Below are 144,179 nucleotides of genomic sequence, written 5' to 3'. Positions count from 1 at the left end.
GTCAGGCATCTTTTTTTTTTTTTTTTTTTTTTTTTTTCCAAGTTGCCCAAGTGATTCTCATTGTGTAGCCAAGGTTAGGAGCCGTCGTTCCAGAAGTCCCGTGGTCATCAAAATGGCTTGTTAAAATGGATCTAGCTCGTGTTCTTCAGAAAAGGAAGCAGGAGAAAAAAACCCACCGCCTGCTTTCTACAGGGCTGCTGTGCCAAGGAATAACTCTAGGACACTGGCACCCCAATGGGTGAGGGGTTCTGCACTTGGATCTTTTCATTACATCGCACTCACACCCAACCACTCAAGTCCCCTGATTACCCCTGCTCAAGCTGAGTCTGCTGGCCATGCTGGGAGGTCTAGATACTTTTGAAAAGAGGAGGCTCGGATGTGACAGGCAGGTTATATTTCTTTAACTCACTGCCGGGTCCCGTCTGTGTCACTTCCAAACTCTGGGCCTCTGTGTCTTTTGTAAAATGCAGATCCTAGCTCCTGTCTCACTAGGGTGCTGTGAGGTTCAAAGCAGACCATGTGGATGGAGCCCCTCTGTGGTCTGTAATGGATAAAGTGCCTATCCCCACGAAGGCGGTGGCTGAGTGAGGGAGGAGGGAGACTGCTTTGCAATGCATCAGAGGGAGGGAGGCAGAGGGGACAGACTGAGGAGCCCAGGAGAAGCTGAGCTAACCTGGGTGGGCTTTCCTGAGATTCGCCCCTAATCCCCCTACCTGTGAGAACCCCATGCTTTCCCAGTTCCTCCAGATGGAGTCTGACCACATCAGAGCCTCCCTCTAGTGGTTTCGGTGCTAGGCAGCCAGACTTCCCGATCCCACACTGCCATCCGAATTCCTTACAGGTATTGGCCTCGCTTATAATTCCATCCAGGGGATCAGAATCCCCACTTTATCCCCTCTGCTGATTCCCTTTCTGTGAACTGGAAAAAGCATCGACATACGAAATCTACCAGCTCTCTATTTTCTTCTTCTCCTCTCCCCCACCCCCTCCAATCCTCCTCCTCCTCCTCCCCCCCCCCCCCTCCTCTTTCAAAAACAGGTCTTCTTGTCCCACACCACAGCTAGGGGCATAACTCACAGTTTCTGTTCTTTCAGCTTCTATATCCCTCAAAATGGCAAGTTAAGGTCAAAGTGAGATGCCTGCGGGTATGTCTTTCAGAACCAGCATCTAGATTCCCCCAGATCTGGTGCATCTGTTCATTGATTCCTTCCTTCCTTCCTTCATTCATTGAATTTGTTGAATGAACGTGCAGTTCCAGGAATATGGCAGCATTTGTTGAATGGGCACTTGCCTGGAGTCAAAGGACAGACAATTGGGAAGCCGAAGGGATCCTATCATACCTCAGCCCTCCCACCCTTCCCATCCTGTTCCACTTCCTAAATCCTCTTAGTTTCCTTCTTTTCTCTTGCTCGCCTCCCAGGCTGGTCTCAACAAAGAAGTCAGTGGGTCCTTTTTAAAATGCAATTTATAATAAGTCACTCCTCGTTCAAAACTCAACAATGACTCACCATTTCACTCAAAGTGGAAACCCAGATCCTTACTATGACCTATAAAACTGCCAGATCTTCCTCTGCCCGACTCGCTCCTACTTAGCTTTCTGGCTTCTGTCTTCACATTCCCCTACTCTGGCCACCAGGCTTCTCACCCTCCTCCAATACAACAGGCACTCCTGTGCATGGGCTGTGAGGCTTCCCTGCTCTTCTCTCTCCTCTTTGCTCATTTCTTGCATCCTAATCCAGGGTTCTTGGCTGCCCAGCCCATTTAAGAATGCTGAATTCCCAGCAGCCCCAGCACAGGAGACAATGGAGCGGTCTGGAGGTTCAACATGTTAAGAAACACTAGTCTGTTCATTAAGGATTTCCTAGTCTGCTTCTACCTGAAGCCAAACATCTGGATGGAATATGCAAAAGCCAGACCACATAGTTGGGTGTTCTTCACATGTGAGTATTTGCCAGCAAAACGCAGACCATCTGGTGACTGCCGCTGTTTCATTCTGTACCCTTAAGTTCAGGTTCAGTGACTTTAAATTCAACAAACATTTGTTTACACCAACCCTTTGCTGGACCCTGTGCCGGTGGCGGGGGATCTAGAGAGGAATGATTCCCACCGTGGACGAACTGGCAGGCCAGGAATGGGTGCCAAGGTCACAGTTGATTTTCTCCACGGCAAAAAGTGCCACATGAAGGTTCCAGATCTGAATCAAGGGGCTGGTTAAGTGGGTGGGGGGTGGGGTTCATAGACAACCAGTGAATTGGAACTTTGGAAGCTGCAGCCTGTCAAGGCAATGAGAGAACCTCGCAGAGCTCAGTTGTTTAATCTGTAGAATGGGGGAGACATCCTTGGGTTGCCCAAGGCTAGAGTGGACAGTGAGGAAAAGAATATGAGGTCCGTGGTGTAGGGGCCCTGCCATCTTTATCTGCAAATGGGTGTGAGCATGTAATGTAATGTAATAAAAATTCTTCCCCATGTTTGAAAGTATAGGTTAAACTGTGGACCAACCAAATATAGGAGTTTTACCTCTTTTGAAAGTAGCTCCTCCTCCTCTCTTTACTGCGTCAACATTTACTCACTTAAGACACAGACGCTTGCTCCACCCTCCTGGAGAAGTCTTCTCTGACTGCGAGTACGTGAGCCACTTTTAACTGTCCACGGCCACCCCTCGCCTGACTAAGCTCTGCCACCGTTCCTATCCCCCCCCCCCCCGTGTTCTCATCGTCTGAGTCCGGGACTCCTACAGACCAGATGGAAGGGAATACACGCCCTCCTCCCTGGACACTTCAGAGCTCACTGACTTTCACACTCCAGTGTGGTGCCTTCTCCAGACACTCTACAGGGAGCAAGTCCTGAAGGGACCGTGAGGAGCGGACATAAGGACCCTGGATGGCTGGGGTGGGGGATGATGGAGAAAATGGACGTTGCCCGGAGGCAAATAGTGCCCAGCCCTTTGCCTTTTTTTTCAGCTGGGGACACAGAAGACATTTCCTGACATGCACAATTCTGCCATAAGTGGCTATGTCATGAGGCTGGTGTCAGGATGCTTGGGAGGGCTCCCTCTCCCTTCTTGCTCCCCTCCTATTCATTCCACATGGCTTTATGTTTTTCCTTTCTCTTGCGTCCTTTTTCCTTATTCCTCATTTACCTTTACCCTGCCTTTCTTTTCCTTTTCCTTTCCACCTACCCATCTTAATTCCCATGACTTAGGAAGGTTGGGGATCCCGTAACTGAGGAGGGACTAGGTAGGCGGAAGGGGAAGCCCTACTGAGTTGACTGTGGGCTCAGCCTACCTCGCCCGATTTCATGCTCATCATCGCTCTGTCGGCAGATTTTTCTTGTTCCTCCTTTGCAGATGAGAAATCTGGGGCTGGAGAGATCAAAGGGTGTTTCCAAAATCACACATCTAGGAAGACGTCACCAGGCCGCTCTTGGAGCGCCAACTACACGCTAGGTCCTGCGCAAGCCCTGGAGGGTGAAGATAAACACGGCGTTTTCTGTCAAGCTCTCCTACTCCGGCAGCGGCCGAGCGCCTGTGATTCTGCTGTGATTCTTCGTAACACGCTGCTTGGCATGATCAAATCACAGGTTGGGCAGAAACATACAAAATAAAAGTGGGTGGCAGTTACAGATGAAGCAAGAATGGGAAAATGTTGGTGCCTGTTGAAGTTGAGTGATGGGTATCTCGAGATTTATTGTACTGCTTTGTTAAGCCTGGTTAATGTTTGAAAACGCCATGTTGAGTGGCTCCTAATTATGTCTTCTCAAAACAGACAACCACCCCACCCCCAGCCCCAGAGAATCCCTTCTGAGAAATTAAGACTCCTAAGGACAGACACCTTCCCAAACCAGATTTGTCCCTGTAAGCCCTTGTTCTCGCATAGGGTTGTCTGGGTAAAAATGGCCCTAGTTTGGAAAGGAGGAGCCAAATCACAGGAACAACATGTACCCCAGCTGTCTGTGGGCACAGGCAGGACAATCACATGGACTGAGAAGCCTCTGTCCAACTGGGACATCATGGAGTGCATTATCCTCTGTTTCATAAGCCTTCTGTGATACACGCACTATTTATCACGATCGTTTAGAAGACACTAGAAAAAATTATGATCCTCCCAGACCCATGAACCTTTGTTCTTTTGTCTTACAGGAAACCATTCTCTTCAACATCAGAGTCTCCATTTCTGAGAAGGCAATAGAATAATCAATTTCCTACAGTGTTGCTTTGCACAGGAAAGAGCTTGATTGAAAACCAAAGCCACTGATTGTATCTCCCGTCTACTCTGAGGAGGCTTTTCGTCCTGGTTCTTTGAGATCTTGGCCATGATGGCTTGTTGGCAGATGGGTCCATCTCTATATTGGGCGTGGTAAAAGGCAGGGTCCTGAGTTAATGACACATCTCTTCCCACCCCAGAAGTGACCATGTAACAATCTCAAATGGCCACTCCTCTGGTTCTTTCTGGATTTAGAAACTTGTGTGAGCTGCGGACGTGCTGCTTCTCCTGCATGTATAATCGGGATCCCGAGTGTGACCAAAACCCGGCTCTGCTGGTGGGTGAAATCTGCTAGGCTGTGGGGAACGTGGGGTGATTGTACCAATCTGTCAGTTCAGTGTTTTTCCCTGAGTACATTCTACATGCTGAGGCTTGTGCAAGGAGCCTGGGAGAAACAGAGGGGAACGTGATTGTGTCCTTTCATGTGGGAGCCAGGGAGACAAACAACATAATTTAAACTGAACGTATTCCAAAGCAAGATTCTCTCGTTTTACCCAAAAACTCACACCTATTTCTGTGAATGATCCCATTCACCCCCCACCCCCTGCCCCCATCACTCTTACCAGAGACATGGGATTCATCCTAGATTGTTTCCTCCTTCCCACCCTCCCACACCCCATATTAACATCCTAAATCTTCTAGATTATTCTTCTGCTCCTCCTTTCCCATCTCATGAGCTCTACCCCATTGGCTGTCTTGCATGACCTCCCTCCCAAGTTTCCCGGGCCACCCCTTCCCAAATGACAGATCATTGACAGGTTTACTCTTGAAAACCTGTCAATGGCTTTCCATCTCCTTTCAGGTCAAGCCTGTCAATCATCTGAAAACCAGGTGCTTCCCAAGATGCTGACTCACGAGACATTTCCCATCCGGTTTCCCACCGTTTTCCTTTGGGAGTCGCCCAGCCAGTTTTTTTTTTTTTTTTTTTTTTTCTCCTTCTGGGATTCCATTCCATTTTCCTGATGGTGCCCCTTCTCCCTGACTTATATTCTGTCTGACACGTATCTCCCCCTATTTAAATGCTACCCATGCTTCCCGCTTACTCAAATGCCACCTCCTACATGAAGCCTTGCCTGATCTCCCAGTCTGAAGTCACTTTTCATCTCCAAATCTCTCAGAGAAGCATTGTGGCTAGACCAATGCTTGAGATACAACACGCTTGGACTTGAAATTTGATTACGCCACTAAATAACCAGGTGCTATTAGGGAGTCAAACTCTCCAAGCCCCAGTCTTTCTGCCAATGAAATGGGGACCAATCATTCTTCATATTTTTGTTGTGAGGATGAGAAACTACGGTCTTAGCACAATGCCCGTAGCACGTGTTTGCTAAAGGGGGGGTATCCTTAACACCATCCATGGCCATTATTATGCTCTGTCTTTAAGTTGTGTGGGCATTGGCCAAAACTCCCACACTCTGAAGCGAAGTGGGTGAGGGTGATGGGTGAGGGCTGCATTTACCGTACGGTGGGGGTCTGCTCTGGCGGCCGAGGGCACGGAGCGGTCAGGTCACGGAATGCAGCAGGCTCGGGGCCGACACTACCAAAGCCCCTAGGCCCCGCAAGGACCAGCTTGTTTCATTAAAACAAAGGGAAGGGTTTCCTTGGAAATCCTTTTTTTTTCCCCAGATTTCCCTCTTGGCTGCTTCTGTGGCCACACATGTTTCCGATGAGTCCACATTCAAATGAATTTCAGCCGACAAATAACTCGATACAGCTCTTTGGTGGGAGAGAATTCCTTCGGGATGAGGTCGTGGTTTGGCTACAGTAAAATTAAAAATAACCCAGAACCCCCCGCCGCCCAGGCTGGCATCAAACCAGGACAGTGCATTTGGGAACCATTATCGGGTTTATCGGGGTAACATATCGCAGAAAACCTGCTTCTGTTTATAGACCATTTTATTATTCCGTTTTGACATTTCCCTTTTTTCTTCAACCTTTTTCCCCCTTAAGCAAATATCTATTAGACTGAATTGAAATGTGATCCAACCAAATATACTGTTTTTCAACTTCAGGCTAAAGCAGGTCTGACTAGAAGCAGAAACGCTTAAGTGAAAAGTTATGATTTACTTTCTTTCTAAAGGGAAACAGTGTCAGAAGGAGAATTTTATGTGACAAGGGAGCTTGTGGAGCACGGAGCAGGGGGCTGGCGGCTGACGGGGGGCCTGGGAAAGCCCTGGAGCTTAGAAGGCCAGGAACGACCCTGCCCGAGCACCCCCGGGGGGAACACTGGGAAGAGTGCACAGGCAGAACCTGCTTTTTCCAAATCGGCAAAATCCCCAGATTGGATTGTACGTATGTGAATGGTCAGATCAGGAAGAAAACCTAGAGGTGGTTGACCTCCCTCCACCCCTGTTATCTTACTATTGGGTAAACTGAGGCCCACAAGGCTGCAATGACTCGCCCAAGATAACTACACTGAGCTCTGGAGCTCAGCACATGTGAGTTTGAGGACCAGCTCTACCACAAGACCCTGGGCAAGAGACTCAAGTTTCTTGTGTCTCAAGTCCATTGTCTATGAAATGGGGTGATGACTGTTTGTGCCCTGCCTATGTCAGACAGTGATGGAAAGATCCAATGGAGAAACAGCCAATAGAGCAATTACTTCCTGAGTGCTTTTTCTGTCCTGTGCGCTGTCCCAACCCTTCACACACCCACCGGCTACTCACAGCAATCCTACCAGGTAGATTCCAGGATGGTCCCAATCCTGAAGGTAAGAGAGCTGCGTGAGGCTCAGATAAGTTCAGTGACACGACCACAGTCAGGTCGTTGGAGGACGGTAGATGCTTGATTTGAACCTGGAGCATCTGATACGAGAGTCTGTGCTCTTGACCTTGACGTGAGCGGGTCTCTGTGACCACTTAAATCAGAACCCCGATTCAAGGGTGAAATATGAAGTCCATGCTCAGCCGGGACAGAAGCCCAGGTCTTCTGAGTCTTGACCCTTTCTCCTGTGTCCTTTGCCAGGGCCCGAACTGTCCAGCTTCCATCTCCAACTGGGGAGAAGGCCAGGCTGCTTTCCTGCCCTTGTTGTCAGGCCTGGAGCAACAGATGCAATGATGGAATGGAAAGGTGATTTGGACTCTCCGCGAACGCAGCAAAGTACAGACCCGGAAGGAATGTGTGCTGGCGAGTGCTGGGGGCTCCAGAGGTGGGCCTGCCCTGAAGGCTGACACGCGTAACAGCATTTCCTGGGTAAGGCTGTGAGGTTGTGAGGTCCCGTGGTTACTGAATCGCGCTCTGCCTTTGCGTCTGCTCTCCTCCCTCTTCCTCCTTCCCTTTGACTTCCGATTGCTCCCAGGCATGACTGCCTCCTGGCTCCCCTCTTCCTAAGTGCCTGAAGGTCTGATGCCCTAACTTCCTCTATCATGTCCATGTTCCTGTCCTGTTTGCTGTCTGTGTTCCAGCTCTACTGCTGTGTGTGTGTGTGTGTGTGTGTGTGTGTGTGTGTATTTTGTTCTGACTTCTTGGATGCACCAGGCTCTCCCTTCCCCCGGGGGCTGTTGCCTTGGCCCAGAATGCTCTGCCCTCCACTCTGCCCAGCTAACAACTCACCCTTCAGGCCGAGGTCCCAGTGTCCTTCCTCAGTGATCCTCTGTCTTAATCTCTCCCTACATCTCCTTGTTTTTCTCTCTCATAGAACCATTCCTTCTCCTTTGTGCCTTTCTGACACTGCACTCATTTAGTTTTTTACCTCTTTATCGAGACCAGAGCTCAACAAACTATCACTGTAATAAACTATTTATTGCAGCCTGTACAGCCTGAGTAGAAATGATTTTTACATTGTAAATGGCTATAAAAGCACCAATATAATATCCTTGATTTTGCTTCTTTGCCCTGCAAAGCCTAAAATATTACTTGTATTTATCTTTTAAGATAAAGTTAGCTTACCCCGCTCTAGACTGTAAGCTCCATGAGGGCATAGACCATGTCTCTTTAATCTACTCCGTGTGCCGATTACCTGATTCAGTGCCTGGCGTATAGTGGATGTTCAGTCAAAATTGGTTTACTGAAATGGTCAATGAATTCTCCCCTCTTTCCAGCTCCCCCAGTGGAAGGCCGTGGGTTTGGTAGGAAGAATTCATGTGGCATCCAAAAATCTCATTTGAACTCCAACGCTACTGTTTGTTAGCTGTGGGGGCTCCGGATCGGTCAACATCTTTGAACCACAATTTCTTCATCCTTTGAAGGAAGTTAATGGGAGGGGTGAAATAAGGTTATAAACATAAAGGCGACTTGACAAAACGTAAAGACCATATAAAATGTTAACTATTGTCATACTAATTGATGCTATTGTGCCAAATATCAATTTATTGCCTGTTAGCTCCAAATTCACCTTTTACTGCTTGCTCGGTGATGATGAAGGACCCTGGAAATATTTTCCCTTTGTCAGCTCATGCAATGTTTAGCTTTTCCAGTAGAGGGCGCAGAAGGGACAGGTCAAGAAGAAGTGACTTCACTCTGGCGGGCTGCTTCCTCCTCCTACCATTCTGCTGCCAGAGTCACATTTAGGGACATCTAGTGGGGCTCCCCCTATCAGTTTGTGGTGGCCACCCTATGGACAATTTCCCTTTGACTTTCAGTGCCACCTCTAAGGGCTCACAGGCTCTCCAGCGGCCAGCTCCCAGCTTTGCCTGCATCACGGTAGGTTTCCAGCTTGTCAGTCATGCCTGTGGTTTCTTGCCTCCCATCTTTGGCCCGCAAGCACCACGGAGGAGCCTTTCTTTCTTACCAGTTCCAGCTGTGGGCCCCTGCCCATCTGTCTCAGCCTCCTTATACCTGGGAGGGGTATTTCAGCTGTAGTTCCCTCTCCACCACCCTCGTCCTGGTGTCTGGGCATCAGCTTTGACCTGGGACAAGCCACTGAGCTTCTCTGCTGTCCACAGAGTACAACCTACACCTTCTCCAATGAGGAGAGTCCCATCCTTGGAGAAAGCCCTCTGCCTTCCCAGTTTATTGGGATGCCCTCCATCAACCTTAGGGAATTCTTAGGTGACTCATCACTCTTTTATAGATGAACTGTGGCTATTGTTCTAGTTAGTCATTATTTATGTTACATTTTCTCTGTTCAAATAACTGTATGCATTCTGTCTCCTGATTGTGCCCTGGCTGATGGAGAACTGTTGTGGCAAGTAGTCTCAGGAGATAGACCCACAAAGATGAGATTTAAGGATTGGTTTGGTTGTGTCTTTAAACTTGAATGTAGTGCTGGGTTTTTTTTTGTTTTTGTTTCCTAATGGGAAATGAGAAGTTAGTGGTCCATGGCATGCAGTGGCCTGCTGGTTAGTCAAGCTGTCACCTGTGGTTGAATGTGGTGAGGTGCCAACTGAAGACATGCCTTGGGAGCCCAAGTGGCTCCTGCACATGACCATTTGGTAGTAATGATGACCACGCGAGCTGTGGTATGGGAGGACTCTTCTGAGTACAAGCGAGCAATTACAGAACAAAAAAATGACAAACTCTAGTCCTTTAACTATCAACTCAAGTCCTATGTTAAGGATCAGAAAGACCCTAAAATATGCTGTTTTTTCTTATAACCACAGGGCTACTATTAGGAAAATCAACAACAAAAAAAAATGTATTGGGCAGGTTGCTGAATTAAAATGGCCGTTGCATTCAAAGTCTTGTCAAGTTCATCACGTGAAAGTCAGGACATTTATTGGGGATTACGAAGATACGAAAATCTGGCATGAGAACAACTGGTTGGATGCAGATGATACTGACAATCTTGAGCCTCCAAGTTGCTCCGAGTCCATTTGCCACTGAAATTGACTTCTTGGAGACTAGCCTTCCTTTACCTGAAAACCTTCTCACAACTTTACCTAACTTTACCTGGGGTCGGCTATTCCTGTCCCATGCCTTAATAGAGGCTGATTATTTTCTTGAAAATCTACCACAGCCAAGGTCACATCTGTACCGGCTCCAGCAATAAAAATACCTACCGAAGCCCAGGTGGAAATAGTTTAAACCAAAAAGGATTTAAATTTCTGCTAATATATAAGTAGAAAGCAGGGCACACGAGTGGAAGCTGATTTGATAGATGTTAGACCAAAGAAGGTAGAATATAACAATAGAGTGGGCCAAATTCATTTGATATTACTAAATATTCCAGATCATGTGCTAACTCCTACATCTAGCGGTGGCTCTCCTAGCTTACTTGGGAACTATGAACCCGCTGGAGAGGTGCAGTTTGTAGAGTGAGGAAATGCAGAGGATTTCAAGCCTCCTCTCTACCCTCCAAAAGACCAACTTTGCCGGGGAGAAAACCATATAGATCCATGTGAAAGGTGAGTCAGAAACAATCTCTTAGGAAGGCAGCCACCTGGGAACAGTGGGAAAACAAGCAGCATAAATAGCCACAACTGTGGTGTTCGGAAGGGTGGGCTGGAGGAGTCAGAAACCATTCGTTGGAAGGGAAGGGCTCTTGTTGGAGGTGGAGGGATGCCTAGGTGTGGGGCGGTCATGACAGTGGAGTGGGGTAGCTGAAAGAGAGAGGCAGGCTTTTAGATCAAGAGTGAAATCATGGCCACGGAGCAGGGTCTTCAGATCTGTGGAGTCTGACAAATGTCCCACAGATGCTTAGGGAAACTCAAGGTCCCAACAACAGACTGACTCCCATGTGTAAGTATGACCTATGACCTCAGCACCTTTGGCCTGTGTCTGGGGCTGCGGTGCTTCCTTTCTAGATCCAAATGGCTCATAACCACAGTAATAGCACTTTGATAAGATGCAATAGTATTGCGACTGGGATTTTGGTAAAAAAAAAAAATATGGCTCAGTCCTTGGGCAAGTGGCTTCCCCTTGGTGAATTTGCCTTCCTGCCTAAACGATGAGCAACTCGCACTAGGCCATCCCTCAAGCTTTGAGAACTTAGGATTCTTGTCTTTATGTTTTTTAAAGTTAAGTCCATACAAAGTGTCCTATTTGAAGGTCTAGAAACCAGTAAGACAGGAACGGAGGTACCAGTTTCTCTGAGAAGAGACTATCCGCATCAGCGTGGAAAGAAAAATCAATGGGTTCTACTTGTTCTGTCCTCCAGACTCTGATGTTCATAACGTTGCTTCACTTTAGGCTTCTGAGCATTTGTAGTAGTTGGTTAACCAAAAGCGCCATTAAAAGAACTACAATCCTATACTTTAGCTGAATATAAGGAATATATTCAAAATCCATGTTAAATGGTTAATTGACCAGTGTTTCTTCAGAGGTATAAGCTCCCCAGCCCTGGGGGGTGCAGATATCAGCAGAACGACTCTCTTCTAGGAGTGTCACAAAAGGGCGTTTCTGAATGACAGAGAACCCAGAGAACACGTGCCAAGCTGTCACTGTCCGGATTTATGCTGATTAAGCTATGAGATAAATATGTGTGCTGGTCACCTGGGGTTGGCTTACTCCACCTATCACAGCGGAGAAAGAAACACTTCCTTTGTTCATGGGTCTGTTTCTGAATTGCATGGATATTACAACCCTGATATATCAGTACCTTACGCTTTTTTCTTAACTAAGGAAGAGACTTGTGAAAAGAAATAAGAGAAGACACAGAAAGCTGGGTGACTGCCACAAGGCTAAATTGGATATGTCATGAATAATAAAATAAAGATGAAATATGCCTTATTATTTGCAAATTTAACTAAATCTATGAGAAATATTTAATTATAGCTATAAAAGTTGTCATCAAAATGACCTACCCTAATATGAACATAAAAAGAGTAGACAATGAAATCTTCATTAGTTAATGAAAATTTCTTAATTTAATGAAGTAAGTGTCATTCAGATAGATGAAGTTAAACAAATATGGTATGCCCTGTAGTTTACAAATGAAACCCTGAAAATAAAAATGGTTAGAAAAATAAAATTCTGCCTTTGTTTTGTGAACTTGTTCATTCAGTGCCCTCACTATAGTCTAATATAACATGCATGTTATCAAACGTCAGAGCTGGAAGGATCCAGGACAAAATGGATGGGACTCAGTAAACATTTCTGCATGCGTGAATAATCATCTGCTCCAGCACGCACAGGGCATTTAGAGGAAGAAACACCTGGTGCCAGAAGCACTCACATTGGACTAAGGATAAGATACCTCTTCCAGAAGGATATAGCAGCAATGGTGGCTTTATAGACACTATCTGACATCTTCGGATGAATTGCTCCGTGTCGATGCCAATGACGGTATTAGGTTGAGCTAGGGGTGAAAGAATGAGGACGATCGGGTGTCTGTCTCTCCCACTACTGCGTGGCAATCCTCCTTTGGAGATCGCGAAGTGAGTTTAAAAACTTCATTAACCGATCAAAGTCCCAGACCAGGACTTGTTGAGAGGAATGTATCAACGTTGGCTTCTGCAGGAAAAGCAGGCCAAGCTCAGGAACCCAACAGGAGACAATATTCTGGCACTGGGATGTGTGCTATGTTAACCAGCCAGTGTCTCCAGACCCGCTTGATAAAGGATTCCCTTGTCCCCTCTATGCAAATCTGTGCTTTGAGGTGATAGTTGCACATACCTCCTAAGCTATCCTAGATCTAGTCTTTGAAAGATCAGAGATTGATTGAAGTCTCCATTCCCCGATGCCTCATTCATGTATTGTTACCTCCTCCTGAAGCTATCATTTCCTTTACTCCGTGACATATCAGTGCCTAGGCTGTGGAGTCGCCAAGTCCCGAGATTCAGCTTTGAAGTTTCTTAGGGCCAAAACAGCTGCCCCAAACCAGCACGTTGTGGAGAACCCCGGGAGAGGTGTGATGGGAGCCATGTAGCACTGGTGGCTTGGAGAGCAGTGGTATGACCCAAACCATCCCTTCCCATTGACAACAGGTGATTTGTCACTGATCTTGGCTTACTGCGGAACACTGTGACCTTTAAACCTTTGTACATATTAGCTGTGCAAACACTCGTATTCAAAATATTACCTATGTTTCCAGCCTCAGTTTATGCACCACAGGCCCCAGAGAGGTAACACTCATAATTCCATGTTCACATCATCTACCTTCTCGTTTTTAGGGAATTAGACAGAACCTCAGAGCTCCTGGGAAACTCCCATAACTTCTGGACCAGTAGTTTCCAAAATGTGTGTTTCTTTTTTTTTTTTTTTTTAATTTTTTTTTCAACGTTTATTTATTTTTGGGACAGAGAGAGACAGAGCATGAACGGGGGAGGGGCAGAGAGAGAGGGAGACACAGAATCGGAAACAGGCTCCAGGCTCTGAGCCATCAGCCCAGAGCCTGATGCGGGGCTCGAACCCACGGACCGCGAGATCGTGACCTGGCTGAAGTCGGATGCTTAACCGACTGCGCCACCCAGGCGCCCCAGCAAAATGTGTGTTTCAATATCCTTGGTCTTCAGTGTTCCGTGAATGTCAGGCAGTGAGCAAGTAGGCATCCAGACCCACCGTCCCTACCTCTTCAACCAGCTCTGGTTGTCTGTGTTTCATGGTGTTCTAGGTAAGCTTTTGCTTAAACACAGGGATTTTTAGGCAAAAATGTTTAAATTACCTACCTACAGCCACTGTTGTGAAGAGGAACTGAAATAAACACTCCTGTGTGCTTAACACATGGCTTACGGGTATTGAGTGTGCAAGAAGGTTCCCGTTTCTGAAGCACAGTGATTGAGAGCATGAGCCGTGGAACTCAGCTGCCTGGGTCAGAATTCTAGACCTGCCACGTACAGCTCCGAGAGCTTGGAGCATTTCCTTAGCACCTTTGTGTCTCAGTTTTCTTCGCTGTAAAAAATGAGGATAGAGAGGTTAATCTGGATAACACACCTTCTGGGCCCACCTCCTGGTAAGTGCTATTTATAAGCATTTATACTTACTTGTATCCTCACTACTAATTGCCAGTTCCCTCTCCAGTTCCCTCCCTTCAGTCCATGTTTTCCAAATCATCTTCCCATAGAGCCATCAAAATAATCTCTGGAAGGCATAAATTCAGCCATGTCGCTTCTCAGTTTAAAATCTTTCCCTCTCTTCCTATCACCCTCATACATTTTTGCCTTCTTGTCCAGCCTCACCTTCTACTGGTCTCCCATCTTTTATACCCCCAGGGAAAAAAACCCATGTGCACCAGTTATATGAAGTCCTTGATGGTGCCATGCTCTCCTGCCACATGCTGTCACTTCTGTCTGATGTAGTCACCCTCTTCCTCCTGCCCCAATGTCTGTCTCCCTCTGGTCCTCAGAGCTCAGCTCAGCCACCATCACCAGGATGACTTTCATAATTATGTTCTTAGCAAGTAGCGCATGGTCTTACACTCAGTATAAGTCATTGGATAACTGAAAAATGGAACGAAAAAGGAGTTCAGAGAAGAGATGAAAAATGTTTTCATTTAGAATTTCCTCCCTTTACCCCTGGGCCAATGCTCTTCCCTTATCACCTTAGGAATTCAGAGATGCTAACTTGAACACTCTCTGAAAAAATCGTGCATGGGCAACTACAGTTCTATAGGTCCAGTCTAGCTCTCTTGAGGGCACAAAATGAGTTAATAACAGGTAGTTCAAGTCAACATGCCGTGCATGGCTGCTTCTCAAACAACCCAACTCACTCTAAGGCTAGAATGGGACATTTATTAAAAACACTGGCAAAATCTGTCAGAGTGAGACCTTTCATATCCGTAATTCTTACCATCTGTAACATCTTACGTTACATAAGATCCCCAATTACCAGTAGCCGTGTTAATCCATCATCTGTCCTAAATATTTTTAGCTGTTCTTTCTGTTTTTGTAAGTGTATGTTTTTTAGTCGCCACAATTAATTTTATGCTGACTTTATCAGATTATGGGACCATCCAAAATCTTTTGGGAATGATTTTTCAGAAGGATTATAAAGTGCAATAACATCTTATATTGAAACCAAAGAAAAAAGGACAAGTCTCCTAATTAAGGAGAGGCAATCAAGATTACCTCTCCTTTCATAGAATATTAAAAAATATAATTTCTTACAGAGCTGTTATTTTTATCTAATAAGAAGGCACTCCATAAGGTCTGTGTTACTATTTTGTGAAAGTAATAAAAATGCATCTTCAGGAAATTATTCATGCTAATGAATCTAGAATGCATCTTTTATCTATTCTTCACGAGTACTAGAGTTATTTACTCTTCAAGTTCCAGTTGGACATAAAGAAAATCTTCCTCAAATAAATATGAGCAATGGTTTACCATTGGTCGATTAAGAGGACGATGTAGAGCTGTATCTCTATTTCTTTTGGAACGGTAGTACTCTTATATGTCCCTAAATAGTATTGTCTGCTTTGTGAAATATTGGGTTTCTTCTTTATACAAATATAGAAGCCAAGACTGGAAATCACACCTCAAAGAGGCTTAAAAATGTAACCTTATCGTTGGTGCACTTTGCAAATAGAGATCATTTTATGAGCACTAGACAATATGGGTCCCCACACCTGACCCCACGGGCCTACCTGTGATGTCAGAGGCAGCTCTGGCGAACAGTTCTGCTGCTCATTGTCAATGGTCTGCTCAGGGGCTGAACTCTCCCTCTCCCCATGTTTTTGTTTCCTGCTTTCTCTGATGTCAAGGAAGCTTGCTCAACCTGTGCACAGGTGCAGCCCAGGGACAAAGCTCAACTAATTGAGGGGTAGGGGGGAACTGTGGGTGAATGCTCCAGCATCCAGCCCTTCAGTGAGAGGCAACTGAGGAGTTTCCCCCACAGTTCTGTAGGGGGTTTTGAGAGGACTGTGCCTCAGTTGCCCACATAAAGTAACTTGTTCAACAAGGGATCAATTGTCAGGTGCTCCTTCTCCCTCTTTGCTTGCTCCTCCTGTCTGGTTTCATCTCCTCAGTACACTAGCTGTGCCTAAGTGATGGGATCGAGCTCTGTTTAGGGGGGGAATTCAAACTAAGATTAGGCTACAAAGAAAAACTTGATGAATTCCCAAATGGTAGTGGTAGTATAATTTTTTTTTTAATGTATCTTTATTTTTGAGAGAGAGAGAGAAAGTGTGAGTGAAGGGGGGGCAGAGAGAGATGGAGACACAGAATCTGAAGCAAGCTCCAGGCTCCGAGTTGTCAGCACAGAGCCCGATGCGGGGCTTGAACTCATAGACCACGAGATCATGACTTGAGCCAAAGTCAGACGCTTGACCGACTGAGTCACCCAGGGGCCCCGGTAGTGGTAGTATAGATCATACATTCTGGTCATGATACAATAATACCAATATCAATGACAAAATTAGAGCATGAAACCCGACAAAATCCTCAATTGCTTGGATATTTAAGATCACTCTTAAATAACACTTAAATGTATTAAAAATTATACCCAGAGTATAAAACAGCATAGTAAAAACGGTAATGAGATGCAGCTAAAGGTGTTGCCACAGGAAAATGCATTTCTTGAGTTTTTCCATACACTAAGAAAAAAGCACTAAATATTCCACACGACGTTATTTAAAAAATCAATTAAAAAGTTAATAAATGAAAATAAGAAAGTTTAACCAAGAGAGTACGAAATAATGAAGTAGTTGTAACTAAAAATTAATGATCGGTTGCCATATACAAAGCCCTTTGTTATTTTTAGTAATTAATGTCATTTCACTGATGGCAAAACTGAGACACCAAATTGCCCAAGATCACGCATTTACTAGGTCACGAGAGCTGACTGAAAACCCAGGCTGCTGCCCGAATTTAGAGCTCTTCCTCCCTCTCTTAGGCCACGTGCTGCTACTCGGCAGCTAGGTCATACAGCACACACACATACATGTATGCGGGCACACGTACAAACAGATAAGGCATGCATTTGTCTAATCGAGGAAAAGAAGGAAGAAACACAAACTCAAAAATATTACTTCCACGGAAGTGTCTGTAACTACAGATAAAGAGAAAACAGTGAAACAATGTATAATTAATAAAAATTTTTGCAAAATGTTTTCAAATACAGACAAAACATGTCACTTTCTACAAAAACGTAAACTAAAAATCAAAAGAAATGTACATAGTACGTGAACAAGGCTCACACATATGGAAGAAATCAGTAATACTGAGTGCGAGTGCCTCCCTAAAAATGTCGGTTGAAATAGTTTCTTAAGTAATTTGTTTCAGGTCGTCAAACAACACGTAAGTCTTTCCTTTTTTTTTTTTCCGTTCTAGAATTCATAGCAAAAAATAAACAAATCTCTCTGATCTTTTTAAAGATCCTAGAAGAAACTCTATGTAAGGATTGTGTACCTGCCTATTTGTACGCATACCCACGCATAACAGACCAGTATCACTATTAATATTGAGAAAAATGCTAAATAAAACTAAACCGAAGAGAAGACAGCTATAGACGATACTACACTCTAAAAAAGGATACAGTTTGACTATGTAGAGTTTAGCCCAGGATGTAAGAATGGTACAATATTAAGAAATTTGTCAATATTATTCCTGACACCATTTTATCTCACAGGAAAAAAATACAATCTTCTTACTAGATCCTTAATAGGGCATGTGTTTCAAAAATTAATGTACTTAACAAGGAAGTTGTTCAAGTCCACCATGAGCTACACAGTATTATTAGGCGATTGTGATAGAATTGTGAGCAAGCTGGAGAAAAACTCTGACTGCATGAAGCTTACCTCTGGCCAAAAATTAATGGTAATAAAGCAAGTATAAACATAATACATGCTTTGAAAGAGTGAATATAGTGGATTATGCTACATATACCTAGGAAAGATGCAAAAATCTAAGGATTTAGATAGGGCTCTGAAAAGAAAGTGATCCTTAAGCTAATATAAGAAGACTGGGAAGGAATTAAGTAGGTCAAGGAGTTTAAGGAGGGGTGAATTCTGTCCAAATTCCTCCAAAAATTGCAGAGGATGGAAGACTTCCTGACATATTTTATGAGGCCAGAATTATTCTGATATTAAAGTCAGGCAAAATCATTACAAGAAAAGTAAACTAAAAGCCAATATCCCTTATGACCATAGACGCACAAATTTTGAACAAGTTTTTTTTTTCAAATTTTGTTAATGTTTCATTTATTTTTGGGAGAGAGAGAGAGCAAGCAGGTGAGGGGCAGAGAGAGAGGGAGACACAGAATCCAAAGGAGGCTCCAGGCTCTGAGCTGTCAGCACAGAGCCTGACGCAGGGCTCCAACTCACAAACTGTGAGATCATGACCTGAGCCGAAGTCGAACACTTAACCCACTAAGCCAACCAGACACCCCTCAACAAGTTTTTTAAAAACTCAAAAATAAAGATGTGTAAAAGGACAAAAAATCATGAATAAATGGAGTTTACCTCAGCAATGCAAAGTTGGTTTAACATTCAAAAACCAATCAATATAATTCACCATATTAATAGACTAAAAAGAAAAGCAAAGATGTGATTTTCTCAATAGATTCAGAGAAAGTATTTTCCAAAATCCAATAGTACTCTTTTTTTAACCCCTTAAACATATTAATAGTAGCTTTTAAAAAGTTTTTGTGTGCTAATTTTACCATCTTTCCATTTATGGATATATTTCTATTGTACTGACAAATTTTCCTTGATTCTCTGCACATCAACTAAATTTACTAAATGTTGTACATTGTATATGCTATATTTTTGAGAAACTAGTGTGGTGAATTTGTGTGTGTGTGTGTGTGTGTGTGTGTGTGTTTTATTTCATTTTATTTATACATTATCTATCTATCTATTTATCTATCTTTTTAATTTTCAGTATAGTTAACGTACAGTGTTATATAAGTTTCAGGTGTACAATATAGTGATTGAACAGTTGCACACATTACCCAGTGCTCATCATGACAAGTGCATTCGTTTATCCTTATCTTCTATTTCACCCATCCCACCCCCCACCCCCACCCCTCTGGTAACCATCAATTTGTTCATTCTAGTTAAGAGTGTGTTTCTTGGTTTGTCTCTCTTTCTCCTTTGCTTGCTTGCCTTATTTCTTAAATTCCACATATGAGAGAAACCATATGATATTTGTCTTTCTCGACTGACTTATTTTGCTTAGCATAACACTCTCTAGTTCCATTCCATCCATGTCATTGCAAATGGTAAGATTTAATTCTTTTTTATGACTGAATATTATTTCATTGTATATATATATATATATATATATATATATATATATATATATACCACACCTTTATTCATTCATCAATAAGTAGATACCTGGGCTGTTTCCATAATTTGGACATTGTAAATGATGCTGCTATAAACATAGGGGTGCATGTATCCCTTTGAATTAGTGTCTTTGTCCAATATGTATTCTTAATAAAGTTTTTCAGCAATTAAAAGAGATTCTCAATCTGACTAAGGGCATGTACATATAACCTACAACTAACAGCACTCTTAATGTTGAAAGATTAGATGTTTCCTCCTAGGATCAGGAACTAGAGAGGAATATCCATTCTCACAGCTTTTATTCAACATTGTGCTAGAGGTTAATTAGTGTTATAGGGCAAGGAGAATATACAAAAAGGATTCATGTTGAGAAAGAAAAAGTAAAGCTATCTTTATTCACAGTTTATGTTAAACATCTTATGAAATCAAAGAAGACTTTATGGGGAAATTTACTATATTCACAGATCAGAAGACTCCCTATTTTAATATGTCCATTCTTCCAAATTGATGTGTAGATTCAAAGAAATCTCCATGAAATCCCAACAAGTTATTTTGTGTGTGTAGAAATCAACAAGCTGATTCCTATGCAGAATATGCTGTACCCTCCTGTGGAGATTTACAATGAATAAAAAAATCTGGTAGTAAAAAATAGGTAAGTAAAATACGTTTAACCTTGTTTCATAAGTACTTGAAAATTGAAAACTTTTTTTGATGCAACATCAATTAACATCTCTGAGAACATATTTTAGAACACATGCTAAAGGTAATAGTATTATATAAACATGGTCAGATATATGTCACGGAAAGAGGAACGTTGGCTGTTTAGAGAATGGTTTAGAGGGAAAGTAAAGGCTGGATGATCTTCTAGGGAAAAGATGATGAAAGTTGGAGGAAATAAAGAAAAATGAACTGGGGAGAAATTGATTTTGAGAGCTCTTTAGAAAGGATAATTGTTAGGACTTAACGATGAGCTGAAGGAATTAGGATAAGGAATAAGGAAGGTCATTCCTATGAGTTTGGCTTGAATCTAAAAACACCATATGAAAACTCAAGATGATACCTGGCCATTTCCAAAACTATTTTCTGCCCATCTTATGTGATATTCAGAAGTCCAAGGACAAATAAAAATGCTTTTCCAGCTACCTAGCAATGTAATTTTTTTAATGAACATATTATCTTTTATAACCAGAGTTCTAGAGACACAGATGAACCAAGTAATAGGACTTACAGGTTCCAGGATAAATGGCTATGGACTGACTGTTGGACATTCCTAGATTGCTATCCAAGGTGCTGAACTGATTTGTCTAGTTATTGGAAACTACTGCTGTTGCCCTTTTGCCTTTGCCTCAAGCTTAGTTCTCTGATGGAGTACCAGCCTTGTCTCAGAGTAAGCTAGACTTCATCTGATAGCATGCCTGCCCTGAGCAGGACTAACTGACTCTGACTTTTGATTGAGACAACAGCTTGATTTCTCAGTTGGACTCCTGGCATATCAGCTGCAAGCTGCAAGCTATATGTCCACAGACATTAAAAATATCCTGGCAGGTAGGTAAATATTTTCTCCAGGAATAAAATTGACCAGCCAATGGAGCAAGTAATTTGTTAGTGTGGATGGCTGTGAGCTATAGAAATTCTCAGGGTTTCATTTTAGCACATTCAGGTGTCAGAATCCTGAAGTTTTCCCTTTACAGGCAGCTTCTGTTGGCTGCCTGCCTATGTTGAACTTGACCCTATAAGGGACACATTCTCCTCCTTTAGGCACTTAACATCTAGTATAAAAAACAAATATATAAAGTACTGTTCAGCGGCCTATATTTAGCATCAAATAAATCAAATGCATTAGAGATCAAGACAGAATTAGCATGGATTGCAGTAGTTGGGGAAAGCTTCTGGAAGAGGAGGAGTAAAACACAGGCCTTGATGTACAGATAAATTTTAGATAGGCAGTGAAGAAAAGGGGGTACAATATCACAGGTGTGGGAATGCCCATGGCACATGAAGGTAGTGAATACTCAACTGGTTCAACCTAGAGCTCCCTCTACTTTTATCTTCTCAACCCACATTCACGTATAACACTATCACCTTTCTTTGTATCTCTCCCCACAGTGATGGCATTATTTCTCTTACACAAAAGGAAGAAAAACCATACACATTGACATTTGGAAGAAAATAATTCTATAATTTCCTTCAAGTACTTTTGATATTTCCTAGTGACATGCTTCTTCAATGTGTAAGGAACCTTTTAAAACTCCTGGTCCTCAAGTCACGAGATTGAAGACTCTAGCTCTTAGGAAGAGTAGGAATGGCTAATAAAATGTAGCCCCTGGTTTGAAACAAAGCTGTCATGGTGCCAACAAGGACAATTTAAAAATGAACAGTAAGTGCAGGCAGAGAAAAGGAAGAATCTAGGAATATGCAACTTGTAGGGAAAACTGGAAGAATTCGTAGGGAAAAGACATTCTTAAGTGAGCTTACAAGATCTTCCAGCCTACATGAGTCTAAACAAAATTCTGAGTCTTATATAGAATCCTTCTTACCACGATTTCAAAAAGTACTTTGATAGAACTTGGAACCTGATGTGACCAGGGCAGAAAAACTCCCTTCTTTGGAGTTTGACTTTGAGCTAAAGAGATAGAAGACTCAAGACCTCTATTTATAAGAGGAGTGTGTGGTTGTAATCAGCAAGTTGTTTGTTTGTTATACCACTACACCAAGATTTTGGCATTGGATGGAACAATGTACTTAATGAACATGAATACTTTAAGTAAATTGATCAATATTATTTAGCATTATTTAATCACTTAAATTGTGATAACTGCATATAGTATAGACATTTCCAACAGCAATGTCTGCCTGTAAAATCTACCTACTCAATGTTACCCCAAAGCAAGAAGTTAGTGTGAATACAGATTGCACTGTACTCACACGTCACCAGGTTTCATGAATGTGGCCAGCTAAACTCTTCATCTCCATTCTTCCAAGAGAACCCCAATTAACAACCAACTTCTTGACTACCATAAAGGGTATTCCTCACTAGCTATATTCCTCTGGACAATCACACACACTCATTTTTTCATTTCTCTTGACTCTCAACACTCATTTAATTAGGGTCTCTCTCTCTCTCTCTCTCACCTTTGGTCCCTTTCCTTCTTTCTCCTTCTGGCTTTTGTCCATTTATAATCTGTCAATGTTTCTATTTACAGAAAATTTCCCATTCCTACTCATTTCCCTTTGAGCTCCAAATCATCCTAATTATTGTGCCTTTGTCTTTTGTATAGGGCACCATGGAAGGTCTTTTTCTGACCTATTGATAGCACACACAATTAGGTCTCAGGTGAAAAGCTTCAAAGGTGCAGGGATGTCCTAAAAATTTCCATATTCAATTTTTAAAAGAATTGCATTAGGGCTTAAGTTTCCTGAAAATTGTACTTATACAGAATAAGTTAATGGCTGACTTTGCTGAATCCATAAAGTGTTACTGCACTCAAAAAATGGAATACATGGGTATTTATTAGGAATTCTTAGCATCCTTGAACAAATAGGTCTCATGCATCTCTAGATATCAATCATGTCTCTGTTTATTCTGTGTCTTTTTTATAATGAATGGTCTTTGCTGAAATGAATAAATATAGCTGGTACCAAGAGCAGAACATTGTAAGTATTTCATGTTGTATATGATGAAGGCGAAAGGCAGATGGTGTGATTTGCTGGTACCCAAAGCAGGTATTTAGCAAGTATAGATGTTCAGCAAATATCTATGATCATGTGCTTATTACCCACTCAAACTTGAACATCATAAAAATAGAGGTATATTTTTAAATATATGTACCAAACTTTAATTTTCATTTCACACTCAAAACTTCTGTACAAAAAGAGGCAAAGCAGGCAAAAAAAAAAAATCACAATGACTTTAGCAAACAACATATGACAATTTTAAAACAGCTTTGTGTATGCAACAGCCTTGATAGATGTAATGGGGAAATTGGGTTCCAAAATTTTTGTCTCTTTAGGATAAAATTCCACTCTTTATCGTTAATATTTTTTTAAAATGTTTGTTGCTGTTTGGGTACAAGATTGAATAAGAATTCTCTGAATTCTGCTGCACAGTTGGATTCCAAGATTGGGTAGGCTTCTTTTTTCTTTTGAGGAAGCATGATATTTTTTTTAACCTAAATGTGATGATGTATAAAAACCTCAGTTTACCATTAATGTCTTGATATAATGATGATGAGTAGAAGCAAATGATGAAGCATGATATTAAACAGTTAAAAGATAGTATCCAAGACTTTCTTTCTGGTTGTTAATCAGTACTGCAGCCCTAATGGGCTACCACAATTCAAAACACTCACTGCCACTTGCTTTCTATTAGTAGTTGTTAGTGATGGATGAAAAATTTCTGCGAACATAGTTATGATGCCAAAGCAGCAGTGCATCTGAGAAATGTAATTTTCACCTGTTGCCTGCCCAAAAATAAATATCTGAGTGATGGCAAACACTGTTTACTTGAAAACTATGAAACATCAAATATGAAATAGAATTAACATTGACATGGATACTGTGGCTAGCACTTTCCCCTAAACCACCCCATGGATCTTGAACACATGTGCATGCAGCACACAAAAAAAAGCATGATTGTTTAAGGACTCCTAATGCCTGGAGGACAGTCTGTTAAAAGAATTTGTCTCCCACAGTAGCTCTGGAGTGGACCAGAGATCCATCACCTCGTAGTGATCACAGACATTCAATTAACTTGTCCTCCTGATAATCATAGGCAATAGTTCAGGCCCTGGACTTTTGAGAATCCATGTACGGGTGAATCTTAGCTTTGAAACAAGGCAGCCTGGCTAAACTGGGGCAGGCCAGCAGCCCCTCCCATATGTTTGGTCCCACTTGATAAAAAGTCTAATTAAAAATTATAAATATGCTCAACTATTTATTCTGCAAGTCCTTTCCTCTCTCCAAGACTTAAGCTCCTCACCCGATAAAGGAAAAAAAATGGACTCCATGATGATAAACATTGAGCGCCTCTATAATTCTTGACAGTTGTTGCCCAAAGATAACACGTGGCTGCCAAATAGAAGATTTCTTAAGCTGAATAATCAATGAATTTGTTCATCCATTGTTACCCCCATTTTCTGGCTTCCTCTAAGGTATTAAAATCCCTAGGCTTGAAAAGGTCGTGAAGGCCATCTAAGTGCATTTCTGTTCTGATGAGAGAACCCCCCCCATCTAGGCAGCTGTACTTGTTCAGCTTGAAAAGCTCCAAGGAAAAAGGTCTTTTCTCTCTCTGTTGACTGACATGTAGATATAAACCAGAGAATCTTTTCTGCCACTTGACTGGGTTTGTTGTTATTGTTAAAAATAAAATAAAATTTAAAAAAAGTATGTTTCCCTTTTTTTTTTTTTTTTTTGGAAGACTCAAGAGAATGCCATCTGGACACTAAAGTCTGGAAATCAATTGTGTCTACAAGTTATTCCTTGGAACATGGTGAATGAAACCCTGATGTACCCAGGCCCAATTTCTGGGATTATCAATCACTGGGCAACTCTTTCCTTCTATCAGAAATAGGCAAATAATAATATAAACCAGACTTAAGGCTGATTTAAAAGTGTCCAGTCTCATCTTATAGTATGTATGCATAGGCCACATGGTGAACAGGGGAAGATTCAGGAGTGAGGTATCCTGGGTTCTAGTCCTACATGGAGTTGATCCTCTTTGACTTCAGCCTTGTCTCATTTCTGTACCGGAGGTTGAGACGGGAGATTTCTAAGATTCCATTCCAAGCTCTGATCTGCAGAAAGGATGACTCTAGGCCTTGCCATATATTCAAATATATTCAATCATCAAGACAAGATGGGGTGATGCTTCCTGGCCTCTGTTTACTAAGGAAGCATGTAAGAGTCAGCCATTTTATTGGCTCATTGCCTTGTAGGGCTCTTGGAGATTGTTTTAACTGCCCATTTCATAGATGAGGAAAGTGAGACACAGAGCTGAAGTGTATTTTCAAAGCTCACACCATGGATCAGTAAGGCTAGGACTCAACCCAGGTACTCAGACCAAAGGTTTAAACATTCCAACCAGCCAGCAGTGTGGTCAGGGAGGAGCTGCCTTTTAAATATTAGGGAACTGGAAAATGCAGGGATTCCCCTCTCTGAATTCCCCAGTTTCCTGGTAACCAATGAAGTACCCTAGGCCTCTGTTGCCGTATGGATGGTCCCCAGAGGACAGGGCTCATTTTAGGAGGGACTGTGTACCCAGCACCCCACAGACAACTGGAATGTCATCAAAATTACTACAGTTTCACAGCCAAAGGGTTGAAGCGGAGAGATGACTGTCCTGTTGCCTGTGTGTCCTTCCTCCCAACCCGTCCCCCACTTCCCAGACAACCACTTTCACAGCTCAGCTATGACAGCACATCTGTCTATTCTCACTTCTCTCTCACAAACTGATTCAAGCACAGGTGATTTTCCTCTTGAAGAATCAAAAGGGAACGTTAGAGGAATATAAATCCAGAATAAATACGTGCAAACAAAAAAGCTGCACATGTGGTCTGCAGTCTGAGGAGAGAGAGGGGGCGTGCTGAATTCGAAACACTTGAATCTGTGTCTTCACATGCATTTTTCTTTTCTTGGATTCCTCTCTCCCTCTGTCAGGATAACAGTTGTGTTTCTTGTAGCCAAGCTGACACAGGAAATCAAATACTTCATGTTTCTATAAGTATACTTCCCAGAGAGATTACACATCTAGATTTAAAACACTACCACAAACTATTAGGAATTTCAGATTGTTACAGGTGTAGTTAAAGGACTCCAGTAGTAAAGATCGAAATCTCCAAATTTTGACTTTGGAGAAGGGGGTTTTGTTTTAGACATCAAAGGTAAGGCTCTCAAGTCAATTTATGCTCTGCTGGGTCGAGTCAGTCAGGATACAAATTAAGGTCCGTGTATTTCAGTGACAAGGAGGAAACGGTTATGTAAATACACAAGTATTAACATCAATCTGTATTAAATTATGTAAACATATACATCTTCTGAGGTCAGTACATAGATCCTCTTCTTTGAGCAGAGCTCTACTGAAGCATTGCTCGAATCTGTTTGGAAGTCGATTCATCATTCAAGTGCTTTGTAGTGAACCTGGATGGAGAGAAAACACTGGGGGTCAGTGTGTAAACAGCACCTGCCAGAGCACCAGGGATGACTCTCAGCCCATCTTGACCTTGAGAGACACAACTGATATTTATAAATCAACCCGGGGCTTGTGCCTTAGACAACTAACCACACTTCAATGCCCAGAGTATTCTCAGACAGACTTAATATTTGATTCTTCTTTCCAAAGGAACTTTGTATTGTGGTTTATTCAACAAGGAGACTTTTGTCTAATCAAAGAATTACACGGGGGAGATATAAGCTATTCCATTTTCCGGGGAGGTAGACGTCACGTGAGTGAGTGCAGGATCTCAACCATCTAGGCTAACCCTGCTGAGTTACAAATTTCAGCATATGGATCGGCTAGCAACATTACCCAAAACTTCAACGTCTATGGTTTTCTACTTTCCTGGGGACTCCTATGCTCACTGCCACCACAAGAGGGCACAAACGCAGGTCAACAAACAAAACCAGGCAGCACATCTGCACCCTCACATTAAGCTGGTATAGGAATGGTTTATGAAAAGGGAAGAAAAGGGAATTAAAGTGTAATCGAACCTTGACCACGTCCTAGACATTTCATGTCAGTTTTCATTTCACTCACTAACTTTGCAGGAGAGGTTACTGCCTCCACTTTACAGACGAGAAAACTGAGATTCAGAGAGGTTTAAATGATCCATTTCAGACCCCAGATCTGACAACATGTGATTTGTGAACCATGCGTGGTTTCTGATTTGGACCCAAATGAGTCTGCCCCAAAAGCCTGTGCTCCTTTCCTTCACTGCACTATCTACAGAAGCCACAAACGCCAACACTCAGAGGCGACTGCCCTGCTTTTCACAAAACCTTGCTTGATTCAATGAAGCTGGAAAGCTAAAAAAAAAAAAAAAATAAGAAAACATCAGAGGCGCCTGGGTGGCTCAGACGGTCGAGTGTCTGACTTCGGCTCGGGTCATGATCTCGCGGTTCGTGGGTTCGAGCTCCACGTCGGGCTCTGTGCTGACGGCTCAGAGCCTGGAGCCTGCTTCTCATTCTGTGTCTCCCTCTCTCTCCGCCCCTCCCCCACTCATGCTCTGTCTCTCTGTGTCTCAAAAATAAATATAAACATCAAAAAAATTTTTAAAAAAATCAGACGTGAGAGTCTCACTGTGCATGGGAAGCCCTCCTGCTGTGAAGTGGGCACCAGTGGAGAAACGCTTGGTTCACGCACAGAATCTGGAAGGCTCCCGTTGTTAATGTTGCATCTGCTCTGAAGAATGATGACCTAGCAACTCCACAAAATAGCATCAACCTCAGTTTCATTCATTTCACGTGTGGCTGTTTCTTCATTTATTAAATGGGGATAATAGATCACCTTCCCTCTGAGTTGTGATGATGAACGTGCTCGGGAGCGGAGAATAAGACGTAAGTGTTGTATGTAGGTAGAAGATTATTGATCCATTCCACTTATACTTATTGAACATTTACTGCATGCACAACACTGAGTGGAACTCGGGAAAATCAAAGATGAATAAGGCAGCAAGGACCATAAACCTTCCAGATTGCAATCCGGCACAGGAATGATTTACACAGTAGTGTGATTCCACAGATTCCTGTAGATGTGTCATAGCTAAAAAATAAGCATCCCTTCTCTAGAGTGTATTAAGCACACGTATCCTTGGGAGAGAGACTGCTTGGGCATTAGTGGTTGGCAGGGAGAAGCTGAAAGGGGCCACCGCTGCCAAAAACTGGGTATTAAGATAGGGTAGAGCAGGGTTTTCATTCACAGCTGTGTATGCAAGACTCCTAGGGAGCTTTTAGAACAAACACAGAGTGGATGCCCGAGTCCCCACCCCAAAGACTCGAATTCATTCGGTCTGGGTTGGAAACTCTGCCTCAGTGTTTGCAAAAGTCCACCACAGTTCTCATGTGCAGCCAGGTGAAGGGGAGAGTGAGACTCGGGAAGCTTCTTCCGGTGAGTCCCCACTTACCATAAAGCAGCGCGGCGGCCCACAGTTAGGCCCAAGACCCGTGGGGTCACACAGACCCAGGGTTAGGTTCTAGCTTGGTGCTCGGCCGGGTGACTTTTGGCAAGTTATCTGATTTCCCTACATCTCAGTTTCTTCCCTCTGTAGAAAGGCTATGATAAAAACGATGCTGACTTCAGCTGGTTGTTGGAAAGATTAAACGTGTGAAGACATGCACGAGGTTCTGCCTGGTGCTCCAGTGCCGGGTCCCTAAAGCATCTAGATTCGCAGTCTCTCGGAAGGGGCGCAGGGTTGAGGCTCACCTGAGGGCATTCAGCAGCCCCTCCACACTGTCCGGGGCCTGTTCCTTCAAAACCTTTATGCAGCCTTTCATCTAGGAGGAGAAAGCACCGCATTTTGTTAATACTACAGCAATTGCGTCCATGATAGTATCTGTTCAAACAACCATGTGTGCATGATCAGATCACATTACTTCTGCCTGGAGAAATCACACACAGAAACGACCAGCAGACCTCCCTAATCCCTCACGTTAGCGAGAGGTCGCCTCTGGGCACTTCTAGAAGTTGTGTATCACTTCTCACACTCTACTGCCATTGAACGTTTCACGTGTGTGGCATTGAGGCTGTGACCCTGGCATTGAGGCTGTGATCTTGGCATCGAGGCCGTGATCCTGGCATCGGGGCCGTGATCTTGGCATCGAGGCCGCGATCCTGGCTCGCACTCCAGAGCCACATGCAGGGCATTCCTCTCAGTGGTTGCTCGGTGTAGACTGACTGCCTGAAGGACAAACCTGATGATTTTTCCGCCATCCCACTTTCCAGGGTGCTTTTCCTCCTTTAGCTGATGGACTGGCAAACACTTAACTTTTTTTCTTCGCTTTCTTTCTCTCTTTTTTTGAAAGGACACAGCTAAAGACCAACACCAGGAGGCCTCATCTCACCTCACGACCTTCACCAGGTAGAAGTAACCACCACCTCTTTGTGTTCCTAATAGTAGGCTGGCATTTATCAGGGAGCCTTGGAGACTGAAGCACCCAGATCAGTCTGTCTCCCTCACTAGATCAGGGGAGGACTGGTGAAGGCCACAGGTTAAGAATGTGCGTGCTTGGAGGCAGGCTCCTTGGGGTTCCTCCATTCTTGCGTTATTTAGTACCTGCGTGGACCTACACAAGTTTTTGGTCTTTTTGTGTGCCCTTGGAATATAATTTATTCATAATTTGGGAAGTGTAAGAAAGATACATATATAGAGATCACATTCCATTATGCGTAGCCTAAAATTTTTTTTGACAAAGGAAGTATCTCCCTGCAAAAAATACAATCACTCATCTTCAACTCAGATGTTCACACTCTGTATTAAATTTGGGGAGACTAAGGAGCTCTTTTATAATGGTTTCTTATAAATATTTTCTGTGGGTATGCTTCTGGTATGTAGGAAGCTTTATCTTACAGCCTAATGGACCCTGATAGCTTGATGGAGGTAGCCAGAAGCACAGGGTTGAGAATCATTTGGGAGTCACATATAGGCTCATCAGGAAAGAAATGCCATGGGCAATCAGAGATGTCTGTCATGGGTGCAGGGTGGGGGTAGGCTACAAACATGCCAGGTATGTGTCACTTGCAAGGATGGAATCAAGCTCAGGGATGCACAGATTTGGTCCCTCTCCCAGTGGACTTCATGGTCTAGTGGAAGGAGGGAGAGAAATAGCTCATCAGCAGTGTGAAAAGTGTTCTTGTAAAACATGCCCGAAGAGCAATGATGACTTGAAAAGGGGAGAAGAGCAGTAGCTGCTCTTTGGGAATTTCTAGTTCTGTCTCAGCCTGATTATAAAGCCTTGGGTGTGAATACGACCCAACCAGGGATGTAGTCGGGCCCAGATCCAGTGAGAGTTTAATAGCATGTTAAGGAGTTGGCAGGCCTTTGCCTGTAGAAAACACCCCTGGCAGGTGCTAAACAATCTAGCAATGTCATCAATATAGGAAGGGATCAGAAGGATGCAAGTCTAAGGATGGAAGGGTCAGTGAGAGCCCCTGAGGCTGTCGAGCGTGAGAGCAGCAGTGACATGGAGAATCATGGGGAGGCAGGAGTATGGATCCGAGGTCCGTCCAGTCCACGGGACCCGGTGACTGATAAGATATGGGGGCGAAGAAGAGGAAAGAAAATAATTCCAGGCTCCAAGGGACAATTCCTGGTTTCCAGCTTAGATGTCGGGTCAGAAGATGATGAAACACCTGAGGCAGGAACCCAGGAGAAAAGGTTTGTAAGGGAAAGGATGGTCTTTGATTTGGTGCCGGCCATGTTTCAGGTGTCCAGAGGAGGTTGGGTCTGGAATTCTCGGTGAGCTTTGGGCTGGAGACCGGGGTTAAGGAGTGATTCCTTATCAGATTATTACAGAAGTCTAAGGAAATCAGCAGAAAACACCACCTCACTTCAGCCTGGCTTCCTGGAACCCAAGGATAGCATCTGTTCTCTCAATGACCCAACCCCGCTGGGCCTCGGTGACTTTTCTCTGATGATTCATTCCTCCAGAAGTACTCTTCCTTCCCTCTTTCTACTTGGGAAAATTCTACCCCTTTCCCAAGATCCACCTCAAACATCACCCTCTGTCTCTCCTCTAAGCGGAATCAGCTTCTCCCTCGTCTGGGTTTCCAGGGCATTTTCTTCGTAAGTGCAGATAACAATATGCATCTCAGGGTTTCACAAATAAAGGCTTGTCTTTTCACAGTTGATGATATCCTAAGGATTTATAAACCCAGTGCATGTAGCTGCTGGCTTAGCAGCAGACTGGCATCTGAAGGAGCTCCTTTATGTCATCAAAGAAAATGGCCCATGTTGAACACATGTTGCGTTAGGTAAATCTGAAACTTTCTCGGAGAAACATGCAGACTTCAGTAGGAACAAAGCCTTCTTAGTGAGATCGAAGAACAAATACAGTTCATGAAGACTATGTGTGGTTAGATTTAACATTATATCATATTTACGACCTCACCAGACTCAGTAAATGACAAGCAAGGACAAGCTGTTTAAAGGTTAGGGTTACAAGACATAATTGTACCTAGTATATTTTTATTTTTTGACTCTGTGACAAGTTACCAAATGGCACTGGTAAATGAGAATGTCCCGTGAGTTACCATGTAATAAACTCCATCCACATTCAAATGATATTCATGGAGTTATTAAGAGTTATTTACACTCAGTCCATAGTATAAAAAATGTTAAAGCCTCACAAAGAATACAGTAAAAATATTTATTGGTATGAAAAAAAAAATCCATGCTATGCTGTTATGCAAATAAATGTTTTAAAAGAGCATTTATAGCAGGGTGCTAATTTGTTAGGTACACACATGCATCTACACAAACATCCATATAAAAAGAAGGGAAGAAGAGGGGCGCCTGGGTGGCGCAGTCGGTTAAGCGTCCGACTTCAGCCACGTCACGATCTCGCGGTCCGCGAGTTCGAGCCCCGCGTCGGGCTCTGGGCTGATGGCTCAGAGCCTGGAGCCTGTTTCCGATTCTGTGTCTCCCTCTCTCTCTGCCCCTCCCCTGTTCATGCTCTGTCTCTCTCTGTCCCGAAAATAAATAAACGTTGAAAAAAAAAAAAAAAAAAAGAAGGGACGAAGATAGGCTGCCATTATCGACAATGGTCATCTGTCTGTGGTAAGGTTACTACAGATACATTTAACATTCTGTATTTTGATTTCCTAGATTTTCCTAATTTTTTATACTAAACACTTTTTTTCTTGGCAAACACAAATCACTGCCCTAAAAATAGTACTCTATGAAGACCCATGACTAGCTGTGCTAGGAGGGGAGAACTGCAAAATGAGTAACCCAAGTTGCATTTCTAACTGATAAATTTCCTTACATCCTTCTGACTCGTGGTCCCTCTGGGCATGAAGACTTTCTGTTGGCACAGCACTAAAGCATGAGAGATGCTGCTCTGTGCAGTTGAGTAAAAACAGAGTGTGCTGCCCAAACTTAGCATTGTCAGAATAAGTTAATACCAAGAGGTCCCATTCTGCCCTTAAAAGGCTTTATATGTATTTTTTGGTTTATTTATTTGGTGGGGGGAGGGAATTAAAGAGAGAGAGAGAGGGAGAGAGAATCCCAAGCAGACTCTGTGCTGTCAGCACAGAGCTCGATGTGGAGCTCAAACTCACGAACATGTGATCGTGACCTGAGCTGAAATCAAGAGTTGGATGCTTAACCGACTAAGCCTCCCATGTGCCCCGAAAAGGCTTTATATTAACACATGAGACACACTATTGGGTTGATGCTGCAGACAGAAAATCCAGAATGCTAAGTGCTCTGGGGCCAGAGGAGAAGGGAGGTTCTGAGCATGCAGGGCACAAGAGATGTGCTCCTGGATGAGGTGACATTCGTGGAGTGTCTTAAAAGAATCCCCACATCAGAAAGAAGGGACGGCACTCTGGGCAGGGCAAAGGGCTCAAGTATATCCCGATGACAAGAAAAGGCATGGCATTGGGGTGAAGCCACCAGCTGGGGGCGGCAGGACAGGAAGTTGGAATACTGTTTGAAATGTGACCATATCTTGCCATGTCTTGCAATCCAGTATCTCCCAATGCCGCTAACTTTAAGATGCCTATAACATATAAAAATATATTCATATGGCACACCGGATACGTTGAAGGGGAAGTTTGCAGCTAAGTGACTATTCATCTGCTCAGCTCCTCTACCGGCTGAGGGGATTAGTGTCTCTGTGCTTCTGCTGTGCTTTTTGATCGGATGTCTGGCTGTAAGCACATGAAAAAGATTGGGCTTCTTGCTATGAGGACGGCTGCCACGAGGGGGCTTGCCCCTGGGGAGAGATCCCTCTCAACGGGGAACGGAGGAGAGAGAGAGAGAGAAGCAAGGTCTGTTGTGCAACACTCACGAGCTCTTATTTAGAAAGCAGAGTTCATAACTATTCTTACATCGATCTTGGATGTCTTGCAGAAAGCTCCCACGGGATGGACGTGGTCATAGAGGATGATTACTCCCACCATCACCCTCATGCAGAACATCAGCGTTTCTTCGCTTGTAAACCTACTCCTGTACTCCCTGGAAGAGAGAAGAAATGGCAGCTGTGTTTCTTCTTGCCAGAGCACGTTCATTTCTGGCTACTTTAGACTCCTCCAATCATCTCTTGAGAGCAATCCCATACCTGCAACAACCAGGTTAATACGCTCTTAAAGAAACCCATGATGATCATTCTCCTTGAATCTATCCAATCAGCAATTCAGTGTGAAAATAAGGTAAATTAGAGGGCAGTAAATTCTCTTCTCTTCTGCCCTTCAGCGGGCCAGCTCATCACGTACATCACTCCCCCCCACCCATCAATCTTGAATATTTTATAGCGGGTCCCTCTGGCTGTCCAAGATTATAGAGAATAATGGCTTCATTATGGAGAGAAAGAATCAGGCTCATTGCTACAGAGCAGCGATCATGTCTCCAGTCGGAGTAACTTCCTTTGTTAAGACACAGGCTGCAGATTGAATTGGATTGGCAAAGATGCGTAAAAGAAATTATGTACCATTCACTGGGCCGGGAGTACTTGTGGAGTGTGAATTTTGTTCACTTACCTTGACAGGGTCCCTGATGATTCAGATAATTCAAGATAATTTTAGAGGCTTTCTTAACATCTCTCTCATTATGAATTAGGCCCACAATGAAGATGATTACTATTTCTGTCTTGGAACAAGTCTTAACTTTGGTATAAGTGAAATATTTGAAATTAACACCATCTTACATATGAACAGAGCATCACATTTTATAAGGTGCTTTTGATGTCTGTGGCCCTCCCAAGCCCTCTACAGCACAGATGACACTATGGGAACTTCATCAGAGGAGGAAACTGAGGCCCACACAGGCCATTTCGCTTATCTGCCGGCACACAGAAGTAGCTAAAGAGATAGCTGGAGCCCTGACTTGTGGGTGTGTATCTCCTCATTACTGTGCTGCCTCACCATTAACGACCTCAGCCGTTTCGAAAATCTAGCAACTAGTTTAAGCACAAAGAAACTAAGAGAGACAGACAGACAGAGACAGAGAGGGAAGGGAAGGGACAGAATGAGAAGGACAGATGGAGAGAAATCTCCATTATCACCCTTGCCGCAGTCCTACCACTTCTACCCTTTGTTCTAAATCTTCTGTCAAATCTTTCCTCCCACATACTCATAATAATACCCAGTCATTTAGGCCAACCCTCCACGTGGCCCTTCCACATCTTCCACAGCATCTTTGATCTGAGTCACAGTTCTGCCATCTAACAAGCTATGCAGCCTTTGGGAAGTCAGTGAACCAATTTGGACCTCAGCTTCTTCAACTACAAGTTGGGGCGACTTACACTTAGCATCCAGCGTTCTTTGTGAAATGGATTCAGATCATATACATGGCCATGTTAACGTGTTGACCCAAATGTCACCATCGTCGTCACCGTCATAATCGTCAACATATTAACAGGCCCTCTCTATCTAGGTGAACCCTGACCGTGAATCCACCACCGATGGAACTTACGGTGTTTCCAGCATGACTTTACAAACACTTGTCATCGTACTGAGGCAGTCTGTGGTGTTCTCTATTGGCAGGGTTTTGTTCTAAGAGGGAGACACAGAAGGAGGTTAGTCCTGCTAGCAGCTTTTACGTGTAATTCAGAAAAAAGGACCTCGGCGCGTAGTTTCACTCACTTCGGAGACAAAGTGCATGGTGGCGTTGCTGAGGGTTTTCAGCATTGGCGTGGCTTCTGCGTAGAAGAGGGACATTCGATTGGCCATCTCATTATTGACTTCATTCTCAATGTCTAGCTGATGAAAGTAAGAAGAGAATATGCAATTGATAAACAGATGGCCAAAAATCCCGACACGATGTCTGCTGGAAAGGGAATCACAGAAGAGGGCTGGCTTCTCCCTGTGCCCTGCCTGATGCAGAAATCAGAGGAAGACATGGGGAATGGGCACACACAGACCAGGGGACCCAGGGGCTCACATGCATGTTGTTGATGCGGTTGCGGCTTATCGTCCTTCTGTAGTAGCTGAAGTCATTCTGAATGGCTGGGTTCCTCATCTGAAATTCAGAAGAGAGGAAAGAAGGTCATCTCTCCACATCAGATGGGGGATGCGCATTAGGAGCCCAGACACCAGACTATATAAACATAATAGGACGTCTCTTGGTTGTAACAGTCAAAGCAACTTCTGGTTAAAAATAAATACTCAGAGGGGTGCCTGGGTGGCTCAGTCAGTTGGGCGACCAACTTCAGCTCAGGTCATGATCTCCCAGCTCGTGGGTTCGAGCCCTGCATCAGGCTCTGTGCTGACAGCTCGGAGCCTGGAGCCTGCTTCGGATTCTGTGTCTCCCTCTCTGTCCCTCCCCTGCTCACACACTGTCTCTCACAAAAAAACTATACATTTAAGACAATTTTTTAAAATCCTCAGAGCCTTATTATTTTATCGTATGGCTACAAGCTAGATTTCAGGGAAAGAATCCTTGTTCTCCATCAGGATGGAGTCCTTCTCCACTTGAAAAGGATTCCTCTTATTGAATTTGGCAGATTTTGAATTTCTGTTTATAAACCACTGACCTACATCACTTTTACTGTAAGGAAGGCAAATTCTCAGCTTACATGTCTCTGTAGGGAAGGAGACACCTCTTACTCACTGATTCCCCACCCCACGGCATTAGCAGAGTGCCTGTACACGGTAGGTACTCAGGACAAGTTTGTTAAATTGTCTGAGCGTGTGCGGTCTAACCTTGAGCTCATCAAATCGAAGGGTAAAATGAAGAATTTCCGCAAACTCCTTCGCCAGGGCCTGCTCCCTCTCCAGGTGTTGGGTCGGTGTGTAGGGCGGACAGGTCAGAGATTCTAATAAACTCTGAAGAGCTTTTTCTGAAAGTCAAAGTGAGTAATACACATTTGAGGTGGCCCACGGAGATTCTTCAAAAAGCATAGTTCTTAGGTCCTGCAGACATTCTCAGAGATAACCTTTCTTCTCCATGCTTTTTGCCATAACTGTGTGCAGGGTGATGTGTGTGGATAAGAAGAGGGAGCCCATCATGCCTGAGCAGACTGCCTCCCCTGCGACCCCCAGGGCCACACAGATTCATCTGAGTCTCTCAGAGCTCGGCTGAACTCTCCGGTGTGCACAGTGCTAACTCCTGCCACTGTTCAGAAACCACAGATACGTGTTTTTGGATCATGTGTAGGAGAGAGCCTTTCACGACAGGGGAGGAGATGAGGTGGCCCAGAAAACATGGCTAGATAACCTGCACTGCAGGGAAAGACTTTGGGTCCCTTTCCAGCTCGTCTCTGCCCCTATACTCCAACCTGATCCAGGGGAGCTTTCCTGCAAACCCATTGTGATACCGACCTCCATTATTGTCCCCGAAACAGTCTCATTAAATCCTCTTGTCCATTTCCAAACATTCCCTCCAGTTTTTCCTTCAACGTATATCTAACAATGCCAAGTCGTTTAACCAATCCTTGACAGCAAGGGTTGGAACCAAACTATGGCACACAGGCCAAATCTGGCCCACTGTCAACTTTTGCAAATAAAGTTTTATTAAAACACAGTCACACTTTGTTTCTGTTCCTTAATGTGTGGACCATGGCTACTAATGTCCTACAATGGCAGAGTTGAGCAGGTGCAACAAAGATAGGCGGGCCCAGGAGCCTAAAAGATTTATCATCTGCTCTTTACAGTAAAGTTTGCGGGCACCTGATCTACGGTTTTTAATGGTCTTTTACAGCATCTTCACAAGGACATCTCTTGCCGTTTCCGTTTATGGGAATGCCTGGCCTTCTGAGTCAGCCAGTTCTACCTTGGTGGTATCTTTTTCCTTCTGTTAAAAATCTGGCTCATTAAGATTTCAGTTCATGGGGTCTAGATACACACTTTGAAGAAACAGAAAAAGGAAACAGAGAAGAAGCTATCTGAGAGTCTTCAGAGGCTCTCTGTTCTTACAAAACTGTTTTAGCTCATTCAACCACTTCCTCTGGGTCTTAGCTTCAAGTTCTCTCGACACCATGGCTATTATTCTCCCCCAATTTTTTTATTTCTCTGTTTAACTCTTAAAATATGGCATTCACTTACAGAAAAAGTAAAGTAGAACATGACTACCCCTTTCTTCTTTCTAGATATATTACATTAACTGATGGAACCTCAGAGAGCTGTATCCTGGGGGGAGTGGTTATATCACATAGGTGGACACATCAAGCTTCCTGTCAACCAGACTTGACTTTACTCTTGCTTCTGCAAAGCCATTCTGAACCTGTACAGGTTGCTTTTAAGGCTAAAGAGCGGAATGTTGTTTGTTTTTCCTGTGTTTTAACTATATTAAATTTATCACATGACTCTAACCAATCAAGTTCTTTTTTGGATTAGTCGGTGATCTGTTTCAACTCCCCTGTCATTTAGAAATGTGGTCAGACCACAACAAAATTGTTACGAGTGAGACTTAGCTGAGAACAAGACTAGAGGGACACCCAGGAGCAGAGACACCCCCAATGTGCCAAGGACCTCAGAGGAAGGAACTCTGAGATGAATTTAAGGGAATGAAAACCACACGTGTTGTTGTCCATGAGTGGCCTCTCCTAAGACACTGCCGATGGATGTGGGACATCTCTCAGGTCACTGAGCTAGCTCTTCCTGCTTCTTTCTCAAACTCTGTAACATAACATAACTCCGTCACACACAGGATAAAAACTACACGTACATACTCACCTAGCCTTATGGAAAATTCATAAAATCTCTTTAGCCTCACAACCAGAGGACACACTGCATTCCAAGCTTTTTCTTGAAGCTGGATGTCGTTGGGATTTTGAATCGCCTACAAAAACGCGACAGAATTGTCTGTTTAAAAAAGAAGCAATAGCCTCCACATCAAAATGCCTCAAGACTGAGAAAGTATGGTAGTTGAAGAAAAACACAAGTCCTGATCTATTTTGCTAGTGTGCTCTTAAACTGACATCGGTTCACGGGACTGTCCTCCAAGATGCTCAGTTAGAATGAGATTTTAGCACTTGACCATAATGCAAATGACCCTACAATCAGATCCTATATCATCTTACTTGTTTCTCTTACTTTAAATGCAAAAACAAAAAAAAAAAACCATGCAAATCTGATTGGAAGCAATTCAGCCTTCCTCCATCACGTTTTGATTCTACTAAAGTCAAGCCAGTGTTTATTAGGAAGTGCAGGTCCCGAAGATGTCTTTCTTTCTCTACGATACATATTACATTCCTTCCGTTCTGTGATGTTACCTAAATTACCTAAATTAATGGGGACCACGACGTAGAATAACCACCTTTGAGAAGCTGTCACTTTCTTAGAAATGCTGTTTTGTCTGGGTTGCAGCAGCTTAAGGACTAGAGCGTTAGTGGTGTTTTTTCCAGAAGGATGGCGGCAGTGGCCGTAAAGTGTGTGTGTTAAGTGAGCATGTGTGCACATTTGTGTATGTGTTGATGCTGCCACAAAGCTAATTATTTCACATAAAAGGAGTATCAAGTTTCTTGCCTTTAAGGCATTATGCAGCCTTAAAAGCCATGTTGGCAATTTTGTTTTGGTTGTTGTTTTTCAGGTATTTATTTATTTTTTTTTAATCTCAAGTCATTGCAAGATGATAGACCTACAGGCTACTTAAAGCAAGGCTAAAGCAAGGCAGCTCATGGCGGTTGTTTCTGATACTGTGGAACCTGCCAAAACTCTTACAAAATGCTGGAAGTCTGTGCAAACCCAGACCTCATGACTTATGCTTCAACTGTTGTCCATAGGCTTTGTATGGACGTTTCCCTTAAATGAAGTAATATACCGATCTATCGTTGTTTAAACGTCAGTCCTGTGATAACAAATGTATGACGGAGAAAAGAATGGCTAATATTTTACACGGTCTACCGCACCGTGTGTTCAGATTAATGTACTAGAATAAAAGGGGCCATTCATACTTTTTTAAAAAACACATTACCCTCCTTGTTCTTCCTAGTACACTAGGAAATACTAGGGCTATTACTTAATCTTGCTGGGTGTGTGTGCGTGTGTGGGTTTCCCTTCTCCTCCGAGGGTGCTGTCAGCTCAGTGTTATCATTGGCATACATCTCGGATCTCTGGCCCCGCGCCCTTGTAAGCTTGCAGGTCTGCGAGGATGCTCTCAGAATCCTGGAGGACGGCGCTGATCTGGTTCCATATTTCCCTCTCTCCTTCCGTGGGCTGGGCATCTGAGCAGAAGGGAAACCAAAAGACACAGAGGGCTCGTGTTTACAGACAGCTTGGGAAGAAGATTAGCATTCAGTCTACCTGATAGACAGTCCTATTTGATTCCTACAGGTTTGGTCTTTACTCGTTGACATAATAAGCTGCTAGGAAAGGAAACTAACACGATTTCTGTATGTTACTTAGTTCGAAACAGTCATCGGTCTCTCTGCGCACGTCAAACCAAGCATGCTGGAATCACTGCGGGTACTGTATTTGTTTGTGTAGAACATGCTTTTTGCACACCGATTATCATGTGCCAAGCAGTTAACTGGGTGACAGAAGAAATAAATCTTGTTTTTTGGGGTCCACATTTAATAGGAGAAGCTACTGAATATTTCTGTTCTGACTAAAAGCCTGTGACTCTGAGTACAGACGGGAAAAGCAGTCCCCCTTACATTTCCACATAAAAAATAAGCTTAAAATATTAGATAATCCTTCAGAGCCATGAAGGAGATGTATCTTTCTGGAACACAATGACACGGAGAAAGCATTGAGACTTCCCATTGAACATGAACTCAAGAAGTACAGGAGTTTTTTTTTAAAGAGACCTGTACTGTTCATCTTTGGTCTTGACTGTAAATGCTACTCACAAGAATAAGTGACACATTCAGGCTTACATAAATGAAGAGCATATTCTGATAACCACAGAAGCATTTCCCTTAGCTCCAAATTCCCACTTGATTACATTCCTGTAGGTAATATATGTTCTTGTCCCTTTGAGTATTTTGCGGGGGTTGGTGGGTGGATTTTGGTGGTAAATCTCACAATACCTATAAAATAGGTTGCTTGCCTGGGCTAGTGAGGAAAGTAGCCTCCATCCCAAGCAAAGGCACTGCTAATCGAAGGGGGATAGAGGTCACCTCTTAAAAATTTGTTTTCAAAAATCCCAGTCCTAAGGTAGTGAATTCTCTCAGGAGACCCCACTCATGAAAGGGTAAGTTAGAGTTATGTTTGTTATAACATTCCCCAGATCAAATCCCAGTTTTGACAAGTCTCGGTGGGAGCACCAAGGGCTGATCCTGAGAAAGGTAATAATTCACAGGTGTTACTCTGGGAGTATAACAGACAGAATTCCGGAGCTAGGTGACACTGAAGTACGGTGCTGACCATGCCGACGGGGCTTACAGGAGGGCTGAGTATCAGAGGAAGGGTTGGGCCAGATGCGGCTGCTTCTGCTTCGGCCGCCACCTGCTGGACCTCCACTAATCTGAGGCCAGAGCTTTGAGAAAAGATGCCCATTTTTAGATCATTTTCCTTACCATGTCTTGCTAAGACCTAAGAGATTGGTGGAGTTACCCGGGAAATGAAGGGTGAAACTCATCAGAGTATGAGAGTTCTCTTTAGAAAGAAAAATCCCAGGTCCCTATAGACTATTCGGATATTTTGCAAACTCTGCCTTTTAGGAAGGAGATGGATTTCAATGAGAGAAGGGGTAAGGACTGAAGTGCGCGTGCACCAGGATTCAGAGAAGGAAAAGACCAGTGTGGTGTGGGAGGAGAGACAACCACTCAATATAAAGGATGGGCTTGAGCTGGCTGGCTGGAAGGCCGAAGGGAGTGCGACCTGAAGAACATGACAGAGATCTGGCAGGTTATGGTACAGATCCTAGCCTGGGAGGCAGAGGGGCAAGAGGAAACGTGTTATTCCTTTATCCTTTTCTGCCCTTCCACTGTTTCCATAAAATTCTTTGGTGCGATGACATGCACGTTATTAATCACTTCGTAGGCTATCCTTTCCTGCTTTCCCAAACTTTTCTCAAAGGATGTCCTAAATAGAAACCATTAAAACCTCATGAGCTAGGAAGCCTGTCACTGAAGACAGCCTTTCAGTGAGCAGAATTCCAGGGCTATATCTGAGTAAGAAGAAAGTCAGGGAAGAGAACCGTGTGACAAAAATGCAGCACAGAGGTCCCAGAAAACAAGGAAAAACAAAAGCTCATTCCCTCCAACCCTCTCCTCCTTTGGATGAATAAACTGAAAAATCATCAGCCAAAAAAGGCAATTTCCTAGAAAGAGAGAGAGAGATTTGAAGAGGAAGAAAAGAAAAATAGGCTGTGACCAAGATTCTGAGGGGTGAGTCTCTTTGAATGTTAATTAGAAAGCAGTATGTAAAGAAGGCACTTGGAGACCAGAAAAGGAAGCCTTCTGAACTTGGCTGTCACGGTGACTCCATCTCAGCAAATCACCCCTTGGTAAGTTTTAGACAAAACCAAATTAAAGCGAAGTGGCTGGAAGAAGACAGCCGGACAAACACAAAAACCCATTCTTCTGGTGATTAACACAAAAGGAGAAAATTTTCAGTCAGTTTTTGAAAACAGAAGCCTTTCTTAGGCGCTTCAAAAAGACGGTTTCTAATAGCGCAGCCCCAAAGGGGTCCTGGCTGCAGACGGGCAAGCTTCACTCTCGCTCCCAAGTGAAGGGAATCTCGCTGATCCAACTCAACACTGACCCTGATGTGACCATAAAGAGCTGGACGAACAACTTGGGGCGGCGTCGCCTCTCTCTCAGAGGTGGCAGGTTTGGGGCTTCAGCGAAGCGGGTTCCATCATACAGTAACCCTCTCCCGGCACCGCAGTGACCTATGAAACAGGACCCCCGGTCACAGCCTCTCTCTCTGGGGAGATGTTTCTTTTGGCAGATGTCCTGGTGTCTTCATAAAAAACGTTTCTCATATGGCCCCATTTAGCAGGGGTGGGGTGGGATGGGAGAAATCCAATCCATCAGTCCTTCTTCATCCTGACTTAGAAATGTGTCGGCTCATTTTCTTCCATAATTTGTTAGTCTTAGCGGATGCCCTCTTTTTTCTCTCCTTCCCCTGTCATGGAACCGAAGTCCCCTCTTTCAGCTAACAATGAGGCCCTTGATGCTGGCTGCATGGTCCCTACCTTCTGGGGACTCAAATCACAAGTGGGGTCAACTTCCAGGGTGGAGAGTACAGACTGGGAGAAGCTCTAATCTGTGTATTTTGCTTTTTCAAATAGAAAGAGGACGGTGTAACCCTAAGTGACATTCGGCATCGGCTCATATACCTATGGAAGTTCATGATTCGTTCTACTTTGATCCCCCAGCTAAGTGATTAGACAGCCAGGACTAATGAACGAGAATCTGATCCATTAGGCTGCGGGACTCTGGCCTTATTTGTTTCGTTAAACCTCCAGGACCTAGTGCAATGCCTGGTACATAATGCCTGCTCAAGAAAGATTTGCTGATTCAAAGAACTGAATGAATGATTTGTCACTCACACTATGTCTTATGACGATTTTTCTGCTTGTCTTTGTATTTGGCGATCTTTGGAGACAGAGTCTATATTCTTATTCTCGGTGCCTCCATATGTCCTACCCATTGGAGACACTCAGTGCGTATGTCATGACTCAATAAATAAATGAGGACGTTGACCAGGTGGTAGAGAATGTGAGTGTTGGGAAGCACTAAAGGAAGTGAAGATCGTGTTACTTCTGGATCCTCTCCTCTGTCTCTTCTTCCCAAATGGCTTCTATACTGTTACCTCTCTCTCACTGTTACTGTTTATCTATCTATACCTATATCATCTATATCTATCTATATCTATATCTGTATCATCTGTATCTATACCCATATCATCTATACCCATATATACCATATCTATATCTATATCTATATATCTATCTATCTATATCTATCTATATAGATATCTACATATCTATCTATATAGATATCTACATATCTATCTATATATCTATCTATATAGATATAGATAGATAGATATAGATATATGTCTATACCTCTATCTCTATCTCTGTCTCTCTCTATATCCATCTACCTACAATCAAATTGGCTATTCGTACTTTCATTAACACTTGTGTTTTTAAATCAGCCATCATTTAGCTACAGCCTCAATGTCTCTTCAGTGTGGTTAATACACTATTAGGATATTTGTTGAGTGAAAAACCGCACTGAAGTTGACCATCCCAAGTTTAAGGCTGTTATCACTTGTTTTCCAGAATATCCCTTTAAGAGGCTTTGGGGTCTCCATATTCAGATTCAGTTGGTACCCATGTTTTAAAAATGTATGGTGTCTTCAGATGTCAAAGAGAAACATCTTGCAAAATTGGTGATTGAAAAGGTCTGCTGATATTCAACCTATCAGCCACCTCCTAAAGCACTTGCTGAGTGAATAGGAACTCTGAATTATGGGTTTTTTCTATTTTCAACACAAAGATTGACCTTTTGTCAAAGGTACACACACGTGCCTATGCCCACCAATAACATTATTGATGGAAATGAGTCCTTATTGTCAGTGGTAGCCGGTGAATCTCTCGGTGATGTTTCTTCCGAGAATCACATTCTAAAATTCTAATCATTGTCAATTATTTCATTGCCATTGAGAAGAATAGTTACATCAGGCTGGGCTGCTCTAGTCTAACAATAAAGCTGTTAAAAAAAAAACCTGTGATTTACACAGGCAATTTCAGAAACCAATACTTTGAGGGGCCCTGGAACAAGCCCATCCAGGCCATTCCCCAGGGAATGATTTAAACCCCTGTTCTGGACTTGCTATTGTGGAAGGTATGAAAATGTATCATGTGCACTGTGACCTTGAATACATTGTCAAGAAATCGCTGAATTCCAAGTGCCTAGAATTTTTAATGGAAAAATACCCTCTATCAATGATTACTAGCTCAATTTGCTAGTAATTATGGATATTAACAGCCAGGATTCTGGTGTCACTGGGGTCAGGTGGAGGCTTTGCCATGGAGGACTGTGATGTTTACTGAGAGCAGAATGCCTAACATTCCACTGTGTGGATGGAGAGGAAGGTGGCTGAGTGCTATGCTTGTCAGGAAGGAACATCTTTGGTGAACATACCCCAGGGCACAAACCAGGCTGTCAAATCAAAGTGTTCTTATCTTTGTAAATCAGCCAACAACACACTCTGTCTTCACAAGCATCGGGAACACACATACCTTCTCTTAACAACCTATTCAGGACTGTATGGAAAATCTGACAGAGAATCAAACAGATCAACTGAAGATAATGTGAGTAGAAGACACAATTTATTTGGAGATGTCTTTGGCTTTGAAGGAAGCTCTGGCCTTTCATCAATAGGATATATTGCTATCTCTGCACCTCGCCAGCTGTTGTATAAACAGTGAAGAAAGGTACAGCACAAAGATTTGCCCAAACCATAGATTAAATCCATAGCTCTTCTTTTCCACCACGTCCTTACTTCTCTGCCCCTCGCCCCTTCAGGATAAACGAAGATACACAGCTAATTATCTATGATTAACATTTGGGGATATAAAGCAGTAATGATTTACAGCAGAATGCTAACTGCTTACAGAAACCCCATAAAATTGCAAAGATCCATTGGAAAATGTGTGTAACTGGGCTGACATATTTATTTGTAGAGGAACATTAGTTGTCCTGCACCAGAGCCCAGAGCCCTCTCCTATGGAATTTCCGATGAGGTCCTGTATAAAGCAGGAAGGGTTGAAGCTTGAAGGCTCATCTACTTCAGCTCCATGCAGTGGGACCCCTGTGATGTCACAGGAGGAGGGAACTCAGAGGACAGAGATTTTTGAGCCTTAGTTCCTATTGTCACTTTCGCCACTCACTGCATATGAGACCTCAGGGCCAATCAGTTCATCTTTCTGGTTCTCAGGTTACTTCTTGGTAAAAGGAAGGACATTGACAAGAGCCCTGTCCCCTCTCTAACTGGTCTTGTTGGGATTAGGACCTGTAGACCCGCAGAAGGATGTTGACAAAGATAAAAAGCATTTAAAAAGCAAAAGTGCTAGAGATTTCATGAATTTAATGACCGGATTTCTATGTTGGCATAAATAAATTGCTTTCCAGGTCTGCTCTGTTGGTTTTTGTTTGTTTGCTTCGCTTTTAAAGTGACCAGGAACATCTCCTATCTTCCCCCCTTTCCTCTCCCCAAATTATCTAGCCTCTTCTGAACAGCCTTAGCAGAAGTGAGGGTACCAGAGATGGAGATGTGAAACAAGACCTCAGTAGTGGCAGGGGGTGGCCTGCATCAACAAAATCGTCACAGATGAGCAGCTAATCTGACATCCCTCCTCGTTTTGAAAAGTAGGAGGGATAGGAGACCATAGTCCCAATAGAGCAAAATATTCAGAGCCTTTCTGAGAGTATAATGGTTCGGAGGCTTTAGAATTGCCTTCCCAACTACCCCCACCCCCACCCCCACCCCATGACCACTGTTATTGTTCTCGGTATGCTCTTAAAGGTGGGTTTGTCTTCTAAGAAAATCATTTCTCGGTTACCGCCTGCCAAGAAACTTTTCTTCAGCTCAGCCCTAGACTTCCTGTATTTTCTCTTTTGGCTGGCCCGTCACCTGCTCTCCATTCTTCCAGGTAGGTTTCTGTATGACCTGTACTATTACTGTCTATCCAGTGCGTCTGCATCTTCTCTCCTCAGGAAAATTATAATAGTTTTTTTTTTTTTAACGTTTATTTATTTTTGGGACAGAGAGAGACAGAGCATGAACGGGGGAGGGGCAGAGAGAGAGGGAGACACAGAATCGGAAACAGGCTCCAGGCTCTGAGCCATCAGCCCAGAGCCCGACGCGGGGCTCGAACTCACGGACCGCGAGATCGTGACCTGAGCTGAAGTCGGACGCTTAACCGACTGAGCCACCCAGGCGCCCCAAAATTATAATAGTTTTTGAAGAAGCGGGCATGTTCTCCCAATGTTCCTATATTTATATGCTCTATGTCATCCCTCCACGCGTCTCTGCCTCCTAAGATCTCATCCCCACTCCTCTTGTTCCTCCTGACGCAGGAGATGCTCCGCATATAATTAGTGAATTAGCATCAATAAAAAAAAAAATCAAAGTTCCTAAGCTTAGACTTCAGGCCCAGCTCTCTGCTGGACACCGGATATGCAGTGATAGAAGCATAAGATACCATCCAAATCTTCTCTGCAGGGAAGTTCTTCATGCTGAAGTGAAATGAAAGCAAAGACACCTAGTTATGTAAGAAGGAATTGGAGGGCGCCGGAACAAGTAAATACGTCAGTCAATACAAAAGATCTATTTAAATTACGCACACACGCGTGCGTGCACACACATATGTGCACGCGTGCGCGCGCGCACACACACACACACACACACACACACACACACACTATTGAGAGTTTAAAATATAAGGAAAAACACCACCACCACACATGGCAAATGGGGAGTGCATAGCAGATGTCGAAGCAAAACATAAAAGGCACAAGGGTGGAGGGAGGGTGATCGGATATGCTGTGACAAGATTATTGAATTCTTTATGAAATGAAGAAGACATTTTGAAGACAGATTGCAGTAACTTAAAGATGTATATTATAATCTCTACAATAAGCCCTAAGAGGCAGAACTAAAAAGCCAACAGAAAAGATAAATGAGAGTACCGAAATTATTCTATTTCATCAATCATGTTTGAAAAGATTCCGAGAAAAACAAAGAGCAAATACAACAAATAGAAATCAACATCAAGACAGGCTCAAGTACAAACATTAATTAAATGTAAATGGGCTGCTGACCCCAATGAAAAGGTAGATATTATCAGCACGGATGGACAGCTAGAGCCAACTAGCTTTTGTTGTTGACAAGAAGCACACTGTGAAGGTGAAGGCACAGATCAGATGGGGAAACATACGCCATACAGACCATAAGCATAAAAAAGCCGTTACGGTCAAAATATAAAATGCTTGAAGATACACTTAACAAAAGATATGCAAGAGCTCTAGTAACTATAAAATCCTGCTGAGTGAAATTAAAGAATATCTAAACAAATGGAAAGATATACCATACTCCTAGGTAAGAGAATCAATATCATCTAGATGTCAATTCACCTCAAATTGATCTATGGATTTAATACCATAATAGTCAGGGGCGCCTGGGTAGCTCAGTCAGTTAAGCGTCCCACGCTGACCAAGCATCCCACATGGCTCGGGTCATTATCTCTTGGTTCGTGAGTTCGAGCCCCATGTCCAGCTCTGTGCTGACAGCTCAGAGCCTGGAGCCTGCTTTGGATTCTGTGTCTCCCTCTCTCTCTCTGCCCCTCCTCTGCTCATGCTCTGTCTCTGTCTCTCTCTCTCTCTCTCAAAAGTAAATAAACATTAAAAAAATTAATATTATAATCAGTATCTCAGCAAGATTATTTTGTAAGAATTGAAAACTTAATTTAAAATTTATTTAGAAAAGTAAGGGAGCTAGAGTAGTCAAGGCAATCTTGAAAAAGAACAACAAACCTGAAGGACTTACTCTTCTTGACTTTGAGACTTATTATTTGTTATATTTGGGTATTAATTAGTGAAAAAGATCAGTAAAGCAATAAGAAAGAAGAGAAGGCCCAAACATTACAGTTAACTGATTTCTGATAAGGGCATTCAAGCAATCTACTTGTGCTAGAAAAAGCTGATAACACACGAAAAAAATAAACCTCTCTCACAAAATACACACAAATTAGTTCAAGACTGGTGACTGACCTAATTTAAAGCTTAAGTTTCTAGAACTTCCAGAAGGAAGCAGTAGAATATCTTTAGGCCCATCGGGTAGGCCATGATTTCTTAAAAAGGATATAGCGTGTCCTTCATACAAAAGAAAACAATCTTCAATCACACTTCATCAAAATTTAAAACTTCTGTTCACACAAAGTCAAGAAAATAAAGAAACGAGGCCCTGAATGAGTGAAAACATTTGCAAGCTATTAACTCCCAGATGACAGGTATCCAGATGTAAGGAAATCCCACAGTTTATTGATACAAAGAAAAAGAAACTCATTAAAAATGGGAAGAAGACCTAAGTGGTCAATATGGTCTAAAAATGCTAAGCAAATATCCCATAAGCACGTGAAAAAGGTTTAACATTATCAGTTACCATGGAAATGCAAATTAGAACCACAAGTGAGAAAACATCCCACAACCACTAGACTAGCTAAAAGGAAAAGGTTGAGGATACTAAGTGTTGGGGAAGGTGTGGAACGTCTGAAGACTAAGCTGCTGGCAAGAATGGAAATGAGTACATCCCATTCGGAAAACTATCTGACACTGTCTTGAAAAGTTGCATAGAACTGACCCGGCAAATCTACTCTTAGGTATGGTAATACAAGAGAAATGATGCCCACGAAGATTCTACAAGAACGTTCACAGCATGTTTAGTCATAGTAGCCCAAATCTGGAAGCAGTCTAGGTGTTCATCAACAGGGAATGAACACACAGACTCTCCTACAACAAGAGTATTCAGCAAAAAGGGGGAACGAATTAGCATCACGTAATAACATGGTTGGATAGCAAAAATATTATGTTGAAGGAGAAGAAGATACAAAAAAGCATAGATTGTATAATTCCATTTATATGAAGTTCAAGACCTTATAGATTAGGTAAATTAATCTTCGAGATAGAAATCAGATCTGACCGGTAGTTGTTTCTGGGTGTTTGTCAGGGGCAGGGGATTGTCAGAGAAGAGGCATACTGGAACTCTCTGGAGTGAAACATCCTGTCTTGACAGAGTGTGGTATTTGTCAAAATTGACTGAAATATACACTTAAGACTTGTGCATTTCAGTGCATATAAATTATGCCTCAATAAAAATAAATGTTAAAAAGTGGAACAGTCGGGCAAAGAAGAGAAGTTATCTATTCTGAGCAGATGGAATGGCTTCAGAATTAACCAGAAGCAAGAAATCAGATTTTCCAAAAGATGCCTGTTATTATTATTATTATTATTATTATTGTAACAGCTTTATCGTGATATAATTTACTCATCCCAAGTATACATTTCAGTGATGTTTAGTATATTGCCATTGTTGTACGACCACCGACATCATTAATTTTAAAACATTTTCTTTATTCCTCAAGAAACTTTGAACCCATTAGCAATTCCCCATTTCTTCCCAACACCTCCAGGTCCAGACAACCACTAATGAACTTTTTATCTCTGTAGATTTGCCTAATCTAGACATCCCACATAAATGGAATTATACAATATGTGCTCTTTTGTAACTGTTTTTTTTTAACTCAGCATAATTATTTCAATATATCCATCTATCAGTACTTTACTTTTTATTGCTTAAGAATATTTAAGTGAATGGACACATCACACTTTATTCGCCCATTCATGATTTGATGAGTACTTGGGTTGTTTCCACTTTTTGGCTATTATAAATAATGTTACTATGAATATTTATGTACAAATTTCTGTGTGGATACATTTCTCTTGGGTATATACCTAGGAGTGGAATCATTGGGTGACAGGGTAACTTTATGTTTAGTGTTTGAGGAAATGCTAAACTGTTTTCCAAGCCATCTGTACCATTTTCCATTCACACCAGCAGTGTATGAGGGTTCCAATTTTTTCACAGCCTCACCAACACTTTTATTTATTTTGAGAGAGACAGAGAGAGTGCAAGTGGGGAAGGTGCAGAAAGAGAGGGAGAATCTCAAACAAACTTCACAGCCCAATGCTGGGCTCTAATTCATGAAATTGTGAAATCGTGACCTGAGCTGAAATCTAGAGTCAGAAGCTCAACCAACTGAGCCACCCAGGCGCCCCACTCATCAACACTTTCTACTCTCTCTCTGGTGAAGTGCTATCTCGTGGTTTTGATTTGCGTTTCCCTCTTGGCTAGTGAATGTTTTTTTTTCCTGTGCTTATTTGTCATTTGTTTATCTTTGGAGAAACATCGACTCAATCCCCATGGAATATTTTGATAGATCAAGTTGTTTACTGAAACAGAGTGTCTTTGAAGCAAGGTGACCTTGCATAGATTTTAGTCTACTTGAACTTTGACCTGTCTTAGAGACCTTCCACTCCAAGGCAGATACTGTATGAAGGACTGAAGAAGTGTGTCATTCGAGAGTCATAGGTGTGATTAACGGCTAACTCTCTACTGCCTATGTGGCAAGGGAAAAACAGGGCAACGAGAACTAAAAGGAGTTTTCTGTGACCAGTTCTGGAGACCTCAGCTCTGGATCTTGGAAAGGTTGCTTGGTTACATCCCCTGTCCCAAACCCTAGGGTGAGTTAATGCCTCATTTGGATGCATTAGTTAAATGTGGTTCCCAAACTGGTTAATCATCAGAACCACCTGGGAGATGTGGGCAAAAGCAGATCCCTGGAACTAGGCCACTGAATCAGAATTTTGGGAGACTTTCAGACAACTATGTAAAAACCGTATCTACCAGATGTTTCTAATGATCATTTCAGTCCAGGAATCACTGGAACGATTTCACTGAAAGGCTAATGTCTGCTGCCCACTTTGGGTGCCATTAACGAGTGGATTCAATTGAACAATCATCAACAGACCTTCAGGCATACGTCTTCTGTACAGTGTCTCCCAAACCATCACTCATGCAAGATTAGGTTGCATTTTACTCCCCCTCTGTCTCCTAGCCTTCAAAGAAGAAATGGAAATATGACAGTAGAGACGGAAAAGGGAAAAAAAAAAAAGCAGTGGGTTGAAAAATAAAACAATAAAAAAGATGTTAAGTGGTTGTGTAGAAATGTGAGCAAAGGGTATAGAACTCACTGCAAAGGTCAGACAAGAATTTAAATTAAATCTACACAACTAGAAAACCTTGGGACAGATGTGTCTAATTTTGTATTATATTTTGACCCAGCTTAATTATATCTATTTGACCCAGTTCAATTATATTCCATCACTGACTTCAAAAAGGATATTCAACACTCAAAGTAGAGGTGCCAAATTCATTTAAGCTGTTGCTACATGCTGTTTGGCCTTCCTTCCTCCCTCCCCTTCTTTCTCCTTAACTCTTTGCAATCCAGCCTCTATACTCAAAGGAATAACTCTCGAATCTGTTTTTCCAGGGGCCACTAGTAGTGGGGTAGTCATGCCCAACTTGCCATTCCCTTTCCAAGCCTTATCCATCCTGACTACTCTGCAACATGTGAATCCACTTACGTTCCCTCCTTCTTTACTGTCTGTGATCTCCTGACTGCCTCAATCTAACGTGTTCTATTCCGTTCCTTCACAGGGCCAGCATCTGTTACTGAGGCTTTGTTTGGCGATCAGTGTTCCATGGGGCTAAGTGCTGGGTTGCAAACCTGAGCGGTAGGGTCCAGGCCTAGTTTAGTCTCGGCTTAGTGAGATGTTCTCCTTCCTTAATAGTGTAATCTCTTTTTCCTCTTTTCCAGGAAAAGTCCTCCAACTTAATCAACCTCCCTTGAAGCATGAGCACACCTAACATTCCTGCCTGCCGTGCTCTTGTCTGCTTTCTAGTTTTCCCTCAGGGAGTTCAGCTATTCTTTTTTGGTTTTGTTTTTTAATCTTGTTTTAATGTTTATTTATTTTGAAGGAGACAGACGGAGTATGAGCAGGGGAGGGGCAGAGATAGAGGGAGACACAGAATCTGAAGTGGGCTCGAGGCTCCGAGCCATCAGCACAGAGCCCGATGCAGGGCTCGAAATCAGGAGCTGTGAGATCATGACCTGAGATGAAGTCAGACGCTCAACCGACTGAGCAACCCAGCTCCCCTCAGCTATGCGTTTTGAGGACAAACCCAATTACAGACCCGATTACGGACTGTTAGCCCTGAGCTTCTGCAACCGCTGTGGTCTAGCCCAAGCCAGCCTTCCCTTTCTGCCCGCGTTTCCTTTCAGCAAGCACGTGCTATTCTCTCTAAATTGGGCTTCTTGTTCTTCAAACATGCCCTTTCCATTCCTATCCCTATTTCCACTGTTGGAAAACTCTTCTCCCTGTATGCCTATAGAAAAATCACTCATTCTTTAAAACCCATTCCAAAGGCCACCTTTTGCTGGAAGACTTCTCTAGTTCCTTCCGTAGTCTTCCGTTTCCTGAAACCAGATGCATTCTTTTTCTTCTTCTTTACTCCCAGGGTGTGGTGTGCCCTTGAGCCCCTTATTTTATCTTGTCTTGAACTATGGGCTGATATTATCTGCAAAGTAGCCTCAGACTCCATTAGGCAATGACTGTCCTCATTTAGCTCTGTCTCTCTGACATGGTCTGCCTTACATGGATGCTTGTACCCATATTCCACATACCACCACTGAGTTGAGCTGAAATCTACAGACTTAAAGAAAAATCATGACCACAGCTGACCTTTCCTACCCTTCTGGCCCATCATCATTCTGTTTTGAAAATCACCGTTAGGAAATAGGGTTTTCAGGATTAAGAAAAAAGTATTTTTTCCATGAGATGTCTTGGTTCGCAGAGAAATAAGATGTCCTTCCCTAGTCAGAAATGGAGGTTGCTTGTGATAAGCACTTAAGGAGGATAAAAGCCAGAAACCTGTGTTCACGTTCCCATCTTCATAGTGAAGTCATCTTCACTATTGACTTCTGTCCAGTTATTTATCTTTTTAGAGTCTCAGTGAAATAATGTTAACCTTCTCCTTGGGATTGATGAGGAAATAAATAGTTTATGTATTTTCTATAAATTGATAGTTTTATATTTTCCTTAAATACTATTGCTCTAGTCCTAATGAGCCACAAGGCATGAGAACCTATTCTACATGTTCCTTGTTGAAGAAATTATTAACATATCTACAAATTGAGTTTCAGTACCATAAGCCACTATCAAAATTCAGGATGTTTAAATGTTTTTGTTTTTGTTTTTGTTTTTGTTTTAGCCACCATGACCTTTTTAAAAATAAGAAAAAGCTAAAGAACTATTCAAACTACAAGACTGAGCAGACCAGACTACTAGGTCATAAGAAAGAAGGAGAGCAGTCCCTCTGCTATAGCCAGGGGCTGGGGATCCCCTGAGGAATAACCTCAGAACTCTGGTACTCCAGAGAACACCCTTTGAAAACCAGTGTTTTAAATCCCTGAAGATTTTTATTTTATCACTTGGAAGGCTTTTAAAATTAGACTTGACAAGGAACTCAATACTACTCTTTATAAAAGCACAGAAAGCCAAGAATCCAAAAACAGGTAAATAGACAAATGGGGGCCACTGAACCTGGTAGGCAATTATAAGCAGCATGTGCAGATGTGTGTAGAATTTAGAGCTTCAAAAAAAAAGTGCAGACATTTGACCTTAGGTGTTCATATGCCCCCCAAGTTTTGAGTGAATGGGGTATTTTACCTCCACGTCTGTTTTGGACTTCGTACATGCTAGTTGCAACAGTGTAAAATGTGTGTAACAAGAAGTGGAAGGAATCAACTAAACACGCAAGTAGTAATATGAGGGGGTAGGATAAGAGGTGATTTATCTTGTAAAATTTGTTAAAGTGACTAATAAATTTTCATTTTAACAACAATAGTAACAACAACAAAGATATGTATATGGGAGTTGTGAAAGTTACACCAGTAAAAAAGCCCATTCCTTTCAATGTGTCAAATCACTCTATTGTTGAGTTCCCACCTACACCGCTGGCCACCTATGCCACCTCACCAAACCTAGCCAAACACAAGCCAACCCAACTAAACCAACTCAACCCAGCTCAACTAGTCCAACCAACCCCAGCCCAACCCAATCAAAACCAACCAAACCATCCAAGCAACGATACCAGCAAAATGAGTTAAATCAGAAGTGAGATATCTTCATGGAATATAATCTAGATTCAACACTTTTTTTAGGACCCATGAGTTTTGGGAGTACTTTTCCTTTCCAAGTAGTTATTTTAGACTCACGAAAGATTCAGAAAAGGCATATCTAGGGAGCAGTCATCTTTTGCTTTACTGTATCTTGAAAGGGTCTTCTAACATTTACTTAGAAAATCTCTGTTAGCAAGTTTAATATACATGCCATGAAATTCTGACTTATTTTTTGATCTAAGCAGATACTTGAAAACTTAAAGTTTAAAGCAGATTAAAGTTTGCAACAAACAGTGAACACTGGGAATAGGAACATTTAATGTTCTTGCTATTGTCGAATTGTGATTTAGAAAAGGGGGAATACAGGAGTGAAGGTGGAACCGTAAGCTTAGTTGATAAAACATGAATGTGTCACTCATTTGAAAATATATTCAACCAAGAAAATAAACAAGATAAGAATAATAACCTCCATGTTTATTCAGTCATAATGCACAAGCCACTTTACTTTAGAAAAAAAAAATAAATTTTTCATAAAAGAAACATAACCTTCAAATTAAAGGGGGGTATCTCAAAATTTTGAAATAGTTTTGTGCAATCAAATAACATAAAAAACAGAGATGACTCAAAAATAATCTGTAAGCCTATTTTCTAGTTTTATAATTTTTTTTGTGTCTAGTGATATTTGTTATATTAATCTACATAAATTAGTATACATACTATTTTTCTTTAGAATATGACATAGCATTTCATAAAAATTATTAAGAAAAATACATGATGATGACTGATGCTAGCTGATGAAAGCTGACTGGTTGTAAAATCCAAGAAAACCCTACATACATTAAAAATTTTTCCTATTAGGTTTCTTAAAAAAATAACAGGAAAAGAAAGAAATAAAATGATCTTTGAAGACTCAGAAAGAACGGTAACATTTGGATTTAAGTATCATATAAAATCTTTATGTTATAACTTCTCTATCAACAAGCTATTAAGAAAGTAAAAGGTTCCCGTCATTATCATTTGATTTTTGGAACTTACTTTCAAAATCCAGGAAAAAATGTGGATAGTTTTCAATTTCTCTGGTAAGGACTTTGAGCAGGTTTCCCATCCCAGCAAACCTAGGAGAGGCAATACAAAACCAAATACCATTAAAAGGATGAAAAATAGACTTTTTTTTTTAAGAAAAAAAAATAGACTTCTTAAAGGGTTGGACATATTTTACTAATTTGTGTACATCACTCTGGAATTCCAATAGCTGCATCTGATATAAAATATTTCCACACCAGATGACTAGTAACTTAGCAACTCCTTCCTGAATCAGGGTAGGATAAACATCTGTGAGGTCCTGGCTCTCCAGAAGTTAGGGATATCCAGTGTAAAACATATAAAGTATGACAGTGAGAAGAACGTCACAAGCTGTCTCTGAAGAATACACTTGTATCTTGGGTCTCATTCATGATAATGACAATTAACCAAAGAACACTCTATTCTAAGAATCAGGTACTTTAGTTATAGGAGGGAGGGCTTAGGTGTATTTATGGGTTTCCCTTTGCCCTTCACCAAGTCCTTGAATCTTTACAGTTAATACTTCAGCATTGCTTTGTTTCCTTTCCACTGATGTGAGAACATACCATGTTAATGGACAAGCACAACAAGAGCATTATTAAAATATCTTTCCAGAAAGGTCAGTTTCTTAAAATTTCTGGAGAAAGGAGTTTAGAAAACACAGATTTACAGCTCCGGAGACCCCTCATGGCCTGTGGAGGAGGCCAGATTTCCCAGAGGTGCAACTAGCTGGAAAGTCAGAAGCTCTCATAATTTGACATTTCAGTGGTAACAAGATTGGGTACTTCATGAAGTGTAAACATGAAAAGGTATTCATATTAATCCAAAAAGTTATTTTCAATGAAATTATAGCATAATTGCATGGGTGAATCAAACCAGCAGAGAAATACGAATTTGATACATATTTGCAATCCCAACTTAAAAAAAGAAAGAATAGGGAAATAGTTATTATTGAGGTAGAACACAAAATTTCTACTTCTCTCAGCTCTAGACGTTAAACTATTTTCTTCAGGAGGCCACTGGTCCATTCAATCATTCGGCACCTACTCACGGAGCCACAGTTTGATGCTGGATGCTGTGCTCTTTGGAAGGCATTTCTCTAACTCACGACTCAGACACCTCAGTTTGTAAAGGATCAACTTGAAAAATCATTGGACCAGTAAAAGAAAACCGCAAGGCTGCAGTTTTCTCTGCACAGGGCTTCCAACAGTGTTTATGCTGACACAGGAATTCCTAAAAATACACCACTGTTAAGAAAGATGTGATGAGAGGAGAATGCTTTGTGTGAGACAGTATGCAGCCAGAAGTTCCCCTGGATGCAGAAGGTGGTAGTCTAGTCCCCATAATCCTCCCATGAAAAAACACCTGCACACATCATCCACAGTATAGGTCACTAATGTGGAGCTAGAAACGAGACTGGGGAAGCCTGATTTCCATCCTAGTTCTGTTACCCAGGGCAAGCTGCCTTACTTCTCCAAACCTCAGTTTTCTCATCCGTAAAATGAGTTTTTGAGATTTATCGATTTCAGGGCACTTAGGTGGCTCAGTTGGTTAAGCCTCCAACTCTTGATCTCGGCTCAGGTCATGATCTCAGAGTCATGAGACCCCACATAGGGCTTACCATTGAGTATGGAGCCTGCTTGGGATTCTCTCTCTCCCTCTCTCTCTGTCCCTCCCCCACTCATCCTCTCTCTCTCTCTCTCTCTCTCTCTCTCTGTCTCTGTCTCTCTCTCAAAATAAAATAAAATAAGTGAAATGTTATCTATTTCATTGAGTCTTGAGGATTAATGAGATAGAAATATAAAATGCTTAGCACATCACGTACAGGAAGTGCTCAAGAAATGTTATGTACTACCAGTGTTAATAATGATGATGATGATACCACCATAATCATTATGATGATTACAACAGCCTTCAAATACTTATTTAGGATTATCCTATGGAAGGTGGATTAATAGGTTGCATGCAGCTCTAGGGAAGAGAGCTGGGTCACTGAAGAAATAATTGAAGAAGATCTTCATTCAGAGTCATGAAAAACAAAACATTAGAGTTGTCTGAGTATTGAGGGCTTTGCCTTGTGAAATAGTGAAGTTCCTGTAACTGGTGTTGTTTAAGTAGAAATGTGTTCTACTAGCCTGCAAAAATATTGCAAAAATGAATTATGTGTTGGGCAGAAGGTTGGACAAGATACTTCTTAGACTTTTCCCATCTCGTGGTATATGAATATCTGGGCATGCACATACACGTGGGTGCACACACATACACACGCGTGTATGCACACACTGGGAAGCAAACACCATGCTTTGCTCTTCCAAAAAGAATCTTCCTTATTCTTCCTGTCATTTTTCTCTTCCTCCCATGCACATTTCTTTTTAAGATACCTTTGAGCAAAAGCCCTGTATGAGGTAGATCCTGCCAAATTCAGAAGCTCAGAACTGGTATAGTCCATCCCTACTGCTGAGCAACATTCACAAACCCTCCTGGGGTCTCTTGGAAAGAATCTGTTTCCAGCTTAATGAACAGTTCCACTTCAGACCTGGAGACACTTCTGGTAGTAAGATGATTCTACAGTTTAATAGCAGTCCCAGCTTCCACATAAAATGCTCTAATGGAAGTTAAATATTCTTGATTTTCCTGGTTTTGTGCTATTAACGTGTCGCAAGAGACCTGAATGGATTTAGCTGCCTCCTAAAACTCTGTCTTGTGCATGATTCTACTGTCAGACTACCTGGGTGGGAAATATGTCAATCCTTTGAAATTAGCAACAGCCTGAAAGGAACACACGTGGAGATACAATCAAATATCACTTGGCTACAGAATTCTAGATGTTCAAAAGGATAAAAGATGTTATTTAAGCTGGTTGGCTCATGTAGTCAAACATTTTGGAACATGATTCTAACATCAACTGGGGTCAATTAAGGAACTCCCAATATTCTAGATGTTTCATACCCCAAACAGGAAACGTCTACAACAATGACTGTGGAACATTATGTAGTATTAGGGGTCAAGTGCAGTCCTATGGAAGCTGCATTTCAATACACACTCTTTGAATAAGTACAGAACGATTTGAGGATTTCTATTCCTCTTCAAGGTCAACAAGAACTCACAGAAGTGTATGCTGGCTTAAGGTCTACAAAGTGAGTTAACATCACACAGACAGTCACTGAGAAGAGACCACTTGGAAGGGATCCTCACCCATGGGGCTTGCACCACAGCCCCAGCCATGACCTTCATGGCAGTGACTGCTCTTTGCAAAGAGCTCCTCCGTGCATACAAAATCCATTGCTATGCAGCGCGTTACTAATGAGATGGTTTCATTAATACGATGATTATTTTTAATATTTCATCTTGTTCCATAAAAGAACATAAGATAAGTTATTACACACTATTAGAAAATGCAAATACTTACATAGCACAAGTGGGGAGAAGAAAGAAATAAAAGTGGAACAGGAAGATAAAGAGCAAGTAGTATGTGAATTATAGGTCATCTGGGCCATAAAGTCTTCACGTTTACTGGAGACAAGTGTTCAATTTGGACCTGAGCTTCTGCGGGCCGGCCGAAGCAAAGGAGAAAAATGTTCTCTTTCAAGATTTGGTGTCCGGAAAATAAAAACAAATGGGTTATGCTAAAGAAGTAGAGCTTCTTGTTCTACTTCTATTTTTTTTTTTTATTAAAAAGAAAAAAGGAAAAACTGATCATAGCTAAGAGACAGTTGAGATGAAGAGAAGTTTCCTATGGCTGAGAATAGACAGAGGAAGTCACGTCTGGGGAGAAGCCAAGTCTCAGGGCTCCCGTGGGTACAGAAGAGGTTTTGCGGCCAAATGGGTGGCAGGCAGGGAAGCGTGGTGGGAAGTACGGGGCTGATGAGAAAGCGCGGACTCTGGTTTCCACGTTGTCTTTGGTTAACTCCATGGCTACAGTTCTAATGTGTCCTGCTGCTGGGTCTGTCCAAGGGATGCCAGCTACTTGTCATTCTCCCCTACAGCGTGGGGACATATGCCAGAGAGAAGAGAGAAACCCAGCAGGTGCTCTGGGTCTTGTAGGAGAGCCATATCCCGAGTCCCTTAAAACAAGAATGATGATTCTGATGATGATTCTTGGTGGTTTCTATGCTGTTTATGTAAGTTCAAGGGATAGGAAAGGTCTCCCCAGTAATATAAGAGGGGGAGGAGAACCCAGTTTGAAGGAGAGAAGTATATCAAAAAACATAGATGCTAAAGTACTTTATAAAATAATAGAAACTGAAGTCACAAAGGAGGATGGTACGAGGGATTCCAGGCATAAAAGAGATGAAGCAATGAGGTCTAGAGCGTTTTTATTACTGAAAATAGAATGTTGTCTGTATTGTGAGGTTTAGACTTACTTTAAACACACACACACACACACACACACACACACACACACACACACACACCTCCTTTAACATCTTCAAAGATCATCTTAAAGTAAAGTCCTCCTGGGACTTGCTATAGCCACAGTGTGCACCTGAGTGTTGTGAGATCTGAATTCATTTCTGCAAGGAGAGTCTGGCAGGGGGGCAGCAAGGGAAGAGTCCACGGTCTTGGCTATCAGATGAAGAGAAAGGAAAAGGACATACCAGTTGGATAAGTACTTATGAAGGGTTGGGTCCTGCAAATACGCTCTCTGACTCTTTTACTTGGGATGTCTCTTGCTTTTGGAGAATACCATCGGAAGGTGGTTCTCTTTCCATCAGTTTCCACTCTGGATGGCCTTTCGCTCTTAGAGACATGAGTCTTCTTCCACGGCTGGATTTTCTAGGACTGTCCCTTCCCTACCAAAGCAAAGATGTGTGGGTATCTGCTTCACTGGGTCCTTGGCATGTTGGCCTTAGCTATTGGCTGGACCTGTTTTCCCATGGCATTGCAAGCTGAGATTTACTGACAAAGAGTAAGACATAGTATTGAGAATCTGAAGCAGAGTAAGTCAAAAGAACAACATGGCCAACGGATGCTCTCAAAAGACATATAGTGTAAGGAGTAGATGAAGGAGATGACACAGAAAAAGTTGAAAAAGCTGCACAAACATAAAGAACCATCCAATTCTCCCATTTTTTCCGGAGCAAGTCATTTTGGCTGTGAGACCTGGGGTCCTCATCTGCACGACAGTCCTATAATAGTATCTTCTGTGCAACATTCTTGCAAGGACTAAATAAAATGGGTGTGAAAACATCGCATATAACTGTAAAATGCCATGCAAATATTAGTTACCATTATTCAGCATTACAACTCATATTATGGCTTAAGATATGCAGAGAATCAAAGAAATGCAATGTCCCCAGACTCAAATAAGGTGCATTTTTCTTCATCCTCCATGTTTGGTCTTGGAAGATTAATCGTTTCTTTCTTTCTTTCTTAAGTTTATTTATTTATTTTGAGAGAGAAAGAGAGCCTGAGAGAGAGAGGGACAGAGAGACAGGGAGAGAGAGAATCCCAGAGAGGGAGAGAAAGAATCCCAAGCAGGCTCCAGGCTGCTGTCTCTGTGAGGCTCAAACTCACAAACTGTGAGATCATGACCTGAGCTGAAATCCAGAGTCAGAGACTTAACCGACTGAGCCACCCAGGTGCCCCAATCCATGTTTCTTCATGCAAAAAGCTTTCACTGTCACCAGACCAAGATGGAAAGGCATTAAAAGCTAGCACTTTAAGATACCTTTCTAGGGGCGCCTGGGTGGCGCAGTCGGTTAAGCGTCCGACTTCAGCCAGGTCACGATCTCGCGGTCCGTGAGTTCGAGCCCCGCGTCGGGCTCTGGGCTGATGGCTCGGAGCCTGGAGCCTGTTTCCGATTCTGTGTCTCCCTCTCTCTCTGCCCCTCCCCCATTCATGCTCTGTCTCTCTCTGTCCCAAAAATAAATAAACGTTGAAAAAAAAAATTTAAGATACCTTTCTACATGCTGAACATTGTATTTTAGATAGATTCTTCTTATTTCATCTTCAAAATATACATAGGAGGAAGATATATTTTCTAGAAGTAGAAAATTTAGGAGTATTCAGATTAAATATAGAAACTGATTAAAAAATATATAAACACTTATTAAAAACCCCAAAATTCTCAGAAAACCAATATTTATGTAAGTCTGTAATAATTTGAGGCTGGGGTCTTCTGATAACTCTATAGATCATTACCTATTTCCATCACAAAAATTCCAAGCATACACAAACGCTTTTGAAAGTAGGCATAAGTAGGTCACTCTTTTAGTAAATGCTAGAAAAATCCTTGAAAATTGCAAATGTTAGCCAAATGGTTATGTCTATGACTGTGTCCCATTTCATAAATATAGCAGGAAGTTTAAGGAAAACACGAACATCTAACGACACACCAAAGTGGCTTACGAAACACCTCCACGGACAAGAAATGGAATGCCGAAGGACAAAGGGGTGACACGCAGATTTACCAGCAGCTTAAAGGAGAGGACGTTAGGATTACTGCCCACTCAGTCCCAGGAGGCTTGGTTCCCTCCAGTGTTAGCCTTCCTCAACACTGATTCTATGATAGTGACCTATCGAAAAAGAAGGAAAAGGCGAACTCCTATTTCCAAGACAAGGGACTCTGACAGCAGTTCGGTGGGAAGTTTCTTTTTCCCCTTTGTTTTTTTAAAATAAAAAAAGCCACCTTTAATAATGACCTGAGGGAAGCGGTCAATGACTTGTTAAACGCCCTCAATACACAGGACACGTGGGGGTGAGGTACGCAATAATGGAAGGCGTGGCCTCAGTACTCAGGGGATGCCCATTCTATTGGGCAGGGAGACCGTAACCGACTTAAGAATGTGATCTACCCAGGAAGCATATAACAAATTTCTGATAAGTGGTAGGTGCTCAGAAATGTTAACTGAATGTGAAAGTAACAGTATGTACTTGGTACATCTTAAGAACCAATCAGAGACACTATAGCTTTTCATTACATTATTATACCTAAGAGGGACAAGAACATCCACAGTTTAAAAAAAATTTTTTTTAATGTTTGTTTTTGAAAGAGAGAGAGAGAGAGAGCACGCGTGACACAGTGCGAGGAAGGGAGGGGGCAGAAGAAGAGGAAGTCACAGAATCTGAAGAGGCTCCAGGCTCTGAGCTGTCAGCACAGAGCCTGACTTGGGGCTCCAACTCACAAAGTGCAAGATCATGACCGGAGCTGAAGTAGGATGCTTAACAGACTGAGCCACCTAGACGCCCCCAAGAAATCCACGTTTCGTTGAGTGCCCACTGTGTGCCTGGCACTATGTTTGAGCTTTCGCACGCTTTAGTTCACTCAAACCTCCCAGCAACCCTTCGGCTGGCTGTCATTATCTGTACGTATATTGGAAGAAAAAGAGGCTCGAGCGGTTAAAGCATCTTCCTGAGGACTACAGGAGAGTCAAAGAGAGAGTCTGGGACCCTGAAGTCTATGCTCTTTTCCCCATAGCAGAAGACCTGGAACTTCAGACCCCCAGGAGGTCTCCACCTGGGGACCCTGGGAGGCCACGATCTGTGGAAAGTGCACGCGGGATGGGCTGTTATTGTACACATGCACTTTCTTTTTTTGGAAGAGGGTCTACTGCTTCTGTTCCCTTCCATTCCAAAGTGGCCTGTTCCACACTGGCACCGCTCACTGGTGCAGACAGGGAGGGAACTGAACACCGCAGGGGGTGGAGTCTCCCTGAGAAGCTGGCACAAAAGAAGTGAGCTGCCCCAAGGGCAACCCTTCGGATCTGGACTGGCCCAGAGAAGCTCTCCAGCTGGGGGTGTGTGGGGGAGGGTGGGGGGAAGGGGGTTTAGAGAGGAGAGGAGAACAAAAGTCACAAGCTGGATGGTGACTCAGCAAGTCTTCCCAGTACAGAAGTCTGATTCCTCAAGGTTCTGTTACTGGTGTATAATTTTGAAGTGGGTGCTTTCATACTTTTTCCCCAAATAGTCTCGAAGGAGGAGGGTGTTTCTCCAGTCACTCTAGGTGTGTTAACAGTGCCTGTAGAGATGGCCCTCACGTTCCTGCCAAGGGAGGCTCTCATCTCCCAAGGGTGACAATTTGGGATGTGCACATGGTGTTTTCTACGACTACTTTCTTGGCTCTGAGCACAAAACCACTTCCACGGGACTTAGCTCTAAGCCTGCTCAGTGGAAAACAATGACCGTCTGGAAAAACAGTTCTCTGCTAACACACACACACACACACACACACACACACGTGTATTTTTTTTTTTAATTTGGAACTCTGTTTTTATTTGGAAGAAAAAATATTGGATAATAGTATTAGCTGTATTCCCAGAGTGTAAAACCAAATAAAACCAATCTGAGCTTGCTTTTAAAAAACGTGGCCGTAGTTTGTGAGGAAATTAATTTGTTTATTATAAGACATAACAAAGGACTCGAGCACAGGGTGCAAGCATTAGTGTGAATGCTGACTGTTCCCTGCATACAGCAGAACTTCAATACCAATCTTCATGAATAGGCACTTGGGAGATTTCTTTAGTAGCTATGACTATCTGAAAAGAGAATTCCTAAGCCAAGACCACCTTGATCAATAAAGAGTAGAAGATGAGAAAAAAAAGTAGATCAAACAGTAGTCCTACACAGTTTTATTTTCTAATGTTTTTCTTCAGGGTCTAAGATGATAAATACCGAATACCTCTATCAGAAGGGATAGGTTCTGTTAGCATTTTAAGTGAGCCAATACCTTCAAGAATCTACAATACTTAGCATCCCTGGTACAAAGATATTAATAAATCAAAGACTTTGATTCTTCATAAGCCAGTATTTGGGGGAATAAGAAGTTCTAGTCGATCTTAATATTTTTCTGCAACATAGCATGTAATCCACAGACCAATCATGAACACAACAATGACGTATTTATATAACATCACATCTTTGTCAAAGATGCGTCTGGCCACATTCGTCCTCACCACGAGCATGTGTTAAATGTAGAAAAGGTATTACTGGACCCGTTTTACAGATCAGAACTCACGGGTCAGGTATAGAAAGTATCTTTCCCAATGTCTTCCAGTTGGCTTCTGGACTTCCTGATCCATAATCCCAAATGTCTTCACAATACATTCTACATTAGAACCGGGATCATCTTTTTAAAGCTCTTACTTAACAAAAAAGCACTTGCTCAAGGACACACAATACATTTGGGCCAAAGAAGGGTCTAGAATGGAGATGTCCTGCCTCTCAGTCTCACGCTCTGTCTACCCAAACAAAGAGTAAATGGGACATCAAATCCATCAAATCCATTCTTCTTTTTTTTTGTTTTAATTTTTTTAATGTTTGTTTTTGAGAGAGAGAGAGAGACGGAGACAGAGAGCGTGAGCCACTGAGGGGCAGAGAGAGAGAGAGAGAGGGAGACACAGAATCCGAAGCAGGCTCCAGGCTCCGAGCTGTCAGCACAGAGCCTGATGCGGGGCTCGAACTCACAAACTGCAAGATCATGACCTGAGCTGAAGTCGGAAGCCTAACTGACTGAGCCACCCAGTCACCCCTAAATCCATTCTTTAAGACATAAAAAGTACAGCTCAGTGTATTGTTGCCACTGGAGGGTTTCTGTTCCATGCTCATCAGCTCTCACCAGAACATGCTAATCAGCTACCTAACAAGGACACCACCAGATGCTTCATAAAACTGAGCACATCTTTCTGTCTCTACCTTGGTTGTCTTACTTCAGACCCTCAGCAGAGCAGACCCTACCTGCATCCAGAAACAGCTCCCAAACCGATCTTCCCGACGCCAGTCTTGTTACCCTTCCATTCATCTCCACACGACTGGCAGAGCCCTCTTTCTAAACACAAATCTGATTATGTTACTTCCTTGCTTAATATGCTTCCACTGCCCCGCAGTGCCTACAGGGAATAGCGCACCCAGGTAACATGCCCCGGGCACAGAGACACCTGGCCCCTGGCCCCTATCTTCCTCCCCGTCCCGGGACCCTTGACTCCACTCACACCCTGCCCTTCTCTAAAGGAGCCCCGCTCTCTAGTGCCTCAGGGCCCTTGCACATGTTCCTCCTTCTGTTTACAATTACAATGGCAACCGGCATTTCTTAATGCTTTGCAGGCCATAGTGATGACAGCTTCTCATGTATCACCATATCTTAAATTTTACAGCCACACATGAGGGAGGAATTGTCATTATCTCAATTTTTAGAGATAAAGGAATAATCTTAAAGACTTAGAGACTTGCTCAAGACCACAAGGAGCAGAGCGGGGTCTGGCATCCAATTCCGTCTGACCGCTAAGCACTGGTCCTTGGCAAAGGCCTCCCTGGAATTCCCTTTCAAGTACGAGTTTGGAAACCAGAGCCTTCAGGAGTCCCCTCACTTCTCCCGACTCTTTGGCCTGACCTCAGGTAAAGGAAAACCCACCTACTTGAGTGAGCTCTGCCTCTCTCTGCTCACCTAACATGCTGTGATGACCATGTCACGGTGTCCTCCAGCCTGGACTGTGATTCACGCCTGTTCCCTTATCTCTCTTGATGCAAGGTCTTCTGGGGCAGGGCCATGTTTACACCTTACTGTGTCCCCAGCACTGAGCACAGGGCCTGGCCCACGGGTGGCCCTGAGAAAATAAGAAATCCTTAAAACTGCTCTGCCCAGTGGTTCCAAGGCATCAATGAGTCAAGGGCAAAATAAGAAAAACTAAAGTCTGTGTTTTGGGCCACGCAGAAAGCTAAAGCTTTCTAAATTTTACTGGTTGACGAAATTCAAAAATCTAGGAGCTGCTAACCTGGTCAGTTACTTGCTCAGGCTAGGAAGCAGAGCTCCAAGGGGAACCTGCTCTCTGCCCTCAGGCCAGTGCCTCCGGCTGGATCCTGCCACCAGCCTTGCCATAAGTCTCACCAGTTTTCCCAGGAGTCTAACTTCCTAACTGCAGGAGTGCCCTGAGATTTCTCTAAGCAGAACTGAGAAAAGCAGGCCAGTTCTGGCTTTGCGAATGTTTCCGGGGACTGTCCGTCTTTAGGAGGGCTATTAAGACAATGTACCTTCCAGCCTGATCAACAAGGTTCAGAGCTGCAGAAATCATGACAACAATCAGGATGGCAGTCACTGCCAGTGACACCAGAGGCCTGCGGACTCCCCACACCGCCCTGCAAAGCAAACAACCCCTTTGGCTTGCCTTCCGTGAACCACCAGCGGCATCCAGGGAGATGTCCCAGGAGGAGAGTGCAGCTCTGAGAGTCTGCTATTCATACAGCTCACACACCCTTTCTCTGGTAGCCACAGAGCCCTCTCCCGTACGTACTGCTTTCCCACAACTTGACGGCTTTGAATTGTAAGCAAAACCGGTTAACCATCAGCCTGTAATGTATCAGATACAAAAGAGGGGGCTTGAAAAAATAACTTCTCAAGTAAAATCAAGGTACGCTGCCTAAACGAAATAAGCACCTGTTTTGCTGGAGGGAAAAATGCCCCGATGGAATGATGTTGGCTCAGCTTATAAATTCCGGGAGCTGAAATCTGCTAAGCCAGGTTAGCGATTTTAGATCGCTGGGCTGGGCTGCAAGGCGCTCCCCCATCTGCCGCTTCTGTAATGAAGTCATAAGGTTCTCTGTTGTGTTGCCGAATGGGTTGCCAAGAATCCAACAGATGATTTCATTCCGAGCCGAAGGAGGAAAACTGAAGTAGAGTGAGTCTATTAAAGCACTTTCATCTGACAATAAAAATGAGTTAATGGCTAAAATGTGTTTTCAAAACGTTTTAACACTACAAGTAATGGCACTCAAATGGGAAAATGCCTTGAATATTCTCATCGATCATTAATACCATGGTGTCCCTCAAAAGGGCTTGGCGTTCCCCAGGGAATTCAAACTGCTAGAGTCCAGTTGTAAGGCAATCCGTGGGAATTCTCAAAAAAAAAAAAAAAAAAAAAAAAAAGCCAAGAGACCATTATGGAACCGAACGATTAAGTGCAGGTTTAAAATAGCCCTTTCGATATCTGAGTTCAGTTTTCTAAAATAGACTATTACCTCATCATAGCTAATTTCCCCGTAAACATCAATATTATAGCAGCAAAAAGCCTCTGAGAAATGAGGGCAAAATCCAATTCTTTTTTAGGGATGCCAGTCAGCATGCCCCCCAGTTTCAAATGGTAGCGAATATGGAAACAATCAAGCTGGGGCTTTGCGCTGGACCGGCCCACCACTGGGAAATCATTAGTGAATTTGTTCCCTTTCACTTGTGAAATCAAGAACACGGTTATGAGCAAACTGGTTGGTCAGCCTGTCCCTTAGCTCGAAGGAGGGCTGACAGTCTCAGCCCACCCAGGCCAGTTCTGCCTAATTTCAAAGGGAAAGTGACTCCCTGCAGAGCCAGCAGCTTAGGGACTGAGCTCTAGTCTTGGAAATGCCTTTCCCTGGGCAAGTTATTTATTCCCCTTCTCTGGGTTGGCCTCAGTTCAGCCTAGAAACCAAAAGGAAACACCAAAACACCAAGAAGTTACCCCAAATTTGGGCAGTTCTGACCATCAGTGTTTTAGATTGAACACTGGCAGTTCTCTTGGATTACCAATCTCCATTTTCCCAGAATTCCTTCTTAGGTAAGTGGGTCAACAGGCGCCCGGCAACCCCTTTGTCAGAGGGAGGAGCTGCAGAGAAGATCCTGGAGGGTCTCTGTTCCTCTCTCTTCTCCCTGAATATTCCTTCTCAAGTTTCCAGTTCCTCCATGTAACCTTTAAGTGTTGGCCTCCAGTTGTCTTTCTTCACACCTTCTTCCCTCCTCTCAGGTGGGACCCTCCCGACTCCCAACTTTTGCCCATATGCTGAAGACTTCTCAACCTCCGGCCCCAAACTGGACCTCCCTCCTCAACTCCACGCCCTTAAATCTAAATGGATTTCCTGAAAGCATAGCGATTTGGAGGGAGGGGTTAATATCTTTCCCAAATATCCTCCCCCCTCCTTTGTTCAATAAAAGGCATCATCATTCAACTAATTATATGAGCCAGAAACCTGAGTGTCATCTGAGACTTCCCCATCTACTATACTCCACAGACCCATTCTCTCACCAAACTCTATCCACTTAACTCTCCCATCTCCCCGAGATCCATCCCTCTCCATGCCTTCTCTTTGCTTCGGTATGGCTGATAGTCACTATCTCCACCTCTCTCACCCCCTCGAATGCAACCCCAGATACTCCAAGCACCTGAGATCATGTACCAGTCTCTGAGCATGTTATAGGAAATGCCGTGTGCAGAATCAATGCTACTGAATTAAATCTCTTCCATTTCTGTTATCTTACAATATAACACTAAAAAAAAAAAAAAAAAGCTTTCCCCTTGTCTCTGCCTGGTTTTCATTTCATGGGCAGCTGTATCCCACATTTGTGCTTGAAGTTTCTTTGCCTCCATAGTTCACTGTCGGGTGGTAGGTGAAATATGACCTAGCGTGTTGAGGCACAGGGAGGTGTTATTGAAAGGAATTCTTCTGGGAAGTGAAGGCCCCTGAAGAATCCCACCCACCCCAGGGCCGTGGGTTGACTTGATTCGTAGGTCTAGATTTTCAGATGCTGAGTTTTCCTAAACTGGGGTCCACCTGTGTACCAAAGGTGACATTTGGAATTGACAGATCAAAACATTAGGGGTTTTACGTCCCAGGTCAAATTTATCTGGGGGCGGGGGGGGGGGGATGTGGGATGTCAAAAATTATGTAAGTACCAAAAAGACCAACAAAAAACATTTCACATACTAAAAACCTGAAGAATTTGAAGCCCAGGGAGGTTGGCACGCTCCATTTCATCTCAAGCATTGAGGACATCGCAGGGGCTGCAAAGCTCCCTTGAAATGTCGGAGGCGGGAGTGGTTCTGCTTTTGTGTCCAGTTTCTGAAGTGAGCAACCAGCTGGATTTCAACGTATTCTTCATGGCAGATCAAACTAACGTTCTCAAATAAAATCCCCGGCTTGAACCCCAAGCAAGTGATGAGGACCATCAACACAGGCTGGACAGGGAAGGGGCGGTGGGGTGGGTTTGCTGAGCACTGGGAGACCTGGCTCTTCCCAGGGGTTAGCTGGGTAGAAGGAAGGCGCGGTTTAGCATAAACGTTTCCAAGCTGGCTGTCAAATTAAGAGGAGGACAATTTTTTTTACATGGTATTCAGGGCCATAAAATCTGACCCAAAGCTCTCTTTCAAGTTTCAGCAACTTTGAACACTCGGTACTCTGGTCACACCAGAATCTGGACAGTACCAACAGCTCTGGCCTCCTTCTTCCTTCTGGGTTGTTGTTGTTGTTGTTTTGCTTGTGTTATTCCCTTTGCCTGGAATGCCCTTCCCCTCTCCTCTGCCTCCAGATGTTCTGTCTGTCTTTCAGTACCCAAATCAAATAGCACTTTCTCCCAGAAACCTCCTATCTGGATTTCCAAGCTGAATGAACCAACTTTGCTGTGAATTCTTTTCAAGGGCTGTCTTCTTCGTTTTCAGAATGTCACCCATTTCACTTTATCCCCCCCGACTCCTCCCCACTGAGCACCAAACATGGGTCCAGCACACGGCCCTCTTCACTGATGTCTGCCAAAATGGATCGGAAGCGTTAGATGAGTAGTCACCGCATAGCAACAGTAAGATATCAGTTGTGAATAAACTGAACAGAGAAAATAGTCATGGTAACAGGAAGAGGTCAGAGAAAATAAGCATTTCCCAAAATAGCAGTATTTTGGGGTGCTTGACTCTGTTGTTTTATGGTCACAGATGACTTTGAAAATCTGATGACAATCAGCCTTTTCAGAAAAATGCACACATCCACAGACTCACGTATTTTTTTTTTTGCATATAATTCCAGGAGGTACTAGAAACACACCAAAGCCCAGGAATGGCAACTCCTCATCTGTTTTAAAATCACCAATTCCAGTGTATGAGCAGCCCAACGGGATGAGGAAAGGCATCTTCAAGTGTGTGGACCAACAGACCACACTGAAGAAGAAAGGGAGTCATTTAATGGGAATAGCATGAGCTCTGGACACCTTGGGCAAGTCGTTCTGCCCTTCTGAATCTGACTTTTCCTCATCTGTAAAATGCAAATCATAATACTTCCTTTACAATGTTGCTATTGAGTAAGTAAGATATGCAGATTACGTAGCTAGTGTAGTATCTGGCATGCAATCAGCCCCTGACAACAAATACTAGTTTCTGCACCTCCTGTCTCGCATGGCAAAAACTGCAGCCACAGTGCAAACAAGTCATTTCCCTTTCAGCAATAAATACTGCACTGCTGCTTTGGGGCAAGGGAAGAAAGCCTACTCAGACCACCGTCTCCGTGAAGAGGTGAAGCCGGGTGCTGAACGGCTGCTGCAAGCTCATTCGCATGGCTATTAATCATACAAGAGCCCATTTATGACAAACACAGGTCCCTCCCTTTGCATGACAAGGCGTATGGGTCCACAGAGCCCCATTATCCAAAAAAAACAGAGCATTGTGGGCGACACAGGCGAAGCCGAGCGCACACACACAAGCGGACATTGTAAGGCTGTTTGCACAACCCCGCAGTGCTCCTCGAGGATTTCCTGCCAAGGAGACATTTAGATCTCATAGTCTGCTGCAGACATTTGCTCATTCAACATGGCTTCAGGCAGCCGGCTGCAGAAACCCGGGTGCGTGGTCCCCTCTGCTGGCCATCCCCAGGACTGCATGCCGGGGATCCTGGGATGATCCGGCACCCGAGGTGCTGTCAGGATCCCAGCCTCTTCCCTCCTGTCCTTTCTGGAGCAGTGCGGTGCAACAGGCATGAGCTTGGGGATCCGGAGAGCCTAGTTCACATCTCAACAGTATCCCGCACTAGCCGCAGACCTTGGACAAGTCACGTCACCCCTCAGACCTTACTCTCCCAGATGGGGTCCACAGCACTCATTTGCCTGTGACGAGACCTAATGGAGATGACAGCAGGGCAGAGTGCCTGCGGACGGCCAGTGTGGCACGAACACCTGCCTCCAAGGAGGATGGGCGCTGTCCTCTGACAGTGAAACCAGGAAAGGAAATCAACAAGCACCTGCTGGTAATGTCTTTGCTTAAACTGTAGCCGGCGTTTAGAGGGGAAGTGTGACCCTGTCTTCTCATGTCTCATCTCTAACGCTTTTTCAAATTGTCCCCCCCTTACTTTACATTGTGTGTCGTGTTGGTGTGGGCGGCACCGTGTGTCCCCTCAGGCTTTATTTCATCCGGCACCTGAAGTGCCCCATCTTCAGGACACACATAACTTGAAGGCGGGGGGCGAGCTGGCAGAAATTCTCAGCCGAAATGTGTTCTTCAAAGACGACAGAAGGACCACGCCCTTGAACTTCTTAAACTGAGCTGTGATCTGCTTCCTGACGTCCAGCATAGCAACAGCCACACGGACTTAATCAATGTATTTAACAACATTTACTTAACCTCCCCGAGTCTGAGTTTCAATATGAGTAAAACAGAGATTACTTCAACCTCTCCAAGGGTGGCTTTTAGAAATAATGAGACAACATAGGTAAGCAGTCGGATGCATAAGTAAGTGGTAGTTGCCATCATCACTATTACCCTTGTTATTTTTATTCTCTCAGTTCATGACCAAGAGCTCCTCTTTCCGACACAACTATTGATATCTGTGAAGGCTTTAAATATTATCTTAGAGATGTATGCCAATGACTTCCAAATTCACAACTGTTGCCCGACCCCATCGTCTGAACCCCTGACTCATGTATCCAATTGACTACGTGACTTCTCATAAATAGCTGAAACTTAACTCACCCCAAATTAAAGTGTTGCTTTCTCCCCTCAAAAACTGCCCTGCTCCAGTCTTCCGCATCTCAGCCAATGACAATCCCATGTTTCCAGCAGCTCAGTCCCCAAAAGCTGGTGTTATCCTTGACTTTTCTCTTTCTCTCATACCCCATAACCAAGCTAACAAATCCCACCAGCAGTACTTTTAAGATGATCTCAATTCAATTGCTTCTCACACCGTCCCTCATCAGCACCCTAGACCAAGCCACCAGCCATCAACTCGTGCCCAGAGTATCATACTCACCCTTTACAGAGATTTCCCAGCGCTGCTCTCATCCATTCCCAACCACCCAGTCAACTGCCTTTCTGGCAGCTTTGCTGATGTTTAAAAAGTTACATTATGTCACTCCTCTACTTAAATTGTTTCAGTGGGGCCCTGTTTTACTTATAGTAGGGTACTAGATCCTTATCACGGTCAACAAGGCATCCTATGTGATGGTACCCCAAAGTGGTTCATCCCCTGCAATCACTGTGATTCAGCTACCTCTGCCTCCTTACCTTTTCTTTTTTGAATGTATGACATATCTTTCTGTCACAGGACCTTTGCACTTCCTAGTCCTTCTGCCCAGAATGCTTTCCCTCCTCCTCCCATATATCTACATGGTTTGCCTTTGGGCCTCCGTTCAAGGTTTACTTTTCAGTGGAGCTCAACCTAACCAACTGGCCCAAAATAGTATTTCTCCCCACCTCACCTCACCCCACCCCACCTCACCCCACCCCGTGCCCAGTCACTGCCTTTATTCTTCTTTCAAATCTCTATTACCATTGACTTGTGTATCTTCAACTCCTAGACTACTGCCTCACACACAGTGGGAATGCCACACATACATACATGTGGAATGAATTAAGTCATTCATTGTAAACAAAACTCCCATGACCCCATGGAGCTTCTCTGTCAACAAAACCTAAGATTTTTCTTCCATATCCCATGGGAGGAGAGGCTCTCAGGTCATCTGGTATTTGGGGCAGACACTGTCTTTTGGATAAGAATGAGGGAGAATTAGTCATTGCAGGGGATGGGGAAATGCATGGTCAGTGAGCATGGTCCTAAGGAGGGACAGTATGAAACCATAAAATAGAAAGTGCATCTTGGAGGGGAGGGGAAGGAGAGAAGGTCAGAAGTATCACTGAGGACTGATTATATACGAACTTTGCAACCAGAAAGTGGGAGCAGGGACATTCCTGGGCAGAAATGCAGCCTGGCACCTTGGGTGGATCAAATGGCTATTGCGTAACTCAAGGCTTGAAGTACACAGGCGATCCCATTGACTGTAATGCCTCTGTAATGCCACCAAGTGAACAGAGAGTCATGGGCTCTGTGCCCTAATCTCATTTTAGCCACTTATGTGCTACAGGACCTTGGGGAAGGTCATTTTCCTGCTCTGAGCCTCATCCTTATCATCTGTTGCCCACACTGCTCCATGTTCCAACCTCCTAGGGTTATACAGTGAGGATATGCAACAATTTCCAAATATGTACCCAGGCAACCTAATGCCCAATCATGAGCTAAGCTAATTAGAAGGGGGATGCACCTTTCCTCCCAGAAACACCATTTCACACTAACAGCACCTTCCACATGCCGCCCCGGTCTTGTTTCTTGAAGCCGTGTGGATTGCAAGTTACATGGCAAGGAGAGTGACGACAGGACGCCAGCACTTTCCAATGTCCCCCGCTATATCAAAATTGGCCCACTGCTGCCATCAGGGAGTGCTACAGAGTTAGTCTGTGAAAAAGCAGTAATTCTGGTATCTGGTAGAATGCCTATACTACTACAGAGAAACTGTTCTCAAGCCCTTGTGTATGTTCGAGGCAGTAAATGTTGTGAAACGCAAAGGCATGCAAACTATAAATAATTTTCATACATTCAACAAAGTTTCCCCCAAGTACCTCTACTGGGAAGTGCTTGGATAGCCTAGTTTAATCCTTCATGTGTATTCAAAGGACTAATATGACATTCTCTAATGCAGACCCTTTTTCCTTGGGAATTCAAGAAGCAATTGAGCACCTGCCAGGTCCCAGCCCTAGAAGCCTCAATCAGGTCTCATTGCAATTATAATAGTACAACTGTAACATTAAGGCATTAGGTTGGCGATAATTTGCAAACACCAAAGGTCTACTCTGTGGCTTTCAAATTTCAAATTTGAAAAAACAAATCCCATGAGATGACAAAACAATGATGTTAATACAGATCCCAAGGCTTTGGGAGTCTAGTTGCCCAGGAAATGGCAGCATTTTGTTGGAATAAGTAATAAGCATTTTTCAAAACTTCTAGAAAGTACCTCTATACCCAAAGATTTTGTTCAGTTGGCAAATTTCCACTGGCTCTGCTGGGCTCTCTACCCATTTATAGTCAATATAATTTAGCTGATCCCCCACTGGAAATGAAATCAAATACCTCGTCCTCACCCCACCCTGACACTTGCTCCCAAATTAAACTGACCTCTTCCTTCCAATGACCCTAGTAGATATAGACATAGATGATATAGATATAGATACAGATATACATGATATAGATATAGATATATAGATATATAGATATATAGATATATAGATATATAGATATATAGATATATAGATATGGATATGGATATAAATATAGATTTTTTTTTAGTTTTTTAAAACATTTATTTATTATTGAGAGACAGAGAGAGACAGAGCATGAGCATGGGAGGGGCAGAGAGAGAAGGAGACACAGAATCCAAAGCAGGCTCCAGGCTCTGAGCTGTCAGCACAGAGCCTGACATGGGCTTGAACTCACAAACTGTGAGATCATGACCTGAGCCGAAGTTGGATGTCTAACTGACTGAGCCACCCAGCTGCCTCGAGATTTTCTGTATATAGACAACTCGATAGAATATCTATCTATCTACATACACACATCCTGTAAATCCTGTGTATACATTTCTTCCAAAACTAAAATACTTATACATGTCTGTTGAGCTGCTTGAGGGCAGGTCTTAATTATTGCTCCATCCTCAATACCCAGCACAGTCCTTAACAGAGTATAGAAAGTTGGTGAATGGTTTAAGGAATAAATACATGAACATCTGCTCTTTTTAGGGACTAGTGCTCAGTAAGACTCGATCCCTGCAGTGGTCTGAGATAAGAGCACAACCCAGTGAGGGCAAGAAGCCATGTTCAAAGCCCACTGTAAAGGATGGAAGGTTCTAGTGAGGACTGCGATTGGGGTAAAGCGAAAACGTTCCGGAAAAGGGGCGCAAGAGAAGAGGTAACTCATCTGGGCTGGAATAAGCTGTTAAGGTTTCAGGCAGAAGGAGGCCGTGGACTCGGGAGGGAGAAACTTGTCAGTGAACATCCGGCAACCGGTGAGGCTCGGGAGCTGGATGGAAGGTAAGGCCAGATCACGCACTCTTGGTGGGTGGGTGGGTGGAGATGAGGGGCCTTGGGAGTGACAGCTGTCACAGGCTCACTTGGAGATCCTTCGGCAGATCCCAGTCTTCCGGTTACGATGAAGGGGCGGGACTGGTATTCCTATGCGCTTTTACACCTGCGTTAAACGTAGTTCTCTGCCAGGTAGACTGATATCCTCGGCTGGCCTGGGGCTTGCCTGGATGCCTGTCCCAGTCCTGGGGTGGGAGTGGTGTCCCCTGCTGTCCACCTCTCACCAGAGCCCCAGGAGTCCTCACATGCCACCCTTCCACGTTCCAGTCACTCCTGCTTACCTGTCTGCCTCTCTTCCTAGAAGGTGAGCACCTCCAGGACAGGAGCTAGGACTTTATGCTTGAATCCACAGCAGGCCACTCAGGGAATACGTGTTTGCTAATAAAAGGGGGAAAAAAATGAGTGCAAAGTGACAGCGTGAATACCAAAATCTGTATCCAAGGATCTCGTGTCTGAGTCCCAGCCGTTTGCTTAGAGAAAGAGGGAAGGAAGAATGGGCAGGCAGAAGAGGGGAAAAAATGTGACAGGGAGGAAGGAAGGAAGGAAGGAAGGAAGGAAGGAAGGAAGGAAGGAAGGAAGGAAGGAAGGAAGGAAGGAAATGTTTTTCCCCTTTCCACCGAGTTTAATGAAGCTATAACTGGTTTCTGGCATATGAAGAAGCAGACAGGGATCTCATGTTATAGTTGAAAATTAAAAGGAAGGAAACTCGAGCCATCTGAAAGCAATCTACACCCTCAGCGAGGCACAAATGAGCTGAAGACAGGCAGCAAGGGGCTTTGAGAAGAGTCTGCTTCACCCGCTTGGAGGAGACGGTCAGCGACTCATTCGCACAAAGAGAAGCCTGTGACTGTCCCTGCCTTTGGCCCTGCCAATCAGATTTGGAGGCTGAGCTGAGAGAAGCTCAAGGTCAGGGACAGGCATGACAAAATGACATGTCTCCAGGCTGTGGATTCGCATTTGCAGATGTCTCTTTGAATCGAAATTCCCGTGCTGAAACCTGGGTGCACTTGCAGAAGTGGGCCTCGCTGCCTCCAGACTGGTGGGCCAGCTGTGAGACAGTCCTGTCCCAGGTGAGGACATGCTGACATATCACCGCTGACACGGACGACCTTGACCTAAAATCCTGGGGACTCGAAGATGACTTCACTCATCCCCTGCTTACCCACATTCTCCCTGTCAGATAACCACGGTCACAGCCACTGTCAGTCCTGTGCTCAGTGCTATTTTAAGTGCTGCCCACGCATGATCTCATGTGATTCTCCCGATGACCCTTAAAAAATAGGTACCCTGTTCAGTTTTAAGAATTATGAAAGTGAGGTCGTTCGCTAAAACAGTTTTTCTTTGGGCAAATGCAAAAGCTTGCAGTTATGTGTCTTCTCCACTAAGGGGCATTATTGTCTCACATTAAAAATGCCAGACCAGGTCAGGGTAGGGCCTTAGCACAAAAGCAGAAGTTTGTAAAAAGGACAAAGCAGAAGGATTGATTTCAATGACCTGGATATTTTCTAAACGTTACTCCTCTTAGTAGTAGAATGTTCAAATTCACAGCTGTAGTACCCAATGCGTACTTAACTCAGTAACTCCCTTAATTCCCGTTCAAGGTCATTTCAAAGGCACTGACTATTCTTAAAGAGTCGGCCAGCAATGGGCCAAGGCAACTGGGGTGGGGAGAAAAGATTAATAGATTCAACCATTTGGCTAAGTAGTCATCCTCCCCAGCTGCTTTCGCTAATTTCTTACGTCACGTTTTCCACCAAGGGAAACACGGCTTGCGGCTGAATCACCTTGACTCCAGTTGGGAGTGTAAAGTGAAAGAAAAAAAATAGGAAAAAAAAAAAAAAAAAGAAAGAAAGAAAGAAAAAGGCTGACATTCTATCCCAAGCTTATCAAAATGAGTTTCTCTGGCTCACTCTGGCACAACTGGAAAACACTCTGGAAGTGTACATTAAGATAGGAGGGGCTCCTCCATTCGTGGCCGTACCCCCACCCCTGTGCTTATAGACAGATAGGCTGTTTCTACACAGATGGGCTTCCGGACATGTGACGCTGCTTTCAGACATGCTCCTGCAGGAAACTCACAATACACAGAGAAGGCAGCAAAGTCACCGGGGGGCTTCCCTGTTTGGATGGATGCACCAAGACCACAATTAAAGCAAACAAACAAAGTCACCGAGTTTATCTCCAAGTTTATTTTAAAGCCCAGCCCCGCTCTTGATGACTCAACCATACGCTATCCCGATTTAAACTTTACCCTGCAGCTGGGGTTCCCAGGCTGGTGTCCGTGGCCACCAATGACTGAATTTGAAAGCACTGCTCTCCATCTGCTGCGGAGCTCACAGCCTCACAGACGGATCAAGTACTGTTTAGGCTGCGTCTTAATCCCACTTGAAGATTGCAAATTTTCACTCAAACACGAGGTCTGAGGCTACTCTGCTGTTCGCACCAGCAGGAAAGCCCGCTATATGAAACAACCTCAAGTCACCTGGGCCCAGCGGCGTGTGGGAAACAACACCGGAGAGACTGTGGAGACAGCAACCCACCTTCACGGCGGCCGAGCCTGTGCCCTTGGCCGTACATTCGAGAAGCGCTGCGCTAGACTAAGGATTTGAAGTCCCCTTTTGATTCTGCATCTCCAAAGGAAGCAGTTGTTTTAGGACGAAGGAGATCAGGAGGCTCCCCTGTACTGATTCAACATGCATTTTGTTTTATGAGTGTTTCATTTACTGACCCCACTTGGCACGCAAGAAAGTTCAGAAAATAATCAGGGATAGCATTCACGGAGCCCCACGGCGGACCCAGGTCTTGCGCTAAGTGCTTTACACACGGTATCCCGCTCCCGGAGCCCAGGACTAGATGGCTACAAAGGCTTTACGCTTCTCCTTGGTCAAAATGCCTCCTACTCCTCACTCACCCAGTCTCAGTTTACTCACCTGAAAAAAGGATCAGCAAGAAGCTAGACCAGACGATCACACAGATCCCTCTGAGCACTAAGCTTTTATGAAACGTGGAAGGCAAAACTATATACACATCTTTGTTAAAATAGAAAACCCAGGTGTTTAAATGCAACACTTGCTTCCTTAAGGGGAAAAAAAAACCCCAGAAAACAATCAACCCATTGTGTGTGGCAATACTTAATTCGACCCCCTACTATTTTGTGTATTACTGACCAAGCAGCCAGCCTCTCTTAGAACTGACACCAGCAGCAACTCCTGGGCCCGGGCCAGGCACTCAGCAACTCAACACGGTCCCGGGCGTGACCGGGAAGGGACACAGGCGCACGTGGCGGGGGCGCCATCTTCCTGCCCCGGCTGGGGAGCAGGTTGGCATGGCAACGCCGGAGCCAGTCTTCACTTGCTCCCTCCCTTCCCTTTCACGCTATTATCACTGTGTGAGATCTTGCCCCAGAAGAACAGAGAAGTCCTGAGGGCGAGGTCTGATGTCAGGGGAGAACAAGCAAGGCTTTGTGGGGCCCTTCAAGGAGAGGAGGCCCGGCCAGGGCTCTTCGCGCACACAGAGGGGCCTGTGCTCTCTCAGCGTCGGGGGCAGAGAGGTCTGCTCCCGTCCTGCCTGCAGGGCGGGGCCTCCACCAGCACATGGGGGGCCCTGTCCCTCCCCCGACAGGGAGCTGGACAAGGTGGACGGATCTCCACCCGGTGCCCACAGGCTCACCCACACCAACCCCCGTGACCACTGTCAAGCAATCTCTCTCTCCTTAGCCATTCTCCCACCTCCCGTTCAGAACGGCACCCCCACCCCTCCACCACGCTTGCAGATCTCTGCCTCCTTCTCACAACCCGTCATCTGCTCCCAGTCTCCTGTCTCCAACCCTCCTGGGCACCACCACCACTCTGAGCCACCTCTGCCTCTGAGAAGCCTCCCGGGTCAGTGAGCTGCCCTGCTGCCTCTGGTCTCCTAAAATGCTTCAGTTGTTCTAATGGCACAGGAGGTGTCACACATCTGATGTTGGTCTGTTTATCACCATTGCTGACTTCGGCTTGGAAACCCCATCGTCTAGGACCAGTTCTGCACACCGAAGATGCTTACTAAATAGCTTGAAAATGCTCGAACCCACAGAGCATCCCGAAAACGTACTTTTTGCGATATATTTTTTAAATTTATTTGAGGTGGGGGAGAGGAGCGGAGAGAGAGGGAGACAAAGAGAATCCCAAGCAGGCTCTGTCACCGCAGAGCCCGACACGGGGCTCAAACTCACAAACCATGAAATCATGACCTGAGCCGAAACCAAGGGTCGGACACTTAACCGACTTGAGCCACCCGGGTGCCCCCCAAAAACTTACTTTCAAGTAAAATATTCAACTGAGGCCTTAGATCAAAATAAGGAGAGCTAACGCTAATTGAGTCCTTACTATGTGCCCAGCACCACCGGGAGCAGGTGCACATGCTGGCTCATTTCATGAGCAAAGCAGCCTTACTTATGAGGAAGGTGCAATCGACTCTCACTTTACAGATGAGGGAACTGTTGGAGGAGGGATGTGCTAACTGTCTGAACCCACCAGCTAGCGAGCGGGAGAGGAGGACTGTGACCCAGGTGGGCTGGGTCCAGTCTGTCCTCCTAACCATCATGTGGCACAGTGTTTCATGGTGACCACCACTGAACCAACCCCACCTAAAGTCCCCTCTGATGCACACTGTCACGTGTCATTCCCTGAAAGTAGGGACACACGCCTTTGCAAACGTCATCACATTGCCAGGCCCCTTTTGTCCCATGTAATGGCAACTGAATAATTCTGTCAGATGGCCATGTTCCCCTTCTTCCTGGGCCGGCAGCACGGTCAGGAGAGCAAGGTGGACTGTTGGGAAGTGAGGTCTTTGGAGGAGACACGTTCGGAGCCCGATTTCCTCAGCAACAATTCTCTCCGCAGAACGCGTCTGCCCATTTGCAGCCTGGGCCTAACTCTGCTGTGCAGGTCAGATGAAGTCCCCTCATCCTGGGACCACTAGGCTGGCAGCTTCCAAGCCCCAGAGAAAGGCGGGCTCGCCATCAGGGCTAAGCCAAGCACCCTAAGCTGATTCTCCTATCTTCCAGCACAGAGAAGAAGCACAGACAGAGCTTCAAGAAGCTGGAAAACTGGAAGAAAGGGGCAGAGCAAGGGCACCGGGGCTCACAGCATCAGGATGGGGGCAGGGTGCAGGCTGAGCCCTTTTACTCTGAGAACCAGATCAGCCGTTCTGTGCTCCAGGGCCGATGGAGGCCCTTCCTGCCATGAAAAGGGGGGGGGGGAGTCCAGTTTCTCACCTTCCAGAGGTGCCTCCTGGTTCTGGTGGTGCAAAAGCGAACCCCACATCAGGGTCCTGCTGGACAACATGCGGGTTCAGCAGCCATGACTCTCTCTGGGGTCATGTTCGGAAAGGGAAAGCCCTGGACGGTCAGGCCCGACTCCCACGTAGTGACGACAGAGAGGGGAAGGGGGTGTCCAAGGTCAACTGGTGAGTCCGTGCCACAGCTCGGGCCAGAACCCAAGTTAATCCCGACACCACAGCCATCCTGTCCTTCCTTCCTTTTCTTTCTCATCTCTGCTCCTTCTTTTCAAACTTCACCTTATGTCAGTCAAAGGTATCCAAGAGAAATGCTTACTCGCCCTGGTACAGCCAGGCTTCTGGAGCAAAGAGGGTGAGAAGAAGCTCACGGTGAGGTTTTTCCTGAGAGGGAGAAGAGAAGAAACCCAGGTGCCATGTCGTCTCCTCTGCCTAGCCCGTCAGGGAGAACAAACAGACCCCCCAAGAGAAGAGTCAAGGAAGCCCTGACTGATTCTCCTGGTTCTCCAAGAGGGGAAATGGAGAGGAGGGTACGTCATGGGGCGGTATCTACCGGAGACTCCAATCAGAGCAAAGCACTCATCCCTCAAGCTGCTTGCTATTGACATGTTTAAGCCTACTAGAAATGAGGGTGAGCCTGGCTGGCTCAGTCAGTGGAACCCGCTGCTCTTGATCTCAGGGTCATGAGTTTGAGCCCCACATTGGGTGCAGAGATTCCTTAAAGACAACAACAACAGCAATTGGAAGTAAGCCTACCAGAATGGGACAAGGTTAAGTTCAGAGGCAGCTCTTCAAGGAGGGAAGGATCCCCAAGTGCCCACAAGCAGAACCAACTGTCGTTATCAAGTAGTGAGCTCCCCGTCCCTGGAAGCATGTAAACAGACACCCGTGGGGCAAGCTGTGGAGAGTCTGCTGGCATCGGAAGATCCGGAGAGGACTCCAAGACAGGATGCCACTGCTCTGTCCAGTGCTGCATTTCAGAGCTCTAGGTGAGGGCCACGTTCAGGGATGATCCTTAACTGCTCCTCATTGGTTTATCAGAAGGATAGCACGGCATGCAGAGCGGAAGGGGAGACAGTCACAAGTGAGTCTGAGTCCTGACCACCTAGGAGCGGGGGGCCTTGGGCAAGCTGCTTCATGTCTCTGAGCTGCAGTTTCCTCTTCTGTAACGGGCATCCTGGTGTGCTTGTGGACCTCTGGTGCCGGGAGCACAGACCTCAACACACCCAACAGGCCCAAGGAAGTGGTGCAGGTCAGCGAGGCCAATTCTAACCCATCCGTTCGTCTTTCAGCCGGCACGAGTGGCTGGAGGGCGTCGGCACCAGGGTGCGTTAGGCTAGAATAGATTCTACATACTACATACGTGTGCGTGTCTGTGCGCGTATGTATGTATATACACACACATACACGTATCTGGGTATATACAGACACACGAACATATACATAGAACTTTTTTCTTTTCATTTTTTTTAAGTTCATTTATTTTTGACAGAGGCAGAGTGCGAGCACGAGCTGGGGAGGGGCAGAGAGAGACGGAGACACAGAATCCCAAGCAGGCGCCAGGCTCTGAGCTGTCCGCACAGAGCCCGACGTGGGGCTCAAACCCACAAGCTGTGAGATCATGACCTGGGCTGAAGCCGGACGCTTAACCAACTGAGCCTCCCAGGCGCCCCACATAACTTTTTTCTAAGAGGAAGGGAGAGGAGCACAGTTCTAAACACCCCGTTGCAGTTTTCACCGGGAAGAAGCGGACCTGGCTGTCTGTGAAGTTGAGTTCTGCTACCAGAGAGCCCTGGTGCAAGCTATGCTGTTCCGTCAGTGTTTCTGGATGATGGCGATGGATTCCCTCCTCCTCTTTCCGCTTCTTTTCTTGGTCCCTCTCATCCGATTCCACTCACTAACACCTCCATGGGGTCAGAGAAGAGATCGACTCAAATTAGTCAATCTGATTATTTTTAGTCACTGTTGGGAACAAGGTGGGAGGCTAAGGAGGAGGCTACTAACGGATTCTAAAATGCAGAGTTGAGGAATTATCTGTGCACGATGATCACTCCGGCTACTTCCTCTCCGCTGCCACCACAGATGTTTGAACACTGGCCCTTATTTATAGAGTGCCATTCTGTACTAGGGGTGTCTCTCGCCCAGCTCCCAACTCCTACTCACCCTTCAATACCCGGCTCAATTTGGCCCCTCTTGGAAATCTTTCCCGACTTCCCAGGGCAGAGGACATGCTCCCTTTCTGTACTTTGTGCATGCAAGGGCCTCCTACCCACTATCTGCGTCTGTGCCTCCTTTGTCATCGTCACAAACATGATCTCCTTGGACGGATGAGCAGGCTTAATGTGTCTTGATGGTTTCCAGTCCTCATACATTCTCAGGTATTGGGACTCAGGTATTGTCTGGCCGGTGAATGTGTACTTTCTAAAGAGAACATTCTTACTGTCCTATTCAACTAGGAGAGGATTAAGAGATAGATATTACCCGTTTGTTTTCTGACTAGAAAAAAAAGGTATCAAGACCTAAATTCCACCATTTCTGCTAGAAAAGCTTGGGCTTTTGCCAGCTACTCCCTCCAGTCAGAAACAAGGCTCATGTTCTCACCGCTTTCTGGCAATTTGAGTGCCAAGACCCCACACGAAACCACCAATGTTCAACATTCACTAGGGCACCGGGCGGCAGGAAGCGCCATGAATTCATCAGCTCCAGAAGACCATCTCATTCAGCCCATCTGCATGAACCTATTTCCCATCTGAGGAAGCTATGATCTTATAATGTTACCAGGAGTAGGTATAAAATAAGCACTTCAAAAATGAAGTATTTTTTGATCAATCAGAACAAATTCAGGGTCAATAAAATTAGACCCTTAGTTTCATCTAACTCCAATCTCCTCAGGCCATCAATCTGGGCTTAAAAAACTCTTCCCGCTCTAGGCTGCCCTCAAGTGCACTCAACATCCTTGGCTGGGCATTCAAGGCTCCTGGTTAGCCTTCCATCTCCCCCCTCTGAAGGGGCCTCTCAGACTTGCCTCACCTCACACTCCAGTGACTGTCAGGCATGGTGACAGGCACCGGGCATCCCCTGCTTATGTCCTTCCTCTGTGGAAACTCCCAACACCCCTCCCTGATGTTCCCCACCCTCCTTGCCATTCACTGCTCCTCACCTCTAGGACTGAGTGGAGACGACATGCCCAAGAAGCTGCCCCGTCCTGCCCCTCTGTCTGCATCAGGAGCGTCCCCTTGGGCTCCCTCACAGCCACAGATAAGTTGTGTTGGTTGGTCACTAGCAGGTGTCCCACTAAAACCATAAACCCCTCGAGAGCAGGGTGTAAACCTAGTCGTCATCTGTACCCAGTGTCTACACTAGCACTGACACAGAATAGGCACTCAGGTGTTTGCTGAGTGAATTCATCCTGCCTCTACCCTGAAGGCAAGACTTGGTAATACACTATGTGAATGCATTTCAAGAGAACCGGTAGAAGTGACCTGTGCGAGGTGCCCGTGGAAAATGGCCACTCTAGCAAACTGGCTCCACAATGACCAGATCAGAACAACGACTCATTTCGACCTCATTTACCAACGCAACTTTCTCAAGCAGCTTGAAGTAGCATTGGACCATGGGCACTAGAACAGGGCTGCGTCTCATTCATCTCCAGAGTCTTGTTACCAATACAGGTTTTTGAACGGATGGCTTGTACTTTACTGGGCAAGAGCATCCGTCCCTTTCTCTACTCAGGGAGGCTTCGGAGATGGGGCCTTTAGAGATGTTCTAGGGAAGAGGGAGGAAAAGTAGGAGAATCTCTGGAAAGGCCAGCCAGAACATAAAAGCCCACGTCCTTACAGTGGCTTATGAGGCCCTACATGATCTGACTGCTTCTCTCTGCCCTCACCCCCTTCCACTGTGCCCTGCTCCTTCTGCTCCAATCCTACTGGCTGCTTGCAGTTCCTTAAGCACATTCCCGCCTGAGGGCCTCTGCTCCTTCTAGCCTCACTCCCTCCCTCTGTCTACACCCTACTCCCGTAACACCTAGCCAGGGAGGCTTCCCCTGGACCCTGTATAGAACAGCAGTCCTGCTCTCCCCACATCCCATCTCTCTGGCTTGCTTTATTTATTTAGGTTTTCCTGTTTTCCTTTTTTCCATAACACTGAACACTGCCTGATACAATGTACAAATGTTTATTTGTTGATGATCCCACAATTGGTGCTGTAGGCCTAACACCAAGATGGCACCTTCTTCGGAGCTAACGCACACACAAGGCACAAGGTTACAAAAGAACCCAATGGGGGATCAAAGCTACACTTAAGTAGCTCTAGATAAGACTGGGGAGGAAAAGGAGCTAACATTTGTTGAGGAAGAAACTATGTTAATGCATTTCAACTATATCCTTTGATCTTGACCACAAGTGGACAACATAGGGCATATTGTCCCCATCGTACCGATGGGGAAACAGAACCTCAGGAATTTGAAATGATCTCAGCAAAATCACTCAACTAAAGAAGCAGAACCGAGATTTGAAATCGGGTCTGTCTAATTCTAAAAGCTCTCCTCCTTCCTCTAAATTATGCTGTAGCCTGGTGGCCACTCTAGGGAAAGAAACCATAAGAGGAAGAAAAAGGAAGGGAGCACAAGACAATCCTATTCCCTCAAAGAATGAGAATTTGGTGTAAGCCACAAGTCTAGGATGAAACCGGAAAACACCTTAGAGATCACCTGGTCTTGCTTTCTGTGCTACACTCAGCTGTATGAAATGTTTCTGCTTTTGGTTTTAAGGGAACTCAAGGCATCTAGATGAAGAAGAAGAGCTTTTGGACAGAGGGCAGCAGAAGGTAACACCAGCAAGTGGAGAAAGATTAACAGGTGCATGGCCTTCTCAGTGTATTGGCATCTCCTTCGTGACTCCTGGTCTTGTCCTGGTGGGCGTCCTGGGCCAGCTTATGCAGATGTGTTAGAATACCAGAACCCAGGCTGCTGAGCCCTCAGTAGAACCTGAGTCATCTGGGAGGGGTGTCGGTTCATGTCACGTCCGAGTTCAACGAAGAAGTTCAAGCAGATGTGGCCCAGTCCTTGCAGATCCATAATGGATCAGGAGGAGGTGACAGAGGAGGAAAGCAGTAACAACAAAGAACCCATGTGCCTGGCAACCTGCAGCTGGTGTGTGGCGATGGTCCTGGATGAGAACTTTGCAAACTAAAAATGTCTCAAAAAATGTTACAGCCAGTGCGAGGCAAACCAGACCTCTGGCACGAGACCCGAATTCCATCCTGGGTTTGCTACTTAAGGACTTTCCTGCTCACCTGAGTCTGCACGGCAAGGATGGGCAAGACAGGAACCCAGATTGTGCTTCAGAGGAAACGAATTCTGCAAGGACAAGTCACCTGGAGGTACAGTTCTCACCTGCTCTCTCCTGTATGCAGTTCTAAGCTACTCTACCTCATGCCTAAACACTCACAGCTCAGGACAGCTACAGCTCCCACTCAGAATGTACTGGTAGAACCCAGGGACCTTTAACCACTTTATGTATGTATGTATGCACGTATGCATGTATGTTTATTTATTTCTTTTGAGAGACAGAGAGCGAGCACACAAGCAGGGGAGAAGCAAAGAGGGAAGCAGCAAGGGAATCCCAAGCAGGATCCGCACTGTTAGCACAGAGCCTGACGCAGGACTCGATCCCACAGACTGTGAGGTCATGACCCGAGCCGAAATCCAGAGTAGGACACTCCACTGATTGAGACTCCCAGGCACCCTCCCTTTAACCATTTCAAAACTATAACCTTGGGGTGTTTTTTTTTTCCTTTTATGTGTATATGGTGTCAGGAGGCATGACTTCTAATCAAAGATGACAAATCTGGTGAAATGACCAGCTTAATACTTTCCAGTATTCTATAAGCACACACAGCGCACATCCTTTCCACTAAACGGGAAAGTTACCGTTGTGCTGTCTGCCATAGCCAAAGTCACTTGTTTCTTACCCAGCACTGTGTCTTGTGATTCAGGCTCACCGATCCAGGCTGATGGGACAAACCCACTGAACAAGATGGCCGCGGCAAGTCTGGCTCCCAAGTCAGGGCCGTGCCCGCTGGAGTCCCGTGGCTTCTCTGTCCTTACGTGAGTGATAATCTGCTAAGAGGGAATGCAAGTCATGTTATTTTGAGAGGCCATTTCCTGTTCTCCTCTAGAAATAAGACATCTTTTAAGGAGACCAGAGAGAATACCAGAATCACAGATTACCAGGGCTGGAAGAAATCAATGCAATAGCCTTCTCTAACGCTTTCATTTTGTAGCCGGGGAAACTGAGGCTCAGAGAAAACAGTGTCATTCAAGGATTCAGCAACTTGGAGAATTCAGATCAGAACATGTCTCTGACTCTCTCAGAATTTTTTTAAAGAGCAGCTTCATGGTCCGGCTGACTTCTCCATTGACCCTGAATGGGAAGGGTTTGTTTATTTTATTTTATTTTATTTTTTTAATTTAATTTTTTAAACAGATATTCAAAAAGGGAGGTGGGACTTTTTCCAGATCGCTGTTTTTGTAGTTTTGCCCCTGGGAGCTAAATTAGTGAAACAGTCTACCTCAGGCATGTGGTTGGGATTGTTCTGTTTCCCATTAGAAAAATATTGTTATGGGGGCGCCTGGGTGGCGCAGTCGGTTAAGCGTCTGACTTCAGCCAGGTCACGATCTCGCGGTCCGTGGGTTCGAGTCCCGCGTCGGGCTCTGGGCTGATGGCTCAGAGCCTGGAGCCTGTTTCCGATTCTGTGTCTCCCTCTCTCTCTGCCCCTCCCCCGTTCATGCTCTGTCTCTCTCTGTCCCAAAAAAAAATAAATAAAAAACGTTGAAAAAAAATTAAAAAAACAAAAACAAACCTGTTCTTTCCTCCATTTCAGGTTAAAAAAAAAAAAAAAGAAAAATATTGTTATGGAACAGAAGCGTCAGGATCACGGTAGTGGGTGGGCTTTGTTTTTCAGTGATTTGTGCCCTGTCAGTAGGTCTCTCTGTCTCTCTGTCTTTCTCTCTCTCTCCATGTTTCAGGAAAACACAGTAACAGATACAGTCCCTCCTCCCATGGGTGTCATTTATTATGTGGCTTTTCTGGCTACTTTGGATTTGAACCGCCCCTCCTGTTTGCAGAAAACCAAAACCCAACAAGCGATCTCACGTTTATTTTATTTTATTTTATTTTACTTTATTTTATTTTATTTTATTATTTTTTTTAAATTTTTTTTCAACGTTTTTTATTTATTTTTGGGACAGAGAGAGACAGAGCATGAACGGGGGAGGGGCCGAGAGAGAAAGAGACACAGAATCGGAAACAGGCTCCAGGCTCTGAGCCATCAGCCCAGAGCCCGACGCGGGGCTCGAACTCACGGACCGTGAGATCGTGACCTGAGCTGAAGTCGGACGCTTAACCGACTGCGCCACCCAGGCGCCCCGATCTCACGTTTATTAAGTAAATAATATCTACCAGGCATACCAAGTGAATCTTACAGTACATTTTCCTGATTTGTCCTCAAAAATTCCCCACAAGGTACCCTGAAGTCCATTTTCTCAAGAGGTGAGAGAACCGAGTTTCAGAGAACTACGATGATCCGTAGAGTCATAATGGGAAAAAGGCACAGAACCAGAAATAAATGCATGTCTAACTCCCACATCTATGTTTTGCCCATCTACTGTAGACTTCAGTTATTAGGCCAAAACACTAGGACTTGTCTTACTTATTTTTCCAGTGTTTTAGCTTGAATGCGGGAGAAAGTTCTTTGGAAATTATAAATTGTTGTAAGGACATGAAAGATTATTCTTGTTAGATTCTCTTTCAGCCGGGAGGCTCTGAGGCCCTGCTTCCTGCTGTGCTCCCAGCAGAGGCTCCTGTGTCCCAGAGAAGCTGCGCCTGGGCCCTGGCACTGAGAGGGCCCATCAGGAAATCATGATTATCTACGCTTGGCGCTTTGTTCCTGTTCTCAGACAACAAGGGACAAGGCTGGAGAGCCGGGCTAGGGGGGTGGAGAAAGAGGAAGAAAAAAACAGGAAGTGAAGGGGGGGGGAGGAGGAAGGAAGGAAACGATAGGGAAAACACAGCAACTTTGAAAAGTCCTTGGCCTGATGAGAAAGTGATTTCTGAACTGACATCATGTGGGGATGGCCCTGCATTTTGGGAAAGCAGGTCACGGAGGTAGAGGAGGAAGGAGGTTTGTTTCCTCTGGATTTGGGGTTGTGTTCATCAATTCCCACCACAGAGCACAGCCTGAGGAAAAGGGTGCCCTGACACAGGGGCTGTTTTCTATGTGCTTGGGTGTAGACGATGAAGAATGTGAATTTCTGAAGAAGGATCCTGGGGTAAGACCATGTCTCTCACCTCTTGGCTGTGGCTGAGAGGCCAGATGTGCCACGAAAGGACCTGGAAACAAGAGGGAAGGTGTTGAAGTGATTCAGTATTGGAGGAGCCATCCCTCCCCACCACTTTCTTTGTCAAACACCCTCAGAATTATAATACGTTTTCAGTGTACATGATAGAGACTTCATTCTCCCACTGGGGCCCAGCAAGAATCCCACTTTCTTCCACCAGAAAATTAAGAGGGTCAGGCCAGTAGAATGCTGAGCCTCTCCCAGACTATGACTCTCAGGTACTTCCGGAATGTTCTCCCACCCATGTTGACCCCTCTACTCATTTACAGACGCTCACAAGAGTACCCCAACTCCCAACGTGCATCTTTAAGGATACAGTCACCTGGTTAAGTTGCACAAGAACACAAATAACCCTAATCATAACCTAATCATACATCAAAGCTAATACTATTAACTCTTTCCAGTCTTTTGATGGGGACAAGGAGGGGACAGGGAATGCAGAGCTTCCTGACAGGCAAGTCCAGTCCCACCCACTCTAGCAGTTCCCAAACTCATTGTGCGCTGGAGAAGCTAACAAAAAGTACAGTTCTGGCCTGGTGTAGCGGCCAAAGCTTCTGGAGAGTTTTGATGTCACCAACCTGGCTCTGTCCATGGACCAGCATTTGGGTAACTTGTGATCCTAATCCAGCCCTCAGCATGCCCCAACTCCTTCCATCTTATTGATTTGGTCACAGAGGCCCTACCAGGGAGGAGGGGCTCACTCTGAGGATCTGCCCTTGATTCTGTAAATTATTCCCCCAGGATCTGCCCTTGATTCTGTAAATGATTCCCCCCACCATCCAAACAAACACAGGACAACACAAAGTAAGCATATCCTTGAGAGGAGTCCAAGCTTTTTGAAGCGATGGCTGGTAGTTTCCTGACTGAGTCACCCATGGGCCAGATGTCCATCAGAGAGAACAGAGGTCAAGCAGGGAAGGACACTGACAACTCCCATCTCAGGTCCCCACGAGCACAGCCTCACACAGCAAACACCAACACCGATTTGCTCCTCTTGTCAGCAGCATGGACTGTGGCCACAGCTGTTGCCACAAACCCTCTGCTCCATCCGAGACCAGCGGGAGTCCTCGCTTCTGTAGCACGTGGCAGCCAGGAGAACACTCCTCAAAATCTCATGTTTGGTCATTTTCAGAGAGGTACAGAGCAGAGGGGATAATGACCGCCATTTTGAAAAGGGAGAAGCTGCAATCCAAAGACATGAAATGGCTTATCCAGGGTCATACAGCAGAAGCAGGACTACAACAGGGATCTCTTGCCCTCCAGTCCAGTGACCTGTCACATTGTCACTGTATCATGTGCCCCTGCCCCATTCAGTGGAGGGACTCAGAGCTTAGAACAGCTGCATGTCTTCCACTTTAGAATGTCTCTGGAAGTAGAAGGACAGGGCAGGGACAAACCAAAGAGAAGGCAGATGGATAGGGAGAAGACCAAGCATGGAGGACCTGTTCCCACCATCCAGTCTGAGCAGGTAAGGACTCACTCTAAAGCCCCCGGTGCGAGCATGGTCGTCCATCAGAGTCCCAGCCTAGACTCGGAGTCAACAGACCTTGCTGCAGCCTCCTTCCTACCAAGAGCACCAGCCAACATGAAGAAATATGAACGGGCAGGTTTTTAGATAATGAAAATAGTTCCCCTTCTGCAAGTACCTACTGTACGTACATCAGGCGTTGTTAAGCACGGTACCTCTGGTAACTCCTGAAACCCCCCAGCAACCACACTAGGTAGGCATTATTCTTGCCCCTTTTTCATAGATAAGGACACTGACGTGGTCATCCAAGGGACTCAGCTTTTGAGCGGTAGGTAGAGCCAAGATTTCCATTCAGGCAATCCGGATGGAGTTTCCGCTTTCAACCACTACCGTGATCCTCCCTAATAGGGCAGTCACGTCAGAAGAAAAAGGAAAGAAAAACAAAAAAGAAAAAAAAAAACGAGGAAAGAAAAGGGAGGCTTACAGGAAGGCAAATTAGTGGAAAGAGACAGGGAATAAAGTAAGGACACCGGGAACAGATGACACTTACATTCAAAAGGCAGAGGAAGGGAAGAAACTCCCCAGCCAGGGAACATTGAGAGGCGCCTCGCCGGCCCAGTCAGAAATCTGGACCCTTCCCACACTCGGGTGGCAGCCCCCGAGTCAGCTGGCACCAGTAAATGACATTCTGGCCTTGGTGTTTACACAGTACTGCTCATGGGAGGAGGAAGTAGGCTGGGCCGAGGAGGGCCAGCGACGGGAGAGTCCTCAGGGCGGGTAGAGGGATGATGTCTTGGGAACCTATTTTCCATGTCACCCAGAGGGACGGATCCATTGGGCAGGTGGGCAAGTGAGACTCTGCCGAAAGTCCTCACCTTAAACGGTGCACACGCTCCCAGCAACCCTAGGTGTTGGGATACTACCTGCTTTCAGCCTCACAACGACCTGGGGAGCAGGGCAGGACAGGGATCATCCTTTACCATGTCACAGATGGAAAGACTAAGACCAAAATAATACTAGTCATAAAATCATAAAATCATCATCATCATAATAAATAATAGCGGCAATGCCATTTGTTGGCAGCTTATCACGTGTCAGGAAATAAGCGAGATGCTTGACATGGGTGATTTCATAACAGCACCAACTGCTGAGGTCTGTATGATTATTCCCAATTTACAGTCGAGATAAGCTAAGTAATTTCCTCAAGGTCAAAAAACTAGTAAGCTATGAAGAAGGATCTAAACTCCTATCTACTTGACATTTTGGCCCACGATCTCACCTCTCAGCAGCACGTGCTATGAGACGGTGATGTGACTTAGCCACAGCTGTAGAACCATGCTACCCCTACAGCCAACTTCTGAGAGGTTGAAGCACACAGGTATAGGCTTTTACCTAAACACATTATCTACTCTGCAACTATACAAAGTGCACATACAAAGTGACCCACGATTAGGGTGACCATGCGATTTATCAGCCAAACCTGGATACTTCTAAGAGCGAAAGGGGGCATATTAATAACGCCCAGGGGACGACAGGCATAAAGCGGAACTGTCCCAGGCACACAAGACATATGGCCAACCCTAATATAATCCACAGTCCCATGGGGCTGGTTATTCTTTTTTTTTTTTTTTTTTTTCAACGTTTATTTATTTTTGGGACAGAGAGAGACAGAGCATGAACGGGGAAGGGGCAGAGAGAGAGGGAGACACAGAATCAGAAACAGGCTCCAGGCTCTGAGCCATCAGCCCAGAGCCCGACGCGGGGCTCGAACTCACGGAGCGCGAGATCGTGACCTGGCTGAAGTCGTACGCTTAACCGACTGCGCCACCCAGGCGCCCCGGGGCTGGTTATTCTTACGCTTAGTTGTGTTGGATGCTCCTGGATGACCCCCTGCTTTCCAAGCCATGCAAATGCCCCTCTGTGACCATTCACTCTCCTTTGCTCAGCAGAAGGCCTTCTAAGTCTACTGGGCTCGTAGACCTTACATATAAAACAGGCTGACGTAACTTGATTAGGAAGCCGTCGTGCTATGATTCAAGAAGCAAGGAGGGACTAGTTTCAGCAGTATCTTTTAAAAGAACTGCTGGGTTCCTTGTGCCCTCACACCCAGAACCTGAACGTGAAGCTATTCGGATAACCAGCCAGTCCCCCAAACGTGAGGGCTCAGTGGCTCTTTGCGGCAGCCTACGGCAGCCGGACAGGCGACTGGCATGTGAGCAGCTGTCCAGCCCCACAGGAGAAATCAAGTGCACCGACAGCCACAAGACCCGCTTCCTCAGGGTCAGCAAGCACGGACCCGGCCTGGAGAGGGCAGAGCTGGGATCTGGGGGGCGGGGAGTCCGGTCTGGTGGAGGGGAGAAGGACGCAGCACTCATAGCCTGCTTCTATTTTATTCCTTCCCCCAAGAACTGCCTGCTTAAGAACCAGGCCAAGAGGAAAAAGCATCTGCCATTGTTTTGAAACCAGGAAATCAGTCTTGAATCAGACTCATACATCAACACAGGTAAAGTGAAATGTTAATGAAGGGCAATGAGCCTCAGTTGGTTCTCTGAAGAGATGTTGTGGCATTCGTTTAATCAAGGAACATCACAGCACCGGTAGGCCAGCGACTTCTGACAGCTCTAGAGAAGCCTGCTGGCCTGAAGAGGCTTAGCGACGCCCGAAGAGGCTCGGGGAGGCACTGGCCTCATCCCGCGGGAACACAAAGGGCAACGCCTGCCATCTGCTTTGGTAGGAGCTTCTGCGAGTGATGAGATTTGATAAATAGGTGAGACCCTTCTTTCTTTTATAAAAAAAAATTTTTTAATGGTTCTTTATTTTTGAGAGAGAGAGAGAGAGAGAGCATGAGTGGGGAGGGGCAGAGAGAGAGGGAGACACAGAATCCAAAGCAGGTTCCAGGCTCTGAGCTGTCAGCACAGAGCACGGGGCTTGAACTGGCGCACCGCCAGATCATGACCTGAGCCGAAGTTTGTCGCCTAACCAACTGAGCCACCCAGGCGCCCCAAGACCCTTCTTTCTAAATTAGGTCATATATATAGGTGGTAGGGGTGAGGGCATGGACTTTTTGGGGGGCCACCAATAAACCCACTACTGCTATCGGTATTATCATTACTACTCCTAATATGATTATTCATGTGATTCAGGGGGTCCCTGAGTTCTAGAGAATGGAACGGACTTATCCAATGCCACCCTGCTGGTAGGCAGAAAAGCCATGACTAGACGCAGCTCTCCCGACTGATTCTGGTTTCTTCTGTCTTGGCATGTAGCTTCTTATGCTGGGAATCCAACCCGAGAGCAGCCCAGAGGCCAGATGGTGACTGTCCAGGGTGCCAGTGCTCGGGCAACCCTAGACTGACCATCAGAGGTCAACCAGTGGGTGATGGCGGTGGGATAAACGCAAGTCACTCTTTTGCACTGTGTACTGACTATGTGCTGGGTGCTGTGCTGCACATCACGTGGCCCTCGTATCACTCTTACTGCACACGGCTGTGACCCCCCTTAACCTCATCATGCACATAAGGACTGGGAGAGCAGCTCCGAGAGAGGCCGAGCGAGCAGCCAAGGTTGATGGTGGGCGGGGGGTGGAGCACACCTCTGAACCCAAGTTCAATCTCTAACGTCCACAGCTGCCAGATATGACGCTGCGCGCGAGGGCCATTGCCAGTGGCAGGCAGTAACAGAACCCGGACAAGAGCCCAGGTCTCTACTCCCGAGCTCATACCTGTTCCATTTCTCAGGGTCATGGCTTCCCCATCTGTCCTCCTGGTCACACCCAGACAGCGAAAAGGTCACTCCCCCACGAGGATGGCAGAAGGAGACCACCTTCTCTGGCTGGAACCCGTCGGAAAACTCTGCCCAGTCTTTCCAGAAGTTCAAATCTCACTCTCTGAACACAACTGCCACCATGGATTGCTGCTCTCCGAGAAGGTATTTCACAGGGTTGGTCACGCCAACCAGAGGTCCTCCTCTGGGGTGGGGTCGGGGGTGGGGGGCAGGAGACACTTTTGAAACTGAATGCGACCAGCGGCGCCTGGGTGGCTCAGTCGTTTAAGCATCTGACTCTTGATCTCAGCTCAGATCATGATCTCAGGGTTCACGGGATCGAGCCCCATGTCGGGCTCTGCGCACACAGTGTGCAGCCGGCTTGGGATTCTCTCTCTCCCTCTCTCTGCCCCTCCGCCCCCCTCACAATAAATAAACTTAAAAAAAAAAAAAAACTGAATGTGACCAGGCCCCTCTCCCTGACACCCCTGAGTGTCCTAGACAACAGGGGCATCTTCATGTTTTCTCCTCCCTTTCCAGGCTGCACCTATAGGAAGGTCACCTTTCCAGAAGAAAAGGGGCACAACTTAACAGGTTTGAGGTGTCAGCAGCTGACAGCTGACTTGTCTCCATCAGGCAGGCAGCAGTAAGACAGACACAAACAGTCCAGACTACAGAGGCTGTCCTTAACCAACCCTGGTGACGCAAGGCGGGAGGATGCCTTGATGCGGCAGGAACGCTATATAGGGGCGCAAGGAAAACCGGGTCTGCTCCCAACCTGGCCTTGGCTGGGCTGTGTGACCTTAACTTGGTCTGATCTCAAGGTAGAAAGTCTATTAAACGCAGATCTTTCAGCAACGTACACCAGCAGCCTCTCTGGGCCACTTTGAAGATCAAATGAGCTTTCTCTTCTGAAGTATGAAAGCTACTTGTGTTCACGTTTTCTTTCTGCCACGGGATGGGGAGCCCCTAAGAGGGGGGGCACGTCTTTCTTATCTTTACAGGGTAGTCACACCTACTGCAACCAGCCCAGCATCCTGCACAGATGCCAAGGGCTGATGGTCGAATCTGTAAATTGTGGCTTCCTTGAAGGCCGTGGATGGCTCAGAGTGGCTGGGGAAGAAGGAAGGAGGCAGCAGAGACAGTAGGAAAAGAGGCTGGCATCAGGCTGTAATGGGCTTTACCTACATTGGCGCTTCCCCTGATGCCAGCAGTGAATCAGCACGGCAGATATTGTTGTGTCAGCAGGGAGATGGGGCCACGGAAAGAGCCTGGGGTCTTGAGTCCAACAGCTGCGAGCCGTAACTTCTTTGCATCTTGGTCCCCCTGTCTGTCCATCTCAGGGTTGTTAGGGCTACCCAACGTTAAATGTGACCAGTGAGGTACTCGGCCCCTACATCAGCTTTAGCCAATACGACCGCTCCTGAATGAGGGGGCAAAGCTGACCTGGACTAGGAGAGTAAACGATTGCTATGGAAGTTCAACTCCAGGGCTGCCCAGGAGTAGGAAACTAAGAAATGGTGCCACGGCCAGACTGCACTGAGCACGATCCGAAAGCCAATCTGGCTGGAGTCATTTGCCGTCCAAATTCCTGACGACTGCGGCGGGCTCCAGCATACTGTGCAAACATCCGCGGCACTCGTCCTCCCCAAGACACAAGAATGTCACACGGCCAACGCCAACTGTGAACTCCCCACCAGCCCCTGGCCTACAACAACAAAAGGCACTTTTCAGGTGGCTTATGCTGGGTGTTTTCTAGCGAGAGCACCATTGCCGCGAGGCCGGAGGGACGCAAAGCACTGTGGGTGGAGAAGCTGGTGTTCTGGGAGGCAGTCTCTGCTTTGACCCTGAATCTCTAAGACATCGGGCAAGCCACTCACTGCCTTCTGTATAATGAAGAGGTGCTTGGGACTTGGGACTCCTGATGTCTACAACAGCCCATCAAGGGAGCATTTCCGTAAAAAACCTAACCTAGGACATATACTGCCGTTTGAGAACACAACTTTCTTACAAGGCCGACCTCTGCTAAAATGCCGTACTAATGGGGACTCTAAATCCAACAGGGGTACGCTGAAGTCCAGAGGGTGTCTGCTTTCTGTCCTCACCCTACCAGCTCCCGATGGTGCAACGCTGGGTGAGTCGTTTTCCCTTCTGAGCCTGTTAACTCACGTGAGCCTCAGAGGTGATGCTATCTAGCTCGTATCATTTCCCAGCCAAATCCATTTTCCTAACACGTCAGGGGGAAACCCAGAGCGCATTTAACTGGGACGCTGTGAGACTGGCCATCCTTCGCCTTGTGGACAGGGACGGACACACGTTCACGAAACTGGCATGCGAGAAAATGGGGCATTTCCTTCATTCTCAGTAAGGGGAGACAGTCAGAGCCAACAGGGGGAGGAATGATTGAGATCGTACCTGCGGCAGCTGCGAGACGGCTTATCGCGAGGGACAACGGTCACCCTGGCCTAGGCAGACAAATACTGGGGACACGCTCAGACAATAGCACAGCTGCTCCCTTCCTGGGCCCCCTGCTGTGAGGCAAGTCAGAAGCCACACATCAGCATTCAGTGCTGTATTCATCCTCAAGAGTCAGAGGCACTGTGCTTCCTCAACAGCAGGGGGCTGCAGGGGGTGAGTGTGTGCACCGGCTATTCAGGGCCCCAGGCACCCTACACCTCACCAAGGGAAAAAAGCAAGTGGCAGCTGCAGACAGGAAAAGGCCCGGGATAAGAGCTGTGCAGAAACGGACTGCATGAAAATGTGCGTTCCCTGTGAGGACCACCACCTTCTAACAGAAGCCACTTTCTTAATCCTAGGGTCCAAGTCGCTCCATCAAAGGGCCATTTACATAACCACCCTTTACAGAAATTCTCAGTTTAAGCCCAATGTGATTTACTGCAGTGTTGCGGGGTTTTGCCCAGTTCTGCAGCCTAGACTTACACCTCCATACGCCTCCATCCTTCCAAGTCAGCAGCGGCCTCGCCTCCTCCGCGAGGTCTTCTCCGACACTCTTCTGAACTCTCCCATCTCCGAACTCTCACAGCATTTTCTGTCTGTGCCACTCAGCTAGTGCGCATGGGACGCCTCATCACTTTTTGACTGGGCTGCTGAACCACTCCCTAACTGGTTTCATCCTGCCTGGACTCTGGCCCTGTGCTCTGCAGAAAGAACGTTCTAAAGCACACATGTGATGATGTGTCTTCTCTTCAAGCACTTTCCACCGCCTTCAGGATAAAATCCAAATGCCACATCATGCTCCCACCCCTCCCATGGGGATACCCACATTCCTGTCACCATGAAGTACTTCCCAGGGTTATGTAACGGGGCAGTACCAAAGTTGGGACAAGAACCCAGGTCTTCTGATAACCAGCTAAGGGTTCTTCCCACAGTCCCAGCTCAAGTTCAGGTCTAAGGCTGGACCAGAGAAAAGCATTTGGCACTGAACCATGGCCAAGATGAAAAAGCCAAGACCGGCTGAGTCCTTAGGCCTGAGGAGCTTATACTAATTATGACGACCAGCCAATCCTTCAAGTAACCGAGTGGGTGAGTACACGCCTGAAGCTCAGACATAAGCTGGCTCTCCTTTCACAGGTGTGGAAACTGAGCCTTACAGATGTTAAAGTTCACACCTGGATTAAAACGCTAGCCAAGATCCCACTCCTTACCCTCCAGAATGGTATCTCCAATAGCCCTGTAGCCGTCACCACCTTGTGATCACTCACTATGTCTGATGTTGACCCACAGCACTTAGTTCCTGCTCAGGAGCAGACTGTGTCCAGAAGACCCTATTGCCGACCTCTGTAAGGTCTCTGCTCTCAGATCAGAGCGTCCTACTCCTGCAACTCCTCAGGTGGAACGACTAGGAAACAAAATGCTGATTTAACAGAAGAGGGAGAAAATTCCACTCTAACTGCCGTGTACTTATCCAAAGAGGCGATCAATGCCCTCCCCAGATGAATGCCTCCCTGTGGCACCCTCCAGTATATCTGTTTATGGGGGAAGAGGAAGAGGAGTGGAAGAACAAGGTCCGGAAGAGAGAGAGGCTACCGAAACAGAAGTACACGTGGGCCCAGTGGTGTCCTGGAGCCAGCCGGCACCTGCTGACCAGAACCAATCACACGTGTCTCTTCCCAACTTCACGTTCAATGACGTCTTTTGAGAAGGAACCAGCCATGGTGGGAGTACTTGCGCCATGAAATTGGCAACCTCTCCTAATCAGGTTTGTTCTGTTTTTGTTTTTCCCAGAGAACCAGTTACTAAACACTTGCGGGCACACCATTAAATGCATCTGTAAGAAAGACACTGGGTTGGGAAGACGGGAGATTTAAATTGTTAACTTCAGCTCTTTCCCTGACCTACTGTTGGATAGGCAAGTTTCTTCCGTTGCTGACCCTCAATTCCTTTAGTCATAAGGGGGAGCAAAAATCCTTATGCGTAACTATATCAACTAAGACAACAGACATAAGGGTGTTTCGGTAAATGCAAAAGTCTGAGGACGTATTTGGCGATGTCAGTAGACATTTGTGGCTGTCACAGCTGGAGTGTGTGGGGTGCCACTGGCATCCAGGGTAGAGGCCAGGGATGCTCCAGAGAACCTGAGAGCCTCCCACACCAAAGACTTCCTTTGCCCAAACTGTCAGGGGCGCCCAGGTTGAAAAACCCAAACTAAAGATATGCCAACACAGTGGCCCATTCGAGTTCCATAAACACGACAGCATCCAGGAGAAAAATTAAGGGGACTTGGGTCAGTTCACAGGAACCCTAGACGGCAGATGGGTGCAGAGCATTGAGATGTAGGCGACAGGGAGAGAAGACAGGAAGAGGACACACTGCTGGACACAAAGTACGTGCCCATTAATGGCTTGTAGGAGGAAGAAATGGGTCTGAAACCATGGGGTGCTCTCTCGAGAAAGCCCACCCTCCAGTGCTCTCAGAAACACACCCCTCCCAAGGTGGACACCAGAAGGAAGAAAGTGACCAGCACAATTTCATCTCCTCTGGGAGGGAAATGGTGTCGAGTGCCAGCCCTGGAGACTCTGGTTAGACAAATCATCACCAGTCTGGCGATCAGAGCAGCAGTGGTCAGAAGAGCAACTTTATTTAAGTCGCTTTCTAATAGGAGTTGAAACATCTTGAAAGGTGAGGTTTTCAACCCTCCTCTGGGGAAGCCATTGTTAAAAACACACAGCAGGCAGCCTTGCTTTCGACACATTCAGAAACCACTTTTTTAAGACAATCCTTTTATCCCTTGTACCACATGGGACTGAAAATGCATTTAGCACAAGCCGCCCGAAGCGGAAACCGTGTTGGGTAAGAAATAATCCAGGCGTCGCGGCAACCGTGGGGAGCCAAAAGCGAATCAGAGCAGGCGGGCACAGCTCAGACACTCACAGGGAAAAAAGCGATGACGTGCGGTGTCAACGGTCCAAAGGCCTCTGGGGCCTGGAGTCAGAGGGGCTGTGGGGTAAGGATTAGCCGCAGCCTCTCTTGGAAGTCCCCCTCGAGACTCCCAACTTGCTGTCCCCGCACTGGGAGAGACGGCGGATTTCTCAAGGAGTAGATGACAGGACAGAGGACCTCCCTCCGTGTCTCCCTGAAGATCTGAATCTGACCATAAACCATCTGACTCACAAAGCCCTTTAATTAAAAGCCCAAGGGTTCAGAGAGAATTCTAGATGTGGCAGGACCCAGTGGCTTCTCAGGCACCAGAGCTGCGAGCAGAATAATGAGGGTAATCTGGCCCTTCCTGGTCCGTGAATGACAACTCACTCAACCATAAATTAGACTCCCAGAATGCCAGAGCTGGAAGCCACCTGGGCAACTGTCTGCCCTCCCCCTGCACCCCCTGCACGAGGGGCTGGTGGCCCAGGGGAGGTGGCGGCCTGCCCCAGGCCTGCTGTCGGGTTTCTTACTGACTCTCAGTCAAATGCAGCTTTTCGAGCGCCCAGAAAACGCTTTTGTTCAGGTCTCTATGCTAGACTCCAAGGCTACTTGGAGCTCAGGAACAAGCTGGTTACAATCCAGGCAGAATTCATAGGATGGGAGTAGAGCAGCTTCAGGGAAAGAAATTTCAAAACCACTTACTGAGAACCAACTCTGCCCTTGGCTGAGCATGGCCTTTTCCACTCCTCGCCTCTCATTCATTTCTCACATCCACACCCTGGCAACATGGGTCTCATTATGCCCATAATGGAGATAAGGGAACCCAGGCTAAGAGAAATAAGGAAATGCACCAAAGGCCAAAGAGCTAGTGATTTTTTTTTTTTATTCTGATGTTTGTGCCTTGAACAAATTATCTCCTTTTTTTTTTAATTTAAAGTCGTAATATCTAAAGCAAAAATATGACAACTTACTTCTTCCGTAATGGTAAAATCATTTTGATATATGTATTTTTTTTTGAGAGAGAGAGAGAGAGAGAGCATTTGTGCAAGTGGGGAAGAGGGGGAGAGAGACAGAGACGAAAGAGAGAGAGAGAGAGAGAGAGAGAGAGAGAGAGGCAGAGAGAGAATCTTAAGGAGGATCCATGCTTAGCACAGAGCCCGATGCAGGACTCGATCCCACAACCCTAGGATTATGACCTGAGCTGAAACCAGAGTCAGATGCTCAAGCTCTGAGCCACCCAGGCACCCTCCATTTTGCTATATTTTTAATAATCTGATTTATTGGATTGGAAGCCGGACTTTTTTCATACTACTGATGCTCAATTTTATGAATATCCTTTAGGTACCAAGTACTTTACAAAACAATCTTTGTTATTAAAAGATAGCCTCAAACAACATCTCTCCCTCATTTTACTGAGACAGACACAAAGGCTCAGAGCATTTAGGTCAACTTCCTGAGATCATGCGGATCACCCGTTAGTGGCAGAAATGGGATTCTCATGCAGGTCTGCCTGAACCCTGTGTTCCTTGTATCCTAACGGCCTGCTTCTACCCTAGTGACTTTGTTGACTCAGTGTTAAGTCAGACACCAGAAATGCTGGAGACCAACCTTGTAAAGTGTGTTAGCTGGGCATAGCACCAAAGGCCTGGGTCAGTGGAGGTAATAAATGAGGCAGCAGTAGTGACCTCATCTTGGGGTCTGAAAGCAGCCACGCACCTGAATGGTACACAGGACTGTCACCAAACCCTGCCTGGGAGGCTGACTCCCTGTTTAGGGTTCATCCAGAGGGACCGTAATAGGGAGGAAGGATCCCACCAAGGCCTGCCCTGCAGCCTACTGGGGCCTTCCCGTATCTCTTCCACTCTGGGGGTGAAGCTTCTGAGAACAAAAGTGTGGTGCCTCACTCACATTTGCCAGGAGCTCCCGAGCTACCAGAAAAGATAAATACATGAAAGAACAATTAAGAATATAGTGTGGCAGGGGCACCTGGGCTCAGTCGGTTAAGCGTCCGACTCTCGATTTTGGCTCAGGTCATGATCTCTCACGGTTTGTGAGTTTGAGCCTCGCATCGGGCTCTGCGCTGACAGTTCGAAGTCTGCTTGGGATTCTCTGTCTCCCTCTCTCTCTGCCCCCATTGGCACGCTCTCTCTCTCTCCCTCGCTTAAAAATAAATAAACACTTAAAAAAAATTAAAAATACAGTATGGCAACTGCCACAACGGGGAGTGTGGGCTGATATGGGAGTGCCAGTAATGGGTGCCTAACCCACACGGTGGGAATCTGGGGGATAAATTAAGGCTTCGTAGAAGGGCACGGAAATGAGGAGCATGAGAAGGACAGCGGGGAGGGTGCTTGGGCACACGTTCACGATGAGGCAATACATATGGACAGAGATGATGGAGCTTGTGAAGTAAGGAACGCCATGTGGTTACGTATGGTTGGGATGTAAGAACACGACGTAGTGCAGCGGGAAGGAAGCCCGGACGGAAACTTGAGGCAGGGGCTGAGCTGGAGGACAGAGGGCCCGCGAAGCCTCATAAAGGAATCTACCCTCCAAATGGGAGCCGATCATAGGGTTCGCTTTTTATTATTCGGCAGAGGCAGAGTAATAACCATCGGGTTTGTATTTTATATCATGTACATGTGTGTTGAGATGCATGTATATTTCACGGCTCCGGTGACACAGACTCTACTCAATTACATCTCCACTCTAGCTCTCGATTATTTCACCTTCCAAGATGCTGAAAACATGGTATGCCCACCATATCCCAAAATATAATAAGGACAAAGGGCGATAGTTAATAAAAGGATTGTTAAAGATTAAAAAACGATGAGAAGTCTGCGTAAAGAATTGTACCTGGCTTCTCTCACTACAGGAGAGCTCAGCACGGTAAAATGTCCACCCAGAAGAATGGATTGGGAGGGAGATTATGGGCTCCAGGGCAGAGAAGACCATTTCTGCAGCCACAGGAGTTCTTATCTGGACACCTCAGCCAGTACTGTGCCTGGGGGTGCATCGTGTTCTCGGTGACTATATTCCGGGCTAACGTTCTCCTCCCTTTAAGGGCCGTAAGGAGGCTAGAGAGCAAACACCAAGCACCCGCCTTTCCTATTTACCCAGTTAATGTCTCCAATTTCAGATAGAGTTATGTTCATAAAGCCCTCCTTGAATATTAGAAGATACACAGATGGGTAAAGCATATCAGATAGGCAGACGTCGGCAAGGTCTTTGTCATAAAGGGCGGATGCAGAAATGCCCAGTTCACGTCCTCGCTCATGCAGCCCTGGCTCTGTGGGTGTCTGAGTCCTGCCGAAATCAGGCAGGACAAAGCCAGAGCAAGCTGCCCGCTTAAGCACCTGGAGTGCAGGGTCGGTGTTGGGGGGACAAAAGCTTCCTTCCAAGGGGAAACAGAGCAGTTTCCAATCATTGCACAATTACCTTTATTAGCATAACGTCTCCTCATGCATTTCGTAAAATACTTTCCTTTTCCGTCTCAGGAAGAAGGCAGAGGCAGAAATTGCTGCCACCGAGGGGGGAAAAAAAAAAACGTCTGTAAAATTTAAACCATGGGGCATTTGTTCAAGACTCCTGGGTAATGATGTCTCTTGATATATAATTCATGATAGCCTTAAAGCTTGGCCTACTTCTGACACCGAGATCATATATTTTGGAGAAGTCAGGGAGGGGGAGGAAGAAAATCACTTTTAAATGGTTCTGCTATACTTTGCCTTTTGAGTAAAGCCAGACAATATTTTGGACCATTCTTTTCTACCATAAGGGCTTCCCTTTAAAGCTTTAATTTTTTTTTTTTCCTCTTGTAAATTGAAGAAGCAGCATATCATCTGTAACATTCTGTAACACTAGATAAAAGATGAGTCTGAATCCATCTGTTAGCACATACAGGCTGGAAACTGTGTGAAAGCTCGCTTTCTCTCTCTCTCTCTCTCTCTCTCTCCCTCTCCCTCTCTCTTTCTCTCTCTCCCCACCGCTTGCAGAAAGGGGGAAAAATCCGCACTTTTAAAAAATTTATCATCAGCAATCCTACCCAATGCCGACCAGATAGCAGCACTTTTATCCTTTTATGGGCAGATTCAGGAGGAAGCCAGGCTTGCCACAAAGGCTCTTCCCCCTACGCTGCCACATGAATCGGGATGCTGGGGCTGGCTGCGGGCCAGCCCCTTCCCCCACAGCCTGGGGTTTCAACCTCCCCGAAATCAGCGATGATCCCCCCGGGTGCCATTACCTGCCCCGTCTGAGCCCACTCGAGCTGATGCTGGGAGAATCGCAGAACAGCGGGAGACTTTCTGTCCTCCGGTAGTAGGGAAAATGAGCAGGCAGGCTGCCTGGGCCCCATCTGGGTCACTTGGCATTTCCTACGACACTGCAGGTCGGGGTGACACCGTGTATTGCCCTCTCTGGGCTCTGAGAACTGCTTTGCCCGACAATGTGGGAAACGCCGTGTGCCACTGATCAGACCAGACGCGGCAGAAGATCAGAGACGGAAGGCCGGAGGTGGCCTGGATGGGCGCTTGCCAGCACTCATGTCTCAGCTCCAAAATCACCTCCTCCCAATCCATTCTTCTCCTCCCATTCCAGAGTCCTGGAATGCAGAGTTCTTTTGTTTCTTAAACGCAGAACCGGCGTTAATCACAGAGTTCCAAGCTCCATGCCATTAATGAGGTGAAGCTCAAGCACTCACGGTTCAGACGAGGATGGGGGTGGAGGTGACAAGTACAAGCGGCCAGGGACTGCCTAGGCCACTGCCCTTCAGAAGGCTCATGTGTATTTTCTTTCTAAGTTTATTTATTTATTTTGAGAGAGACCTAGAGAGCAGGGGAGGGGCAGAGAGAGGGGAAGGGAGAATCCCAAGCAGGCTATGCGTTGTCTCCGTGGGACTTGAACTCACAAACCATGAGATCATGACCTGAGACGAAGTCAGGAGTCGGAGGCTTAACCGACGGAGCCACCCACGCTCCCCCAAAGGCCCACGCGGTCTTTAGGGAAGGCCTAGAGCCGCAGCTACATGCCGTGCACCCCGCACTCTTCAGTGCTATGTCCTGCGGGTTCTTCCTCTGCTAAGGCTCACAGCACCCCTACCCCCACCTCCCACCGCCAGTGCCCTAATTTAGATCCTTCTTATCTTTCTCCTGGACAGTTTTGCACACGCAGCCAGATGACTCTTCCTGAAGCAGCACGGCTATTGCGTCATTCCATGGCTCAAAAGCCTTTAATGATTTCCCCACTGACAAAGAGATACAGCCCAGCCTCTAATTTCTAAGACTCTCTTCACAGGTCCTGGCCAGAATGCTAGCCCTCATCTCCCACTTCTCTCTCTCCTTCCCACACCCTGCCCTGCAGCTCCGTGCCCCCACTCCCGCTGCCTCCCTGCACACCCTTCTCCTCTAATTCCCTGTGTCCGATAGAGTTTTCCTCTTCACTTTACCTTATTTCCAAATCCCGCTCATCCTTCAAGACCACATTCAAAGGCCACTTCAGCCGTGAACTCAACCTTGACCCCCCCAGGGAAAATTTCTCTGTCCTCTCAACTTCCATAGTTTTATCATACCTCAATCACTCCCTTTTGCTGTAACAGGACCCAGACACCTTGTTTTTCTCCCCAGACTGTAAGATATCTGAGGGCAGAGGAGGGCCCAGGTGACTTTAACACATCTGTTCTATCTAGATGCGTCCTGATGCATGATTGGTGTTCACCAATATCACCTAAGTAAATTAGTGAGAAAGGCTCCAAGATTGCCATCGTAAGCTACTTTGTGGGAGCACGGCTTTGAACAGATCACATGGGGGCCACGTACAGCATCATTAAAGGAGCACATGGCATGCAGAGGAAGCACGCTGGGTGGGCGGGGTCACAGTGGACCAGGCCCATGACCTCCAGGATGCTAAATCCAATGGTCAGTTCTCAGCCTTCATGTTTACTAGCCCGTCATCAACTAACTGTGACACCACCGAGTCATCGTCCATTCCAGAAAGTCTTGTTTCCTTGACCCCTAGTGACCCCTAGATCGCAGTCTCTTATTGCCCCTCCTTGCTAATGCCACTCCTTCTTAGTCTCTTTGGCTCATTCCTTGTCTTTCTTCGAAAACTCTTTATGTTGGCATTCTTTGGGACTCAGGTCTTCAGTCTCTCTCTTCTCTATCAGGATTCACACCTTCGGTGACCTTCCCCAGCATCATGGCTTTAAATGTCAGCTGTATTTTGATAAACCTCAAATCCGTATTTCCAGCTTGACCTCTCCCTTATTTGCAATAACCACAGCCTACTCAAAATCTACACTTGGACACCAACCTCAAACTTCTCCAGGCCCCAAACTGAACTCCCTGTCTCCTCCCCCAATGCCGCCCCCTCTCCCAGTCTTTCCCATCTCAGCTAATGACAATTCCATCAGTCCAGTCTCTGAGGACAAAATATTGAGTCATTCTAGCCTCCTCTCTTATTTCATGCCCCACATGCAATCCTTCCGAAAATCCTTCTGGCCTTACCTTTAAAATCTATCTGGCATAGATCAAAATGTATTCCCTTTACTCTGCTCCTTTTTCTCCATCACTTTTTTGACCTTCTAATATACTAGAAGGTAATAAATATCACTTGATTACCTTTCCCTGATTTATTATGATTATTACTTTATTATCTACCTTTTCTTAAAAATATCTTAATGTTTATTTACTTTTGAGAGAGACAGACAGAGACAGGGACAGAGGCATGAGCAGGGGAGGGGCAGAGAGAGGGAGACACAGAATCCAAAGCAGGCTCCCGGTTCTGAGCTGTCAGCACAGAGCCCAACATGGGGCTCCAACTCACAGACCGCGAGATCACGACCTGAGCTGAAGACGGATGCCCAACCTATTGAGCCACCCAGGCGCCCCACTTAGCTACCTTTTCCCTCACGGATGTAGCATATCCCCAGAGTTTAGAACTACGCCTGGCCCAAAGTAGCCATTCAACAAATGTTTGTCCAGTGCTTGAATGAATGACTTTAGCCGATGGTCTCTGAACTGTAGCTTAAAAAATAAACAGCACTTAGCCACAGAGAAAGTCATCTGTAGGCAGGGGAAATGCAAGCAGCAAGGGCCGACAGATACAACTTTCTTCAATGTTTTAAGGTGCAGCAGTGTCCCTAAAGCCTGCCTGAATGATACAAAACCACAGAAGGAGCAGACCTGAATAGCCCAAGCCAGCCAAGGAAAGGCTCAAGGGACTTCAATGGATAATTATGCTTGTTTGTAAAATATATATACAGTTGGGGCACCTGGGTGGCTCAGTTGGTTAAGCGTCTGACTGTTGATTTCAGCTCAGGTCATGATCTCACAGTTTATAAGTCTGAACCCGTATTAGGCTCTGCGTTAATGGTGCAGGGCCTGCTTGGGATTCTCTCTCTTTTCCTCTCATTCTGCTCTCTCTCTCTCTCTCTCAAAATAAACAAATAAACTTAAATATATATATATAGTCAAACTGAAATGAAACACACCGAAGTTGTGCATAATTGTGCATAAACATCCCTCTGCAATTTTATTTAGATTATACATTTTTCATATCCCCCCCCCCCCAGGATATGACAAAGATAGTGTCCTTGGCTCTTCTGTATTTGCCCACAATTCGATGTCCTATAAATATGTTTTCAGGACCAGGCCCATGTCAGTCTTGCTCCCTGTCATTCCCTCAGTGCCCACCAGGAATAGTGTTTTCAACGTATTTGTTCGATTAACGAAGACATGAATAAATGCCTTCTGAATGTCTCCTGCCCGGACCAGTTCCACAATATAAGAATATATTCTGAGAAACAACTCTCCACCAGACTTGTCCTCAAGGCAGAAAATGCATTAGCCCTCACTTGCCCCCAGCGCCTAACACCGTGGCCAGCTCCCAGTAGACATTTGATGGACGTGATGCCTAAAAGTCAAGTTCACCTGCCTGCAGGACGGGAAGTGGTGAAGGGCACTGTCATACGTCCCTCTTGCTGAGTCTGTGTGCCAGCACCTCAGCGCTCTCTGCTCCGCTGCTGTGATCTGACCCAGGGTAGCGAGCGGGCACAGGGCAAAGTGGAACACTGGACTTGGCTACCTGTGCACCTGCTCCACAGAGCGGTGATGATGGGAACCGGAAAGGCCCTGCGCCAGGACCAGCCGCCATAGTGGACGGGGTGAGTCACAGAGGTCTCAGTGTTTGCATCTAGAGAAAGGACATCTTCACAGGCTGTGGTGAGGAACTGCAAGACCCTTTGAAGGTTGATCTCACTGATTTGACCTCGGATGACCATTTCTTCTATGGGAGCTGCCTGCCACATCCCCCAGTGAGATGTAGCTTATCACGCTATTCGAGAGGCATCTGTCAAGCCGGTGCTGTGGCTTAACCACTGCTCTCTGTGAAAAGCTTCCTATAAGCATGTTTTCTTCCCCAAGCAGACATTTGTGAAGAGACTTGCCATTTCCAAACTCAGAAGCATGATTAGGGGCTTTGGGGTCTGATTAGAGTCAGGAATGAATTGGGCTGGAGAAGCAAGTTCCTTGGAGGCCACACTTAGATAATCACACATAAGATGGATCCCACATTGCTGCACGTGCTCTCTTCTACTTGTGGGGGGTCTTTACCATGGAAGGGGACGATTAGTTCTATGGAAAATAAGAAAGTAGAGCAGAAACCCAAAGCAGGACGTTCACTGCCCTGCCACCTGCACACACACGTGCACACACACACACACAAGCTGCAGCCACCAGGCCTCCCAGAGACCAGCAGCCGATTGGATTTCTCTCATAGATGCAGGACTTATCAAGGAAATGAATTAACATCAAAATGAAATGGTATAAATTCCAGTTTTCACTGTGGTGGAAATCAGGAGGCAAGGCATTCTTGCATCCGAAAGTCACATTTCAATAGAACTTGCAGACGTTCCCCAGGGACACGGGGAAATAAGGAGAACACATCCATGAGAACAAACATTCTTTTCGTTTGTCGCCAGTACGAGGGCACCTTTATGACCAGTAGCAAAAATCACACGACTTATGTCCGGCATCTATCAGCCTCCAAGTTCATTAGCTCACTTCTTCTTGGCTTGTATATTTATTTGACAAAAAGCTAAGGTCTGAAGGATGTATCCTGGGCTGGTGCAAAGGGTGTGGGACTTGGGTCGGAGGTTTTGACCTCAACTAAAACCGTCTTGAATGGGCACCTCTGCTCTTTAAGCGTCAGTTTCCTTGTCTCATACAATGAAGCATAAAAAATTGCCGCGTCCACCCCACAAGCCTGCCGAAGTCGAAATGAGCACCTGTGATGAGACTTTGTGCAGTGTCTGATAGGTAATAGGCCCTCCTCAAAATATGCTGACTCTGAATCGAATGCCACGCTGTTACATGAATCCTCTCCTCTCAAAGTGTCTGTATGATTGGAAAGGAAGATGGAATCCATTCACCTCTGACTCCAATATAAGGTAGAGACTAGTTAGAGCTCTAAGAGGTCACAGAAAGAATGCTCTGGAAGGTCAAACAAAGCAGATGTTGTTTACAGCCAGGGACATCAGAGAACGCTTCCTGGAAGAACGGACACTTGATGTAGCCGCATGCCACGGTTTATTTTAAAGGTTATGGATGATTATTCATTTATACTTTAAGACACAGAAAAGTCCAAGCCATTACTCTTGCTAATTTGGAGGGGATAGGAGAAGAAAGAGAACATGACAAAGACCTTGTCCCTAGGTCGTTTATAACCTAGTCGGGAAGAGGTCATGTGTGTATACACAAGTGCACACACATACACAAGTCCTTTGTCTCTGACAATTTGTGACAAATGATTAGGAACAGTTCAGAAGTTTAGAGCCATGCAGTGCGAGCAGCAGTGTGTAGGGAGGTCTCAAGGAGTAGCCAGCTAACTCTGGCTTTTCCCCTCTCTGGGCATCAGTATCCCCATCTGTAAAATAGACGGGCTTGGTCTAAATCAGACTTTTCTCCACCATGTGACAAAGATGGGCTAAAGTATGCCCACAGCCGTGGGAGACAGCTGGTGAGCTGCAGGTGGCCAGCGCCCCCCACCCCAGGCCACTCTCCTGTGGCCACAAGCAGCTTCATCCATTTCCTCTGTGTGCTCTACAAATGGTACCATGTTCCGTGTGACCATGACATGGACCATTTTAGAAAATCCTTATTCCAGATGATCTCAGAGAATCTTGACTGTCTGATCAACCTAGCAAGCGGAGCTTGAATATTTTCCCAAAAATGCAGGACCCTGGAAGTGGCTAAAAGCAGTCTTAGGAATCGAGAGAAACTGATCCGTGCAAGGGGGGCCCGGCCCCGGCAAGTGAGGCCAGGCCTCCCCGCAAGACCAAAGAAGGCACGTCCACTACTGAAGCCTCCTCACTGCAGCTTTAAAGTTTCTTTATTTGTATTTATATTTATCAAAATGGCCTCTGTGATGGCTGGTACCATGTGTCAACTTGGCGGGACATGGGGTGCCCAAATACCTGGTTAAGCATTATTCTGAGTGTATCTTTGAGGACGTCTCTGCATGAGATGAACATGTGAATCGGTCAGCTGAGCAAAGCAAATGTGGGTGGGCCTCATCCAACCCCTTAAAGGCCTGAACAGAACACAGGGCAGGGTAAGATAGAACTTGTACTCTCCAACGGTCTTTGAGCTAGCACATGGGTCTCCTGCTTTCCAGAAGCTCCATCATCTCTCCTGGTTCTCAGGTCTTTGTACTTGCACTAGAACCACACCATCAGCTCTTCGGGGTTTCCAGCTTGCCCAGTGCAGACCTTGGACTTCTTGGGTATGCATGTGTACCTTCTGTTGGTCCTGTTTCTCTGGAAACGCACTAATCCATACCAGGTGACAGGGGAGGTGTGAATTTGCTCAAGCTATGAAACCACATCTGATATAATCTCCCTTCCAAAAGATGCATTACAGCCATTAACTCAGTTCATGCAAGTTAGAAAGGAGAAATTGAGCCTTCCTGTATCATCAGGGTTGATATGAAGCAGAAACGCTTAAATACAGTCAATGGAACAACATGGGTCTGAACTGGGCAAACCCAGGTATATGTGGATTTTGTTACAGCACCGTACTGTAAGTGTATTTTCTCAATAGCATCTTCTTTTCTCTAGCTCACCCTGTTGGAAGAATATGATATATAAAGCATAACATACAAAATATGCGTTGACTGCTTGTGTTATTGGTAGGGCTTCCAGTCAATGGTAAGCTATCTGTAGTTAAGTTTTGGGGGAGTCTAAAGTTATACAGGGACACAAACTCCTCAGGGGGTGGGGGCTTCTAACTCCCACTTTGTTTAAGGGTCAATTTTAATTAAGAGATGTCTAGGGGCGCCTGGGTGGCGCAGTCGGTTAAGCATCCGACTTCAGCCAGGTCACGATCTTGCTGTCCGTGAGTTCGAGCCCCGCGTCAGGCTCTGGGCTGATGGCTCGGAGCCTGGAGCCTGTTTCCGATTCTGTGTCTCCCTCTCTCTCTGCCCCTCCCCCGTTCATGCTCTGTCTCTCTCTGTCCCAAAAATAAATAAAAAACGTTGAAAAAAAAAAACTTTAAAAAAAAAAATTAAGAGATGTCTAACTTTGAAGCGAGCCGGGGGCGCCTGGGTGGCTCAGTGGGTTGAGCGTCAGACTTCAGCTCAGCTCACGATCTCATGGTTTGTGAGTTTGAGCCTTGCATCCGGCTCGCTGCTGACAGCTCAGAGCCCACTTTGGGTCCTCTGTCCCCCTCTCTCTCTGCCCTTCTCCTGCTCATGCTGTCTCTCCAAAATAAATAAAACATTAAAAAAATTTTTTTAATTTATTTTTTAAATAAATTTTGAAATCCAAAGGACTTATGAGCGACCTGACTGCAGACCAGCACCTCAGCTTTCTCAGCTGTTCCAGCTTCTCTTGCAGAGTTATTACAATAATCTTTTTAATAAAATTAGACCCGGCTCAGAGCTGAGTGCACAATGTGTGCTCAGTAAATGTTGGTTTCCGTTCTCCCTGTTACAAACCCATTCCACAAGGCCCTACAGGTCCTGCTCGACTTCCACCTCCCCCCTCGACCACTCCTGCTTCATTTAGTCCCCCCACATCCTGCCCGCCTTCTCCTCCTGTCTCTGAATCGGTAAAATGTCCTCTCACTGTCTTTTCCTTCTGCCTGGTCCAGTCCACCTCTCCCTGCAAACGCTGACAAGGCTCATCTCCCCCTCCTTTCGGGAGCCGGCTCATCAGACCGCCTTCTCCGAATCACCCATATAGAAGGCAACCTCGTTCACTCTCCCCCCCCCACCCCCCACTGACCACCCACCGACCACCCAGCTCCATTTCTTCCCGTAGCGCTCACCACAGCCTACCATAGTGCGCATGTGTCGGGGTGTGGGTGTGTGCGTGCGTAATAGACAAAACCTGGGGTTTCATTGTCTTCAGCGGCAGGGACATAATAGGTGCTTGGTAAATATTTTCCGACAGAATTAGGGAATAAATGAATGAACGAACCTGGCTCAGTCAGCACGGTCCTGTTGCCAATGCACGCGAGCAGAAGTACAAAGAGAAAACATCCAGTCTCGGGGAGAGGCTGAGGACAGGGTGCTCATGGGAAGAGCTCACCCACCAGGGAGCCCAGGCTCGACCACCCCGAGTTCTTCTCCCTCCCCCACCACCGCAGCATTGCAGAGAAGGCCCTCTGCACAGGTGACCGCCTCTCCTAATCGCCAAAACCACCCTCACATACACGCTTTAAGCCACACCGTAAAGGTTTTTATAAACACAAATCCTCGCTCACTTTGGCCCAAGCGGCTAGGGCCGAAGTGCCCGCAGAAAGCTCGAGGTGATCCTCACGCAGCCGACGGCTACCCCCCGCGGGGCCGAGGCCACACACTCCAGATCAGATCGGCCTCCGGGATCTGGCCGGAAGTCGTGGCCCCTCCATTCATCAGCTATTGTAACCGGAGCCCAACTGCTCACCCGAGCCCCTGGACTTCAGTTCCCTCTTCCATAAAACGGGCATAAATAATAAGGTATAATTTCCACAGCTGCTGTGAAGAGTAAGGGAGACAGCGTAGGGGGGAACCAACCTGAAAATCAGGGCCGTGACCCTTGCACGACACACATCGGAGCCGCACGCAGAAATGTCCTACCCCACTCATGCTCACGGAAGGGAAAAATGATCGCATTGTAACTAAGGCCTCTATTTTCCCGTTACTCCTAAAACACAGCCTTCTAAACGAGCTGTTTTCTCTGGCTAATACCTGTGAATCCTGGTGACCAAAGGGTTACATATTGAAACGGATTCCGAAATTTCTGGACCCTCAGGATGAAATCGTTTAAATTCAACATGTTAGAGACAGGTGGATCTCAATTACAGAATAAAAAGCAGGATGACACTGCATTTTTTTCAAGTTTCGTAATACAGTTCACGCTGGCCTCTTAGAACATTGTCTACTCAAGGGGCGCCTGGGTGGCTCAGTCGGTTAAGCGGCCGACTTCGGCTCGGGTCATGATCTCGAGGTTTGTGAGTTCGAGCCCCGTGTCGGGCTCTGTGCTGACAGCTCGGAGCCTGGAGCCCGCTTCGGATTCTGTGTCTCCTTCTCTCTCTGTCCCTCCCCCACTTGTGCTCTCTCTCTCGCTCTCTATCAAAAATAAATAAATTTCAAGAACATTGTCTACTCAAGGTCTTAGGGGGAAAGATGATGACGGTTTGCAATCTCCTGTGTGTGGGATGTGGCTCCTACTGTGTGGGGCAATGGGATAAGGAGCACCCGCCTGCATTTATATGGAGCCCCCTCACCTGAAACGGGCTCTGAGCGTTTCTCCAGCTGCATTTCACACCTAGAGGCCCCACGCCTTCCACCGACAAGCAGGCACTGCTTGACCCAGACCCGAGACAAAGATGAACAGTGTCCCTGTGGATGTTCCTTGTGCCTCAAATGAACATTGTTTCGGAAAGCTCTCGGCCCGAGTCACCTTCACAGCAATTTGAGGCCCACAGCCCGAAATGACCAGAAGTCCTGCCCAAACAGGAAGCCTAGAGGGTCTCCCTGACTGCCCAGGCTCAGGTACAACAGTGGTGAAGGCCCCAGACCTGAAGAGTTTTCCAGTCTCTGCACCGTATCATGAGATTGTTCAAGACAGGAGCGTGGCCACATCTGAGGCAGGACCCTCCCTTCCTCACCGCCCATCTCAGTCCCTCTGTCCATGGGGTCCCACATCCCAGCCTCAATCCAAGACCTCGTTTCTGCTTTTGCTCTCCCTTTGGGGCCGAGACTGGACAGAGCTACTCATTAAAATGGATCATGAATGTCCTGCACTCACTATTGACAAGCATGGCTCCAAACCCTTCACATATATCACCCCATTAGCTCCGCCCAGCACCCCAGGAGGAAGATGCTATTATTATCCTTACTTTGCAGATGTGAACAATAAGACACAGAGAGGTTGAGTAACCAGCCCAAGCTCACACAGCTGGTGAATAAAGCAAGTGGTCCGTGCCCTCTGCACAGCCTCTTGCCCTGCCCTCACATCTCGGGGTCTTTGTTTTCTTCTCTATATTTAGGAGACTACCAGCAAGATAGGGTAAGGACAACAATAAAAGATACGAATAATCACATGTGCTTTGGAAAGCCCCAAAGACACCACAGTGGTCAACAGCACTATTATTACTGTCCCTGACAAGGACAGTAGGTCAACAATGCTGGGGACCCTGAGTTATGTGTGCCCAAGAGTTCTCCGATGTAATGGCATGAGTTCCAACCTAAAGGAGTAAAAGGCTTCAGAGATGTGATTATGCTTACATTTAAGAAATACACTGATAAACCTGTTTATCTAGTGCACAGTTACAATCCGTGCTTTGCCAGATTTTCTCATCTTAAACAGACTGTGGAAACTTTAATTATATTTGGCTTTTGAGTTCCCAGAGAATTAGAGCAGCTGTGACCTCACGCAGTTATCCAGAACACCCGGTCTGTACTGGTTACCTATTATTTTCTGGGCAAGGTGTGAGGTTTTACCCCGAGCACATGGGGGTAAACGCTACAAAATTTCTTCCACCCTGGAGCTGCTATCTCCTGGTGCAACTGAATGTTGGCTGGGTCGCGGTATTTCAGTTCACTAAAATATCAACAGGAAATAGAGGCTCAATCCTATTTTCCTAAGAATCTGACATTCCCATGTTGTTTAATAGGTTTACGAGGCATGGGTTAGGCGGCATGATTTTCTCAACTGTAAAAAGATTATATTGCCTTTCTGGTTGCCGTGTGACTTGAGTGTACTAGTCCCCTCCCACGGGAGGGAGGCACAGTTGACAGAGGACTTGGTCACTCACCCTGTTTAGCAAAGGGAATGTAAGCGGAATAAAGCAGAAGCTTCAAGAAGCATGTCAAGCTTCTGCCACCTTTTGCTCACTGTCTTCCCCGTGATGACCATGACGCATCCCCAGAAGTGCCTGCCCTGTCGGTCCAGGTGGCAGACAGAGAAATGTCGAGCAATGCCACGGAACCAGCCTGCAGCCCCTGACGTGTGGCACAAGAGAGACGCTTGTTGCTACCAACCACTGAAACTTTAGGACTGTTTCTTACCGCCACAAACCTGGCTGATACACCACATTATGGCGTATAAAATCATGTCACATTCACCGGTATTAGGTTGAGGACAGCAAAAGGAATTATGCCCATTTTGTGGACGAGGGCCCTAAGACCTAAGCGTGGTTAAGTGATGGGGGAGAATCGAAGAGCGGAGAGAGGAAAATAACGGACACAAAACCAGAGGCATTATTCTAGCCCAGTGTGATTAAAAACAAGGCTGACACACCATTAGGGTAAAAATCTCTTTCACAAACTACACGTTGATTAAAAGACCAACAAACCACGCAGGTTTCCCTGGTCTCCGGGCCATTTCCTGGCATCGGGGATGATCTAGCCGAAGAGCAAGAGACAGGCAGTGCGAGAAATATGGAACCCGAGGGCGGAGCTCTCATCTGCTTGAACTGAGCGGGGGCTAGCCTCAGCTCTTCTGCTCCATGGCTGAGGGGCACCACTGAAACTTTTCGGGGACAATAGCTATTCTTCTCCGGCCATGGCAAGGCTTCGTGAGCTTCCACAGTGGCCTCGCAGCAGCTACATGTCACGTAGCCCCAGGACGCCCATCACGTGCCTGAAGCCAGCACTGGGAACAGTGTGTCATTTCACCAGGAAATCGGGCCAGAAAGACACCCCGACCTTAACACCTGGTCAGGGAGGTAGTAACTCAGGACAGAGGTTCACAGGATCTGTTTGGAGTGACTAATTCAATTTTCTTGTTCCTATTGTTTTAAACCCAAACCTATTGTTCTTTGTCTTTGCTTTATTCTCTCCTTTCCCTCTTATTTTCACTTTTTAAAAAAGCTCCTTTCAACGGGAGTGAGTGAGTCACCCTAATTATTGATTTAGACACATTTCGGGCCGGCTTTACACGCGCCATCCCGGCGTACTGACATATATGGAAAGTATTCTTTAACAGCTAATCTCTTCACCAGAAAGCTCAGTTTCCAACAGCTATATTTGGGGGTCTGAGAGGGTTGGCACCCTGCATGTCGCTTTTCATTCACACTGTTGGTTTCCTACCCTTGACCCAAGCGAGGCTGACTTCTGACACGTCCCTCCCCGCTCTCTGCCCACAGATGCTATTTTCATACAGCACCCAAGGCTTTTCATATCCTGAGCGACATTCTGGCCTTTTTTTTTCTTTAGTGTAATATGCACCAAAAATACAACCAGCCCCATAGCATTTAGGTGCACATATACGTGTGCCTGTTTTAAAAAAAAAAAAGTTTTGCGTTGAGTTGCAGAAACCAGACACTGATATAATGTCAGGAAAAGCCATTCCGGACGCCGGGAGAAAGCCCACACGGGCAGCCGGAGACATACCAGGAGAAGCAAAGCTTCTAACGATTGAGTTGTGAGCAAACTTTAGATTTCATCCAAACCTCTCACCGGGTACCACCTTGCTAATGGAGGTCGCTTACCAGGCATGTCAGTAACACTTTGAAATTTGTAGAGAGCTTTTTAACTTCTTTTCAAAGTGTGTTATGTTCATAATAACCCCAAGAGGGAGCATTACCAGGACAGAAGGTCAACTCCACCGACGAGAGCCTGGCAAGGTTGTGACTTGTTTTAAACAGGTCATTGGTGCGTACAGAACTAACTCCCCATTCTTTCAATGTCACGTACTGTGAATTTTTATTCCCCTGCTTTTATTTTTTTTAAGTTTTTAAAAAATGTTTATTTTTGAGAGAGAGAGAGAGAGAGAGAGAACAAGCAGGGGAGGGGAAGAGAGAGAGGAGGACAGAGGATCCGAATGAAGTGGGCTCCACGCTGACAGAGGCAAGCCCGATGTGGGGCTCGAACCCACGAACTGTGAGATTATGACCTGAGCCAAATTCAAACGCTCAACCAGCTGGGCCACCCAGGGGCCCCATTCCCCACTTTTAAACATTTGCAACATGCATCTGAAGCCAGGACATTCAAGTGATCTCATCGCAAACGCCCTGAATAAAGCTCTTCTAGAAGTCCCCGTAGAATGCAGACTCTATGAGGGCCAGGCTGATCTATCTACACAAGCACCCAGCACAGTGTTTGTCCACAGTCCATTCTCAAAAAAACAAAAACAAAACAAAACAAAAACAAACCAAAACCAAAACCAAACCAAACAAAAAAACATTGTCAAACAATTGCAAGACAAACTAGTCTTCCTCCAACTTTTCTTGTTTTTAAGCAAACCCGCCACCTGACAGGCCGGCTATGAAGGAATTACTGTCCTTCCCAACTCTCATTAATGAACGCTCTGCAGCTCACAGCTATGTCAATGGCATACACACGTTGGCACACACATACATCTGGTTGAAAATCCAATTTCATCACTGCCTTGTTGACATCCCCCAATGGCTACCCACGGAGTTTAGGACGTCCGGTTTCAATCCCACTGCCCCAGACCCCCTTACTCTGACCCTACTCGGCCACTTTTACCAAGTGCTATGATTGGGCCAAGTTGCTATAAGTCTCCTTTGCCCTGAAGATGCGGGGTTGCAACCGGGAGCAGTTTCTGAAGGCAGGAGCAGATAGCCATGGGCAGCCCCTCATGCTGGCAGTCACTGGAGGCCCCGTGCCTCTGCCTGGCCCTCTTCCCTTAGCCCATATGCACCTCACACGCCCTTTCCCCACCTCAGAAGCAGCCCAAGCCTCTCAGAGACCGGTGTTCCACTCTGTGAGGGGAAACTCCCTACCGGGGAAAATGCTCTTTTCTCTCCACAAAGGTCTCCAGAGTTGAGGCTTGCCCGGTCCCCGCCCCAGCAATCCTCTAAGAGAGCAAAGTGGTGAGTGGAAAGTCCTGGCAGGTCTACTGACACGCTTTGAGGGTTTCTTAAGGCTCCTGTTCTAGCCGGTGGTCACTTTTTGTAAACATCAGTCCCTAGCAGGGAACTGGGCCATCCTGCTAATCCCTGGGGATTTCTGGTGAGGCCCTCTTCCTCCTGACTCCAGTGAACCCCCTCCTCCCTGCAACTTTCACTTCCAGCTTTTTCCTGGCACCTTACTGTCTCCCTAGCAAGCCCATCCGTTTGATGGCTGTCCAAAAAGGAACTGCCTAATTGGAGTTTAGAAGCGGCATTCCTTCAAAATAACCTTTTTTTTTTTTTTTAATCAAAAGGATCACAAATAATCTTTAATTAGAACACTTGGCCTTAAAAAAAGAAGAAAAGGAGCAGTGTTATAAACGCTGCCCTCTTCCTCGCCCCTAGGCCTGTGCTGAGGGCTCGGGACGTGAAAACTGTGGATAAGCGGCCTTCCCTCCAGGGTGCACAGGCCAGTGTGGGGACAGGTCAGGGGAAAAGGTGTTCATAAAAATACCGTGAAGGCTCGCGGTCAGAGGGAACACCAGGCGAGCACCGAAATCACAGGCCAGCTCCAGGCTGTCTCCCCAACCTCTCTGCCGGCCACTACCCACCTGTCACTCTGCTATAGACCCCGGTCTTCTTGTGGCTCCTTCAACGGGCTGGGCACGACTACCCTGCTCACTCTCTTCCTGGAGCATGCTTTCTCTAGAAAGCTACGTGGTTCATTCTCTCACTTCCTACAGACCCTCCCTCATCTCACCCTTCGTGAGGACTTCCCTGACCCCCCCAAGTCCAAGCAGCAACTCTTCCCCTAAATCCCCCCACTCTCTCCTCACTCTGTATACCATCTCTACTCCATGTCTCTTCATGGAATATATGACATCTAACATAATCATTTTACTTGTTGACATGCTTATGGCCCACCGTTCCCCAATAGAATAAAGCCTCATGGGGCAAATTTTGACTGCTTCACTGTGAATCTCCAGAAATTGACACAGAGGAGAGGTCACCAACTCCCTGTGAGTGCACAATAAATGTTCATTGAATAAGCGGATGGATGGATGGATGGATGGATGGATGGATGATGGATGGATGATGGATGGATGGATGGGTGGATGATGGATAGATGGATGGATAGATGGATGGGTGGATGGATGATGGATGGATGGATGATGGGTGGATGGATGGACTTGGTGGGGAGTTGGGGGATGTATCCAGAAAAGGGTACTAAATCTTAAAGGACCTTTTGGGTTAATACAAAGCATTTAGAAAAGAGAATGCCTAGCCCATGCGTGATCTTGGGTAAATCATATTACCACTTTCTCCTCTGTAACATGAAGCTAATGCATAATATTGGCAAGTCTATGATGAGCAATGAAACTAAAACAGTTCAGACTAACTAAAATGAGCTAAGGATGGCACAGGCTAATGCAACATGGGAAGAGACAAGAGGAACCATGCCTTTCTCCACAACCACCAAATCAAGTTCTAACCACAGCAGACAGAGACTGAAGAAGCCAGGCACAATGAGGGTGAGAGCTAGGTGGGTCAGCTGAACTTGATCCTGTGGTTCAACAAGGGGTACTTTGGTCCTAGGCCAAAAGCAAAGCCCCCAGCACGCTATAGAACTATATTCTAAATTGTTAATTCAAAAAGCAAATCACTTTTCATATGCTACTTGCCTTTATGCAAATAATTGCATCTCCCTGAGCCTTTGTTCCGCCATAAAATGAAGCCCACATCTTCTCCTACTAAGCGACATGTAAAAGTTTCTAGAACAGTGTCTGCCACTTTGAAAGTGCACAGTAAAAGTTTTCTGTATGGAAATACAGTATTTGTACGCAGTTTACATTAAAGTAGGGAGAGCCATTGGACTCCTTTCTGGAAAAAGGCAAAGAACTCCAACCGAGTGTATTTTCTGGGGCTTAAGTAGAGTCATGGCAGGGGAAAAAATTGTATTTTCTTAAAAAAATAAGATTGTGGCCTGGAAGCAGTGTGAACTATGTGGTGTGGGAAAGTGTAGGACTTTGAGAGCCAGGCAGATTTGAGCCAAAATCCTGGTGCCCCATTTTCAATCCTGTGTCTTAAAGCGAGTTTTTAAAACTCTTTTGTTGGGGCGCCTGGGTGGCTCAGTTGGTTAAGAGTCCAGCTTCAGCTCAGGTCATGACCTCACGGTTTACGGTTTATGGGTTTGAGCCCCGCTTCAGGCTCTGTGCTGAGAGTCTGGAGACTGCTTCAGATCCCGTGTCTCCCTCTCTCTCTGCCCCCTCCCACTTGTGTTCTGTCTCTCAAAAATGAATAAACGTTAAAGGAAAAAAAAACCCTCTCTTGACTTGATTGTCTTTATTTTCAAAAGAGAAATAGGGGCACCTCCGTGGCTCAGTTGGTTAAGCGTCTGACTCTTGATTTTGGCTCAGGTCACGATCTCTGAAGTTTATGAGTTCAAGCCCCATGGAAACAGCACAGAGCCTGCTTTGCCTAGGATTCTCTCTCTCTCTCTCTCTCTCTGCCCCCCTCCCCAAATAAACACATAAACTTAAAAAGAGAGAGAGAGAGAAATAAATATATCTACCTTGCAAGGTTGTCTATAAGGTGAAAAATGTATATAAACAGATGAACAAAATAGAATTAATAGGTGCAAAATGCATGCTGAAAAGCATAATTAATTTCTACTAATATAAATGAAAATTTGAGTGTACTTTGAACAATGAGGGGCCATGTCGGTCCTGGGTAACCTGTAAATCACTAGGCAGAAAAAATAATTCATGTTGCATAGACCATGAAATATCAAACATACCATAGCTATTTTTGTTTATATGAGCTACTCAAAGTATTTCCTGAGGTTGAGGCTGAACAGATAAATTTATACAAGCCACAACCTTACTAGCAGGTTACCCAGCGAACAGTGTAAAAGGGAACCAGGGGGTGGAGTCTTGACACAGTGTTTCAAAGGAGGAAAAAATAAGAGATGTGTACATAGCACTCCGTTCATCGGGCACGCGCTTACACAACCCTCTCCCTCTCCCAGAGGCAGCCTTGAGCCCGGGAATCCAGAGCCAGGCTTCCCTCATCGACCCAGACCCAGGATTCGCTTTACACTTCATCCAGTGAAACCCACTTTTAAAGAGGCACTGGAATCCAGGGGGAAACTCAGTTCTCCAGAGACTCCCCAGGCAGTGCTCCCTCCACATCCCACTAGGTCTCCCTGCTCCTTGGAAGCGTAGGAAGCAAAACTGAGCAAGGATTCCTAGCTCCCTTCCTAGCTCCTAGCTCTTTCTCTGCCCTCACCTCCAGGCTCCCGACGCTGCTTTCCTTCAACGAGGGGACCAGAAAACCATGTTTCCTGGGCAGAGGCAGCTGCCACAGTGTCTCTTTGGGGTTTCTCTTTCTCCTCTTCTCTTTCTCTTTCATAACCTTTTCCTACGTCCCCCAACCAGTTAGTAAATAAAACTGAATATTTTCCTAGTCCTTTATTTTTTTTCAAACCCATATTAGGCTCTTCTTCCATTTATTTTTATTTTTAAAGTAGTATGCTCGGGGCGCCTGGGTGGCGCAGTCGGTTAAGCGTCCGACTTCAGCCAGGTCACGATCTCGCAGTCCGTGAGTTCGAGCCCCGCGTCAGGCTCTGGGCTGATGGCTCGGAGCCTGGAGCCTGTTTCCGATTCTGTGTCTCCCTCTCTCTCTGCCCCTCCCCCGTTCATGCTCTGTCTCTCTCTGTCCCAAAAATAAATAAAAAACGTTGAAAAAAAATTAAAAAAAATTAATTAAAAAAAAAAAAAGTAGTATGCTCAAATGATTTGAGTGTTTTCAAATATGTCCAGAGTAAGATTTGACAGAGTTCTGTGTTTCCAAAGCAAAAGAGTTAGACATGTCTCCCTAAAAAAAATGTGATCTGGTTGCTTCCTGCCAGGGAACCTCGGAATTGCCTATCTCAGTGGTGGTCCCTGGTCCTTGAAACACAAAAGGCCCCCTAGCCCCGTGGGAGCCCCTCAGCGGTCAGTTCCTTAGTGAGCTACACAAAAACCAGGGTTCAAGTTGAGGGGGAGCCTTGCTCAGAGAGCACCTGGCAAGGCTCTGGCCTTGGTAACACCTCCCTGAAGTTGAAGGGGCTCCCCATCTTGCACATGAACACACACACACACACACACACACAGGAGTCTGGGCCTCTCGGATTTACGAGGACCAGCCAACCCCAGGAAGCACCCTGGGGAACTTCAGGACCAGGGTGCCCCGGGGTTGACCATGTTCACCACTCCCCAGTGGCTCCCACAGTCTGCAAACTGAAGGGCCTCAGGATCCTAAAACTTAAGGTCACTTCTCCGTTGTGGAAACCCCCCGTCCACAGTCAGGCCCCTGGTTCCTATCGTGAAATACTGCCAAGTGAGAACCCCCTGGATGATCAGGGTGGGTGCTCAGATAGGAGCAGAGCGACCGATTTCTTACACGTCGTGAGATCCAGGAGGACATGCGAAACTTTCAACCTGGCAAAAGCCAGAGGTGTGATACATCAACTGTAAACTTAAAGGGCAAAGAAACAGAGAAGGAGAGAGAGAATAAGGTTGGTCCCCAAAGCCCCGTACCTCCATGTTCTATAATCCATATTTAGCCCACAAAGGTGCACACTATTTCAGTTCCTTGGGTAGACCTCCCCTGGTTCCATGCTCTACAACAGGGAATTTTCACTCTCCTTCCCGACACCGCTTCAAGAATGCCTAGCCGTGACCTTCACTACAACCCCAGTCACGAGAGCAGCTGCTGGGATGGCCGCCTCCAGCAGGGCATCGGTCACCTGCCGTGCATGCTCAAGCATTGAGTGAGCCCTCGCTGGGCATCAGTGCAGGTGGATCCCACACAAACCAGCCCCCCACCCCCAAACCGGAGGATCAGAGTTGTGAGAAGTAAAGGAACAGCCGGAGGAAACCGACGCACGGGGCAGGGAAGCCTCTTGCCTCCCCCCGGCCTGCACGGAGGCCCTACGGAGGACTGAAGCTTCAAGAACACAGCCAGCAAGCCGCTCAGCGCTTTTCACTCTGATGGGGGCCCCCACCTCCACCCTAGCCACTCACAGCGGGGGAAGAAAGACTTAATTTACTTAGAAACAGAGTTCCTGGTGCCCAGAGAAGGGAAGCAACATGCCCAAGCTGACTCAACAAGTCAAAAGCAGACCCAAGATAAGAAGCGAGACCTTCTCACGCTCTGGTTACCGCTTTCACTTCCCCATGCTCTCTGGCCAGGCCCCGGTTCCCTCTCATATGGCTAAAATGATGAGTAAGATTTAAAAACTCCCTTCTACCTTCCTCCAATGGCCAATGATGAAACTTGCCTAGAAGCCACACTAGTCCAAAAATTCCCAGTTTATTTTTAGTCCTATGGAATTTTTTTAAAAACTTACTTCGTCCCATCGAAACGCTGGAACCTATTCTTCAAAATTTTTGTTGTTATTGCTGCTGCTGTTGTTTTGTGTTTGTGCCAAGAATGGTCATTTATTTCCTATTACAGTTGACCCTTGAAAAACATGGCCCACTGACCCACAGATTTTTTCAATAAATGCAGGACAGTAGCGTAAATCTATTTTCTCTTCCTTATGATTTTTCTTAACATTTTCCTTTCTCTAGCTTACTGTATTGTAGGAATACAGTATATAACACATGTCACATACAAAATACGCATTAAGGCTTTTGATGAGCACCAGATGAGCCGTGTCACCAAACCATCTAGTATCAAAGGCAGGACACTTGAGGGGCGCCTGGGTGGCTCAGTCAGTTAAGTGTCCAACTTGATTTTGGCTCCGGTCATGATCTCACGGTTCACGAGATCGAGCCCCACATTGGGCTCTGCAGGGACAGTGAAGGGCCTGCTTGGGATTCTCTCTCATCCTCTGTCTTCTGTCCCTCCCCGTCCCTCGCTCGTTCTCTCTCTCTCTCTCTCCAGGGAAGCTACGTGTTCTTTCGGGTTTATGAATAAGAGGTCCACAAACCCTTCTTTGATATTCTTTCCTTAGATGTACTTCTAAATTCAGAACCTTTCAGATTTTAGAACAATAATACAGTGCATGTACTATGTTATGTATACCCTGGCAGGCTCCCGGACACTCATCCTTCTGATGAAAAACTTATTCACCTAGAGTGGTATAAATGAAACCCATGAAGAGTCTCATGTACAATCAGGCCAGCTTTTGACTTCAAATGAGTTATGAAAAACAACACTTTAACTTTTCAGAGCATTTTGGATTTTGGACTTGCAAATAAGGGAATGTCAATCTTGCAACCTTATTCATTACATCTGAAGGTACCCAAGGGCCCAGATTTGAAACCTCAACACTTCAGAAAGAAAACACACCTATGCACACTTACAAGATAAGGAAAAGACTAAGGGTGGGGAGACAGATTATAGATTAAGTGCAACACTTGTAACGCTCCAGCAAACAATACAGCCAGGTTCGATTCAAGTATAATATGAAGACTCACAGCTAGAAATATAAGCTCAGAGGAGTGGATCTGGGGGCTTTGTCGAGGGGCAATTCAGGAATGTGTCCATCAGAGAAAAGAGAAGCCCCATGTCACTTTCTACCCCACACAATAAATAAAGAGGAGCCTAAAAGCAGGAGCAAAAAATTTTTCAAATTTTTTTCAAAGACCAGGCAAAAAAAGGAGGCTGACACATGGCTAATTAATTTCTTCTTTCCGATATTCCTGAGACACAAATATCATTAACTTCAGTTCGTAAATTACAAAATTTAGCAAGTCTAAGGAATCTGCCTAGAGGAAGAGCCAGGATTTCAACCCAGGTTTGTTTGTTTCCAGGTGCACACTCGCCCTGCAGCCCCAGGGATATTGGCACAGAACTTCCATGTGTACATTTCACCCCTAGACATCTCAGAGAGTTACGGTCTGCTTGTAGCTTTCACAAGGCTGAATTCTGGTCCCAGCCTTGGAAAAGTCTCTGATATGGGTTCCCTATCTATCTATCTATCTATCTATCTATCTATGTCTTTCTCTTGACCTCAGTGTTTGTAAAATAGAGGAAGTAGACCAAAGGTGTCATTCTTGTTTTGACGACATGTGAATCTGTCATTCTGCAAGCTCAGTCCACGGTTTTCTCGTGCTCCCATGACCTCCAGCTGTCTCAGGGAGAAGTCTGAAAAATAAGTTATACACAACCTGCCTCAATTGGGTGGGCTCCACAGCTCAGCAAGGCCATATGCTGCACACACCAGAGGCTCAGCTCATTACTGCTGGATGGCATTCTCTGATGAAGTGGGCTAAGCAAAGGACACCCTCCAAGGACGTCAGTCCAATGCCGAGATGCCGGTCACAGGGAACACAGGGAAGCACTGAAAACACAGCTATATTTTCTTTCCTTTTTTTTTTTTTTTTTTTTTTTGTCAGTTTCAAGGTGTGGAGGGAGGCCCATCTAGCTCTTTGAGATGAGGATTTTCCCCAAGACACATCTTTTTAATTCCACACTCCTCACATATGCACAGTTCTCATTTCTCCTACGGGTGGTGGAGAGAGCCCAGGCTTTGCAGGCACACAGATGTGGCTTTAGGCGCCAACCCCGCAACCTTCCTGAATGAAATGGCATTCTGCAAGTTCCTTAGCACCTCTCCATTTCAATTTCTCCACCCAGAATGGGGCTGTTTCCAAAGCTCATCAAAAGATGACTAAAAGTGACAATAAGTGCTCATGATTCCTGCTGACAATATTTACATGGTTCAGAAGCTGCCACGGCCCACGTGTTACCGAAGGGACCACAAGACTCAGAAGATGAGAATTTAGGCTGCTAGGGAGTGGGCAGCGTGGGTGGAAGACCCCAGGTCTTCTCTGACTCCCTGTTAGTTCGCCCCCTGGCCCCAGCATGCTGCCACCCTATTCTAGGCTACTGGGACCCAGCCCCATGGTTGCCTCTGGAAGGGCCTATGTTTGGTCAGTGGGAAGGACAGAACTTGATGGAGCGTTGACGAAGTTGTGTGTTTCCCTCTGTTCCTCACCATCCTAAAATGATTGTGCATTTTCATTTATTTTAAGGCCTGGGAATCATCGAACCAAATTATTTTTTGAAAAACGTTAACTTAAGACAACGGCAGTAACCAAGGCATCTATGAAGCCAAGCCCTCCATACCCATGTCAGCAGAGACCCTGGAATGTGGGAGGAAGCTGGTGACTCTGCTCCCCACCTCTTGCTGAGTATTTGCAACCCTTTTGTCTCTCCCTGTCATCACTGGCTTTGACTTATTTCCCTGATGCTCGATCAGAAGGTGGTTCCCTTTCTGTGAGGGAGAGCAAGGTTTCTTTGCTCCTTGAGAGGATTATTTGAAAACACACCAGCTCTGCCTCGGCAGCCTTGCTGACTAAGGCTGCCAGCCTTGCTTCCTTCCCCATCACTCAGGAAAAGGAGCCCAGGGGCTTATTATGATCATTAAGCTAGATGTGGAAGGGTCCTTTTAAGTCATCAAATCCAGCCTTCCCGTGTCACCAGGAGAGAAACCGACCCGGGCAGCGAGGAGCAGAGCTGAGAGCCACGCCCGGGTCATCAGCTGCCTACGCCACGTGCTTCCCTATCCCAAGCCTCTCAACCTGCAACATGTCAGGTGTATTTCAGATGCTCCGCAAACAATACCATGGGGACAGAAATGGACCGCCTTGCAGCAAGAGTCAAAACAATTATATTTCCCTCTTTCTCCGGCACACGAATGCCAAGCTGCGTTTAGCAATGTGTCTCCTGCTCTGCTTCCCCACGGAGTGAGAGCCAGCTGCGGGCAGGGATGATGCCACACTGATCACTACGTGCCATCTCTGGCAGCAGAGGGCAAGGGCCTGCCCTGTACGTATCTGTTAAATAAGTGAAGGAGTGATCTCATCTTTACGCTTGATCCATCATAAAACTGCAATTAAATGCTTTGGGGGCACACCATTTCCCCGGTTTCATTTTAGAGATCTAATTATCTACACCATACAGAGTTTTTATTGGAGAGTGAAGTCATTAAATAAGCAGACACCAGACTCTGGCCCTGAGATAATTGCCCATAGGAGCACATCTGTCCGCAGCGCTAAGCTGGACCAGGTAAACACATTGCTGGGGAACACGGCACCATTTTCACACCTGATTCGCTGGGACAACGGGTTCTCAGACCAGGGAAATCGGGCTTCTGAATTCCTGAGAAAGGCTAGCGGTGAGTAATTCCACAATTGCTTCTCAATACTTTCCTACTCCTAGAGGTGGGTTCTAATGACAGTTATGAAATCAGTCCCATTTATTTCAGCGACAAACCGGTAATCCGTTCATGTGCAGAGGACGCTCCTTTCAGCATCATCGAACACTTCCTCTTAACTTGGACATGTCAGATTCCTCTTCCATTCATCACCTCCCAGAATGAAGCCTCGGCCAGCTGCAGAGAGCTCCATTAATGCTACGCTGAGAGCAAAACTCTAATAAAGTCTCTAAATATTTACTATGAGTCTAAGTTACCGACCAGGTCCTCCCTGTTAAAATCTGCCCTTGTTCTCCAAACACAATTACTTTAGGTCACTGACACACCAGCCAACGAAATGACAAGACTGTATACCAACGCACAAACAGCGAGCAAGCAGGACCCAGTTTTAAATTCCGGCTGATGGGCTCTGTGTTGTTACCTTGCCCCTCCCGGTTTCCTTAACTGTGAAAAGGGGCCGATAATACTAATGTCACAGAATTCTGGGGAGGATTTGAGAAAATGTATATGTGGTAACTTTAAAAAAAAAAAAAGGAAGCTACACATGCCCAGAATAAAAAGCATGAAGCATTCATTTGCAAGTATCCTTTCACAAAGGAGCCAAGAAACACAAGAGGGAAAAATGGTCTCTTCAATAAAAGGTGCTGGGAAAACTGGACCCCTTTCTTACACCATACACACATATAAGCGCAAAATGGATTAAAACCTTGAAAGTAAAACCTGAATCCATAAAACTCCTAGAAAATACAGGCCATAAGCTCTCTGACACTGGTCGTGGCAATGAATTTTTGGATTTGACACCAAAATCAAAGGCAACAAAGAAAAAATCAACACGTGGGACTTCATCAAATCAAAGTACTCTCACAGATAGTAGCTTATCCTTGAAACTCAGAGTGTTCTTTGCCATTTCAAATAGGTTCCCCCTTGAGAAAACAAAAGTGTTGGGGATTTGCATAGAGTCCCCGTGTGGTAAAGGATCATTTCTCTGGTGAGAGATAACTCAACGATTAACCAGCAGTTGAGGGTCCCGAGCATGGGCAATTTGCAACCTTCCCAGATAATGAGTGGATCTCCAAAGGCCAGAATTAGTCCAAAGAGCTCCCCACCTCTGCTAAGAGGACCCAGAGGCCTAGTACCGGAGAACTCTTTCCTAATCAATCAGACTAAATACTGGCAAGTGCACTACGAGGTGGGCACCATGCCAGACCCCATAAAGACATTAAGATCGTTTACATCTCAGAAGGCAAGTAGCGTTATTGCCATTTTACAGATACAAGAACTGAGGCTCGGTGTGGTTATCTAGTCCAGGATCCTACAGCTACAGAGTTTGGAGTCATAGCTGACTCCAAAATCCACTTCTTTCCAATCACCACGCTGCCCTGTGAGGGAATTCACGCAGCCTCTGAGAAAGGATTTTAACCAGGATGAAATAGGAGCCAAGCACACGATGCCCGATTCAGCCTTAACCGTGACCTAGTCAAATTGTCATCTCCGGGCCCTGCATCACTGTGACTTTGTCACACCACCTCTCTGACTGTATCCTAAGGATCTCTTTCCATGTCTGACTACATTCTTTGAGAAAAGGAATAATGTGCATGTTTTTTGAAATCCCCAATTCCCACAATTATATTTGGTGCCGAGTAGATGCTCAATGAATGTCAAGTAGGTGAACTAAGTGAATGCAACGTCAAGGGCAGACAAGATGGCTTTAAGGAATGCCTCTAACCCTGACATTTCACGGCTTAATTCTTTCTAGATCAGTTCTAATCTCTGGGCAGTAGTTCGGGGTCTCCAACACTGAGATTTCCCAACGGGATGAGGACATTCAGGTGCTTCAGGCTATCGACTGTTCAAAGCACCCCCTATAGGCTACTCCACGCCATCCTTCAAGAGCAAGCTAACATGGATAGACGCATAAACCCCATTTTAAAGACTTGAAACTGAGGCCCATAGGAGTGACGGACGCCCCCAGGGCCAACACTCGACAATAAGGCTGCTGATTCCTTAGTCTTCTCATGTTACCATTTGCTTCTTCAGAGTATTATTAATAAGCCTGGAGCATAGGCAAAGTGAAGGGAGAAAGGGGAGGGGGTGAGAAAGGAAGGGAAAATAAAAGGGAAGAGAGGAAGAGACAGGGCAGCTTCTCTGGAGAGTGTCACTGACAACTGGCAGTCGGTGACCCTATGGCCCTGGAGAACTCTGAACTCCTCACCCAGGGCTGGCTGGGGTGGGGAGCGTGGGTTTACTTGGCTCTCCGTGCCCCTGACTTACCCAGCTGCAACTAGGCTCTGGGAGCAAAAGCAAACCGAATGCTTCTTGGTCTGAGTCAAAAACAGGAAGTCACAAGTGGCTTCTCTCCCCTCTCAACTTGGGTCTCCAACAGTTGGGGTCAAGGGTGCACCAAAGGACCTGACAGGGAGCTCCCTGGCAACTCGCCTCTGTGGGAGTCCGCAGCACCTCTAGAACGTGGGGGTTGGGTTGCTCTGCTGCCCCGGGGAGTTGGCGGTTGGGGAGCAGGACCAGGAAGCCCACAGGGTGGGAAGGCAGGGAGATGGGCTTCACGATGCCAGCTCCATCCCTGAGTGCTAAAACCAGTGTGACCTGAGGGCAATAGCTCACTGGAGCTCAGTTTCGTCATCTGCAAAGTGGGGACAGCCCCTACGGCACGGGGCTGTCGTGAACAGCAGCAGTGAGCCCCTTACCATACACGGAGTCCAGTATTAGCACCGAGGCAGTCTGCCACCCCCTGTGTGCTGCCCGCTTCCCAGAGACGCAGACGGGAGGGGGTGTGGACGGGTGGGTCCTCACCTCTCTCCCCTCACAGGAGCCCAGGGCCAGAAGGAGGTGAAGTTCTGCCAGCCCCCAGCCTGGGCCCAGTGCCCATGTTTATGACTGTTTATTTCAGACCAAGTAGAAAGGAGAAATTAGAGCCATAAAAGACAGGACAACAGACCAATAAAAACCAGCTCCCAGAAGAGTCAGAAGGAGGAAGAGAGGCAAAACTGTCACCATAGCAACACAAGACAGTCAGAAGCACGCAGGGAAAACAGCCCCTGTTCTGCCTCCTCTCTTCACAGCAAAGCCAGCCTGGGACCCCATTCGGAGCTCAAGGGAAAGCCAAGGACCCACCCTAAAGCCTGAGCCCCCAGGCCCAGATGCCCGGCCTGACCCGGCTGGCTGCCACCCTCCTCCTGCTCGCCCTCGTGCAGCACGGGGTCCCAGCCCTTCACAGTCCCAGCCCAGCTTGCTGTGCCCTGGGGACTCAATGATATGCAGATGGCACAGGCCCTATCCAGAGGGATGGTGATGGGGAAAGACCGGAGGAAAAGTTTCCAACAGAGTAAGGCAGGAGGCCCACAGAGCTGTGGGGGCTACTAAGGCCCCAAACACTTGCCCCATTACTCTGCCCCAAGTCCTTGGGGAGCAAGCAGGGAAGCCAGCACATGGGTGAAGAGGCCAAGCCCAGAACAGTGGCCTGTCAGCGGCTGGGGGAATTTGGAGGATCTGGGGGTGGGGTCAGCAAATACCTCTAGAGGTCTTAAATGACAAAGGTCTTGGTTCTGGTCTCTGGGGACACTGGCCAGCAAGTCAGAACAGCTTGGAGAAGGACCTAGGAACCCACTGGCCCATTTTGACAGAGGCTTCTTGGTCTTTCAGCTGGCAGGCAAGACAGGTGTCTCCACCGAACAGCATGGCTGGCCTGGGACCAGCCTTTTGGGAAGTGGGTCAAATTGTTCTCAAAGCTCAGGATCTGTAAAGTCCCTCTTGCCAGCCTGGGATTCTGAGGAGAAGGAAGTGATCTAGAGAGGAGGCCTGGGTCCTAGGCACAGCAGTGTGCTGGCTGGCTAAGAACATCTGGGGCAGGTGGCAGCAGAAAGGTCCAGGTATGCAGGCACTGGGGAAGCGGTCATCCTTGCCTCTCAGGCTGTAGAGAAAGATGGGGAGCCCGGGCCTCTGGTGGTGGGAAGAGGGAAGCAGAAGGATGGGGTCTCCTGGAAGAATGGCTCTGCAGCCGATGATACCTGGCTGGGGGCCGGGGGTTGAGCGGTTGAGGGGTGAGGGGGGTGATCTAGAACACAAGCAGGAGGCAGTCCCGGAGAGCAGGGCAACGGGCGCACAGACGGACATCTGGACGGCGATCGCAGGAGAAGGGCTGAAGGACTGGGTTCTCGGCTCTCCCTCCCTCCCTCCCCTGAAGGCTGCAGGGGCATCGGGGGCCGGGGAAGGATGGCAGTGTTCTCCCGGCGCCTCCCGAACCCCCTTCCCCGCCGACCCCCACCCGTGCTCCCCGCCGCGTCCCCGCCGCGTCCCCGCCGCGCTCACCGGGCTCGCCGCCGCCCTGCTTGGCCGCGCGTCCGCCGCTGCCCCAGCCGCCGCCGCTGTGGACGCCTCTCCCGCGGCCGCCGCAGCCTGCGAGACGGCCCCGGAGCCCCGCCCCGGCCCGCCCCGCCCCGGCCCGCCCCCAGCCCGGCCCGCCGCGGCCGCCCCGCCCCGCCCCGGCCCCCGGGGCTCCCCACCCCCGCCGGCACCCGCCTCGCCCCACGCTAGCGCGGCCACCCCTTCCACGTCCTGGGGCCGGTGCCGGCCATCTCCACACAAGGTAGCCCCTGCCCTTCTTTCGGCCTTGGCCGTTTGGCTTTGCCCCCCAGGAGGAAGCCCGGACCAGCCCTTACTGCTTCTACACACTGAATTCCTCCATACCCATATTCCTTCCAAGAAAACCAAAAAAAAAAAAAAAAAAAAAAAAAAAAAAAAGGCCCTGCAATCAATCCCTAGATAGATGGGCACGCCCACCCTCAATTTAGTGCCCACGCCCCCCCCACCAGACCACCCTAACCTCTACCCACACTCTCAAATTACTTTGGGTTCTGAACCAGCCTTCCTCCCTGTCCCTCCTTACTCATACTGTGAACAGATTCCCAGCCCTGGGGGCTGCGGTTATCTGATGGGTCCACCAAAAAAGTCTTGCAAATTCTCAGTCCAAATAACGTAACTACCCTAAAGAGTAAGCCTGCAAAAACACTCTAAAAATTTCTATGATGCAAAGGGAATGTAAGGGATTACAGTGTCATTGTCATGATCATTGTTTTAAAACATCTGCCACGGAGGCTTTATGCATTAGAGAGAGAGGTTCAGGAAACCAGAGAGGTGCACAGTGCCAAACAGGTTGTGAGTCAGAGCTCCTCTTGGGGGTGGGAGGGCAGGCTTCTCCTGCTTCCTTTCCCAGTCAGTCAGCCAGAGCATCATGAAACATCTATTAACCCCCTACAATGGGCCTAGCCATGTGCTTGCAGCCATGTCGGTTTCCCCCGGGGGGGGGGGTGCTCGGGGGGCAGTCTGGGAGCACAAGGAGCCCAGATCCCAGAGCGTGGGGAGCTTCCGGAGACTTTGGTCAACCCGTCTTCTGTCTGAGTTCCAGTGCCTCCACAAGGAACGTGATGCCATCCCAGCCTCTTTCAGACTCCAGAAAGCTTCCTTGAGCTGCCTAGCATGCCACCCACTCTGAGTTTTGGTAAGAATTCAGACAAGGCCCGGGAGAGCACAATCTAGTTAGAATAAAATAGTGTCCCACTTGGAAGTGTCCTTAGAATGAACATGTTCCCCTTCTTTTGGTGGCCAAGCCCCTGCCCCCCCATGCCTGGCCCAACCCCTATTGTCAATCCCTGCAAAGATAATCTATTTTCTCTTTGGGTAGCTCTATTAGAAGAGCCTTCTTAATCCACCCCCATACATACACACTCCGAAACTTCTGGCTTATTCTCTCCATCTTGGACCTGGCCAGGCTCTGGGAAGGACAAGGACGATCCACCCACAGATGCCATTCACCCCATAAAATGCTACCATTTCAGGGCATGGGGATACTCCTTACTTTACACCTGTCTGTCTCTAATAATATAGCTTAGGTTGGTGAGAAGAGACTATTTGATGTATGAGATTTCACTTCCACACACTTAAAAGACAGCTTCTGTTTCAGTAATTGAGGGATACCTGTATGGTATTGCCTAGCCCATTATGAAATAATAGGGTTTCTAATTATCAGTGTGGAATTTAATAATTAAATGTTTCCTAAGACACAATAATCAGATGAAATGGTCTTTCAACTTCATTAGTAATACTAATAACAGGTTTAGAAGTTACTATAATAAAGATTATAGTGAAATTAAACTGTCATTGAAGGGGCAGCTAGGTTAAGATTAAATTTCAGATGGTTTTCATTCACAATATAAGTTTGCTAAAATGAACCTTAATGTCTTAATTAAATTAACTTTAAAACGAACTGTTCTAGTTTCAGGGGCATCCTCTTCGTGTATTTATTTCTTTTTTTTTTTTTTTAATTTTTTTTTTTCAACGTTTATTTATTTTTGAGACAGAGAGAGACAGAGCATGAACGGGGGAGGGGCAGAGAGAGAGGGAGACACAGAATCGGAAGCAGGCTCCAGGCTCTGAGCCATCAGCCCAGAGCCCGACGCGGGGCTCGAACTCACGGACCGCGAGATCGTGACCTGGCTGAAGTCGGACGCTTAACCGACTGCGCCACCCAGGCGCCCCTCGTGTATTTATTTCTTAAAAGAGATTTCTCAAGCTTTGACAAGGGCTAGGAACTGTGCTAATGATGGCATAGAGGTGCATGTCCCCGGCCCTAAAGAGTACTCAGCCTGGTTTATGACAAGGCAGAATAGAAAGCAGACTAGAATAGAGGTATTTGCTGTATGGGCCCAAGACAAGAAGGAATTCAATGAGATTGGGGGAAATTGGAAGCAGATTCTTTTTTTTTTTTTTTTTAATGTTTATTTCAGAGACAGAGAGAGAGCGAGAGAGAGCATGAGCATGAGCAGGGGAGGGGCAGAGACAGAGGGAGACACAGAATCTGAAGCAGGCTCCAGGCTCTGAGCTGTCAGCACAGAGCCTGATATGGGGCTCGAACTGACAAACCGTGAGATCATGACCTGAGCTGAAGTCAGACATTTAACCAACTGAGCCACCCAGGCACTACAGAAGCAGATTCTTTTGAGCTGAACCCTGAGGGATGAGTTAGTCTTCAGTAGACAGGAAATGGCGTCAAGGACTCTCCAGGGAGAGGAACCAAAGGGACACCCTGGTGGGAAGGGGTTCAGTGTGGCTGCCAGTACGTGAGGGACAGCACAAAGTGGGCTGAGAGTGAAGAATCAGAACATGAGCCTAAGAAGGCTGCCTTTGACCCTGGGAGCTCCAGGGAACTGGGTGGCCTTGACTGGAGTGTCAAATAAAGAGGCTGAGGACAGGTGAAGTTGCTTGGGGACTGGGGCAGAGAAAGAAGAGGCCACAGTGAGAATGGTCACTGAGATCTTCCATCATCACGGGGGGCCTGTGGGCTGACCCCCACGGACCAGGTTCTGCTCTCTCACATTTGAAAACGCATTCTCTAAAAAATCCTCACTGCTGAGAACAATGCTTGGCACAAACTCAGTGCCTGCTCATATTTACTGAATGAATGGCAGGGTCGTGGAAGATAGACATCCTCTCTGGAGGCAAAGTCTCAAGGGCTGATCCCACTTAGAGCTCCTCACCATCCACCGAGATCCATCCATTCTAGGGCTGGTAGAACATTCCCTCTAATCCCTGGACAAATTCTGTCTTGCTTTCTCCCCTCATTCACCCAAAAGACTTCTGCTTCCAAACCTTTGCTTCTCTGTATACCTCGGGTGACTTCCTCTCCATCGCCGGTTACCAAAGACTGCATGTTCTGATGCTCATGATGTCTGGAGGGCGGTGGTGGCACTGTTGTGTCCATGCTTCTTTATTCTGAATTCCTCTGAAACTAACAACCTGAGCCACTTCTGATTCATCACATACACAAGTGTCTTGAGGACAAGGACCTTTTCCGAGACACGGATAAAACCTCCACTTGACTTGAAATCAAAGGTGAGCATAAATCCCGATCCTGCCACTCACTGGCCGTATGAACTTAAGTTACCGAAGCCTTTGGAGTTTTGGTTTTCTCTTCTATAAAATGGAAGTAATAAAACCTACCTCAGGAGGTTGATGTGAAGGCTAATGTAAACTGCTTTGTAGCAGTGAAGGAAAGAACAATTGTGTGTGTGTGTGTGTGCACGTGCGTGTGTGTGAGTGTACGTTGCCTCCTTGTCCCTTGAATAATGCTGGGCATACAGTAAGTGTTCTCTGCAGATGAGCTGGTTATTGGGTTGATTCATAGATGAGGATGGGAAGCAGAGGCTGAATGATCCCGTGTTCTGAAGCGCTACAGTGCTCTCTGCTTGCGGGAAGACTCTTTCTCTTCGGGAAAGGACTCTTTCTCTTTGCCCTCCTCGTTTACTTTTCTCCAGCAGGAATTATACGGCACTTGCTTTCCCTCTGGCGTTACTATAATGGCTTCCAAAGGTGGTGGATGTTCTTGCCAATTACAGACCGGGGTTCCTTTATGTAACTAGGGGTTTCTACGGAAACATGGCCCAGGCTTCAGAGGGAGCATAATAGATCTGATTATGAATATTGAGCCAATTTTCACAGCTGACATACCGCACACTTCCTTGTTGCAAAAAAATCACAGTCCAAACTATGTAGAGAAACTTGGTAAAGGCTGAAAATTCTGCATGTGGATGAATTGGAGCTTGTGACTTAAAATATCTGACTTTAATCACTTTTTAAATCACTGAGCGTGTCAGGCTCTTTCGGATCTCCCTTCCTTTGCACGTGGTTCCGATCTGCCTTGAACGACCTTCCATCCTGGTCCATTCATTGCGTTTTTTACTTAGTTGTTTTGTTTGTGTGTTTGTTTTTTGTTTTTAATCCCAGCTCATAAGCAACCCCTCTATAATGCCTCCTGCGGCTCTCCTGGGTGGAGTCCATTGTTCCTTCTTGTGTGTGCCCACAGTGTGGCATTCACACCTTCACCGTAGCATTCACCAGGCTGTGTCTTACATGTGTTTCTGTTTAAAACACCTTATTTAATGTGTACCTTATGTGGTTTCATTCATTAACATTGAACTCACAGCCAATAACACTGTAACGCACGCTTGAACGGAGCTTGTCTAACACGTGTTTTCTCGTAAGACACACCACAGCCTTTGCACACTTTGCAGCACAGACAGCACTTCAGCACTACGCTTGGGGGCCACCTGAAACAGTGAAATCACCACCATAAAGCACACAAACATGAAAAACATGGCACCAAGTAGACCGTGGAAAGGGCACTTGTTTACAGCTGAAACAAGAAGACAGAATTTCGCCTCAGTCAACCTCAGCTAGAAACGTGTGTTGGCGACTTGGGTTTCTCAGTGCTTGGTGCACATTGGAAAATGACACATTGGAAAAGCACCGAGAGTATTGGTTTTGAGGTTACAAATCCACTTCAGTGAGTGGGCAAATTCACAAACACAAAATCTGCAAATAATGAGCATAGACTCTATGTGCCTCCTGCCTAGACTGTGAACTCCTTGCAGCCAGTATCTGACTTTTATCTCCCTGTGTACCTTTCCAGCACCTTGAAGAGCACCTGATACATACAAACCTGGCACTCCATTAATGACATCTGATGAGTGAGCCATTCAATCCTGTCTTGCATTTCTTTAGCAATTTTCCCAACAATTTATAAATTTACATTAATAAAGTGGCAAAATGTCTCTGGGTTTTCTCCCATATTTGGTTCCTTGTGGCTATTCAAGAAGAGCCCTACCTTTGAGTGCAAGGAGCCTTATATATGGAAGATCCTTCTCATGTGAAAAATCTTCCAAGATGGGTAAAAACATGGTAAACGGCAACATCCACTCATATTCCCCTCCCCAAAGAGAAGAAGGAGCAATGAACTCCTAGGATCTGGAAAAACAGAGTCACATGATGGCCAACAATGGAGAAAGATTACAAAGCCCAGGAACTGAAAGGGAACACTGGCAGTAAAATATGGAGTGGTGAGAAGAAAGGAAAGTAGATGACTGGAAGCAGGAAAGTCATGGGAACCATGCAGGAGTTTTGCAGAGAGGTCAAGATTTCAGTCTGGGCTCCCCTTCCCCACTTAGAGCAGCGTGACTCTGGGCAGGTTTCTCAACTTCTTGCTTCCTTGGTAATCACATACATATGAAGCAGGGGGATAGGACTTATATAACCATACAAGGTTGTTTATGCAACTGACATTTATCGATGCCACTGTGCGCCAGACAGAAATGTGAAAGAGGTAACAAATATGCAGATAATTAATTAGTACCCAATACAGTGCTTGATGTAACTTAGCTACCAAATTTAAACTTTTTAATGTTTATTTTATTTTATTTTTTTTGAGAGAGAGAGACAGACAGACAGACAGACAGAGAGCAAGCAGGGGAGGGGCAGACAGAGAGGGAGACACGCAACTGGAAGCAGGCTCCAGGCTCTGAGCTGCCAGCACAGAGCCTGACGCCGGGCTCGAACTCACAGACCACAAGATCATGACCTGAGCTGACATCAGCCGCTTACCCGACTGAGCCACCCAGGCGCCCCACTCAGCTACCAAATTTAAAAAGTGATTTTTATTAGTTCCACCACTAAGGTATTTCTGCTTCCATTCTCTCTTTCTTCTCTCTCCTTCTTTCTCTAATTTGCAAGGTTTCAATGTCAGACGTCTAGTGTCTTCTGAGTCCAACCCTTCTCATAGTTTTTCATAGTCAGTTGATCTCAATATTCGGCTAGCCAGGTAAATCCAGAAATTGCTGATTGCATCAATTTTTGGCAGCTTTGACAAAAGTGAGTCAGACCCTCTAGGGGACTCTGCCTCACCACCCACAAAGCTCACACCAACTCCAAAATCACCATCAACAAAGTAATGACACATACATGGGGACCTTTGAGTGAAGGCTGAGAGCATTTTATAGGCATTGCCTAGTCATTTATGCAGCATCGCAAACAGGTAAGTGGGGTTCACTTCTGACTATACCCATTTTATAACCAGGGAAACTAAGGCTTGATGTAACTCATTCAAGTTGTCAGTTGAGTCCTAGCCACAAACTAAGAAAATAAAACACGGGTGTCATGGTTCGAAATTTAGAACCGAGCATTGAATTCCTTGGACAACCAGATCGTCTTCCTTTTCCTTACAAATAGTTTCTTGGCTTTTCAGGAAGCTTATCAACGAGCAAGCAGACAGGTTAATTTGGACGTAAGCCTGGATTCTCTCTCTCGGTCTCAGAAATTGTGTCCAATTTGGGGAGCTGAAAACAGAACCGGGTACTAAGATGATGTTAAAATTCTCACCAAACAGAATAGTTTACTGCACTGAACTGCTTTGATAGCCCTGCTAATAATGTATACATGTTTCATGTTTATATGCACGTGAGTACTATATGTGACATTCCCGTAAATAGCCGTGGTAATGATTTTCACTCCATTGTATTTGTTTTTTGACTCCTTAATCACTTGAAAAGTGCCTTAAAGTAGTGACACTTGATATGTTTAAAACTCATAATTTCTTTTTTTTTATTCTCCCTTGAGCCACTGCTCAGCTCAACCCCTTATCAGCTCTGGCTTGAGTTACTTGGACAACTTTCTGTTTGGTCCTGTGCCTTCATATTCAGTCCACCCCATCCGCTGTCCATCTGAAGCTCCAGCATCCTCTCTGGGAGACGTACGTGATGGTGGCAGCCCCAGGACATGGTCATACATCTTGGCAGAACTCACATGGCTGTTTATAGTCTCCCCTTAGCTTGTTCTTCATGATGCATTTCTTTCCACTCTTTAACTCAGAATATTATATCACTCTTCTCTCCATGCCTGTTATTTCCTCTCCTTGGAATGCCCCGTGTCTGTTGTCAAATAGACAATCTCCAAGTTATCCTTGCAGGTGAGAGAACAATACCTTTTAATAAAATCTTTTCTGAATCTTGACCTTCAGCCTGCCCAGCCCACTGACTTACACGCACCTTATCTCATGGTATTTTATTTCTGTGCATCACTTCTTTGGCTCCTGAAATTTAGAAAATGTATGCATAGGTACATGTACATACATATATGTATGTATCTCATATGTATGCATGCATATACATATATGCATATAAACATGTAAAAATATAAATATACCCCACTGGCATACATATATACATATTTTATACATATATACATATAAATATATATGTATAACATCTGTGTTCTCAGTGCTTGACATCTAATGTCCACTTGATAAATATCCATCTGGTTGATCTGAGTTCAACTGAATCCCTCAAGATCCAGAGATTAGAAAACCTGTCCTTTCAAGTTAGCTCTGGAAAAGTAAAGTATAACCAAGCTTGAAAGAGCAACATGGGATCTTTTTAACAGAAGAATGCTTTTTTAAAGTGCTTTTTTTTGAAGAATAAAACAAAAATTCTACAATGTGCTTTTCTAGCTGTGTGATCTTAAAATAAAATCCACATTAGTGATTATTAACCAAATCCAACAAATAGTTCTCGGCTTCTGATGTGGAAACGCTTCCTCTCCTCATATGCCAACACCTCTACATTTTCTTTGTTTTAATTATACTAAGCGTCTTTTTGTTCTTCCTGGGACATTTGCCTGGGAGGCTGGGGCAAGCTATAAATAATAATCATCATCATTATAAGAAATACTATTTACAGAGTCTATTCTTGGAGCTGAAGAATAATCCATGAGCATGCCCAGCACAGCCTTGGAAGGGCTGCAGTGGTTTCTTGGGGACAGTCTTGGGCTCTTGAATATTTCACCCATCTCATTAGCATCACTCATGTGGCGTGATTGCTCAGATGGCAGATCCTTCATCCAATAAACTCCATCAAACTGCTTCCCATCTGTTAATGGGGAGGAAATGGGAGATTTCAGAAAAAAGATGATTTTTATGTTGTTGTCCATAAATGCAATTGGTTTTCTGATTTCCACATTTCCTGTATACCCAAGGCTTTCATGAATCTATTTAATACGGGGCTTTTTTTAGAAATAAAAAGAACATTATCTTTTATTACACACATTTAGGCATTTCAAGGTCTTAAAAGAATTTCAGAGCAGAAGGGGCTTTAGAAATAATCTAGTTCAATTTGTTCATTTGACAGATAGAAAAACTGAGGCCCAGAACGAGAAGGTGATTTCCCAAGGTCATATGGTAAGTAAATGGAAGAGCTGGGATTGAAAACATGGTGTGGTGGTTCCAGGCTCGTGTTTTTTTCTCTCCCTGATGCTGAACAAATCTTCACCACCACCCCCTTCTGATTTGAGCCCTAAAGATTTCAGCTTGTTGCATATTTAGGATACTAATCTTCTGCACATAAATTCTCAAGTTACCCCCACAATTTCTTATAAATCCCAAAACTATTTTACTGGACAGTATTGCGTCTTGTCCCTGAGAGGGATGAGCCTAGGTAGTGAAAGTCCGAGGCCAGTTCTGGAGACAAGACCTGGAAACAGCCATTCTAAACAGGCATCGTGATCTGGGGGGGGGGGGGGGTAGAACTTGTCCTTAATCCTGGGTTCTAGGAACAAATCTGCTTGATTTGTTCTATGATTTACGGCAGGTCAGTAAACTTACCTTGTTTCAATGCTTTGTTCACCGTGGATAATAAATACCTGCCCTGCCTTCCCTAGAGAAGTGTTGGGAGTATCAAATAAAATGACAGATGTGAAAAGCCAAACAAAAAGAAAATCATTATTTCATGTAGCAGCAGAAACACAGCAGCCTATTTTGCTTTTGTTTATTGCCAAAATGGCATGCATGGTAATGTGATGCTAATTTCCTGCAGGTGATCAGGTTTTCCTTGGCCCTTACTTTTCTCCTACCAGACATCACTGGAGTTTGGGACACATTCCAGATTTTAGCATATTTAAGAATTTACTTAGTATTTACTGTATGCCGGACACTCTGATAGGTGCTAGGGACATAAGGAAGGATGCTCTCGTGAATTCACTGCCCAGGTGGGAAATAGACAGGAAAATATATTAGAAATCAGAATATGAGAAGCATTTTAAGGAATTTTGGGACAGGAATTCGACCTAGTTGTGAAAAGGGTTTCCAGGAAAAGTTGTGACAGGCTGAGAAGGACTGGTGTAGGGGAAGAAAAAGGAAAAGTTAGAAATAACAACACATGAACTGCAATGTTGATTTACCTGGAACATTATGAATTCTTTGGTTAAACAGATATGACTGAAGAGAGAATAGATTTAGACAGTGTTTATTACAGAGGGACTTTCTGATACCCTCAGAAGCTAACATTAGTTGAAAGTGAGTGGGAATCTTCAGTAGCTCAAGTTTAATTTCAGCATGCATCCATTTCCTATCTTTTTTCCTATCTTTTTCCTATCTTTCCTATCTTTGCTGGGGAATACACATACAAAGGATAACGTAACAAATAACCATGTTCCCATCACCTAGACTAACATGCTTCATTTTTTTTCTATTAAATAATAGGATATGAATGTTTCATAATAGGACATTAATGATTAACAATGGGAGGTTCATGATTAATGATTAAATGTTCCCGTAGGTAATAGAAACTTCTAATGCTAAATCAATTCTGGTTCTTCTCTCCCTCTGGTTGCTCGGGAGACTACACTTTCCTGTCTTCTTTGCAGGATCTTGTCACTAGTTCTGGCCAATGGTTTGTGGGCAGGTGTAAGTAAGTCCCTTCTGGGTTGGGACAGCCAACTGCCAATGTGAGACAACAAAAACTTTTATCCCTCCTGTTGCAAAATGCAATGTTTATCATCCTAGGGCTTGGAGAAAGGATCACATTTAGAAGCTACCCCACCTCTACCACAAATGCATGATGAGCATTTAGTGTAAGACATAAGTACATCCTATTGTTTAAGCCACTGAGACTGAGATTTTGGAGTTGTTTGTAACGACAGCATAACCTTATCTAACCCAACTGACACATCTTCCAGCCCCAATCCCAATCTTCTTTACCCAGAGACAACCACTATTATGAAGTCATTGGGAATATTTCCATTTATATTTTCTAAAAGTTTCCTAAATAAATTATGTACACTTAATATATAGTATTATAGTGTATGGCCTTAAAGTCTTCATAAAGGCCATCGTATGGTATTCTAGTTCTCACTTTTTTTTTTTTTTTTGAGAGAGAGAGAGATTGAGAGTGCAGGCTGGGAAGGGGCAGAAGGAGAGGGAGGGAGAGAATCCCAAGCAAGTTCCCTGCTCATCACAGAACCTCGACCCCATGACCATGAGATCATGACCTGAGCCAAAATCAAGAGCCAGACACTCAGCCAACTGAGCCACCCAGCTGCCTCTGGTTCTCACCTTTCTTTATTTAACAGTATGGATTTTTAGGACTATCCATCATGATAAGTATATAATTATGTAGATTATGTACATGTTTAGTTTTATCAGATACTGACAAATTCCTCTTCAAAATGGTTTTACTATTTTAATACTCATAGTATCTATATATGTGTGCTTACCTCTCTCTATATATTTCCCAACATTTCTATTGTCAGTGTCTATCTTTTTTATTTGTAAAATGTAATTTTATTGGTTTCATTGACATTGTCTTGTTTAGTAATGAGATTGAGCATTTTTTCATATATTTATTGATTTTTCAGATTTTCTCTTCTGTAAAATATCTGTTCATATCCTTTGCAACTCTGTTGTGCCATTTATAATGCTTGTCTATTATTTTATTATTTACTTGTAAGAGTTAAAAATTATATTCTCAATACATAATACACTGTTGTGATTAATCTATTCTTATGGTGCATCTTGGTAGCTGATAGATAATGTGTCTACTTTTTCCCTGATTCTTAAAGAAATTTTTTGGCTGCCTTTGTATTTTCTCTTTGATATGGACTTTAGAATATATACCTTGATTAGTTTTTTAATTAATTTTAAGTGTTTGTCTTATTTTTTTTAACTTGAATAAGGGTTGGCAAACTATAGCATATGGATTAAATCGGGTCCACGCCAAGTTTTTGTAGACAAAGTATTATTGACATACAATCACATTCATTTGTTTATGTATTCTCTATAGCTGTTTTTATGCTTCAAGGCTGAGTTGAGTAGTTTCAACAGAGACCATATGGCCCAAAATGTCCAAAGTATTTATTATCTGGTCCTTTACAGATAAAAGCTGTCAACCCTTGATAGGGATATTCTGTCAGTTACAGACAAGGGTAGCTATGACTAGGTATTTCAAATCTTTATTTATTAATTTATTTTTCTTATCTTATTGCATGGGCTAAGAATTTAGTGCAATGTTAAATAATGCTGCATAAATGGGTCAACCTTGTCTCATTTCTGAGTTTATTGAGAATACTTTCAGAATTTTAAAATTAATTATAATAATTCAATAAGTTATTGGTAGCTGTTTTTATAAAATTAGGAATATTTTCTTCTAGTTATAATTTGACAAGGGTCTTTATCATACTTGATGCTAAATTCTATCTAATTATTTTTCTACAGCTCATATAGGTTTTCTTTTTAATGTATTTAATGTGATAAAATGTTATTGGTGGATCTTCTGTTGTGAAACTATTTTTGAAATTTTATGAGAAATTCTACTATAAACTTCTGAGTTGAAACAATTATATTTTATTTGGATTTTTGCATTTGTGTTCACAAATGAAATTGGTAAAGTGTTTATTTATTTTTTACTTCCCTTGTTTGTTTGGGTATCAAATTTACAATAGCCTTAGAAAATCATTCAGGTAGCTCTCCTTGTTCTCAGAAATAGTTGAGTGTGTATGTATGTGTGTGTTTAAAATAAACAATAATTATCTGTTTTTTGAAACCATAACTCATTTGTGAAAATTTTAAAATATGATGTTCCCTGAAGAAGTGCACATTTTAATTCTCTATTCAGTTTTCTGAATGAGATTGTTTTGTTCAGGATTTCTATTTTCCTTGAGTCAATTTTGGTAATACATATTTCTCAAGAAAATGTCTATATCTAAATTTCAAATTTACTAACATAAAGTTTTGCAACACACTGTTATGCATTTTTAATATTTTTACTGTTTTAGTAATTATAGAACTCAACATAGGATCTTTTTATTTTTAATATAATTGACATTATTCATTTTCT

The 144,179-nt window shown here is 45.4% G+C and overlaps 1 protein-coding gene across 4 annotated transcripts; it reads right to left on the bottom strand.

Moving 5' to 3' along the window:
- Window positions 1–23,115: 23,115 nt before the first annotated feature.
- Window positions 23,116–131,548, bottom strand: CYRIA (CYFIP related Rac1 interactor A). 4 transcript variants are annotated; one of them, XM_047068568.1, is made up of 14 exons: window positions 131,500–131,548; window positions 88,966–89,007; window positions 86,588–86,738; window positions 75,622–75,718; window positions 55,197–55,276; window positions 39,500–39,621; window positions 38,132–38,237; window positions 36,161–36,297; window positions 35,400–35,477; window positions 35,102–35,218; window positions 34,932–35,011; window positions 33,350–33,476; window positions 28,721–28,791; window positions 23,116–26,439 (listed from the first exon to the last, which is right to left on the bottom strand). In XM_047068568.1, exons 5-14 carry the CDS (start codon window positions 55,264–55,266, stop codon window positions 26,376–26,378), a joined length of 972 nt encoding a protein of 323 aa, XP_046924524.1. In that variant the 5' UTR covers window positions 55,267–55,276; window positions 75,622–75,718; window positions 86,588–86,738; window positions 88,966–89,007; window positions 131,500–131,548; the 3' UTR covers window positions 23,116–26,375. The 4 variants fall into 4 exon arrangements, with proteins under 4 accessions (XP_046924524.1, XP_046924521.1, XP_046924522.1 ...); XM_047068565.1 differs by lacking the exon at window positions 75,622–75,718; XM_047068566.1 differs by lacking the exon at window positions 75,622–75,718 and having other exon boundaries at window positions 86,588–86,735; window positions 131,500–131,546.
- Window positions 131,549–144,179: the final 12,631 nt, after the last annotated feature.

The sequence above is a fragment of the Lynx rufus genome, unplaced genomic scaffold, assembly GCF_022079265.1.
Source record: "Lynx rufus isolate CCGP_SWC_20201006 ecotype Redwood Valley unplaced genomic scaffold, mLynRuf1.p SCAF_8, whole genome shotgun sequence".
Classification (NCBI taxonomy): domain Eukaryota; kingdom Metazoa; phylum Chordata; class Mammalia; order Carnivora; family Felidae; genus Lynx; species Lynx rufus.
Note: the sequence above shows the minus strand (reverse complement) of the source record. Positions and strands in the feature narration are given on the sequence as shown.

Bases quoted from the DNA above. Each gene is read 5' to 3' on its own strand.
- CYRIA (XM_047068568.1), bottom strand. From the start codon at position 55,266: ATGGGAAACCTGCTCAAAGTCCTTACCAGAGAAATTGAAAACTATCCA. The intron at 36,298-38,131 runs GTGAGTATGTAC...TTTGACTTTCAG, and splicing joins TGAATTTTCCATAAGGCTAG to AAAAAGCTCTTCAGAGTTTA. The intron at 35,478-36,160 runs GTTAGACCGCAC...TCTGAATTTCAG, and splicing joins TTCGATTTGATGAGCTCAAG to ATGAGGAACCCAGCCATTCA.